Consider the following 144,179-nt stretch of genomic DNA (forward strand, 5'->3'; position numbering starts at 1 on the left):
TTGCTATCGGAAGGGTCTCAGGATTATAATGGGAAGGAGTTGGATATTCCCATCTCATGTTATAGGAAGGGTCTCAGGTTTGGTATTAGAAGCATTGAGACATCACATCTCATGCTATAGGAAGGGTCTCAGGATTGGAATGGGAAGGACTTGGATATCACATCTCATGCTATAGGGAGGGTCTCGAGTTTGATATTAGAAGCATTGAGATATCACATCTCATGATATCGGAAGGGTCTCAGGATTGGAATGGGAAGGAGTTGGATATCACATCTCATGATAAAGGAAGGGTCTAAGGTTTGGAAGGGGAAGGATTTGGATATCACATCTCATGTTATAGGACAGGTCTCAGGTTTGGTATTAGAAGCATTGAGATATCAAGTCTCATGGTATAGGAAGGGTCTCAGAATTGGAATGGGAAGGAGTTGGATATCACATCTCATGTTATAGGAAGGATCTCAGGTTTGGTATAAGCATTGAGATATCACATGTTTGCTATCGGAAGGGTCTCAGGATTATAATGGGAAGGAGTTGGATATTCCCATCTCATGTTATAGGAAGGGTCTCAGGTTTGGTATTAGAAGCATTGAGACATCACATCTCATGCTATAGGAAGGGTCTCAGGATTGGAATGGGAAGGACTTGGATATCACATCTCATGCTATAGGTAGGCTCTCAGGTTTGGAAAGGGAAGGAGTTGGATATCACATTTAATGTTAGAGGAAGGATCTCAGGTTTGATATTAGAGCCATTGGATATCACATCTCATGCTATAGGAAGGGTCTCAGGATTGGAATGGGAAGGAGTTGGATATCACATCTCATGCTATAGGAAGGGTTTTAGGTTTGGTATAAGCATTGAGATATCACATCTCATGCTATAGGAAGGGTCTCAGGATTGGAATGGGAAGGATCTGTATATGACATCTCATGCCATAGGAAGGGTCTCAGGTTTGGTATTAGAAGCATTGAGATATCACATCTCATGCTATAGGAAGTGTCTCAGGATTGGAATGGGAAGGACTTGGATATCACATCTCATGCTATAGGAAGGGTCTCAGGTTTGGTATAAGCAGTGAGATATCACATCTCATGCTATAGGAAGTGTCTCAGGATTGGAATGGGAAGGAGTTGGATATCACATCTCATGTTATAGGAAGGATCTCAGGTTTGGTATAAGCATTGAGATATCACATGTTTGCTATCGGAAGGGTCTCAGGATTATAATGGGAAGGAGTTGGATATTCCCATCTCATGTTATAGGAAGGGTCTCAGGTTTGGTATTAGAAGCATTGAGACATCACATCTCATGCTATAGGAAGGGTCTCAGGATTGGAATGGGAAGGACTTGGATATCACATCTCATGCTATAGGGAGGGTCTCGAGTTTGATATTAGAAGCATTGAGATATCACATCTCATGATATCGGAAGGGTCTCAGGATTGGAATGGGAAGGAGTTGGATATCACATCTCATGATAAAGGAAGGGTCTAAGGTTTGGAAGGGGAAGGATTTGGATATCACATCTCATGTTATAGGACAGGTCTCAGGTTTGGTATTAGAAGCATTGAGATATCAAGTCTCATGGTATAGGAAGGGTCTCAGAATTGGAATGGGAAGGAGTTGGATATCACATCTCAAGCTATAGGAAGGGTCTCAGGATTTCAGGATTAGAATGGGAAGGAGTTTGATATCACATCTCATGCCATAGTATGGGTCTCAGGTTTGGTATAAGCATTGGGATATCAAATCTCATGCTATCGGAAGGGTATCAGGATTGGAATTCCAAGGAGTTGGATATCCCATCTCATGCTATAGGAAGGGTCTCAGGTTGGAATGGGAAGGAGTTGGATATCACATCTCATGCTAAAGGGAGGGTTTCAGGTTTGGAAGGGGAAGGATTTGGATATCACATCTCATGTTATAGGAAGGATCTCAGGTTTGGTATAAGAAGCATTGAGATATCACATCTCATGCTATCGGAAAAATCTCAGATTTGGTATTAGAGGCATTGAGATATCACATCTCATGCTATCATAAGGGTCTCAGGATTGGAATGGGAAGGAGTTGGATATCACATCTCATGCTATAGGAAGGGTCTCAGGTTTGGAATGGGAAGGAGTTGGATATCACATCTCATGTTATAGGAAGAGTCTCAGGTTTGGTATAAGCATTGAGATATCAAATCTCTGCAATCGGAAGTGTCTCAGGATTGGGATGGGAAGGAGTTGGATATCACATCTCATGCTATAGGAAGGGTCTCAGGTTTGGAACGGGAAGGAGTTGGATATCCCATCTCATGTTATAGGACTGGTCTCAGGTTTGGTATTAGAAGCATTGAGATATCACATCTCTGCTATCGGAAGTGTCTCAGGATTGGAATGGGAAGGAGTTGGATATCACATCTCATGTTATAGGACGGGTCTCAGGTTTGTTATTAGAATCATTGAGATATCATATTGCATGCTGTAGGAAGGGTCTAAGGATTGGAATGGGAAGGACTTGGATATCACATCTCATGCTATAGGTAGGCTCTCAGGTTTGGAAAGGGAAGGAGTTGGATATCACATTTAATGTTAGAGGAAGGATCTCAGGTTTGATATTAAAACCATTGGATATCACATCTCATGCTATAGGAATGGTCTCAGGATTGGAATGGGAAGGATCTGTATATGACGTCTCATGCCATAGGAAGGGTCTCAGGTTTGGTATAAGCATTGAGATATCACATCTCTGCTTTCGGAAGGGTCTCAGGATTGTAATGGGAAGGAGTTGGATATCCCATCTCATATTATAGGAAGAGTCTCAGGTTTGGTATTAGAAGCATTGAGATATCACATCTCATGCTATAGGAACTGTCTCAGGATTGGAATGGGAAGGACTTGGATATCACATCTCATGCTATAGGGAGGGTCTCAAGTTTGATATTAGAAGCATTGAGATATCACATCTCATGCTATAGGAAGGGTCTCAGTATTGGAATGGGAAGGAGTTGGATATCACATCTCATGCTATAGGAAGGGTCTCAGGTTTGGTATAAGCATTGAGATATCACATCTCTGCTATGGGAAGGGTCTCAGGATTGGAATGAGAAGGAGTTGGATATTCCCATCTCATGTTATAGGAAGGGTCTATCAGGTCTTAGCATGAGACTCTTCCTATAACATGAGATGTGATATCCAACTCCTTCCCGTTCCTAACCTGAGACCCTTCCTATAGCATGAGATGTGATATCCAACTCCTTCCCATTCCAATCCTGAGACCCTTCCGATAGCTTGAGATGTGATATCTCAATGCTTCTAATATCAATACTGAGACCTCCCTATAGCATGAGATGTGATATCTAAGTCCTTCCCATTCCAATCCTGAGACCCTTCCGATAGCAGAGATGTGATATCTCAATGCTTATACCAAATCTGAGACCCTTCCTATAGCATGAGATGTGATATCCAACTCCTTCCCATTCCAATCCTGAGACCCTTCCTATAGCATGAGATGTGATATCCAACGCCTTCCCTTTCCAAACCTGAGAGCCTACCTATAGCATGAGATGTGATATCCAAGTCCTTCCCATTCCAATCCTTAGACCCTTCCTACAGCATGCAATATGATATCTCAATGATTCTAATAACAAACCTGAGACCCATCCTATAACATGAGATGGGATATCCAACTTCTTCCCATTCCAATCCTGAGACACTTCCGATAGCAGAGATGTGATATCTCAATGCTTATATCAAACCTGAGACGCTTCCTACAACATGAGATGTGATATCCAACTCCTTCCCGTTCCAAACCTGAGACCCTTCCTATACCATATGTGATATCCAACTCCTTCCCATTCCAAACATGAGACCCTTCCTATAGCAAGAATGTAATATCCAACTCCTTCCCATTCCAATCCTGAGACCATTCCTATAGCATGAGATGTGATATCTCAATGCTTCTAATACCAAACCTGAGATCCTTCCTATGACATGAGATGTGATATCCAATTCCATCCCATTCTAAACCTGAGACCCTTCCTACAACATGCAATGTGATATCTCAATGCTTCTAATACCAAACCTGAGACCAGTCCTATAACATGAGATGGGATATCCAACTCCTTCCCGTTCAAAACCTGAGACCCTTGCTATAGCATGAGATGTGATATCTCAATGCTTCTAATGCCAAACCTGAGATCCTTCCGATAGCATGAGATGTGATATCTCAATGCTTCTAATACCAAACCTGAGATCCTTCCGATAGCATGAGATGTGATATCTCAATGCTTCTAATACCAATCCTGAGATCCTTCCTATAACATGAGATGTGATATCCAAATCCTTCCCCTTTCAAACCTGAGACCCTCCCTTTAGCATGAGGTCTCAGGTTTGGTATTAGAAGCATTGAGATATCACATCTCATGCTATAGGAAGGGTCTCAGGATTGGAATGGGAAGGACTTGGATGTCACATCTCATGCTATAGGGAGGGTCTCAAGTTTGATATTAGAAGCATTGAGATAACAAATCTCATGATATCGGAAGGGTCTCAGGATTGGAATGGGAAGGAGTTGGATATCACATCTCATGATAAAGGAAGAGTCTAAGGTTTGGAAGGGGAAGGATTTGGATATCACATCTCATGTTATAGGACGGGTCTCAGGTTTGATATTAGAAGCATTGAGATATCAAGTCTCATGGTATAAGAAGGGTCTCAGAATTGGAATGGGATGGAGTTGGATATCACATCTCAAGCTATAGGATGCATCTCAGGATTGGAATGGGAAGGAGTTTGATATCACATCTCATGCCATAGTATGGTTCTCAGGTTTGGTAGCAGCATTGGGATATCACATCTCATGCTATCGGAAGGGTATCAGTATTGGATTTGGAAGGAGTTGGATATCCCATCTCATGCTATAGGAAGGGTCTCAGGTTGGAATGGGAAGGAGTTGGATATCATATCTCATGCTATAGGAAGGTTCTCAGGTTTGGAAAGGGAAGGAGTTGGATATCACATTTCATGTTAGAGGAAGGATCTCAGGTTTGGTATTAGAGGCCTTGAGATATCACATCTCATGCTATCGGAAGGGTCACAGGATTGGAATGGGAAGGAGTTGGATATCACATCTCAAGCTATAGGAAGGGTCTCAGGTTTGGTATAAGCATTGAGATATCACATCTCATGCTATAGGAAGGGTCTCTGGATTGGAATGGGAAGAAGTTGGATATCACATCTCATGCTATAGGAAGGGTCTCAGGTTTGGTATAAGCATTGAGATATCACATCTCATGCTATAGGAAGGGTCTCAGGATTGGAATGGGAAGGAGTTGTATATGACATCTCATGCCATAGGAAGGGTCTCAGGTTTGGTATAAGCATTGAGATATCACATCACATGCTATAGGAAGGGTCTCAGGATTGGAATGGGAAGGACTTGGATATCACATCTCATGCTATAGGCAGGGTCTCAGGTTTGGAAAGGGAAGGAGATGGATATCACATTTCATGTTAGAGGTAGGATCTCAGGTTTGGTATTAGAGGCATTGAGATATCACATCTCATGCTATCAGAAGGGTCTCAGGATTGGAATGGGAAGGAGTTGGATATCACATCTCATGCTAAAGGGAGGGTCTCAGGTTTGGAAGGGGAAGGATTTGGAAATCACATCTCATATTATAGGAAGGATCTCAGGTTTGGTATTAGAAGCATTGAGATATCACATCTCATGCTATCGGAAGGATCTCAGGTTTGGTATAAGAGGCATTGAGATATCACATCTCATGCTATCATAAGGGTCTCAGGATTGGAATGGGAAGGAGTTGGATATCACATCTCATGTTATAGGAAGGATCTCGGGTTTGGTACTAGAAGCATTGAGACATCACATCTCATGCTATAGGAAGGGTCTCAGGATTGAAATGGGAAGGAGTTGGATATCACATCTCAAGCTATAGGAAGGGTCTCAGGTTTGGTATAAGCATTGAGATATCACATCTCATGCTATAGGAAGGGTCTCTGGATTGGAATGGGAAGAAGTTGGATATCACATCTCATGCTATAGGAAGGGTCTCAGGTTTGGTATAAGCATTGAGATATCACATCTCATGCTATAGGAAGGGTCTCAGGATTGGAATGGGAAGGAGTTGTATATGACATCTCATGCCATAGGAAGGGTCTCAGGTTTGGTATAAGCATTGAGATATCACATCACATGCTATAGGAAGGGTCTCAGGATTGGAATGGGAAGGACTTGGATATCACATCTCATGCTATAGGCAGGGTCTCAGGTTTGGAAAGGGAAGGAGATGGATATCACATTTCATGTTAGAGGTAGGATCTCAGGTTTGGTATTAGAGGCATTGAGATATCACATCTCATGCTATCAGAAGGGTCTCAGGATTGGAATGGGAAGGAGTTGGATATCACATCTCATGCTAAAGGGAGGGTCTCAGGTTTGGAAGGGGAAGGATTTGGAAATCACATCTCATATTATAGGAAGGATCTCAGGTTTGGTATTAGAAGCATTGAGATATCACATCTCATGCTATCGGAAGGATCTCAGGTTTGGTATAAGAGGCATTGAGATATCACATCTCATGCTATCATAAGGGTCTCAGGATTGGAATGGGAAGGAGTTGGATATCACATCTCATGTTATAGGAAGGATCTCAGGTTTGGTACTAGAAGCATTGAGACATCACATCTCATGCTATAGGAAGGGTCTCAGGATTGAAATGGGAAGGAGTTGGATATAACATCTCATGCTACAGGAAGGGTCTCAGATTTGGTATAAGCATTGAGATATCACATCTCATGCTATAGGAAGGGTCTCAGGATTGGAATGGGAAGGAGTTGTATATGACATCTCAGGCCATAGGAAGGGTCTCAGGTTTGATATAAGCATTGAGATATCACATCTCTGCTATCGGAAGGGTCTCAGGATTGGAATGGGAAGGAGTTGGATATCCCATCTGAGTTGGATATCCCATCTCATGTTATAGGAAGGGTCTCAGGTTTGGTATTAGAAGCATTGAGATATCACATCTCATGCTCTAGGAAGGGTCTCAGGATTGGAATGGGGAGGACTTGGATGTCACATCTCATGCTATAGGGAGGGTCTCAGGTTTGATATTAGAAGCATTGAGATAACAAATCTCATGATATCGGAAGGGTCTCAGGTTTGGAATGGGAAGGAGTTGGATATCACATCTCATGATAAAGGAAGGGTCTAAGGTTTGGAAGGGGAAGGATTTGGATATCACATCTCATGTTATAGGACGGGTCTCAGGTTTGGTATTAGAAGCATTGAGATATCAAGTCTCATGGTATAGGAAGGGTCTCAGAATTGGAATGGGAAGAAATTGGATATCACATCTCAAGCTTTAGGAAGGGTCTCAGGATTGGAATGGGAAGGAGTTTGATATCACATCTCATGCCATAGTATGGGTCTCAGATTTGGTAGAAGCATTGGGATATCACATCTCATGCTATCGGAATGGTATCAGTATTGGATTTGGAAGGAGTTGGATATCCCATCTCATGCTATAGGAAAGGTCTCAGGTTGGAATGGGATGGAGTTGGATATCACATTTCATGTTATAGGAAGGGTCTCAGGTTTGGAATGGGAAGGAGTTGGATATCACATTTCATGTTAGAGGAAGGATCTCAGGTTTGGTATTAGAGGCCTTGAGATATCACATTTCATGTTATAGGAAGGGTCTCAGGTTTGGAATGGGAAGGAATTGGATATCACATCTCATGTTATAGGAAGGATTTCAGGTTTGGTATTAGAACCATTGAGATATCACATCTCATGCTGTAGGAAGGGTCTCAGGATTGGAATGCGAAGGATTTGGATATCACATCTCATGCTAAAGGAAGGGTCTCAGGTTTGGTAGAAGCGTTGAGATATCACATCTCTGCTATCGGAAGGGTCTCAGGATTGGATTGGGAAGGAGTTGGATATCCCTTCCCATGCTATAAAAGGGTCTCAGGATTTGAATGGCAAGGAGTTGGATATCACATATCATGCCATAGGAAGGGTCTCAGGTTTGGTATAAGCATTGAGATATCACATCTCTGCTATCGGAAGGGTCTCCGGATTGGATTGCGAAGGAGTTGGATATCCCTTCTCATGCTATAGGAAGTGTCTCAGGTTGGAATGGGAAGGAGTTGGATATCACATCTCATGTTATAGGAAGGGTCTCAGGATTGGAATGGGAAGGATTTGGATATCACATCTCTTGCTATAGGAAGGGTCTCAGGATTGGAATGGGTAGGAGTTGGATATTACATTCTTGCTATAGGAAGGGTCTCATGTTTGGAATGGAAGGAGTTGGATATCACATATGCTATAGGAAGTGTCTCAGGTTTGGAACGGGAAGGAGTTGGATATCACATCTCATGTTAGAGGAAGGATCTCAGGTTTGGTATTAGAGGCCTTGAGATATCACATCTCATGCTATAGGAAGGGTCTCAGGTTTGGTATAAGCATTGAGATATCACATCTCATGCTATAGGAAGGGTCCCAGGATTGGAATGGGAAGGAGTTGTATATGACATCTCATGCCATAAGAAGGGTCTCAGGTTTGGTATAAGCATTGAGATATCACATCACATGCTATAGGAAGGGTCTCATGATTGGAATGGGAAGGACTTGGATATCACAGCTCATGCTAAAGGCAGGGTCTCAGGTTTGGAAAGGGAAGGAGATGGATATCACATTTCATGTTAGAGGTAGGATCTCAGGTTTGGTATTAGAGGCATTGAGATATCACATCTCATGCTATCAGAAGGGTCTCAGGATTGGAATGGGAAGGAGTTGTATATCACATCTCATGCTAAAGGGAGGGTCTCAGGTTTGGAAGGGGAAGGATTTGAATATCACATCACATGTTATAGGAAGGATCTCAGGTTTGGTATTAGAGGCATTGAGATATCACATCTCATGCTATTGGAAAGGTCTCAGGATTGGAATGGGAAGGAGTTGGATATCACATCTCATGCTATAGGAAGGGTCTCAGGTTTGGAACGGGAAGGAGTTGGATATCACATCTCGTGTTATAGGAAGAGTCTCAGGTTTGGTATAAGCATTGAGATATCACATCTCTGCAATTGGAAGTGTCTCAGGATTGGGATGGGAAGGATTTGGATATCACATCTCATGCTATAGGAAGGGTCTCAGGTTTGGAACGGGAAGGAGTTGGATATCACATCTCATGTTATAGGAAGAGTCTCAGGTTTGGTATAAACATTGAGATATCAAATCTCTGCAATCGGAAGTGTCTCAGGATTGGAACGGGAAGGAGTTGGATATCCCATCTCATGTTATAGGACTGGTCTCAGGTTTGGTATTAGAAGCATTGAGATATCACATTGCATGCTGTAGGAAGGGTCTCAGGTTTGGAATGGGAAGGAATTGGATAGCACATCTCATGTCATAGGAAGGATCTCAGGTTTGGTATTAGAAGCATTGAGATATCACATCTCATGCTATAGGAATGGTCTCAGGATTGGAATGGGAAGGAGTTGGATATTACATTCTTGCTATGGGAAGGGTCTCATGTTTGGAATTGGAAGGAGTTGGATATCACATATGCTATAGGAAGGGTCTCAGGTTTGGAATGGGAAGGAGTTGGATATCACATCTCATGTTATAGGAAGGGTCTCAGGTTGGTATACGCATTGAGATATCACATCTCTGCTATCGGAAGGGTCTCAGGATTGGAATGGGAAGGAGTTGGATATCCCATCTCATGTTATAGGAAGGGTCTCAGGTTTGGTATTAGAAGCATTGAGATATCACATCTTATGCTATAGGAAGGGTCTCAGGATTGGAATGGGGAGGACTTGGATGTCACATCTCATGCTATAGGGAGGGTCTCAAGTTTGATATTAGAAGCATTGAGATAACAAATCTCATGATATCGGAAGGGTCTCAGGATTGGAATGGGAAGGAGTTGGATATCACATCTCATGATAAAGGAAGGGTCTAAGGTTTGCAAGGGGAAGGATTTGGATATCACATCTCATGTTATAGGACGGGTCTCATGTTTGATATTAGAAGCATTGAGATATCAAGTCTCATGGTATAGGAAGGGTCTCAGAATTGGAGTGGGAAGGAGTTGGATATCACATCTCAAGCTATAGGAAGGGTCTCAGGATTGGAAAGGGAAGGCGTTTGATACCACATCTTATGCCATAGTATGGGTCTCAGGTTTGGTAGAAGCATTGGGATATCACATCGCATGCTATTGGAGGGGTATCAGTATTGGATTTGGAAGGAGTTGGATATCACATTTCATGTTATAGGAAGGGTCTCAGGATTGGAATGGGAAGGACTTGGATATCATATCTCATGCTATAGGAAGGCTCTCAGGTTTGGAAGGGGAAGGAGTTGGATATCACATTTCATGTTAGAGGAAGGATCTCAGGTTTGGTATTAGAGGCCTTGAGATATCACATCTCATGCTATAGGAAGGGTCTCGGGATTGGAATGGGAAGGAGTTCGATATCACATCTCAAGCTATAGGAAGGGTCTCAGGTTTGGTATAAGCATTGAGATATCACATCTCATGCTATAGGAAGGGTCTCAGGATTGGAATGGGAAGGAGTTGGATATCACATCTCATATTATAGGAAAGATCTCAGGTTTGGTATTAGAAGCATTGAGACATCACATCTCATGTTATAGGAAGGGTCTTAGGATTGGAATGGGAAGAAGTTGGATATCACATCTCATGCTATAGGAAGGGTCTCAGGTTTGGTATAAGCATTGAGATATCAGATCTCATGCTATAGGAAGGGTCTCAGGATTGGAATGGGAAGGAGTTGTATATGACATCTCATGCCATAGGAAGGGTCTCAGGTTTGGTATAAGTATTGAGGTATCACATCACATGCTATAGGAAGGGTCTCAGGATTGGAATGGGAAGGACTTGAATATCACATCTCATGCTATAGGCAGGGTCTCAGGTTTGGAAAGGGAAGGAGATGGATATCACATTTCATGTTAGAGGTAGGATCTCAGGTTTGGTATTAGAGGCATTGAGATATCACATCTCATGCTATCAGAAGGGTCTCAGGATTGGAATGGGAAGGAGTTGTATATCACATCTCATGCTAAAGGGATGGTCTCAGGTTTGGTAGGGGAAGGATTTGGAAATCACATCTCATGTTATAGGAAGGATCTCAGGTTTGGTATTAGAAGCATTGAGATATCACATCTCATGCTATCGGAAGTATCTCAGGTTTGGTATTAGAGGCATTGAGATATCACATCTCATGCTATCATAAGGGTCTCAGGATTGGAATGGGAAGGAGTTGGATATCACATCTCATGCTATAGGAAGGGTCTCAGATTCAGTATAAGCATTGAGATATCACATCTCAGGCTATAGGAAGGGTCTCAGGATTGGAATGGGAAGGAGTTGGATATCACATCTCATGCTATAGGAAGGGTCTCAGGTTTGGAACGGGAAGGAGTTAGATATCACATCTCATGTTATAGGAAGAGTCTCAGGTTTGGTATAAGCATTGAGATATCACATCTCTGCTATCGGAGGTGTCTCAGGATTGGGATGGGAAGGAATTGGATATCACATCTCATGCTATAGGAAGGGTATCAGGTTTGGTATATGTAAGGATATTTGGCGTGTTACAGTACAGAGTACAATAATACTGCACAAGTAGCACATTTTTTTTGCAGCACCACCACAAGGGTGCGATGCATTGCTATATGGGTTACCAGATTAACAAGGAAAGACAGGCTATTCAGTCAAAAACGATTTTAACATATAAGATGCAAATCTATTTTTACAGTTAAAAGCACACGTGCTCATTTAAAAATGCACACTATTTTTCACCTGAAATGCCTATATTGCTAGAGACACATTTGAAAATTAACAGCTAACCTATTAACAATTAACCTGACTAATAAAACCTTATTTAACATAACCCACTAATAAAATGTGTTCTCCACTGCAGAATTAGGCATACTCTGAAAACCATTTAAATGCGTGTGCAGATTTTTTTCTTCTCTTCTCTGCCTGATTCTCCGTGTTTTTGTGCACAGTAACTGCAGGAAGAAGGAAGTCAGATTTGCAACAATTGCAAATGTATAAGCAAAGCTATTGTTGAAGAGTAGGAGGATGAGAGATGATGGATTTCATTGGGACACGTCATACAGAGGGCTGAGAGGAAAGTTTTAGTGGGCAGTATCAGGGAAAAAGACAGAGACATCTTTCTGCACTATTGGGGAGAAGACCTGGCTGTGCTGCTCCTGACTGAATGCAGATTCCTGTGTCCTGCTGCAGTCGAGATTGGGGAGAGCTGAAAGAAGGACCCTTCCACTGGCTGAGGCATTCCTATCTGCAAAAGCTGAGAATTCCAGGCAATGACCCCGGTTTGAGAAGGCAAGCGTTCCTTTTTGCTGGAGTTAATCCAAGAGAGCCACATTCACAAAGAGAACAACTAAAAAGATAAGGTAATGAGAAGTGTGGGAGCTGAGTGTGTACGGTAATATGCAGTCAGTGTAGGATTCCTGTGCGTGTCTTAATCAAGTGTTAATGTTGCAATTTGAGTTATGTTCTCCGCCACTATCTTTGCAGTGTGTCACAGACAATGCTTTGACTGTACCATTTTATTTCTGTAAAGAATGAGATCGGGTTTAAATACAACTTTTATAATACAGAAAAATATTTGAAAACAGACGGGTGATGTTTATTGTTTACCCTTACAATGCTGATGATGTGGGGAGATTTTTAAACAGTGCAATGGTCATTTTAAGACAGATGTGTGCATGTCAAAATCAGTATGAATAATTGTGAGTGACTGTAGCATAGCTTGTTGGAGGTACATGAGCCAACGGGAAGAGAGACTCTCTGAACATAGCTCCCTACCGTATATAAGGTAGTGGAAATTACCACAAGACTACCACATATAGCTCTCTGTCGTAAATAAGTCAGTGAGTTCGCCCATGGTGGCACACCAACACTATCACTGGAAAATGTGGTATTCCTAGAATGCAGGTCTGAGGTCTCTCTAGTGATCACACGAAAAATCTAAGCAAAGATAAGGGATTCTGGACATTGGGGCCACAAATAAAACAAGGGAATTATTCTCACCAAAATACCACCAACCACGTATACCAAATATGCAGATCTGGGTGCTGAAATAATGCATGTCCATTGTATTATTGTTGCACATGGCCAAATCTGAATACAAAGAGTGATTATTGCTAAGTTATTTTTCGGCGGTAATAAAATACCGTCAGGCCCCAAATCTCCACAAAATACCCTACATATTTATGGTGCGTTGGCCGGGAAAGTGATCATAGAGTACCTACTGGGCGTGGCAAGCGTGTCTCACACTGCCATTTGCACATTAAAGGGAACCCATTTTATAATAGCAGTGTGCCACTAAAAACGAATTCCAGAATGTCACAAAGGGAAACCACATTCTCAGATCTAGTGCAATATTTAGAGGCAAAGTTATTTGCACATGGGAATTGGTCTTCGAATAGCACGTTAGAATGGAGTAACCGCCTTCAGGGTGAGGTGCAGAAAGAAAAACTGGACAATATTTTTGCAGAAGGCAGCATAATTCAGGTCTGCCTTACAAGATTATTGAATGCAGCCGATAAAAGTACAGAGAAAGACTGTTTAATACGGCTATGCGGCAAAATATGGTTTATTTTAAACAAGTCCCTGCGAATGCAAGAGAATGATACTCAGCTAATTAACAGGTTAAAGACTGAATTAGAGGGGGCAAGTAAAAATCAGGAAATGTTGAGAGCAGAATTGGATGTATGCCAAAAAGACATGCAATTAAAATGCAGAGACTTTGATACTCAGTTATCCAAAAGCAAGAAACAATTTGAAGATAGTGAGCAAGAATTGACACACTTAAAAGCCTTAGTGGATCACATTAGGCAGGATAAAATGCAGATTTTACAAAAAGAACATTGCGAAAAAGAAGGTGATCTCCAGAGTGCAGAACAAGAAATGATTAAAATGATCCAAGAAAGAGACAAAAGAAATAAAGAGTTCAATGAATGCCAAATGCAAATGTGTGACATGCAGGAGGCGATTAATAAAATGAGCGATGAAAATAATTATTTGCAGAATGAAGCAACCAGACTCCTTAAAAAGTGTAAGGACTTAGAACAGCAAATGTGCATTCCCAGGTCCCAGGAGAGGCGGCAGGGTACCACATTCAATGGAGTGGAGGTGAATTCTAGCTCTGCCCAAAGAGCTAGTGCCCCAGTGACTGGGCCGGTGACTGAACTTGGTTGCAGCGCCCTTGGGGGATTTGATACTCCCATTGGGGGCAGTCACCAATCTCATACACCTGAAAACAGGATTGACTCACAAAATAGTGCCATTCCATGTATTGCAACAAGTAGCCCCATAAAAATAATGAAATCCATTAAAGCCCTGATCAAACCATTTAAAAAGGGAGGTGAATGCTGCATTGAGGATCACTTAGAAGCGGTGCATGACATTTTTAAAGCACTCCAGATACCTAAGGAACAGTACAGACAATATTTTCATTTAACTTTAGATGCCCCGACGGCCAGCATCATAAGGGGATTAAATGAACAGCAGAATATGACATGGCTGGAGTTTGAAAAAGAAATTAGGTGTCATTTTTCTCCTTTTCAGTCATTGCAGGAGGCAAAGAAAGTCGCGTACACAATTACTGCTGGACCTAATACATCCCCTCGCCAATTTTTACAAGACTTAAAAAGAGCATTCTCTCACTTTGATGTATCTTTTGACTCAAATTCCAATGAGTTTAAAACTGCATACTTCTATGGGCTACAGAAAGACATCATATCCCAATTGGTCCGTGAATTTGACCGTGACAAGTCTCTTGAATGGATTGTACATCAAAGCACCAAGCTATATGAGGTACTCTATTGTCAGGGTAGAGAAAGTGATAAAATGAAAGATACTAGGCCTAAATCTAAAGAACCCTCAGCCACAGTAATGGAAATCAGGTCAGCCAAAATGTCCCTTGAGTCTGCTCAAAGTCAAGGTAAAAATGTGACACCTGAGCAAAGGGGTAATCAACAAAGATCGCCATTTCCTGTACCAATGTTCCAAACACATGATCCTAGTAGTAGAGAGAGCTACATCAGCCCTAGGTACTTAGGGGATAGACCCCGGGTAAGATACCGGTCTGATATGGCAGGTATGAACAATAACCAGAGACAAAATCAAGATCAAAGAAATGATGGTCCCTACCAGTCATTGGGGACACAGAGTAGGTTTGATCCCAACACCATGATATATGGTAATCAGGATAGGCCCCGATATGTGGATCGATTTACTGATAATGGAAATCAACATAGGGGCCAGTACCCACAATCTGAGAGACAGGACATGAGGCAAAACGTGAACTACAGTCCACGCCAGTACAATGATTCCCCACCAAGGGACTATAATCAAAGGATGGGTGCAACCCGCTCCCCTCCACAAATGAATCAAGAGTTCAGAAACCATCCCAACCGGTATCAATCACCTGAGAGGTATCAGAATAGATCCAATCAGGGGGAAAACAACCAATATCGACCTAGGCCACAGAAAGAGGATCCTAGAGAGATGGAAAGGTTCCAGTGCCTTGAGGCCCAAGTGAAAATGTTAGCTGAGCAAATAGGAAAACTCTATACAGCGCAAAAACAACCTTCCAAAGAGGGGGCTGATGGCCATAGCAATGACCGGGGGGCTTCCGAAAAGTGACTAAGTACTCATGATAACTGCAGTGCCAAAATGACAGATTGCTCTGATATAATATTGCATAACGACTCTGAGATGCCTAATGGATTAAAAATGAAAGTACCAGTAAATGAAATTGTGACAGAAAGTGCAAATACTTCTAAAAAAGAGGTACGGTTTAACTTAGAGCTAAATAAAACAGTAAAGATTTGCACAAATGAAAAAGAAACATTAGGAATTCCAAAAGAACAAAGGAACAGATTTAAGAAAAATGACTCATGCATGGGGAATACCAGTGAACAGGGAGTAAGTGGGGATGCCATAGCTCCTTCCCTGGGCAATCAAAACAATGACCAAACACAGACAGAAAAAGGAAATACTCACAAGGAGGGTACAAGTCAATCACCTGAAGAATTCTTTGAGCCACATATTTTTGAAGAGGCTGAAAGGGCTGGTATTACACTAAATGATCACAAATGCACAGAATTAAAAAATGACAAATTGCTGAATGATGTTGTTACACATGTTCAGTTGGAGGATTGTAATGTGGTCTCTGATGCTACCCAGATGGATGGGCGAACAGTGGCCACACTCCAAAAAACCTCTGAACATGGAGAAATGAATAAAATATCTCGCACAGAAATGGGTAAAAAGGAGGGAAAAATGTCTTTTCATTTACCAATGTGCTTAGCCAAAAGTGAAAAAGACCTGAGAAAGGTGAGCCCTGAAATCAGTAAGAATTCACATTTCTTATGTGTATTAGAGGAAGTTGAGGACAGATATTATGCACCCATCACTGTAGAAGAAAAGTGCCACACCTTTGCTATGATTGACACTGGCGCACAGGCCACAATTATGTCCAAGGAGCTGGTAAAGAGTATCAATGAAGGGAGGCCTCCACAGAGTCAGATCACAGTGAAGGCAAATCAAGGCCCAGTGCATAACTTTAATGGGGAGGAGGTGCCCATCATAGGTGTAACTGAGGTTGACATAAAAATAGGAAAGCACAGAATGAAACAAGAGGTATTGATCACATCTATTTGTGAAATTCCATTTCTGATGGGGACAGATTGCCTGAAAAGATTGTCTCCTCTCATAGATGGGGTGAATGGAGTGCTGTGGTCCTTAACCAAAAAACCATTGAGGCCTAAGAAACTAAAATCACAAAACAGCAATATAAATGAATGTCACACCGTTGCCAAAACAAATGATGCTGTGGAGGTATATCTCCAGAATAGCTGCATACCTAGTGTCACTGTTATATTAATGTGTCAAGACAAAGATCAGAGCGACAATGAAAAACTACCTGTACAAATATACTTGGACCCAAGGAAAGATTGGCAGACTGCCATAGATGAGCACACATTACGTTTCTACTTAAAAGAGAATACATGCAAACAGAATATTGTTCCTAAAACAGATTCAGAAAAACACATTACCACTCTGGCAGAAATACACATGGAAGATGAGCAACCATGGGTTCACGTTGGTATAAATGATTATCTTAAAACAATAAAAGCCACTTTAGCACTTGAACATGAAAGGAGTTTCATTAATGAGAAATTGTTGCAAAAAATTATGGAGAGGGAAGAAATCCCGAAATTTAGGATTGAAAACCAATATGTTTCTGGGTTGGACAGTCCAGACTTTGAAAACCGAATTGCAGGCAGATGCATGCTTAAAATTAGCATTGGGCAGAAAACAATTTACCATAATGTATGGATAGTGAATGGAGCACAAAATGAATTTTACATGGGCAATGACATCATGCACAGAATGTGTATGGTGTTAGATTTCCTTAATCAAAAAATATGGTCACGCCTAGGTGGGCCGGCACCTGAATTTGAAGACAAAAGAAGGGCTTATCATTGTGCACAACTGGTTCCTTATGCCATCGAATTACAAATAAGGAAAGATACTATTATTCCTGCATTTACAAAACAGTTTGCAATAACACTGAAATGCAAAAATGGGCAGCAGATGAAAGGCTCTGATGCATTTGTATGCCTGAATGAATCCATAAAACAGCAAGGCCTGGATTATGAATACATTCCATTGGTAGACATTGGTGAGGGATCTGTAAAAATCATGGTAAATAATAAAGGTTGTCAGGATATTCATTTAGAGGAAAACTCCCCATTAGGAATGGCCATACAAAAATCACATTATACGGCAGATTTAAATAACATGGTGATTGGGAATATTCCTGAAAAATATGTAGATGCCAAGGGCGAGTTGCCAGAACACCTGGACTCTCAGCCCAAAGGAATATTTAAAATTCATTCTGTGTATCCTTATGATTCAAATGAGACAGTGTGCTGCCATCAAGAGGATTGCATAATATTTAATTTAAATGAAAATGAAACAGGAAATCAGCCCATTGAAGTGGAAGCTGATATGCCAAAATATTTAAAAGTGGCAGCTCTACAAAAAGACACAGCCACACAGTTAGAGGAAAGCGCTGAGATTCCTTTACCAGAAGAGTTTCCAGAATTTTCCAGAATGGTAGAAGAGCAGATCTCCTTAGCGGATGCATGCGACAGCGATAAGGATAGAGACGACCTGAGGGAAATATTTATGGAGTTTAAGGATGTATTTGCAAAAGATGCTTATGATTGTGGTTTAACTGATTTACATGTGGCCACACTACCAGAAGGTTGTAGCAGAAATCCAGTGTTTGTACGCCAGTATAGACTACCGCTGGCATGTTTAGAATCATTGGCAGAGATTATTAAAAATTTGGAATCACGGGGAATAATCAGGCCCATTCATAGCACATCCAATACGCCTATTTTAGGTGTGTTAAAGCCAAATGGTCAATGGCGGCTGTGTGCAGACTTAAGAGAGTTAAATAAAAGAGTACCAGTATCTAGATGGCCACTACCATTCATTGATCAGGGCCTAGCTCAGATACATGGTTCAAATGTATTTACCACGTTAGATCTCACATCTGGATATTGGTGTGTGCCATTGGCAGAGGAGATACAACACCTATTTTCCTTTACATTTGACAGGACTCGATATGCCTGGCTTAGAGCTCCGTTCGGGTACATCAATAGTGGGAGTGAATTTGGCATATTTTTGAGAAAGGCCATGCCGGATGCAGCGGAAAGAGGAACAATAGTTTATGAGGATGATGTCCTGATAAAAAATGAAAACCTTAAAAGCCATTTTGATGAAATAAGACATGTGCTTGGCCAATTGCAGAAAGCAGGCGCCAAAGTATCTTTGCAAAAAGCACAATGGTGCAAGAAAAAAGTGAACTTTCTAGGGCATGAAGTGACTGAACATGGGCTAAATCCACAAAGGAAGAAAATAGAGGCCATACAAAGATTAAAAGATCCTAAAAATGTGAAAGGAGTAAAAAGTTTATTAGGGATGACAGGCTATAACAGAAAGTTCATTGAGAATTATGCAGAAATCACTCAACCATTGACTAAACTGCTTAAACTAAATACTCCCTGGAGATGGGAAAGAGAGCAGTCTGATGCAGTGGCTAGATTGAAGGAATGTCTTGTAAAGGCACCATGTTTAGCATACCCCATAAAGGACAGGGATTTCTTTATAGAAATAGGCTTTTCTGAACATTGTATGTCAGCAGTGTTATCACAAAAACACGATTCGAATCCCAAAACCATTGCATATGCAAGTAAGGCATTTTCCCAAGTTGAAATGAAATTTAATGAATGTGAGAAGGCCCTATTAACCACTGTGTGGGCGCTACAACATTTTCGCCCCATTGTTCAGGGAGAAAAGGTGATTATTGAAACAAATCATCAACCTTTGCAATTTTTAGAGAGTAAAAGAATTAGATCAGGCAATCTAGCGCAATCCAGAATCACTTCATGGACGCTGGCATTACAAGGTTTTCCCGTAGAAGTAAGATATGGACAAAATAAAAAGAGCCCAATTGCTCAAGGGTTAGCTGACTTACATGACTGTGCAGCTGAACAAATACCAAATGAAATGGAAGTGGAAGCTAGTTTACAGGAATTTGAACAATCACCACACAAAGCTTTTGATGAAAAAACATGCAAGGATTTGCCAACTGTATATGTGGATGGTTGTGCTTTTCACATTGAAAATGACAGTAATAAACAATTAGTGGCAGGAATAGGAAATGTCTGGTTGAAATGTGAAGGCGTTCCTAGTATAGGGATGAGGATTGGAGATAGGAGCAGTCAGGTGGCGGAATTGGCAGCCATCTATAAAGCAATTGCTACTGCAGTTGATAAAAAATTCAGTGAAATTGTCCTGGTGACTGATTCTGACTATGCACGGAATAGCTTTGTGGAGTATTTGCCTGGTTGGAAAGCAAGAGGCATGGTTACATACAACAAAAAGCCACTTAAACATGGAAAAATGAAACAAGCCAGAGACAAATTGGTGTCAGAAAATAATTTAACAATATACTGGAGAAAAATTCGTGGGCATTTAAAAACACCAGGAGAGGATAAGGAGGGAAATGATAGGGCAGACCATCTGGCTAAGATTGGGGCTGTGATGGGAGAATTGCTACATATTGATTATTTAATGGGTGAAATACAAATTGATGCAGTGACACGTTCTAAAGCACCAAAGGAGATAGATCAACCGGTGGTGCAGTGGAGTCATGACACGCCAGACCAAGATTTGATTGAGGCACAAAAGAATGATCAAATTTTGGGAATCTATTATAATCATTTGATAGATCCTGAACAAAATCCTTTAACAGAAAATGATTGTATGGGAAAAGAAGAGTTGAGGGTGTTATTAAAGAACAAAACACGAATTAGATTACAGGATGGACTCATGATTAGAGAGTCCATAACAGGGCAAATACAGTGGGTAGTACCCCTTTCATTCAGAGGACTAATGCTACACCATGCACATGATGCCATAACTGCAGGCCATAGAGGTTCACAAAAAACATTAGAAATACTAAAAGATTATGCTTACTGGCCACATATGTCCCAAGATGTGGAATTATATACTAGAGGATGTCTAGTATGCGCCCAATTTAAACCTGCTTCACCAATGCATAGAGCACCATTGATGAAAAGAGGCCTAACTCTCCCATGGTCAGATTTGCAAATAGACTATGTAGGTCCTTTAAAAAGGTCGAGCAGGGGACACCGTTATATTTTGAGTGTGGTATGTTTGATGTTGAAGTGGATTGAGTGCATTCCTGCACCAGATTGTAGTGCGCAAACAGCAGCCACATTACTGGTGAACCATGTGTTCTCAAGGTTTGGGTTGCCACAAAGAATTGAGTCAGACAGAGGAAGTCATTTCACAAGTACTCTAATGAGTAAGGTATGGCAAATACTAGGTGTAAAAAGGAAACTACATATCGCATATCGGGCGGCGTCTTCAGGTACAGTTGAAAGAAGCAATAGGTCTGTTGTGGATATTTTAAAGAAATTTGTGGCAGAAGCAGGTTCCAGCTGGGATTTACGTTTACCGTTGGTTCTGATGGCAATCAGGTCGACTCCTGCCAAAGCAACAGGTGTTAGCCCCCATGAGGTCTTGACAGGTAGGAAAATGGTGTTACCACAACACCTACTATACAGAACACATGAGCAAACTCTAGTGAGTGCATCCACAGTTCATGAATATATTGATGAACTGAGGAGGCATTTGCAACATGCATTTGCTTTTGTGCAGAGAAATCTGGAAAGAGCTGCTGACAGTGCAAAGTCATATTATGATAAAAAGACATCAGTAAAGGAATACAGTGTAGGGGATCAGGTGTACAAGTTTCATTTTGGAAAAAGTAAACAGAAAAATTCTAAATTTCTAGCGGCCTGGCAGGGGCCATTTCGGATTATAGATAAGGTCTCTCCTGTAGTGTATAAAATTTTGAAAAATGAAGGTGAAACAGCAATAGAGCAGTTTGTCCATGTAAATCAAATCAAACCATGCCATCCCAGACATGAGATCAGGCAGCTTGAGCATGTAGAGACAGATAAAGTCCCTTGAACAAAAAAGGAGAAAATAAATGGGTGTAATCAGGAGGCAGTGACAAAGAAGTTAAAAAAAAGTTGATTGTTATGATGGCACATAAACACTGTAATATATGTAAAAATATATAATATAAATAAATAAATAAATAAATAAATAAATAAATAAATGCACATATAACGGAAGCTCGTGGTTGGTGTGCAGAGAGAAAGTGTATTAAATATTGAATGCTGTTTTATATGTGTTTGTTTTCTTTTAACTTGTGTTTAATTTCAGAAGAAAGAAAAAAAAAACGAAATATTTTTACCAAGCATGTTTTATTTTTGGCAAAAGGATGAAGTTAGTATTGTGCTATGTACTTAATCTGTTTATTTTCTATTTTGATTTAGACAATTAACATTATTTGGTCGGAGGTTCCGGGATCAGAGGCCACGGGAGACGATGGAGTCCTGGAGTCCCCTGGATGAAGACCAAAAGATGCCTGCCTCCAGGTGGAGGTGAAGACAAAATAACCGGAATGCCAAAAGAGATGACTACTGTGGATTCAAGATTGCCAAGATGAAAGAGTACTCGAATGGACCGAATAACATCGCTGGTCGGGACATACCAAAAGAGACAAAGCAAAAGTTCCGGCATATGAAGTTCCACGTATTTATTATTTTAATTATTTATTTTAACTTGTTATATTACTTATTTGTTTTAGTTAGTTGTTTTATTTCATTGTTTTTAATTGACTTGGAAAATTTAAACTTAAAGTAATGCCACTTCCACTGAGAAGGCAAATGTGGAACATTTTATGAACTGATGGACTCAGATGAAATGTTGATTGCAAATTTTCATTGATGCACATGAATATTCATTTTGTTGGATTGCTATATTGTAAAAAAAAATAGAACAAGTTGTTTTTAGGAATTGGCTTGGATTATAGCCAAGTTCTAAAAACAAAAGGAGGGTATATGTAAGGATATTTGGCGTGTTACAGTACAGAGTACAGTAATACTGCACAAGTAGCACATTTTTTTTGCAGCACCACCACAAGGGTGCGGTGCATTGCTATATGGGTTACCAGATTAACAAGGAAAGACAGGCTATTCAGTCAAAAACGATTTTAACATATAAGATGCAAATCTATTTTTACAGTTAAAAGCACACGTGCTCATTTAAAAATGCACACTATTTTTCACCTGAAATGCCTATATTGCTAGAGACACATTTGAAAATTAACAGCTAACCTATTAACAATTAACCTGACTAATAAAACCTTATTTAACATAACCCACTAATAAAATGTGTTCTCCACTGCAGAATTAGGCATACTCTGAAAACCATTTAAATGCGTGTGCAGATTTTTTTCTTCTCTTCTCTGCCTGATTCTCCGTGTTTTTGTGCACAGTAACTGCAGGAAGAAGGAAGTCAGATTTGCAACAATTGCAAATGTATAAGCAAAGCTATTGTTGAAGAGTAGGAGGATGAGAGATGATGGATTTCATTGGGACACGTCATACAGAGGGCTGAGAGGAAAGTTTTAGTGGGCAGTATCAGGGAAAAAGACAGAGACATCTTTCTGCACTATTGGGGAGAAGACCTGGCTGTGCTGCTCCTGACTGAATGCAGATTCCTGTGTCCTGCTGCAGTCGAGATTGGGGAGAGCTGAAAGAAGGACCTTTCCACTGGCTGAGGCATTCCTATCTGCAAAAGCTGAGAATTCCAGGCAATGACCCCGGTTTGAGAAGGCAAGCGTTCCTTTTTGCTGGAGTTAATCCAAGAGAGCCACATTCACAAAGAGAACAACTAAAAAGATAAGGTAATGAGAAGTGTGGGAGCTGAGTGTGTACGGTAATATGCAGTCAGTGTAGGATTCCTGTGCGTGTCTTAATCAAGTGTTAATGTTGCAATTTGAGTTATGTTCTCCGCCACTATCTTTGCAGTGTGTCACAGACAATGCTTTGACTGTACCATTTTATTTCTGTAAAGAATGAGATCGGGTTTAAATACAACTTTTATAATACAGAAAAATATTTGAAAACAGACGGGTGATGTTTATTGTTTACCATTACAATGCTGATGATGTGGGGAGATTTTTAAACAGTGCAATGGTCATTTTAAGACAGATGTGTGCATGTCAAAATCAGTATGAATAATTGTGAGTGACTGTAGCATAGCTTGTTGGAGGTACATGAGCCAACGGGAAGAGAGACTCTCTGAACATAGCTCCCTACCGTATATAAGGTAGTGGAAATTACCACAAGACTACCACATATAGCTCTCTGTCGTAAATAAGTCAGTGAGTTCGCCCATGGTGGCACACCAACACTATCACTGGAAAATGTGGTATTCCTAGAATGCAGGTCTGAGGTCTCTCTAGTGATCACACGAAAAATCTAAGCAAAGATAAGGGATTCTGGACATTGGGGCCACAAATAAAACAAGGGAATTATTCTCACCAAAATACCACCAACCACGTATACCAAATATGCAGATCTGGGTGCTGAAATAATGCATGTCCATTGTATTATTGTTGCACATGGCCAAATCTGAATACAAAGAGTGATTATTGCTAAGTTATTTTTCGGCGGTAATAAAATACCGTCAGGCCCCAAATCTCCACAAAATACCCTACAAATGGGAAGGAGTTGGATATCCCATCTCATGTTATAGGACAGGTCTCAGGTTTGATATTAGAAGCATTGAGATATCACATCTCTGCTATTGGAAGGGTCTCAGGATTGGAATGGGAAGGACTTGGATATCAGAATTCATGTTATAGGAAGGGTCTCAGGTTTGGTATTAGAAGCATTGAGATATCACATCTCATGCTATAGGAAGGGTCTCAGGATTGAAATGGGAAGGACTTGGATATCACATCTCATGTTATAGGAAGGGTCTCAGGTTTGGTATTAGAAGCATTGAGATATCACATCTCATGCTATAGGAAGGGTCTCAGGAATGGAATGGGAAGGACTTGGATATCACATCTCATGATAAAGGAAGGGTCTAAGGTTTGGAAGGGGAAGGATTTGGATATCACATCTCATGTTATTGGACCGGTCTCAGGTTTGGTATTAGAAGCATTGAGATATCAAGTCTCATGGTATAGGACGGGAGTTTGATATCACATCTCATGCCATGGTATGGGTCTCAGGTTTTGTAGAAGCATTGGGATATCACATCTCATGCTATCGGAAGGGTATCAGGATTGGTTTTGGAAGGAGTTGGATATCCCATCTCATGCTATAGGAAGGGTCTCAGGTTGGAATGGGAAGGAGTTGGATATGACATCTCATGTTATAGGAAGGGTTTTAGGATTGGAATGGGAAGGACTTGGATATCACATCTCATGCTGTAGGAAGGCTCTCAGGTTTGGAAAGGGAAGGAGTTGGATATCACATTTCATGTTAGAGGTAGGATCTCAGGTTTGGTATTAGAGGCATTGAGATATCACATCTCATGCTATCAGAAGGGTATCAGGATTGGAATGGGAAGGAGTTGGATATCAAATCTCATGCTAAAGGGAGGGTCTCAGGTTCGGAAGGGGAAGGATTTGGATATCACATCTCATGTTATAGGAAGGATCTCAGGTTTGGTATTAGAAGCATTGAGATATCACATCTCATGCTATCGGAAGGATCTCAGGTTTGGTATTAGAAGCATTGAGATATCACATCTCATGCTATAGGAAGGGTCTCAGGATTGGAATGGGAAGGAGTTGGATATCACATCTCATGATAAAGGAAGGGTCTAAGGTTTGGAAGGGGAAGGATTTGGATATCACATCTCATGTTATAGGACGGGTCTCAGGTTTGGTATTAGAAGCATTGAGATATCAAGTCTCATGGTATAGGAAGGGTCTCAGAATTGGAATGGGAAGGAGTTGGATATCACATCTCAAGCTATAGGAAGGGTCGCAGGATTGGAATGGGAAGGAGTTTGATGTCACATCTTATGCCATAGTATGGGTCTCAGGTTTGGTAGAAGCATTGGGATATCACATCTCATGCTATTGGAAGGGTATCAGTATTGGATTTGGAAGGAGTTGGATATCCCATCTCATGCTATAGGAAGGGTCTCAGGTTGGAATGGGAAGGAGTTGGATATCACATTTCATGTTATAGGAAGGGTCTCAGGATTGGAATGTGAAGGACTTGGATATCATATCTCATGCTATAGGAAGGCTCTCAGGTTTGGAAGGGGAAGGAGTTGGATATCACATTTCATGTTAGAGGAAGGATCTCAGGTTTGATATTAGAGGCCTTGAGATATCACATCTCATGCTATAGGAAGGGTCTCAGGATTGGAATGGGAAGGAGTTGGATATCACATCTCAAGCTATAGGAAGGGTCTCAGGTTTGGTATAAGCATTGAGATATCACATCTCATGCTATAGGAAGGGTCTCAGGATTGGAATGGGAAGGAGTTGGATATCACATCTCATGTTATAGGAAAGATCTCAGGTTTGGTATTAGAAGCATTGAGACATCACATCTCATGTTATAGGAAGGGTCTTAGGATTGGAATGGGAAGAAGTTGAATATCACATCTCATGCTATAGGAAGGGTCTCAGGTTTGGTATAAGCATTGAGATATCACATCTCATGCTATAGGAGGGGTCTCAGGATTGGAATGGGAAGGAGTTGTATATGACATCTCATGCCATAGGAAGGGTCTCAGGTTTGGTATAAGCATTGAGATATCACATCTCTGCTATCGGAAGGGTCTCAGGATTGGTATGCGAAGGAGTTGGATATTCCCATCTCATGTAATAGGAAGGGTCTCAGGTTTGGTTTTAGAAGCATTGAGATATCACATCTCATGCTATAGGAAGGGTCTCAGGATTGGAATGGGAAGGACTTGGATATCACATCTCATGCTATAGGGAGGGTCTCAAGTTTGATATTAGAAGCTTTGAGATATCACATCTCATGATATCGGAAGGGTCTCAGGATTGGAATGGGAAGGAGTTGGATATCACATCTCATGATAAAGGAAGGGTCTAAGGTTTGGAAGGGGAAGGATTTGGATATCACATCTCATGTTATATTACGGGTCTCAGGTTTGGTATTAGAAGCATTGAGATATCAAGTCTCAGAGTATAGGAAGGGTCTCAGAATTGGAATGGGAAGGAGGTGGATATCACATTTCAAGCTATAGGAAGGGTCTCAGGATTGGAATGGGAAGGACTTGGATATCACATCTCATGCTATAGGAAGGCTCTCAGGTTTGGAAGGGGAAAGAGTTGGATATCACATTTCATGTTAGAGGTAGGATCTCAGGTTTGGTATTAGAGGCATTGAGATATCACATCTCATGCTATCAGAAGGGTCTCGGGAATGGAATGGGAAGGAGTTGGATATCACATCTCATGCTAAAGGGAGGGTCTCAGGTTTGGAAGGGGAAGGATTTGGATATCACATCTCATGTTATAGGAAGGATCTCAGGTTTGGTATTAGAAGCATTGAGATATCACATCTCATGCTATCGGAAGGATCTCAGGTTTGGTATTAGAAGCATTGAGATATCACATCTCATGCTATCAGAAGGGTCTCAGGATTGGAATGGGAAGGAGTTGGATATCACATCTCATGCTAAAGGGAGGGTCTCAGGTTTGGAAGGGGAAGGATTTGGATATCACATCTCATGTTATCGGAAGGATCTCACGTTTGGTATTAGAAGTATTGAGATATCATATCTCATGCTATAGGAAGGGTCTCAGGATTGGAATGGGAAGGAGTTGGATATCACATCTCATGCTATAGGAAGTGTCTCAGGATTGTAATGGGAAGGACTTGGATATCACATCTCATGCTATAGGTAGGGTCTCAAGTTTTATATTAGAAGCATTGAGATATCACATCTCATGCTATAGGAAGGGTCTGAGGATTGGAATGGGAAGGAGTTGGATATCACATCTCATGCTATGGGAAGGGTCTCAGGTTTGGTATAAGCAGTGAGATATCACATCTCATGCTATAGGAAGTGTCTCAGGATTGGAATGGGAAGGAGTTGGATATCACATCTCATGTTATAGGAAGGATCTCAGGTTTGGTATAAGCATTGAGATATCACATCTCTGCTATCGGAAGGGTCTCAGGATTGGAATGGGAAGGAGTTGGATATTCCCATCTCATGTTATAGGAAGGGTCTCAGGTTTGGTATTAGAAGCATTGAGATATCACATCTCATGCTATAGGAAGGGTCTCAGGATTCAAATGGGAAGGACTTGGATATCACATCTCATGCTATAGGGAGGGTCTCAAGTTTGATATTAGAAGCTTTGAGATATCACATCTCATGATATCGGAAGGGTCTCAGGATTGGAATGGGAAGGAGTTGGATATCACATCTCATGATAAAGGAAGGGTCTAAGGTTTGGAAGGGGAAGGATTTGGATATCACATCTCATGTTATATTACGGGTCTCACGTTTGTATTAGAAGCATTGAGATATCAAGTCTCATAGTATAGGAAGGGTCTCAGAATTGGAATGGGAAGGAGTTGGATATCACATCTCAAGCTATAGGAAGGGTCTCAGGATTGGAATGGGAAGGACTTGGATATCACATCTCATGCTATAGGAAGGCTCTCAGGTTTGGAAGGGGAAAGAGTTGGATATCACATTTCATGTTAGAAGTAGGATCTCAGGTTTGGTATTAGAGGCATTGAGATATCACATCTCATGCTATCAGAAGGGTCTCAGGAATGGAATGGGAAGGAGTTGGATATCACATCTCATGCTAAAGGGAGGGTCTCAGGTTTGGAAGGGGAAGGATTTGGATATCACATCTCATGTTATAGGAAGGATCTCAGGTTTGGTATTAGAAGCATTGAGATATCACATCTCATGCTATCGGAAGGATCTCAGGTTTGGTATTAGAAGCATTGAGATATCACATCTCATGCTATCAGAAGAGTCTCAGGATTGGAATAGGAAGGAGTTGGATATCACATCTCATGCTAAAGGGAGGGTCTCAGGATTGGAAGGGGAAGGATTTGGATATCACATCTCATGTTATCGGAAGGATCTCACGTTTGGTATTAGAAGTATTGAGATATCATATCTCATGCTATAGGAAGGGTCTCAGGATTGGAATGGGAAGGAGTTGGATATCACATCTCATGCTATAGGGAGGGTCTCAGGATTGGAATGGGAAGGATTTAGATATCACATATCATGCTATAGGGAGGGTCTCAGTTTTGATATTAGAAGCATTGAGATATCACATCTCATGCTATAGGAAGTGTCTCAGGATTGGAATGGGAAGGTGCTGGATATCACATCTCATGCTAAAGGAAGGATCTCAGGTTTGGAACGGGAAGGATTTGGATATCACATCTCATGTTATAGGAAGGGTCTCAGGTTTGGTATAAGCATTGAGATATCACATCTCTGCTATCGGAAGTGTCTCAGGATTGGAATGGGAAGGAGTTGGATATCCCATCTCATGTTATAGGACGGGTCTCAGGTTTGTTATTAGAATCATTGAGATATCATATTGCATGCTGTAGGAAGGGTCTAAGGGTTGGAATGGGAAGGACTTGGATATCACATCTCATGCTATAGATAGGCTCTTAGGTTTGGAAAGGGAAGGAGTTGGATATCACATTTCATGTTAGAGGAAGGATCTCAGGTTTGGTATTAGAAGCATTGAGATATCACATCTCATGCTATAGGAAGGGTCTCAGGATTGGAATGGGAAGCAGTTGGATATCACATCTCATGCGATAGGAAGGGTCTCAGGTTTGGTATAAGCATTGAGATATCACATCTCATGCTATAGGACGGGTCTCAGGATTGGAATGGAAGGAGTTGGATATCACATCTCATGTTATAGGAAGGATCTCAGGTTTGGTATTAGAAGCATTGAGACATCACATCTCATGCTATAGGAAGAGTCTCAGGGTTGGAATGGGAAGGAGTTGGATATCACATCTCATCCAATAGGAAGGGTCTCAGGTTTGGAATGGGAAGGAATTGGATATCACATCTCATGTTATAGGAAGGATCTCAGGTTTGGTATTAGAAGCATTGAGATATCACATCTCATGCTATAGGAAGGGTCTCAGGATTGGAATGTGAAGGATTTGGATATCACATCTCATGCTAAAGGAAGGGTCTCAGGTTTGGTAGAGGCATTGAGATATCACGTCTCTGCTATCGGAAGGGTCTCAGGATTGGATTGGGAAGGAGTTGGATATCACATCTCATGCCATAGGAAGGGTCTCAGGTTTGGTATAAGCATTGAGATGTCACATCTCTGCTATCGGAAGGGTCTCAGGATTGGATTGGGAAGGAGTTGGATATCCCTTCTCATGCTATAGGAAGTGTCTCAGGTTGGAATGGGAAGGAGTTGGATATCACATCTCATGCTATATAGATAGGCTCTTAGGTTTGGAAAGGGAAGGAGTTGGATATCACATTTCATGTTAGAGGAAGGATCTCAGGTTTGGTATTAGAAGCATTGAGATATCACATCTCATGCTATAGGAAGGGTCTCAGGATTGGAATGGGAAGCAGTTGGATATCACATCTCATGCGATAGGAAGGGTCTCAGGTTTGGTATAAGCATTGAGATATCACATCTCATGCTATAGGACGGGTCTCAGGATTGGAATGGAAGGAGTTGGATATCACATCTCATGTTATAGGAAGGATCTCAGGTTTGGTATTAGAAGCATTGAGACATCACATCTCATGCTATAGGAAGGGTCTCAGGGTTGGAATGGGAAGGAGTTGGATATCACATCTCATCCAATAGGAAGGGTCTCAGGTTTGGAATGGGAAGGAATTGGATATCACATCTCATGTTATAGGAAGGATCTCAGGTTTGGTATTAGAAGCATTGAGATATCACATCTCATGCTATAGGAAGGGTCTCAGGATTGGAATGTGAAGGATTTGGATATCACATCTCATGCTAAAGGAAGGGTCTCAGGTTTGGTAGAAGCATTGAGATATCACGTCTCTGCTATCGGAAGGGTCTCAGGATTGGATTGGGAAGGAGTTGGATATCACATCTCATGCCATAGGAAGGGTCTCAGGTTTGGTATAAGCATTGAGATGTCACATCTCTGCTATCGGAAGGGTCTCAGGATTGGATTGGGAAGGAGTTGGATATCCCTTCTCATGCTATAGGAAGTGTCTCAGGTTGGAATGGGAAGGAGTTGGATATCACATCTCATGTTATAGGAAGGGTCTCAGGATTGGAATGGGAAGGATTTGGATATCACACCTCTTGCTATAGGAAGGGTCTCAGGATTGGAATGGGTAGGAGTTGGATATTACTTTCATGCTATAGGAAGGGTCTCATGTTTGGAATGGGAAGGAGTTGGATATCACATATGCTAAAGTTAGTGTCTCAGGTTTGGAACGGGAAGGAGTTGGATATCACATCTCATGTTATAGGAAGGGTCTCAGGTTTGGTATAAGCATTGAGATATCACATCTCTGCTATCGGAAGCGGCTCAGGATTGGAATGGGAAGGAGTTGGATATCCCATCTCATGTTATAGGAAGAGTCTCTGGTTTGGTATTAGAATCATTGAGATATCACATTGCATGCTGTAGGAAGGGTCTAAGGATTGGAATGGGATGGACTTGGATATCACATCTCATGCTATAGGTAGGCTCTCAGGTTTGGTATAAGCATTGAGATATCACATCTCATGCTATAGGAAGGGTCTCAGGATTGGAATGGGAAGGAATTGGATATCACATCTCATGCTATAGGAAGGGTCTCAGATTTGGTATAAGCATTGAGATATCACATCTCATGCTAAAGGAAGGGTCTCAGGATTGGAATGGGAAGGAGTTGTATATGACATCTCAGGCCATAGGAAGGTTCTCAGGTTTGGTATAAGCATTGAGATATCACATCTCTGCTATCGGAAGGGTCTCAGGATTGGAATGGGAAGGAGTTGGATATCCCATCTCATGTTATAGGAAGGGTCTCAGGTTTGGTATTAGAAGCATAGAGATATCACATCTCATGCTAGAGGAAGGGTCTCAGGATTTGAATGGCAAGGAGTTGGATATCACATCTCATGCCATAGGAAGGGTCTCAGGTTTGGTATAAGCATTGAGATATCACATCTCTGCTATCGGAAGGGTCTCAGGATTGGATTGGGAAGGAGTTAGATATCCCTTCTCATGCTATAGGAAGTGTCTCAGGTTGGAATGGGAAGGAGTTGGATATCACATCTCATGTTATAGGAAGGGTCTCAGGATTGGAATGGGAAGGACTTGGATGTCACATCTCATGCTATAGGGAGGGTCTCAAGTTTGATATTAGAAGCATTGAGATAACAAATCTCATGATATCGGAAGGGTCTCAGGATTGGAATGGGAAGGAGTTGGATATCACATCTCATGATAAAGGAAGGGTCTAAGGTTTGGAAGGGGAAGGATTTGGATATCACATCTCATGTTATAGGACGGGTCTCAGGTTTGGTATTAGAAGCATTGAGATATCAAGTCTCATGGTATAAGAAGGGTCTCAGAATTGGAATGGGAAGGAGTTGGATATCACACCTCAAGCTATAGGAAGTGTCTCAGGATTGGAATGGGAAGGAGTTTGATATCACATCTCATGCCATAGTATGGGTCTCAGGTTTGGTAGAAGCATTGGGATATCACATCTCATGCTATCGGAAGGGTATCAGTATTGGATTTGGAAGAAGTTGGATATCCCATCTCATGCTATAGGAAGGGTCTCAGGTTAGAATGGGAAGGAGTTGGATATCACATTTCATGTTATAGGAAGGGTCTCAGGATTGGAATGGGAAGGACTTGGATATCATATCTCATGCTATAGGACGGGTCTCAGGTTTGTTATTAGAATCATTGAGATATCATATTGCATGCTGTAGGAAGGGTCTAAGGATTGGAATGGGAAGGACTTGGATATCACATCTCATGCTATAGATAGGCTCTTAGGTTTGGAAAGGGAAGGAGTTGGATATCACATTTCATGTTAGAGGAAGGATCTCAGGTTTGGTATTAGAAGCATTGAGATATCACATCTCATGCTATATGAAGGGTCTCAGGATTGGAATGGGAAGTAGTTGGATATCACATCTCATGCTATAGGAAGGGTCTCAGGTTTGGTATAAGCATTGAGATATCACATCTCATGCTATAGGACAGGTCTCAGGATTGGAATGGAAGGAGTTGGATATCACATCTCATGTTATAGGAAGGATCTCAGGTTTGGTATTAGAAGCATTGAGACATCACATCTCATGCTATAGGAAGGGTCTCAGGGTTGGAATGAGAAGGAGTTGGATATCACATCTCATCCAATAGGAAGGGTCTCAGGTTTGGAATGGGAAGGAATTGGATATCACATCTCATGTTATAGGAAGGATCTCAGGTTTGGTATTAGAAGCATTGAGATATCACATCTCATGCTATAGGAAGGGTCTCAGGATTGGAATGTGAAGGATTTGGATATCACATCTCATGCTAAAGGAAGGGTCTCAGGTTTGGTAGAAGCATTGAGATATCACGTCTCTGCTATCGGAAGGGTCTCAGGATTGGATTGGGAAGGAGTTGGATATCCCTTCTCATGCTATAGGAAGGGTCTCAGGATTTGAATGGCAAGGAGTTGGATATCACATCTCATGCCATAGGAAGGGTCTCAGGTTTGGTATAAGCATTGAGATATCACATCTCTGCTATCGGAAGGGTCTCAGGATTGGAATGGGAAGGAGTTGGATATTCCCATCTCATGTTATAGGAAGGGTCTCAGGTTTGGTATTAGAAGCATTGAGATATCACATCTCATGCTATAGGAAGGGTCTCAGGATTGGAATGGGAAGGACTTGGATATCACATCTCATGCTATAGGGAGGGTCTCAAGTTTGATATTAGAAGCTTTGAGATATCACATCTCATGATATCGGAAGGGTCTCAGGATTGGAATGGGAAGGAGTTGGATATCACATCTCATGATAAAGGAAGGGTCTAAGGTTTGGAAGGGGAAGGATTTGGATATCACATCTCATGTTATATTACGGGTCTCAGGTTTGGTATTAGAAGCATTGAGATATCAAGTCTCAGAGTATAGGAAGGGTCTCAGAATTGGAATGGGAAGGAGTTGGATATCACATCTCATGCGATAGGAAGGGTCTCAGGTTTGGTATAAGCATTGAGATATCACATCTCATGCTATAGGACGGGTCTCAGGATTGGAATGGAAGGAGTTGGATATCACATCTCATGTTATAGGAAGGATCTCAGGTTTGGTATTAGAAGCATTGAGACATCACATCTCATGCTATAGGAAGAGTCTCAGGGTTGGAATGGGAAGGAGTTGGATATCACATCTCATCCAATAGGAAGGGTCTCAGGTTTGGAATGGGAAGGAATTGGATATCACATCTCATGTTATAGGAAGGATCTCAGGTTTGGTATTAGAAGCATTGAGATATCACATCTCATGCTATAGGAAGGGTCTCAGGATTGGAATGTGAAGGATTTGGATATCACATCTCATGCTAAAGGAAGGGTCTCAGGTTTGGTAGAGGCATTGAGATATCACGTCTCTGCTATCGGAAGGGTCTCAGGATTGGATTGGGAAGGAGTTGGATATCACATCTCATGCCATAGGAAGGGTCTCAGGTTTGGTATAAGCATTGAGATGTCACATCTCTGCTATCGGAAGGGTCTCAGGATTGGATTGGGAAGGAGTTGGATATCCCTTCTCATGCTATAGGAAGTGTCTCAGGTTGGAATGGGAAGGAGTTGGATATCACATCTCATGCTATATAGATAGGCTCTTAGGTTTGGAAAGGGAAGGAGTTGGATATCACATTTCATGTTAGAGGAAGGATCTCAGGTTTGGTATTAGAAGCATTGAGATATCACATCTCATGCTATAGGAAGGGTCTCAGGATTGGAATGGGAAGCAGTTGGATATCACATCTCATGCGATAGGAAGGGTCTCAGGTTTGGTATAAGCATTGAGATATCACATCTCATGCTATAGGACGGGTCTCAGGATTGGAATGGAAGGAGTTGGATATCACATCTCATGTTATAGGAAGGATCTCAGGTTTGGTATTAGAAGCATTGAGACATCACATCTCATGCTATAGGAAGGGTCTCAGGGTTGGAATGGGAAGGAGTTGGATATCACATCTCATCCAATAGGAAGGGTCTCAGGTTTGGAATGGGAAGGAATTGGATATCACATCTCATGTTATAGGAAGGATCTCAGGTTTGGTATTAGAAGCATTGAGATATCACATCTCATGCTATAGGAAGGGTCTCAGGATTGGAATGTGAAGGATTTGGATATCACATCTCATGCTAAAGGAAGGGTCTCAGGTTTGGTAGAAGCATTGAGATATCACGTCTCTGCTATCGGAAGGGTCTCAGGATTGGATTGGGAAGGAGTTGGATATCACATCTCATGCCATAGGAAGGGTCTCAGGTTTGGTATAAGCATTGAGATGTCACATCTCTGCTATCGGAAGGGTCTCAGGATTGGATTGGGAAGGAGTTGGATATCCCTTCTCATGCTATAGGAAGTGTCTCAGGTTGGAATGGGAAGGAGTTGGATATCACATCTCATGTTATAGGAAGGGTCTCAGGATTGGAATGGGAAGGATTTGGATATCACACCTCTTGCTATAGGAAGGGTCTCAGGATTGGAATGGGTAGGAGTTGGATATTACTTTCATGCTATAGGAAGGGTCTCATGTTTGGAATGGGAAGGAGTTGGATATCACATATGCTAAAGTTAGTGTCTCAGGTTTGGAACGGGAAGGAGTTGGATATCACATCTCATGTTATAGGAAGGGTCTCAGGTTTGGTATAAGCATTGAGATATCACATCTCTGCTATCGGAAGCGGCTCAGGATTGGAATGGGAAGGAGTTGGATATCCCATCTCATGTTATAGGAAGAGTCTCTGGTTTGGTATTAGAATCATTGAGATATCACATTGCATGCTGTAGGAAGGGTCTAAGGATTGGAATGGGATGGACTTGGATATCACATCTCATGCTATAGGTAGGCTCTCAGGTTTGGTATAAGCATTGAGATATCACATCTCATGCTATAGGAAGGGTCTCAGGATTGGAATGGGAAGGAATTGGATATCACATCTCATGCTATAGGAAGGGTCTCAGATTTGGTATAAGCATTGAGATATCACATCTCATGCTAAAGGAAGGGTCTCAGGATTGGAATGGGAAGGAGTTGTATATGACATCTCAGGCCATAGGAAGGTTCTCAGGTTTGGTATAAGCATTGAGATATCACATCTCTGCTATCGGAAGGGTCTCAGGATTGGAATGGGAAGGAGTTGGATATCCCATCTCATGTTATAGGAAGGGTCTCAGGTTTGGTATTAGAAGCATAGAGATATCACATCTCATGCTAGAGGAAGGGTCTCAGGATTTGAATGGCAAGGAGTTGGATATCACATCTCATGCCATAGGAAGGGTCTCAGGTTTGGTATAAGCATTGAGATATCACATCTCTGCTATCGGAAGGGTCTCAGGATTGGATTGGGAAGGAGTTAGATATCCCTTCTCATGCTATAGGAAGTGTCTCAGGTTGGAATGGGAAGGAGTTGGATATCACATCTCATGTTATAGGAAGGGTCTCAGGATTGGAATGGGAAGGACTTGGATGTCACATCTCATGCTATAGGGAGGGTCTCAAGTTTGATATTAGAAGCATTGAGATAACAAATCTCATGATATCGGAAGGGTCTCAGGATTGGAATGGGAAGGAGTTGGATATCACATCTCATGATAAAGGAAGGGTCTAAGGTTTGGAAGGGGAAGGATTTGGATATCACATCTCATGTTATAGGACGGGTCTCAGGTTTGGTATTAGAAGCATTGAGATATCAAGTCTCATGGTATAAGAAGGGTCTCAGAATTGGAATGGGAAGGAGTTGGATATCACACCTCAAGCTATAGGAAGTGTCTCAGGATTGGAATGGGAAGGAGTTTGATATCACATCTCATGCCATAGTATGGGTCTCAGGTTTGGTAGAAGCATTGGGATATCACATCTCATGCTATCGGAAGGGTATCAGTATTGGATTTGGAAGAAGTTGGATATCCCATCTCATGCTATAGGAAGGGTCTCAGGTTAGAATGGGAAGGAGTTGGATATCACATTTCATGTTATAGGAAGGGTCTCAGGATTGGAATGGGAAGGACTTGGATATCATATCTCATGCTATAGGACGGGTCTCAGGTTTGTTATTAGAATCATTGAGATATCATATTGCATGCTGTAGGAAGGGTCTAAGGATTGGAATGGGAAGGACTTGGATATCACATCTCATGCTATAGATAGGCTCTTAGGTTTGGAAAGGGAAGGAGTTGGATATCACATTTCATGTTAGAGGAAGGATCTCAGGTTTGGTATTAGAAGCATTGAGATATCACATCTCATGCTATATGAAGGGTCTCAGGATTGGAATGGGAAGTAGTTGGATATCACATCTCATGCTATAGGAAGGGTCTCAGGTTTGGTATAAGCATTGAGATATCACATCTCATGCTATAGGACAGGTCTCAGGATTGGAATGGAAGGAGTTGGATATCACATCTCATGTTATAGGAAGGATCTCAGGTTTGGTATTAGAAGCATTGAGACATCACATCTCATGCTATAGGAAGGGTCTCAGGGTTGGAATGAGAAGGAGTTGGATATCACATCTCATCCAATAGGAAGGGTCTCAGGTTTGGAATGGGAAGGAATTGGATATCACATCTCATGTTATAGGAAGGATCTCAGGTTTGGTATTAGAAGCATTGAGATATCACATCTCATGCTATAGGAAGGGTCTCAGGATTGGAATGTGAAGGATTTGGATATCACATCTCATGCTAAAGGAAGGGTCTCAGGTTTGGTAGAAGCATTGAGATATCACGTCTCTGCTATCGGAAGGGTCTCAGGATTGGATTGGGAAGGAGTTGGATATCCCTTCTCATGCTATAGGAAGGGTCTCAGGATTTGAATGGCAAGGAGTTGGATATCACATCTCATGCCATAGGAAGGGTCTCAGGTTTGGTATAAGCATTGAGATATCACATCTCTGCTATCGGAAGGGTCTCAGGATTGGAATGGGAAGGAGTTGGATATTCCCATCTCATGTTATAGGAAGGGTCTCAGGTTTGGTATTAGAAGCATTGAGATATCACATCTCATGCTATAGGAAGGGTCTCAGGATTGGAATGGGAAGGACTTGGATATCACATCTCATGCTATAGGGAGGGTCTCAAGTTTGATATTAGAAGCTTTGAGATATCACATCTCATGATATCGGAAGGGTCTCAGGATTGGAATGGGAAGGAGTTGGATATCACATCTCATGATAAAGGAAGGGTCTAAGGTTTGGAAGGGGAAGGATTTGGATATCACATCTCATGTTATATTACGGGTCTCAGGTTTGGTATTAGAAGCATTGAGATATCAAGTCTCAGAGTATAGGAAGGGTCTCAGAATTGGAATGGGAAGGAGTTGGATATCACATCTCAAGCTATAGGAAGGGTCTCAGGATTGGAATGGGAAGGACTTGGATATCACATCTCATGCTATAGGAAGGCTCTCAGGTTTGGAAGGGGAAAGAGTTGGATATCACATTTCATGTTAGAGGTAGGATCTCAGGTTTGGTATTAGAGGCATTGAGATATCACATCTCATGCTATCAGAAGGGTCTCAGGAATGGAATGGGAAGGAGTTGGATATCACATCTCATGCTAAAGGGAGGGTCTCAGGTTTGGAAGGGGAAGGATTTGGATATCACATCTCATGTTATAGGAAGGATCTCAGGTTTGGTATTAGAAGCATTGAGATATCACATCTCATGCTATCGGAAGGATCTCAGGTTTGGTATTAGAAGCATTGAGATATCAAATCTCATGCTATCAGAAGGGTCTCAGGATTGGAATGGGAAGGAGTTGGATATCACATCTCATGCTAAAGGGAGGGTCTCAGGTTTGGAAGGGGAAGGATTTGGATATCACATCTCATGTTATCGGAAGGATCTCACGTTTGGTATTAGAAGTATTGAGATATCATATCTCATGCTATAGGAAGGGTCTCAGGATTGGAATGGGAAAGAGTTGGATATCACATCTCATGCTATAGGGAGTGTCTCAGGATTGGAATGGGAAGGACTTAGATATCACATATCATGCTATAGGGAGGGTCTCAGTTTTGATATTAGAAGCATTGAGATATCACATCTCATGCTATCGGAAGTGTCTCAGGATTGGAATGGGAAGGAGCTGGATATCACATCTCATGCTAAAGGAAGGGTCTCAGGTTTGGAACGGGAAGGATTTGGATATCACATCTCATGTTATAGGAAGGGTCTCAGGTTTGGTATAAGCATTGAGATATCACATCTCTGCTATCGGAAGTGTCTCAGGATTGGAATGGGAAGGAGTTGGATATCACATCTCATGTTATAGGACGGGTCTCAGGTTTGTTATTAGAATCGTTGAGATATCATATTGCATGCTGTAGGAAGGGTCTAAGGGTTGGAATGGGAAGGACTTGGATATCACATCTCATGCTATAGATAGGCTCTTAGGTTTGGAAAGGGAAGGAGTTGGATATCACATTTCATGTTAGAGGAAGGATCTCAGGTTTGGTATTAGAAGCATTGAGATATCACATCTCATGCTATATGAAGGGTCTCAGGATTGGAATGGGAAGTAGTTGGATATCACATCTCATGCTATAGGAAGGGTCTCAGGTTTAGTATAAGCATTGAGATATCACATCTCATGCTATAGGACGGGTCTCAGGATTGGAATGGAAGGAGTTGGATATCACATCTCATGCTATAGGAAGGGTCTCAGGTTGGAATGGGAAGGAGTTGGATATCACATTTCATGTTATAGGAAGGGTCTCAGGATTGGAATGGGAAGGACTTGGATATCATATCTCATGCTATAGGAAGGGTCTCAGGTTGGAATGGGAAGGAGTTGGATATCACATTTCATGTTATAGGAAGGGTCTCAGGATTGGAATGGGAAGGACTTGGATATCATATCTCATGCTATAGGACGGGTCTCAGGTTTGTTATTAGAATCATTGAGATATCATATTGCATGCTGTAGGAAGGGTCTAAGGATTGGAATAGGAAGGACCTGGATATCACATCTCATGCTATAGATAGGCTCTTAGGTTTGGAAAGGGAAGGAGTTGGATATCACATTTCATGTTAGAGGAAGGATCTCAGGTTTGGTATTAGAAGCATTGAGATATCACATCTCATGCTATAGGAAGGGTCTCAGGATTGGAATGGGAAGTAGTTGGATATCACATCTCATGCTATAGGAAGGGTCTCAGGTTTGGTATAAGCATTGAGATATCACATCTCATGCTATAGGACGGGTCTCAGGATTGGAATGGAAGGAGTTGGATATCACATCTCATGTTATAGGAAGGATCTCAGGTTTGGTATTAGAATCATTGAGACATCACATCTCATGCTATAGGAAGGGTCTCAGGGTTGGAATGGGAAGGAGTTGGATATCACAACTCATCCAATAGGAAGGGTCTCAGGTTTGGAATGGGAAGGAATTGGATATCACATCTCATGTTATAGGAAGGATCTCAGGTTTGGTATTAGAAGCATTGAGATATCACATCTCATGCTATAGGAAGGGTCTCAGGATTGGAATGTGAAGGATTTGGATATCACATCTCATGCTAAAGGAAGGGTCTCAGGTTTGGTAGAAGCATTGAGATATCACGTCTCTGCTATCGGAAGGGTCGCAGGATTGGATTGGGAAGGAGTTGGATATCCCTTCTCATGCTATAGGAAGGGTCTCAGGATTTGAATGGCAAGGAGTTGGATATCACATCTCATGCCATAGGAAGGGTCTCAGGTTTGGTATAAGCATTGAGATATCACATCTCTGCTATCGGAAGGGTCTCAGGATTGGATTGGGAAGGAGTTGGATATCCCTTCTCATGCTATAGGAAGTGTCTCAGGTTGGAATGGGAAGGAGTTGGATATCACATCTCATGTTATAGGAAGGGTCTCAGGATTGGAATGGGAAGGATTTGGATATCACATCTCTTGCTATAGGAAGGGTCTCAGGATTGGAATGGGTAGGAGTTGGATATTACTTTCTTTCTATAGGAAGGGTCTCATGTTTGGAATGGGAAGGAGTTGGATATCACATATGCTATAGTTAGTGTCTCAGGTTTGGAACGGGAAGGAGTTGGATATCACATCTCATGTTATAGGAAGGGTCTCAGGTTTGGTATAAGCATTGAGATATCACATCTCTGCTATCGGAAGCGGCCCAGGATTGGAATGGGAAGGAGTTGGATATCCCATCTCATGTTATAGTAAGAGTCTCTGGTTTGGTATTAGAATCATTGAGATATCACATCGCATGCTGTAGGAAGGGTCTAAGGATTGGAATGGGATGGACTTGGATATCACATCTCATGCTATAGGTAGGCTCTCAGGTTTGGTATAAGCATTGAGATATCACATCTCATGCTATAGGAAGGGTCTCAGGATTGGAATGGGAAGGATTTGGATATCACATCTCATGCTATAGGAAGGGTCTCAGATTTGGTATAAGCATTGAGATATCACATCTCATGCTAAAGGAAGGGTCTCAGGATTGGAATGGGAAGGAGTTGTATATGACATCTCAGGCCATAGGAAGGGTCTCAGGTTTGGTATAAGCATTGAGATATCACATCTCTGCTATCGGAAGGGTCTCAGGATTGGAATGGGAAGGAGTTGGATATCCCATCTCATGTTATAGGAAGGGTCTCAGGTTTGGTATTAGAAGCATAGAGATATCACATCTCATGCTATAGGAAGGGTCTCAGGATTGGAATGGGAAGGACTTGGATGTCACATCTCATGCTATAGGGAGGATCTCAAGTTTGATATAAAAGCATTGAGATAACAAATCTCATGATATCGGAAGGGTCTCAGGATTGGAATGGGAAGGAGTTGGATACCACATCTCATGATAAAGGAAGGGTCTAAGGTTTGGAAGGGGAAGGATTTGGATATCACATCTCATGTTATAGGACGGGTCTCAGTTTTGGTATTAGAAGCATTGAGATATCAAGTCTCATGGTATAAGAAGGGTCTCAGAATTGGAATGGGAAGGAGTTGGATATCACACCTCAAGCTATAGGAAGGGTCTCAGGATTGGAATGGGAAGGAGTTTGATATCACATCTCATGCCATAGTATGGGTCTCAGGTTTGGTAGAAGCATTGGGATATCACATCTCATGCTATCGGAAGGGTATCAGTATCGGATTTTGAAGAAGTTGGATATCCCATCTCATGCTATAGGAAGGGTCTCAGGTTGGAATGGGAAGGAGTTGGATATCACATTTCATGTTATAGGAAGGGTCTCAGGATTGGAATGGGAAGGACTTGGATATCATATCTCATGCTATAGGACGGGTCTCAGGTTTGTTATTAGAATCATTGAGATATCATATTGCATGCTGTAGGAAGGGTCTAAGGATTGGAATAGGAAGGACCTGGATATCACATCTCATGCTATAGATAGGCTCTTAGGTTTGGAAAGGGAAGGAGTTGGATATCACATTTCATGTTAGAGGAAGGATCTCAGGTTTGGTATTAGAAGCATTGAGATATCACATCTCATGCTATAGGAAGGGTCTCAGGATTGGAATGGGAAGTAGTTGGATATCACATCTCATGCTATAGGAAGGGTCTCAGGTTTGGTATAAGCATTGAGATATCACATCTCATGCTATAGGACGGGTCTCAGGATTGGAATGGAAGGAGTTGGATATCACATCTCATGTTATAGGAAGGATCTCAGGTTTGGTATTAGAATCATTGAGACATCACATCTCATGCTATAGGAAGGGTCTCAGGGTTGGAATGGGAAGGAGTTGGATATCACAACTCATCCAATAGGAAGGGTCTCAGGTTTGGAATGGGAAGGAATTGGATATCACATCTCATGTTATAGGAAGGATCTCAGGTTTGGTATTAGAAGCATTGAGATATCACATCTCATGCTATAGGAAGGGTCTCAGGATTGGAATGTGAAGGATTTGGATATCACATCTCATGCTAAAGGAAGGGTCTCAGGTTTGGTAGAAGCATTGAGATATCACGTCTCTGCTATCGGAAGGGTCTCAGGATTGGATTGGGAAGGAGTTGGATATCCCTTCTCATGCTATAGGAAGGGTCTCAGGATTTGAATGGCAAGGAGTTGGATATCACATCTCATGCCATACGAAGGGTCTCAGGTTTGGTATAAGCATTGAGATATCACATCTCTGCTATCGGAAGGGTCTCAGGATTGGAATGGGAAGGAGTTGGATATTCCCATCTCATGTAATAGGAAGGGTCTCAGGTTTGGTATTAGAAGCATTGAGATATCACATCTCATGCTATAGGAAGGGTCTCAGGATTGGAATGGGAAGGACTTGGATATCACATCTCATGCTATAGGGAGGGTCTCAAGTTTGATATTAGAAGCTTTGAGATATCACATCTCATGATATCGGAAGGGTCTCAGGATTGGAATGGGAAGGAGTTGGATATCACATCTCATGATAAAGGAAGGGTCTAAGGTTTGGAAGGGGAAGGATATGGATATCACATCTCATGTTATATTACGCGTCTCACGTTTGTATTAGAAGCATTGAGATATCAAGTCTCATAGTATAGGAAGGGTCTCAGAATTGGAATGGGAAGGAGTTGGATATCACATATCAAGCTATAGGAAGGGTCTCAGGATTGGAATGGGAAGGACTTGGATATCACATCTCATGCTATAGGAAGGCTCTCAGGTTTGGAAGGGGAAAGAGTTGGATATCACATTTCATGTTAGAGGTAGGATCTCAGGTTTGGTATTAGAGGCATTGAGATATCACATCTCATGCTATCAGAAGGGTCTCAGGAATGGAATGGGAAGGAGTTGGATATCACATCTCATGCTAAAGGGAGGGTCTCAGGTTTGGAAGGGGAAGGATTTGGATATCACATCTCATGTTATAGGAAGGATCTCAGGTTTGGTATTAGAAGCATTGAGATATCACATCTCATGCTATCGGAAGGATCTCAGGTTTGGTGTTAGAAGCATTGAGATATCACATCTCATGCTATCGGAAGGATCTCAGGTTTGGTATTAGAAGCATTGAGATATCACATCTCATGCTATCAGAAGGGTCTCAGGATTGGAATGGGAAGGAGTTGGATATCACATCTCATGCTAAAGGGAGGGTCTCAGGTTTGGAAGGGGAAGGATTTGGATATCACATCTCATGTTATCGGAAGGATCTCACGTTTGGTATTAGAAGTATTGAGATATCATATCTCATGCTATAGGAAGGGTCTCAGGATTGGAATGGGAAGGAGTTGGATATCACATCTCATGCTATGGGAAGGGTCTCAGGTTTGGTATAAGCAGTGAGATATCACATCTCATGCTATAGGAAGTGTCTCAGGATTGGAATGGGAAGGAGTTGGATATCACATCTCATGTTATAGGAAGGATCTCAGGTTTGGTATAAGCATTGAGATATCACATCTCTGCTATCGGAAGGGTCTCAGGATTGGAATGGGAAGGAGTTGGATATTCCCATCTCATGTTATAGGAAGGGTCTCAGGTTTGGTATTAGAAGCATTGAGATATCACATCTCATGCTATAGGAAGGGTCTCAGGATTGGAATGGGAAGGACTTGGATATCACATCTCATGCTATAGGGAGGGTCTCAAGTTTGATATTAGAAGCTTTGAGATATCACATCTCATGATATCGGAAGGGTCTCAGGATTGGAATGGGAAGGAGTTGGATATCACATCTCATGATAAAGGAAGGGTCTAAGGTTTGGAAGGGGAAGGATTTGGATATCACATCTCATGTTATATTACGGGTCTCACGTTTGTATTAGAAGCATTGAGATATCAAGTCTCATAGTATAGGAAGGGTCTCAGAATTGGAATGGGAAGGAGTTGGATATCACATCTCAAGCTATAGGAAGGGTCTCAGGATTGGAATGGGAAGGACTTGGATATCACATCTCATGCTATAGGAAGGCTCCCAGGTTTGGAAGGGGAAAGAGTTGGATATCACATTTCATGTTAGAGGTAGGATCTCAGGTTTGGTATTAGAGGCATTGAGATATCACATCTCATGCTATCAGAAGGGTCTCAGGAATGGAATGGGAAGGAGTTGGATATCACATCTCATGCTAAAGGGAGGGTCTCAGGTTTGGAAGGGGAAGGATTTGGATATCACATCTCATGTTATAGGAAGGATCTCAGGTTTGGTATTAGAAGCATTGAGATATCACATCTCATGCTATCGGAAGGATCTCAGGTTTGGTATTAGAAGCATTGAGATATCACATCTCATGCTATCAGAAGAGTCTCAGGATTGGAATAGGAAGGAGTTGGATATCACATCTCATGCTAAAGGGAGGGTCTCAGGATTGGAAGGGGAAGGATTTGCATATCACATCTCATGTTATCGGAAGGATCTCACGTTTGGTATTAGAAGTATTGAGATATCATATCTCATGCTATAGGAAGGGTCTCAGGATTGGAATGGGATGGAGTTGGATATCACATCTCATGCTATAGGGAGGGTCTCAGGATTGGAATGGGAAGGACTTAGATATCACATATCATGCTATAGGGAGGGTCTCAGTTTTGATATTAGAAGCATTGAGATATCACATCTCATGCTATAGGAAGTGCCTCAGGATTGGAATGGGAAGGTGCTGGATATCACATCTCATGCTAAAGGAAGGGTCTCAGGTTTGGAACGGGAAGGATTTGGATATCACATCTCATGTTATAGGAAGGGTCTCAGGTTTGGTATAAGCATTGAGATATCACATCTCTGCTATCGGAAGTGTCTCAGGATTGGAATGGGAAGGAGTTGGATATCCCATCTCATGTTATAGGACGGGTCTCAGGTTTGTTATTAGAATCATTGAGAAATCATATTGCATGCTGTAGGAAGGGTCTAAGGGTTGGAATGGGAAGGACTTGGATATCACATCTCATGCTATAGATAGGCTCTTAGGTTTGGAAAGGGAAGGAGTTGGATATCACATTTCATGTTAGAGGAAGGATCTCAGGTTTGGTATTAGAAGCATTGAGATATCACATCTCATGCTATAGGAAGGGTCTCAGGATTGGAATAGGAAGGAGTTGGATATCACATCTCATGCTAAAGGGAGGGTCTCAGGATTGGAAGGGGAAGGATTTGCATATCACATCTCATGTTATCGGAAGGATCTCACGTTTGGTATTAGAAGTATTGAGATATCATATCTCATGCTATAGGAAGGGTCTCAGGATTGGAATGGGAAGGAGTTGGATATCACATCTCATGCTATAGGGAGGGTCTCAGGATTGGAATGGGAAGGACTTAGATATCACATATCATGCTATAGGGAGGGTCTCAGTTTTGATATTAGAAGCATTGCGATATCACATCTCATGCTATAGGAAGTGCCTCAGGATTGGAATGGGAAGGTGCTGGATATCACATCTCATGCTAAAGGAAGGGTCTCAGGTTTGGAACGGGAAGGATTTGGATATCACATCTCATGTTATAGGAAGGGTCTCAGGTTTGGTATAAGCATTGAGATATCACATCTCTGCTATCGGAAGTGTCTCAGGATTGGAATGGGAAGGAGTTGGATATCCCATCTCATGTTATAGGACGGGTCTCAGGTTTGTTATTAGAATCATTGAGATATCATATTGCATGCTGTAGGAAGGGTCTAAGGATTGGAATGGGAAGGACTTGGATATCACATCTCATGCTATAGATAGGCTCTTAGGTTTGGAAAGGGAAGGAGTTGGATATCACATTTCATGTTAGAGGAAGGATCTCAGGTTTGGTATTAGAAGCATTGAGATATCACATCTCATGCTATAGGAAGGGTCTCAGGATTGGAATAGGAAGGAGTTGGATATCACATCTCATGCTAAAGGGAGGGTCTCAGGATTGGAAGGGGAAGGATTTGGATATCACATCTCATGTTATCGGAAGGATCTCACGTTTGGTATTAGAAGTATTGAGATATCATATCTCATGCTATAGGAAGGGTCTCAGGATTGGAATGGGAAGGAGTTGGATATCACATCTCATGCTATAGGGAGGGTCTCAGGATTGGAATGGGAAGGACTTAGATATCACATATCATGCTATAGGGAGGGTCTCAGTTTTGATATTAGAAGCATTGAGATATCACATCTCATGCTATAGGAAGTGTCTCAGGATTGGAATGGGAAGGTGCTGGATATCACATCTCATGCTAAAGGAAGGGTCTCAGGTTTGGAACAGGAAGGATTTGGATATCACATCTCATGTTATAGGAAGGGTCTCAGGTTTGGTATAAGCATTGAGATATCACATCTCTGCTATCGGAAGTGTCTCAGGATTGGAATGGGAAGGAGTTGGATATCCCATCTCATGTTATAGGACGGGTCTCAGGTTTGTTATTAGAATCATTGAGATATCATATTGCATGCTGTAGGAAGGGTCTAAGGGTTGGAATGGGAAGGACTTGGATATCACATCTCATGCTATAGATAGGCTCTTAGGTTTGGAAAGGGAAGGAGTTGGATATCACATTTCATGTTAGAGGAAGGATCTGAGGTTTGGTATTAGAAGCATTGAGATATCACATCTCATGCTATAGGACGGGTCTCAGGATTGGAATGGAAGGAGTTGGATATCACATCTCATGTTATAGGAAGGATCTCAGGTTTGGTATTAGAAGCATTGAGACATCACATCTCATGCTATAGGAAGGGTCTCAGGGTTGGAATGGGAAGGAGTTGGATATCACATCTCATCCAATAGGAAGGGTCTCAGGTTTGGAATGGGAAGGAATTGGATATCACATCTCATGTTATAGGAAGGATCTCAGGTTTGGTATTAGAAGCATTGAGATATCACATCTCATGCTATAGGAAGGGTCTCAGGATTGGAATGTGAAGGATTTGGATATCACATCTCATGCTAAAGGAAGGGTCTCAGGTTTGGTAGAAGCATTGAGATATCACGTCTCTGCTATCGGAAGGGTCTCAGGATTGGATTGGGAAGGAGTTGGATATCACATCTCATGCCATAGGAAGGGTCTCAGGTTTGGTATAAGCATTGAGATATCACATCTCTGCTATCGGAAGGGTCTCAGGATTGGATTGGGAAGGAGTTGGATATCCCTTCTCATGCTATAGGAAGTGTCTCAGGTTGGAATGGGAAGGAGTTGGATATCACATCTCATGTTATAGGAAGGGTCTCAGGATTGGAATGGGAAGGATTTGGATATCACATCTCTTGCTATAGGAAGGGTCTCAGGATTGGAATGGGTAGGAGATGGATATTACTTTCTTGCTATAGGAAGGGTCTCATGTTTGGAATGGGAAGGAGTTGGATATCACATATGCTATAGTTAGTGTCTCAGGTTTGGAACGGGAAGGAGTTGGATATCACATCTCATGTTATAGGAAGGGTCTCAGGTTTGGTATAAGCATTGAGATATCACATCTCTGCTATCGGAAGCGGCTCAGGATTGGAATGGGAAGGAGTTGGATATCCCATCTCATGTTATAGGAAGAGTCTCTGGTTTGGTATTAGAATCATTGAGATATCACATCGCATGCTGTAGGAAGGGTCTAAGGATTGGAATGGGATGGACTTGGATATCACATCTCATGCTATAGGTAGGCTCTCAGGTTTGGTATAAGCATTGAGATATCACATCTCATGCTATAGGAAGGGTCTCAGGATTGGAATGGGAAGGAATTGGATATCACATCTCATGCTATAGGAAGGGTCTCAGATTTGGTATAAGCATGGAGATATCACATCTCATGCTAAAGGAAGGGTCTCAGGATTGGAATGGGAAGGAGTTGTATATGACATCTCAGGCCATAGGAAGGTTCTCAGGTTTGGTATAAGCATTGAGATATCACATCTCTGCTATCGGAAGGGTCTCAGGATTGGAATGGGAAGGAGTTGGATATCCCATCTCATGTTATAGGAAGGGTCTCAGGTTTGGTATTAGAAGCATAGAGATATCACATCTCATGCTATAGGAAGGGTCTCAGGATTTGAATGGCAAGGAGTTGGATATCACATCTAATGCCATAGGAAGGGTCTCAGGTTTGGTATAAGCATTGAGATATCACATCTCTGCTATCGGAAGGGTCTCAGGATTGGATTGGGAAGGAGTTAGATATCCCTTCTCATGCTATAGGAAGTGTCTCAGGTTGGAATGGGAAGGAGTTGGATATCACATCTCATGTTATAGGAAGGGTCTCAGGATTGGAATGGGAAGGACTTGGATGTCACATCTCATGCTATAGGGAGGGTCTAAGGTTTGGAAGGGGAAGGATTTGGATATCACATCTCATGTTATAGGACGGGTCTCAGGTTTGGTATTAGAAGCATTGAGATATCAAGTCTCATGGTATAAGAAGGATCTCAGAATTGGAATGGGAAGGAGTTGGATATCACACTTCAAGCTATAGGAAGGGTCTCAGGATTGGAATGGGAAGGACTTGGATATCACATCTCATGCTATAGGGAGGGTCTCAAGTTTGATATTAGAAGCTTTGAGATATCACATCTCATGATATCGGAAGGGTCTCAGGATTGGAATGGGAAGGAGTTGGATATCACACCTCAAGCTATAGGAAGGGTCTCAGGATTGGAATGGGAAGGAGTTTGATATCACATCTCATGCCATAGTATGGGTCTCAGGTTTGGTAGAAGCATTGGGATATCACATCTCATGCTATCGGAAGGGTATCAGTATCGGATTTTGAAGAAGTTGGATATCCCATCTCATGCTATAGGAAGGGTCTCAGGTTGGAATGGGAAGGAGTTGGATATCACATTTCATGTTATAGGAAGGGTCTCAGGATTGGAATGGGAAGGACTTGGATATCATATCTCATGCTATAGGACGGGTCTCAGGTTTGTTATTAGAATCATTGAGATATCATATTGCATGCTGTAGGAAGGGTCTAAGGATTGGAATAGGAAGGACCTGGATATCACATCTCATGCTATAGATAGGCTCTTAGGTTTGGAAAGGGAAGGAGTTGGATATCACATTTCATGTTAGAGGAAGGATCTCAGGTTTGGTATTAGAAGCATTGAGATATCACATCTCATGCTATAGGAAGGGTCTCAGGATTGGAATGGGAAGTAGTTGGATATCACATCTCATGCTATAGGAAGGGTCTCAGGTTTGGTATAAGCATTGAGATATCACATCTCATGCTATAGGACGGGTCTCAGGATTGGAATGGAAGGAGTTGGATATCACATCTCATGTTATAGGAAGGATCTCAGGTTTGGTATTAGAATCATTGAGACATCACATCTCATGCTATAGGAAGGGTCTCAGGGTTGGAATGGGAAGGAGTTGGATATCACAACTCATCCAATAGGAAGGGTCTCAGGTTTGGAATGGGAAGGAATTGGATATCACATCTCATGTTATAGGAAGGATCTCAGGTTTGGTATTAGAAGCATTGAGATATCACATCTCATGCTATAGGAAGGGTCTCAGGATTGGAATGTGAAGGATTTGGATATCACATCTCATGCTAAAGGAAGGGTCTCAGGTTTGGTAGAAGCATTGAGATATCACGTCTCTGCTATCGGAAGGGTCTCAGGATTGGATTGGGAAGGAGTTGGATATCCCTTCTCATGCTATAGGAAGGGTCTCAGGATTTGAATGGCAAGGAGTTGGATATCACATCTCATGCCATACGAAGGGTCTCAGGTTTGGTATAAGCATTGAGATATCACATCTCTGCTATCGGAAGTGTCTCAGGATTGGAATGGGAAGGAGTTGGATATCCCATCTCATGTTATAGGACGGGTCTCAGGTTTGTTATTAGAATCATTGAGATATCATATTGCATGCTGTAGGAAGGGTCTAAGGATTGGAATGGGAATGACTTGGATATCACATCTCATGCTATAGATAGGCTCTTAGGTTTGGAAAGGGAAGGAGTTGGATATCACATTTCATGTTAGAGGAAGGATCTCAGGTTTGGTATTAGAAGCATTGAGATATCACATCTCATGCTATAGGAAGGGTCTCAGGATTGGAATAGGAAGGAGTTGGATATCACATCTCATGCTAAAGGGAGGGTCTCAGGATTGGAAGGGGAAGGATTTGGATATCACATCTCATGTTATCGGAAGGATCTCACGTTTGGTATTAGAAGTATTGAGATATCATATCTCATGCTATAGGAAGGGTCTCAGGATTGGAATGGGAAGGAGTTGGATATCACATCTCATGCTATAGGGAGGGTCTCAGGATTGGAATGGGAAGGACTTAGATATCACATATCATGCTATAGGGAGGGTCTCAGTTTTGATATTAGAAGCATTGAGATATCACATCTCATGCTATAGGAAGTGTCTCAGGATTGGAATGGGAAGGTGCTGGATATCACATCTCCTGCTAAAGGAAGGGTCTCAGGTTTGGAACAGGAAGGATTTGGATATCACATCTCATGTTATAGGAAGGGTCTCAGGTTTGGTATAAGCATTGAGATATCACATCTCTGCTATCGGAAGTGTCTCAGGATTGGAATGGGAAGGAGTTGGATATCCCATCTCATGTTATAGGACGGGTCTCAGGTTTGTTATTAGAATCATTGAGATATCATATTGCATGCTGTAGGAAGGGTCTAAGGGTTGGAATGGGAAGGACTTGGATATCACATCTCATGCTATAGATAGGCTCTTAGGTTTGGAAAGGGAAGGAGTTGGATATCACATTTCATGTTAGAGGAAGGATCTGAGGTTTGGTATTAGAAGCATTGAGATATCACATCTCATGCTATAGGACGGGTCTCAGGATTGGAATGGAAGGAGTTGGATATCACATCTCATGTTATAGGAAGGATCTCAGGTTTGGTATTAGAAGCATTGAGACATCACATCTCATGCTATAGGAAGGGTCTCAGGGTTGGAATGGGAAGGAGTTGGATATCACATCTCATCCAATAGGAAGGGTCTCAGGTTTGGAATGGGAAGGAATTGGATATCACATCTCATGTTATAGGAAGGATCTCAGGTTTGGTATTAGAAGCATTGAGATATCACATCTCATGCTATAGGAAGGGTCTCAGGATTGGAATGTGAAGGATTTGGATATCACATCTCATGCTAAAGGAAGGGTCTCAGGTTTGGTAGAAGCATTGAGATATCACGTCTCTGCTATCGGAAGGGTCTCAGGATTGGATTGGGAAGGAGTTGGATATCACATCTCATGCCATAGGAAGGGTCTCAGGTTTGGTATAAGCATTGAGATATCACATCTCTGCTATCGGAAGGGTCTCAGGATTGGATTGGGAAGGAGTTGGATATCCCTTCTCATGCTATAGGAAGTGTCTCAGGTTGGAATGGGAAGGAGTTGGATATCACATCTCATGTTATAGGAAGGGTCTCAGGATTGGAATGGGAAGGATTTGGATATCACATCTCTTGCTATAGGAAGGGTCTCAGGATTGGAATGGGTAGGAGATGGATATTACTTTCTTGCTATAGGAAGGGTCTCATGTTTGGAATGGGAAGGAGTTGGATATCACATATGCTATAGTTAGTGTCTCAGGTTTGGAACGGGAAGGAGTTGGATATCACATCTCATGTTATAGGAAGGGTCTCAGGTTTGGTATAAGCATTGAGATATCACATCTCTGCTATCGGAAGCGGCTCAGGATTGGAATGGGAAGGAGTTGGATATCCCATCTCATGTTATAGGAAGAGTCTCTGGTTTGGTATTAGAATCATTGAGATATCACATCGCATGCTGTAGGAAGGGTCTAAGGATTGGAATGGGATGGACTTGGATATCACATCTCATGCTATAGGTAGGCTCTCAGGTTTGGTATAAGCATTGAGATATCACATCTCATGCTATAGGAAGGGTCTCAGGATTGGAATGGGAAGGAATTGGATATCACATCTCATGCTATAGGAAGGGTCTCAGATTTGGTATAAGCATGGAGATATCACATCTCATGCTAAAGGAAGGGTCTCAGGATTGGAATGGGAAGGAGTTGTATATGACATCTCAGGCCATAGGAAGGTTCTCAGGTTTGGTATAAGCATTGAGATATCACATCTCTGCTATCGGAAGGGTCTCAGGATTGGAATGGGAAGGAGTTGGATATCCCATCTCATGTTATAGGAAGGGTCTCAGGTTTGGTATTAGAAGCATAGAGATATCACATCTCATGCTATAGGAAGGGTCTCAGGATTTGAATGGCAAGGAGTTGGATATCACATCTAATGCCATAGGAAGGGTCTCAGGTTTGGTATAAGCATTGAGATATCACATCTCTGCTATCGGAAGGGTCTCAGGATTGGATTGGGAAGGAGTTAGATATCCCTTCTCATGCTATAGGAAGTGTCTCAGGTTGGAATGGGAAGGAGTTGGATATCACATCTCATGTTATAGGAAGGGTCTCAGGATTGGAATGGGAAGGACTTGGATGTCACATCTCATGCTATAGGGAGGGTCTAAGGTTTGGAAGGGGAAGGATTTGGATATCACATCTCATGTTATAGGACGGGTCTCAGGTTTGGTATTAGAAGCATTGAGATATCAAGTCTCATGGTATAAGAAGGATCTCAGAATTGGAATGGGAAGGAGTTGGATATCACACTTCAAGCTATAGGAAGGGTCTCAGGATTGGAATGGGAAGGACTTGGATATCACATCTCATGCTATAGGGAGGGTCTCAAGTTTGATATTAGAAGCTTTGAGATATCACATCTCATGATATCGGAAGGGTCTCAGGATTGGAATGGGAAGGAGTTGGATATCACACCTCAAGCTATAGGAAGGGTCTCAGGATTGGAATGGGAAGGAGTTTGATATCACATCTCATGCCATAGTATGGGTCTCAGGTTTGGTAGAAGCATTGGGATATCACATCTCATGCTATCGGAAGGGTATCAGTATCGGATTTTGAAGAAGTTGGATATCCCATCTCATGCTATAGGAAGGGTCTCAGGTTGGAATGGGAAGGAGTTGGATATCACATTTCATGTTATAGGAAGGGTCTCAGGATTGGAATGGGAAGGACTTGGATATCATATCTCATGCTATAGGACGGGTCTCAGGTTTGTTATTAGAATCATTGAGATATCATATTGCATGCTGTAGGAAGGGTCTAAGGATTGGAATAGGAAGGACCTGGATATCACATCTCATGCTATAGATAGGCTCTTAGGTTTGGAAAGGGAAGGAGTTGGATATCACATTTCATGTTAGAGGAAGGATCTCAGGTTTGGTATTAGAAGCATTGAGATATCACATCTCATGCTATAGGAAGGGTCTCAGGATTGGAATGGGAAGTAGTTGGATATCACATCTCATGCTATAGGAAGGGTCTCAGGTTTGGTATAAGCATTGAGATATCACATCTCATGCTATAGGACGGGTCTCAGGATTGGAATGGAAGGAGTTGGATATCACATCTCATGTTATAGGAAGGATCTCAGGTTTGGTATTAGAATCATTGAGACATCACATCTCATGCTATAGGAAGGGTCTCAGGGTTGGAATGGGAAGGAGTTGGATATCACAACTCATCCAATAGGAAGGGTCTCAGGTTTGGAATGGGAAGGAATTGGATATCACATCTCATGTTATAGGAAGGATCTCAGGTTTGGTATTAGAAGCATTGAGATATCACATCTCATGCTATAGGAAGGGTCTCAGGATTGGAATGTGAAGGATTTGGATATCACATCTCATGCTAAAGGAAGGGTCTCAGGTTTGGTAGAAGCATTGAGATATCACGTCTCTGCTATCGGAAGGGTCTCAGGATTGGATTGGGAAGGAGTTGGATATCCCTTCTCATGCTATAGGAAGGGTCTCAGGATTTGAATGGCAAGGAGTTGGATATCACATCTCATGCCATACGAAGGGTCTCAGGTTTGGTATAAGCATTGAGATATCACATCTCTGCTATCGGAAGGGTCTCAGGATTGGAATGGGAAGGAGTTGGATATTCCCATCTCATGTAATAGGAAGGGTCTCAGGTTTGGTATTAGAAGCATTGAGATATCACATCTCATGCTATAGGAAGGGTCTCAGGATTGGAATGGGAAGGACTTGGATATCACATCTCATGCTATAGGGAGGGTCTCAAGTTTGATATTAGAAGCTTTGAGATATCACATCTCATGATATCGGAAGGGTCTCAGGATTGGAATGGGAAGGAGTTGGATATCACATCTCATGATAAAGGAAGGGTCTAAGGTTTGGAAGGGGAAGGATTTGGATATCACATCTCATGTTATATTACGCGTCTCACGTTTGTATTAGAAGCATTGAGATATCAAGTCTCATAGTATAGGAAGGGTCTCAGAATTGGAATGGGAAGGACTTGGATATCACATCTCATGCTATAGGAAGGCTCTCAGGTTTGGAAGGGGAAAGAGTGGGATATCACATTTCATGTTAGAGGTAGGATCTCAGGTTTGGTATTAGAGGCATTGAGATATCACATCTCATGCTATCAGAAGGGTCTCAGGAATGGAATGGGAAGGAGTTGGATATCACATCTCATGCTAAAGGGAGGGTCTCAGGTTTGGAAGGGGAAGGATTTGGATATCACATCTCATGTTATAGGAAGGATCTCAGGTTTGGTATTAGAAGCATTGAGATATCACATCTCATGCTATCGGAAGGATCTCAGGTTTGGTATTAGAAGCATTGAGATATCACATCTCATGCTATCGGAAGGATCTCAGGTTTGGTATTAGAAGCATTGAGATATCACATCTCATGCTATCAGAAGGGTCTCAGGATTGGAATGGGAAGGAGTTGGATATCACATCTCATGCTAAAGGGAGGGTCTCAGGTTTGGAAGGGGAAGGATTTGGATATCACATCTCATGTTATCGGAAGGATCTCACGTTTGGTATTAGAAGTATTGAGATATCATATCTCATGCTATAGGAAGGGTCTCAGGATTGGAATGGGAAGGAGTTGGATATCACATCTCATGCTATGGGAAGGGTCTCAGGTTTGGTATAAGCAGTGAGATATCACATCTCATGCTATAGGAAGTGTCTCAGGATTGGAATGGGAAGGAGTTGGATATCACATCTCATGTTATAGGAAGGATCTCAGGTTTGGTATAAGCATTGAGATATCACATCTCTGCTATCGGAAGGGTCTCAGGATTGGAATGGGAAGGAGTTGGATATTCCCATCTCATGTTATAGGAAGGGTCTCAGGTTTGGTATTAGAAGCATTGAGATATCACATCTCATGCTATAGGAAGGGTCTCAGGATTGGAATGGGAAGGACTTGGATATCACATCTCATGCTATAGGGAGGGTCTCAAGTTTGATATTAGAAGCTTTGAGATATCACATCTCATGATATCGGAAGGGTCTCAGGATTGGAATGGGAAGGAGTTGGATATCACATCTCATGATAAAGGAAGGGTCTAAGGTTTGGAAGGGGAAGGATTTGGATATCACATCTCATGTTATATTACGGGTCTCACGTTTGTATTAGAAGCATTGAGATATCAAGTCTCATAGTATAGGAAGGGTCTCAGAATTGGAATGGGAAGGAGTTGGATATCACATCTCAAGCTATAGGAAGGGTCTCAGGATTGGAATGGGAAGGACTTGGATATCACATCTCATGCTATAGGAAGGCTCCCAGGTTTGGAAGGGGAAAGAGTTGGATATCACATTTCATGTTAGAGGTAGGATCTCAGGTTTGGTATTAGAGGCATTGAGATATCACATCTCATGCTATCAGAAGGGTCTCAGGAATGGAATGGGAAGGAGTTGGATATCACATCTCATGCTAAAGGGAGGGTCTCAGGTTTGGAAGGGGAAGGATTTGGATATCACATCTCATGTTATAGGAAGGATCTCAGGTTTGGTATTAGAAGCATTGAGATATCACATCTCATGCTATCGGAAGGATCTCAGGTTTGGTATTAGAAGCATTGAGATATCACATCTCATGCTATCAGAAGAGTCTCAGGATTGGAATAGGAAGGAGTTGGATATCACATCTCATGCTAAAGGGAGGGTCTCAGGATTGGAAGGGGAAGGATTTGCATATCACATCTCATGTTATCGGAAGGATCTCACGTTTGGTATTAGAAGTATTGAGATATCATATCTCATGCTATAGGAAGGGTCTCAGGATTGGAATGGGATGGAGTTGGATATCACATCTCATGCTATAGGGAGGGTCTCAGGATTGGAATGGGAAGGACTTAGATATCACATATCATGCTATAGGGAGGGTCTCAGTTTTGATATTAGAAGCATTGAGATATCACATCTCATGCTATAGGAAGTGCCTCAGGATTGGAATGGGAAGGTGCTGGATATCACATCTCATGCTAAAGGAAGGGTCTCAGGTTTGGAACGGGAAGGATTTGGATATCACATCTCATGTTATAGGAAGGGTCTCAGGTTTGGTATAAGCATTGAGATATCACATCTCTGCTATCGGAAGTGTCTCAGGATTGGAATGGGAAGGAGTTGGATATCCCATCTCATGTTATAGGACGGGTCTCAGGTTTGTTATTAGAATCATTGAGATATCATATTGCATGCTGTAGGAAGGGTCTAAGGGTTGGAATGGGAAGGACTTGGATATCACATCTCATGCTATAGATAGGCTCTTAGGTTTGGAAAGGGAAGGAGTTGGATATCACATTTCATGTTAGAGGAAGGATCTCAGGTTTGGTATTAGAAGCATTGAGATATCACATCTCATGCTATAGGAAGGGTCTCAGGATTGGAATAGGAAGGAGTTGGATATCACATCTCATGCTAAAGGGAGGGTCTCAGGATTGGAAGGGGAAGGATTTGCATATCACATCTCATGTTATCGGAAGGATCTCACGTTTGGTATTAGAAGTATTGAGATATCATATCTCATGCTATAGGAAGGGTCTCAGGATTGGAATGGGAAGGAGTTGGATATCACATCTCATGCTATAGGGAGGGTCTCAGGATTGGAATGGGAAGGACTTAGATATCACATATCATGCTATAGGGAGGGTCTCTGTTTTGATATTAGAAGCATTGCGATATCACATCTCATGCTATAGGAAGTGCCTCAGGATTGGAATGGGAAGGTGCTGGATATCACATCTCATGCTAAAGGAAGGGTCTCAGGTTTGGAACGGGAAGGATTTGGATATCACATGTCATGTTATAGGAAGGGTCTCAGGTTTGGTATAAGCATTGAGATATCACATCTCTGCTATCGGAAGTGTCTCAGGATTGGAATGGGAAGGAGTTGGATATCCCATCTCATGTTATAGGACGGGTCTCAGGTTTGTTATTAGAATCATTGAGATATCATATTGCATGCTGTAGGAAGGGTCTAAGGGTTGGAATGGGAAGGACTTGGATATCACATCTCATGCTATAGATAGGCTCTTAGGTTTGGAAAGGGAAGGAGTTGGATATCACATTTCATGTTAGAGGAAGGATCTCAGGTTTGGTATTAGAAGCATTGAGATATCACATCTCATGCTATAGGAAGGGTCTCAGGATTGGAATAGGAAGGAGTTGGATATCACATCTCATGCTAAAGGGAGGGTCTCAGGATTGGAAGGGGAAGGATTTGGATATCACATCTCATGTTATCGGAAGGATCTCACGTTTGGTATTAGAAGTATTGAGATATCATATCTCATGCTATAGGAAGGGTCTCAGGATTGGAATGGGAAGGAGTTGGATATCACATCTCATGCTATAGGGAGGGTCTCAGGATTGGAATGGGAAGGACTTAGATATCACATATCATGCTATAGGGAGGGTCTCAGTTTTGATATTAGAAGCATTGAGATATCACATCTCATGCTATAGGAAGTGTCTCAGGATTGGAATGGGAAGGTGCTGGATATCACATCTCATGCTAAAGGAAGGGTCTCAGGTTTGGAACAGGAAGGATTTGGATATCACATCTCATGTTATAGGAAGGGTCTCAGGTTTGGTATAAGCATTGAGATATCACATCTCTGCTATCGGAAGTGTCTCAGGATTGGAATGGGAAGGAGTTGGATATCCCATCTCATGTTATAGGACGGGTCTCAGGTTTGTTATTAGAATCATTGAGATATCATATTGCATGCTGTAGGAAGGGTCTAAGGGTTGGAATGGGAAGGACTTGGATATCACATCTCATGCTATAGATAGGCTCTTAGGTTTGGAAAGGGAAGGAGTTGGATATCACATTTCATGTTAGAGGAAGGATCTGAGGTTTGGTATTAGAAGCATTGAGATATCACATCTCATGCTATAGGACGGGTCTCAGGATTGGAATGGAAGGAGTTGGATATCACATCTCATGTTATAGGAAGGATCTCAGGTTTGGTATTAGAAGCATTGAGACATCACATCTCATGCTATAGGAAGGGTCTCAGGGTTGGAATGGGAAGGAGTTGGATATCACATCTCATCCAATAGGAAGGGTCTCAGGTTTGGAATGGGAAGGAATTGGATATCACATCTCATGTTATAGGAAGGATCTCAGGTTTGGTATTAGAAGCATTGAGATATCACATCTCATGCTATAGGAAGGGTCTCAGGATTGGAATGTGAAGGATTTGGATATCACATCTCATGCTAAAGGAAGGGTCTCAGGTTTGGTAGAAGCATTGAGATATCACATCTCATGCTATCGGAAGGATCTCAGGTTTGGTATTAGAAGCATTGAGATATCACATCTCATGCTATCAGAAGAGTCTCAGGATTGGAATAGGAAGGAGTTGGATATCACATCTCATGCTAAAGGGAGGGTCTCACGTTTGGTATTAGAAGTATTGAGATATCATATCTCATGCTATGGGAAGGGTCTCAGGATTGGAATGGGAAGGAGTTGGATATCACATATCATGCTATAGGGAGGGTCTCAGTTTTGATATTAGAAGCATTGAGATATCACATCTCATGCTATAGGAAGTGTCTCAGGATTGGAATGGGAAGGTGCTGGATATCACATCTCATGCTAAAGGAAGGGTCTCAGGTTTGGAACGGGAAGGATTTGGATATCACATCTCATGTTATAGGAAGGGTCTCAGGTTTGGTATAAGCATTGAGATATCACATCTCTGCTATCGGAAGTGTCTCAGGATTGGAATGGGAAGGAGTTGGATATCCCATCTCATGTTATAGGACGGGTCTCAGGTTTGTTATTAGAATCATTGAGATATCATATTGCATGCTGTAGGAAGGGTCTAAGGGTTGGAATGGGAAGGACTTGGATATCACATCTCATGCTATAGATAGGCTCTTAGGTTTGGAAAGGGAAGGAGTTGGATATCACATTTCATGTTAGAGGAAGGATCTCAGGTTTGGTATTAGAAGCATTGAGATATCACATCTCATGCTATAGGAAGGGTCTCAGGATTGGAATGGGAAGCAGTTGGATATCACATCTCATGCTATAGGAAGGGTCTCAGGTTTGGTATAAGCATTGAGATATCACATCTCATGCTATAGGACGGGTCTCAGGATTGGAATGGAAGGAGTTGGATATCACATCTCATGTTATAGGAAGGATCTCAGGTTTGGTATTAGAAGCATTGAGACATCACATCTCATGCTATAGGAAGGGTCTCAGGGTTGGAATGGGAAGGAGTTGGATATCACATCTCATCCAATAGGAAGGGTCTCAGGTTTGGAATGGGAAGGAATTGGATATCACATCTCATGTTATAGGAAGGATCTCAGGTTTGGTATTAGAAGCATTGAGATATCACATCTCATGCTATAGGAAGGGTCTCAGGATTGGAATGTGAAGGATTTGGATATCACATCTCATGCTAAAGGAAGGGTCTCAGGTTTGGTAGAAGCATTGAGATATCATGTCTCTGCTATCGGAAGGGTCTCAGGATTGGATTGGGAAGGAGTTGGATATCACATCTCATGCCATAGAAAGGGTCTCAGGTTTGGTATAAGCATTGAGATATCACATCTCTGCTATCGGAAGGGTCTCAGGATTGGATTGGGAAGGAGTTGGATATCCCTTCTCATGCTATAGGAAGTGTCTCAGGTTGGAATGGGAAGGAGTTGGATATCACATCTCATGTTATAGGAAGGGTCTCAGGATTGGAATGGGAAGGATTTGGATATCACATCTCTTGCTATAGGAAGGGTCTCAGGATTGGAATGGGTAGGAGTTGGATATTACTTTCTTGCTATAGGAAGGGTCTCATGTTTGGAATGGGAAGGAGTTGGATATCACATATGCTATAGTTATTGTCTCAGGTTTGGAATGGGAAGGAGTTGGATATCACATCTCATGTTATAGGAAGGGTCTCAGGTTTGGTATAAGCATTGAGATATCACATCTCTGCTATCGGAAGCGGCTCAGGATTGGAATGGGAAGGAGTTGGATATCCCATCTCATGTTATAGGAAGAGTCTCTGGTTTGGTATTAGAATCATTGAGATATCACATCGCATGCTGTAGGAAGGGTCTAAGGATTGGAATGGGATGGACTTGGATATCACATCTCATGCTATAGGTAGGCTCTCAGGTTTGGTATAAGCATTGAGATATCACATCTCATGCTATAGGAAGGGTCTCAGGATTGGAATGGGAAGGAATTGGATATCACATCTCATGCTATAGGAAGGGTCTCAGATTTGGTATAAGCATTGAGATATCACATCTCATGCTAAAGGAAGGGTCTCAGGATTGGAATGGGAAGGAGTTGTTTATGACATCTCAGGCCATAGGAAGGTTCTCAGGTTTGGTATAAGCATTGAGATATCACATCTCTGCTATCGGAAGGGTCTCAGGATTGGAATGGGAAGGAGTTGGATATCCCATCTCATGTTATAGGAAGGGTCTCAGGTTTGGTATTATAAGCATAGAGATATCACATCTCATGCTATAGGAAGGGTCTCAGGATTTGAATGGCAAGGAGTTGGATATCACATCTCATGCCATAGGAAGGGTCTCAGGTTTGGTATAAGCATTGAGATATCACATCTCTGCTATCGGAAGGGTCTCAGGATTGGATTGGGAAGGAGTTAGATATCCCTTCTCATGCTATAGGAAGTGTCTCAGGTTGGAATGGGAAGGAGTTGGATATCACATCTCATGTTATAGGAAGGGTCTCAGGATTGGAATGGGAAGGACTTGGATGTCACATCTCATGCTATAGGGAGGGTCTCAAGTTTGATATTAGAAGCATTGAGATAACAAATCTCATGATATCGGAAGGGTCTCAGGATTGGAATGGGAAGGAGTTGGATATCACATCTCATGATAAAGGAAGGGTCTAAGGTTTGGAAGGGGAAGGGTTTGGATATCACATCTCATGTTATAGGACGGGTCTCAGGTTTGGTATTAGAAGCATTGAGATATCAAGTCTCATGGTATAAGAAGGGTCTCAGAATTGGAATGGGAAGGAGATGGATATCACACCTCAAGCTATAGGAAGGGTCTCAGGATTGGAATGGGAAGGAGTTTGATATCACATCTCATGCCATAGTATGGGTCTCAGGTTTGGTAGAAGCATTGGGATATCACATCTCATGCTATCGGAAGGGTATCAGTATTGGATTTGGAAGAAGTTGGATATCCCATCTCATGCTATAGGAAGGGTCTCAGGTTGGAATGGGAAGGAGTTGGATATCACATTTCATGTTATAGGAAGGGTCTCAGGATTGGAATGGGAAGGACTTGGATATCATATCTCATGCTATAGGACGGGTCTCAGGTTTGTTATTAGAATCATTGAGATATCATATTGCATGCTGTAGGAAGGGTCTAAGGATTGGAATGGGAAGGACTTGGATATCACATCTCATGCTATAGATAGGCTCTTAGGTTTGGAAAGGGAAGGAGATGGATATCAGATTTCATGTTAGAGGAAGGATCTCAGGTTTGGTATTAGAAGCATTGAGATATCACATCTCATGCTATATGAAGGGTCTCAGGATTGGAATGGGAAGTAGTTGGATATCACATCTCATGCTATAGGAAGGGTCTCAGGTTTGGTATAAGCATTGAGATATCACATCTCATGCTATAGGACAGGTCTCAGGATTGGAATGGAAGGAGTTGGATATCACATCTCATGTTATAGGAAGGATCTCAGGTTTGGTATTAGAAGCATTGAGACATCACATCTCATGCTATAGGAAGGGTCTCAGGGTTGGAATGGGAAGGAGTTGGATATCACATCTCATCCAATAGGAAGGGTCTCAGGTTTGGAATGGGAAGGAATTGGATATCACATCTCATGTTATAGGAAGGATCTCAGGTTTGGTATTAGAAGCATTGAGATATCACATCTCATGCTATAGGAAGGGTCTCAGGATTGGAATGTGAAGGATTTGGATATCACATCTCATGCTAAAGGAAGGGTCTCAGGTTTGGTAGAAGCATTGAGATATCACGTCTCTGCTATCGGAAGGGTCTCAGGATTGGATTGGGAAGGAGTTGGATATCCCTTCTCATGCTATAGGAAGGGTCTCAGGATTTGAATGGCAAGGAGTTGGATATCACATCTCATGCCATAGGAAGGGTCTCAGGTTTGGTATAAGCATTGAGATATCACATCTCTGCTATCGGAAGGGTCTCAGGATTGGAATGGGAAGGAGTTGGATATTCCCATCTCATGTTATAGGAAGGGTCTCAGGTTTGGTATTAGAAGCATTGAGATATCACATCTCATGCTATAGGAAGGGTCTCAGGATTGGAATGGGAAGGACTTGGATATCACATCTCATGCTATAGGGAGGGTCTCAAGTTTGATATTAGAAGCTTTGAGATATCACATCTCATGATATCGGAAGGGTCTCAGGATTGGAATGGGAAGGAGTTGGATATCACATCTCATGATAAAGGAAGGGTCTAAGGTTTGGAAGGGGAAGGATTTGGATATCACATCTCATGTTATATTACGGGTCTCAGGTTTGGTATTAGAAGCATTGAGATATCAAGTCTCAGAGTATAGGAAGGGTCTCAGAATTGGAATGGGAAGGAGTTGGATATCACATCTCAAGCTATAGGAAGGGTCTCAGGATTGGAATGGGAAGGACTTGGATATCACATCTCATGCTATAGGAAGGCTCTCAGGTTTGGAAGGGGAAAGAGTTGGATATCACATTTCATGTTAGAGGTAGGATCTCAGGTTTGGTATTAGAGGCATTGAGATATCACATCTCATGCTATCAGAAGGGTCTCAGGAATGGAATGGGAAGGAGTTGGATATCACATCTCATGCTAAAGGGAGGGTCTCAGGTTTGGAAGGGGAAGGATTTGGATATCACATCTCATGTTATAGGAAGGATCTCAGGTTTGGTATTAGAAGCATTGAGATATCACATCTCATGCTATCGGAAGGATCTCAGGTTTGGTATTAGAAGCATTGAGATATCACATCTCATGCTATCAGAAGGGTCTCAGGATTGGAATGGGAAGGAGTTGGATATCACATCTCATGCTAAAGGGAGGGTCTCAGGTTTGGACGGGGAAGGATTTGGATATCACATCTCATGTTATCGGAAGGATCTCACGTTTGGTATTAGAAGTATTGAGATATCATGTCTCATGCTATAGGAAGGGTCTCAGGATTGGAATGGGAAAGAGTTGGATATCACATCTCATGCTATAGGGAGTGTCTCAGGATTGGAATGGGAAGGACTTAGATATCACATATCATGCTATAGGGAGGGTCTCAGTTTTGATATTAGAAGCATTGAGATATCACATCTCATGCTATCGGAAGTGTCTCAGGATTGGAATGGGAAGGAGCTGGATATCACATCTCATGCTAAAGGAAGGGTCTCAGGTTTGGTATAAGCATTGAGATATCACATCTCTGCTATCGGAAGTGTCTCAGGATTGGAATGGGAAGGAGTTGGATATCACATCTCATGTTATAGGACGGGTCTCAGGTTTGTTATTAGAATCATTGAGATATCATATTGCATGCTGTAGGAAGGGTCTAAGGGTTGGAATGGGAAGGACTTGGATATCACATCTCATGCTATAGATAGGCTCTTAGGTTTGGAAAGGGAAGGAGTTGGATATCACATTTCATGTTAGAGGAAGGATCTCAGGTTTGGTATTAGAAGCATTGAGATATCACATCTCATGCTATAGGAAGGGTCTCAGGATTGGAATGGGAAGTAGTTGGATATCACATCTCATGCTATAGGAAGGGTCTCAGGTTTAGTATAAGCATTGAGATATCACATCTCATGCTATAGGACGGGTCTCAGGATTGGAATGGAAGGAGTTGGATATCACATCTCATGTTATAGGAAGGATCTCAGGTTTGGTATTAGAAGCATTGAGACATCACATCTCATGCTATAGGAAGGGTCTCAGGGTTGGAATGGGAAGGAGTTGGATATCACATCTCATCCAATAGGAAGGGTCTCAGGTTTGGAATGGGAAGGAATTGGATATCACATCTCATGTTATAGGAAGGATCTCAGGTTTGGTATTAGAAGCGTTGAGATATCACATCTCATGCTATAGGAAGGGTCTCAGGATTGGAATGTGAAGGATTTGGATATCACATCTCATGCTAAAGGAAGGGTCTCAGGTTTGGTAGAAGCATTGAGATATCACGTCTCTGCTATCGGAAGGGTCGCAGGATTGGATTGGGAAGGAGTTGGATATCCCTTCTCATGCTATAGGAAGGGTCTCAGGATTTGAATGGCAAGGAGTTGGATATCACATCTCATGCCATAGGAAGGGTCTCAGGTTTGGTATAAGCATTGAAATATCACATCTCTGCTATCGGAAGGGTCTCAGGATTGGATTGGGAAGGAGTTGGATATCCCTTCTCATGCTATAGGAAGTGTCTCAGGTTGGAATGGGAAGGAGTTGGATATCACATCTCATGTTATAGGAAGGGTCTCAGGATTGGAATGGGAAGGATTTGGATATCACATCTCTTGCTATAGGAAGGGTCTCAGGATTGGAATGGGTAGGAGTTGGATATTACTTTCTTGCTATAGGAAGGGTCTCATGTTTGGAATGGGAAGGAGTTGGATATCACATATGCTATAGTTAGTGTCTCAGGTTTGGAACGGGAAGGAGTTGGATATCACATCTCATGTTATAGGAAGGGTCTCAGGTTTGGTATAAGCATTGAGATATCACATCTCTGCTATCGAAAGCGGCTCAGGATTGGAATGGGAAGGAGTTGGATATCCCATCTCATGTTATAGTAAGAGTCTCTGGTTTGGTATTAGAATCATTGAGATATCACATCGCATGCTGTAGGAAGGGTCTAAGGATTGGAATGGGATGGACTTGGATATCACATCTCATGCTATAGGTAGGCTCTCAGGTTTGGTATAAGCATTGAGATATCACATCTCATGCTATAGGAAGGGTCTCAGGATTGGAATGGGAAGGATTTGGATATCAAATCTCATGCTATAGGAAGGGTCTCAGATTTGGTATAAGCATTGAGATATCACATCTCATGCTAAAGGAAGGGTCTCAGGATTGGAATGGGAAGGAGTTGTATATGACATCTCAGGCCATAGGAAGGGTCTCAGGTTTGGTATAAGCATTGAGATATCACATCTCTGCTATCGGAAGGGTCTCAGGATTGCAATGGGAAGGAGTTGGATATCCCATCTCATGTTATAGGAAGAGTCTCAGGTTTGGTATTAGAAGCATTGAGATATCACATCTCATGCTATAGGAAGTGTCTCAAGATTGGAATGGGAAGGACTTGGATATCACATCTCATGCTATAGGGAGGGTCTCAAGTTTGATATTAGAAGCATTGAGATATCACATCTCATGCTATAGGAAGGGTCTCAGGATTGGAATGGGAAGGAGTTGGATATCACATCTCATGCTATAGGAAGGGTCTCAGGTTTGGTATAAGCAGTGAGATATCACATCTCATGCTATAGGAAGTGTCTCAGGATTGGAATGGGAAGGAGTTGGATATCACATCTCATGTTATAGGAAGGATCTCAGGTTTGGTATAAGCATTGAGATATCACATGTTTGCTATCGGAAGGGTCTCAGGATTGGAATGGGAAGGAGTTGGATATCACATCTCATGCTATAGGGAGGGTCTCGAGTTTGATATTAGAAGCATTGAGATATCACATCTCATGATATCGGAAGGGTCTCAGGATTGGAATGGGAAGGAGTTGGATATCACATCTCATGATAAAGGAAGGGTCTAAGGTTTGGAAGGGGAAGGATTTGGATATCACATCTCATGTTATAGGACGGGTCTCAGGTTTGGTATTAGAAGCATTGAGATATCAAGTCTCATGGTATAGGAAGGGTCTCAGAATTGGAATGGGAAGGAGTTGGATATCACATCTCAAGCTATAGGAAGGGTCTCAGGATTGGAATGGGAAGGAGTTTGATATCACATCTCATGCCATAGTATGGGTCTCAGGTTTGGTATAAGCATTGGGATATCAAATCTCATGCTATCGGAAGGGTATCAGGATTGGAATTCCAAGGAGTTGGATATCCCATCTCATGCTATAGGAAGGGTCTCAGGTTGGAATGGGAAGGAGTTGGATATCACATCTCATGCTAAAGGGAGGGTCTCAGGTTTGGAAGGGGAAGGATTTGGATATCACATCTCATGTTATAGGAAGGATCTCAGGTTTGGTATAAGAAGCTTTGAGATATCACATCTCATGCTAACGGAAGAATCTCAGATTTGGTATTAGAGGCATTGAGATATCACATCTCATGCTATCATAAGGGTCTCAGGATTGGAATGGGAAGGAGTTGGATATCACATCTCATGCTATAGGAAGGGTCTCAGGTTTGGAACGGGAAGGAGTTGGATATCACATCTCATGTTATAGGAAGAGTCTCAGGTTTGGTATAAGCATTGAGATATCAAATCTCTGCAATCGGAAGTGTCTCAGGATTGGGATGGGAAGGAGTTGGATATCACATCTCATGCTATAGGAAGGGTCTCAGGTTTGGAACGGGAAGGAGTTGGATATCCCATCTCATGTTATAGGACTGGTCACATGTTTGGTATTAGAAGCATTGAGATATCACATCTCTGCTATCGGAAGTGTCTCAGGATTGGAATGGGAAGGAGTTGGATATCACATCTCATGTTATAGGACGGGTCTCAGGTTTGTTATTAGAATCATTGAGATATCATATTGCATGCTGTAGGAAGGGTCTAAGGATTGGAATGGAAGGACTTGGATATCACATCTCATGCTATAGGTAGGCTCTCAGGTTTGGAAAGGGAAGGAGTTGGATATCACATTTAATGTTAGAGGAAGGATCTCAGGTTTGATATTAGAGCCATTGGATATCACATCTCATGCTATAGGAAGGGTCTCAGGATTGGAATGGGAAGGAGTTGGATATCACATCTCATGCTATAGGAAGGGTTTTAGGTTTGGTATAAGCATTGAGATATCACATCTCATGCTATAGGAAGGGTCTCAGGATTGGAATGGGAAGGATCTGTATATGACATCTCATGCCATAGGAAGGGTCTCAGGTTTGGTATAAGCATTGAGATATCACATCTCTGCTTTCGGAAGGGTCTCAGGATTGTAATGGGAAGGAGTTGGATATCCCATCTCATGTTATAGGAAGAGTCTCAGGTTTGGTATTAGAAGCATTGAGATATCACATCTCATGCTATAGGAAGTGTCTCAGGATTGGAATGGGAAGGACTTGGATATCACATCTCATGCTATAGGAAGGGTCTCAGGTTTGGTATAAGCAGTGAGATATCACATCTCATGCTATAGGAAGTGTCTCAGGATTGGAATGGGAAGGAGTTGGATATCACATCTCATGTTATAAGAAGGATCTCAGGTTTGGTATAAGCATTGAGATATCACATGTTTGCTATCGGAAGGGTCTCAGGATTGGAATGAGAAGGAGTTGGATATTCCCATCTCATGTTATAGGAAGGGTCTCAGGTTTGTTATTAGAATCATTGAGATATCATATTGCATGCTGTAGGAAGGGTCTAAGGATTGGAATGGGAAGGACTTGGATATCACATCTCATGCTATAGGTAGGCTCTCAGGTTTGGAAAGGGAAGGAGTTGGATATCACATTTAATGTTAGAGGAAGGATCTCAGGTTTGATATTAGAGCCATTGGATATCACATCTCATGCTATAGGAATGGTCTCAGGATTGGAATGGGAAGGAGTTGGATATCACATCTCATGCTATAGGAAGGGTTTTAGGTTTGGTATAAGCATTGAGATATCACATCTCATGCTATAGGAAGGGTCTCAGGATTGGAATGGGAAGGATCTGTATATGACATCTCATGCCATAGGAAGGGTCTCAGGTTTGGTATAAGCATTGAGATATCACATCTCTGCTTTCGGAAGGGTCTCAGGATTGTAATGGGAAGGAGTTGGATATCCCATCTCATGTTATAGGAAGAGTCTCAGGTTTGGTATTAGAAGCATTGAGATATCACATCTCATGCTATAGGAAGGGTCTCAGGGTTGGAATGGGAAGGAGTTGGATATCACATCTCATCCAATAGGAAGGGTCTCAGGTTTGGAATGGGAAGGAATTGGATATCACATCTCATGTTATAGGAAGGATCTCAGGTTTGGTATTAGAAGCGTTGAGATATCACATCTCATGCTATAGGAAGGGTCTCAGGATTGGAATGTGAAGGATTTGGATATCACATCTCATGCTAAAGGAAGGGTCTCAGGTTTGGTAGAAGCATTGAGATATCACGTCTCTGCTATCGGAAGGGTCGCAGGATTGGATTGGGAAGGAGTTGGATATCCCTTCTCATGCTATAGGAAGGGTCTCAGGATTTGAATGGCAAGGAGTTGGATATCACATCTCATGCCATAGGAAGGGTCTCAGGTTTGGTATAAGCATTGAAATATCACATCTCTGCTATCGGAAGGGTCTCAGGATTGGATTGGGAAGGAGTTGGATATCCCTTCTCATGCTATAGGAAGTGTCTCAGGTTGGAATGGGAAGGAGTTGGATATCACATCTCATGTTATAGGAAGGGTCTCAGGATTGGAATGGGAAGGATTTGGATATCACATCTCTTGCTATAGGAAGGGTCTCAGGATTGGAATGGGTAGGAGTTGGATATTACTTTCTTGCTATAGGAAGGGTCTCATGTTTGGAATGGGAAGGAGTTGGATATCACATATGCTATAGTTAGTGTCTCAGGTTTGGAACGGGAAGGAGTTGGATATCACATCTCATGTTATAGGAAGGGTCTCAGGTTTGGTATAAGCATTGAGATATCACATCTCTGCTATCGAAAGCGGCTCAGGATTGGAATGGGAAGGAGTTGGATATCCCATCTCATGTTATAGTAAGAGTCTCTGGTTTGGTATTAGAATCATTGAGATATCACATCGCATGCTGTAGGAAGGGTCTAAGGATTGGAATGGGATGGACTTGGATATCACATCTCATGCTATAGGTAGGCTCTCAGGTTTGGTATAAGCATTGAGATATCACATCTCATGCTATAGGAAGGGTCTCAGGATTGGAATGGGAAGGATTTGGATATCAAATCTCATGCTATAGGAAGGGTCTCAGATTTGGTATAAGCATTGAGATATCACATCTCATGCTAAAGGAAGGGTCTCAGGATTGGAATGGGAAGGAGTTGTATATGACATCTCAGGCCATAGGAAGGGTCTCAGGTTTGGTATAAGCATTGAGATATCACATCTCTGCTATCGGAAGGGTCTCAGGATTGCAATGGGAAGGAGTTGGATATCCCATCTCATGTTATAGGAAGAGTCTCAGGTTTGGTATTAGAAGCATTGAGATATCACATCTCATGCTATAGGAAGTGTCTCAAGATTGGAATGGGAAGGACTTGGATATCACATCTCATGCTATAGGGAGGGTCTCAAGTTTGATATTAGAAGCATTGAGATATCACATCTCATGCTATAGGAAGGGTCTCAGGATTGGAATGGGAAGGAGTTGGATATCACATCTCATGCTATAGGAAGGGTCTCAGGTTTGGTATAAGCAGTGAGATATCACATCTCATGCTATAGGAAGTGTCTCAGGATTGGAATGGGAAGGAGTTGGATATCACATCTCATGTTATAGGAAGGATCTCAGGTTTGGTATAAGCATTGAGATATCACATGTTTGCTATCGGAAGGGTCTCAGGATTGGAATGGGAAGGAGTTGGATATCACATCTCATGCTATAGGGAGGGTCTCGAGTTTGATATTAGAAGCATTGAGATATCACATCTCATGATATCGGAAGGGTCTCAGGATTGGAATGGGAAGGAGTTGGATATCACATCTCATGATAAAGGAAGGGTCTAAGGTTTGGAAGGGGAAGGATTTGGATATCACATCTCATGTTATAGGACGGGTCTCAGGTTTGGTATTAGAAGCATTGAGATATCAAGTCTCATGGTATAGGAAGGGTCTCAGAATTGGAATGGGAAGGAGTTGGATATCACATCTCAAGCTATAGGAAGGGTCTCAGGATTGGAATGGGAAGGAGTTTGATATCACATCTCATGCCATAGTATGGGTCTCAGGTTTGGTATAAGCATTGGGATATCAAATCTCATGCTATCGGAAGGGTATCAGGATTGGAATTCCAAGGAGTTGGATATCCCATCTCATGCTATAGGAAGGGTCTCAGGTTGGAATGGGAAGGAGTTGGATATCACATCTCATGCTAAAGGGAGGGTCTCAGGTTTGGAAGGGGAAGGATTTGGATATCACATCTCATGTTATAGGAAGGATCTCAGGTTTGGTATAAGAAGCTTTGAGATATCACATCTCATGCTAACGGAAGAATCTCAGATTTGGTATTAGAGGCATTGAGATATCACATCTCATGCTATCATAAGGGTCTCAGGATTGGAATGGGAAGGAGTTGGATATCACATCTCATGCTATAGGAAGGGTCTCAGGTTTGGAACGGGAAGGAGTTGGATATCACATCTCATGTTATAGGAAGAGTCTCAGGTTTGGTATAAGCATTGAGATATCAAATCTCTGCAATCGTAAGTGTCTCAGGATTGGGATGGGAAGGAGTTGGATATCACATCTCATGCTATAGGAAGGGTCTCAGGTTTGGAACGGGAAGGAGTTGGATATCCCATCTCATGTTATAGGACTGGTCACATGTTTGGTATTAGAAGCATTGAGATATCACATCTCTGCTATCGGAAGTGTCTCAGGATTGGAATGGGAAGGAGTTGGATATCACATCTCATGTTATAGGACGGGTCTCAGGTTTGTTATTAGAATCATTGAGATATCATATTGCATGCTGTAGGAAGGGTCTAAGGATTGGAATGGAAGGACTTGGATATCACATCTCATGCTATAGGTAGGCTCTCAGGTTTGGAAAGGGAAGGAGTTGGATATCACATTTAATGTTAGAGGAAGGATCTCAGGTTTGATATTAGAGCCATTGGATATCACATCTCATGCTATAGGAAGGGTCTCAGGATTGGAATGGGAAGGAGTTGGATATCACATCTCATGCTATAGGAAGGGTTTTAGGTTTGGTATAAGCATTGAGATATCACATCTCATGCTATAGGAAGGGTCTCAGGATTGGAATGGGAAGGATCTGTATATGACATCTCATGCCATAGGAAGGGTCTCAGGTTTGGTATAAGCATTGAGATATCACATCTCTGCTTTCGGAAGGGTCTCAGGATTGTAATGGGAAGGAGTTGGATATCCCATCTCATGTTATAGGAAGAGTCTCAGGTTTGGTATTAGAAGCATTGAGATATCACATCTCATGCTATAGGAAGTGTCTCAGGATTGGAATGGGAAGGACTTGGATATCACATCTCATGCTATAGGAAGGGTCTCAGGTTTGGTATAAGCAGTGAGATATCACATCTCATGCTATAGGAAGTGTCTCAGGATTGGAATGGGAAGGAGTTGGATATCACATCTCATGTTATAAGAAGGATCTCAGGTTTGGTATAAGCATTGAGATATCACATGTTTGCTATCGGAAGGGTCTCAGGATTGGAATGAGAAGGAGTTGGATATTCCCATCTCATGTTATAGGAAGGGTCTCAGGTTTGTTATTAGAATCATTGAGATATCATATTGCATGCTGTAGGAAGGGTCTAAGGATTGGAATGGGAAGGACTTGGATATCACATCTCATGCTATAGGTAGGCTCTCAGGTTTGGAAAGGGAAGGAGTTGGATATCACATTTAATGTTAGAGGAAGGATCTCAGGTTTGATATTAGAGCCATTGGATATCACATCTCATGCTATAGGAATGGTCTCAGGATTGGAATGGGAAGGAGTTGGATATCACATCTCATGCTATAGGAAGGGTTTTAGGTTTGGTATAAGCATTGAGATATCACATCTCATGCTATAGGAAGGGTCTCAGGATTGGAATGGGAAGGATCTGTATATGACATCTCATGCCATAGGAAGGGTCTCAGGTTTGGTATAAGCATTGAGATATCACATCTCTGCTTTCGGAAGGGTCTCAGGATTGTAATGGGAAGGAGTTGGATATCCCATCTCATGTTATAGGAAGAGTCTCAGGTTTGGTATTAGAAGCATTGAGATATCACATCTCATGCTATAGGAAGTGTCTCAGGATTGGAATGGGAAGGACTTGGATATCACATCTCATGCTATAGGGAGGGTCTCAAGTTTGATATTAGAAGCATTGAGATATCACATCTCATGCTATAGGAAGGGTCTCAGTATTGGAATGGGAAGGAGTTGGATATCACATCTCATGCTATAGGAAGGGTCTCAGGTTTGGTATAAGCATTGAGATATCACATCTCTGCTATCGGAAGGGTCTCAGGATTGGAATGGGAAGGAGTTGGATATTCCCATCTCATGTTATAGGAAGGGTCTATCAGGTCTTAGCATGAGACTCTTCCTATAACATGAGATGTGATATCCAACTCCTTCCCGTTCCTAACCTGAGACCCTTCCTATAGCATGAGATGTGATATCCAACTCCTTCCCATTCCAATCCTGAGACCCTTCCTATAGCATGATATGTGAAATCTCAATGCTTCTACCAAAACTGAGACCCTTCCTTTAGCATGAGATGTGATATCCAACTCCTTCCCATTCCAATCCTGAGACCAGTCCTATAGCATGAGATGTGATATCTCAATGCTTCTAATACCAAACCTGAGATCCTTCCTATAACATGAGATGTGATATCCAACTCCTTCCCATTCCAATCCTGAGACCCTTCCTATAGCATGAGATGTGATATCTCAATGCTTCTAATACCAAACCTGAGATCCTTCCGATAGCATGAGATGTGATATCTCAATGCTTCTAATACCAAACCTGAGATACTTCCTATAACATGAGATGTGATATCCAAATCCTTCCCCTTCCGAACCTGAGACCCTCCCTTTAGCATGAGATGTGATATCTCAATGCTTATACCAAACCTGAGACCCTTCCTATAGCATGAGATGTGATATCCAATTCCTTCCCATTCCAATCCTGAGACCCTTCCTATAGCATGATATGTGAAATCTCAATGCTTCTACCAAAACTGAGACCCTTCCTTTAGCATGAGATGTGATATCCAACTCCTTCCCATTCCAATCCTGAGACCAGTCCTATAGCATGAGATGTGATATCTCAATGCTTCTAATACCAAACCTGAGATCCTTCCTATAACAAGAGATGTGATATCCAACTCCTTCCCATTCCAATCCTGAGACCCTTCCTATAGCATGAGATGTGATATCTCAATGCTTCTAATACCAAACCTGAGATCCTTCTGATAGCATGAGATGTGATATCTCAATGCTTCTAATACCAAACCTGAGACCGGTCCAATAACATGAGATGTGATATCCAAATCCTTCCCCTTCCAAACCTTAGACCCTTCCTTTATCATGAGATTTGATATCCAAGTCCTTCCCATTCCATTCCTGAGACCCTTCCTATAGCATGAGATGTGATATCTTAATGCTTCTAATACCAAACCTGAGACCCTTCCTATAACATGAGATGTGATATCCAAGTCCTTCCCATTTCAATCCTGAGACCCTTCCTATAGCATGAGATGTGATATCTCAATGCTTCTAATACCAAACCTGAGACCCTTCCTATAACATGAATTCTGATATCCAAGTCCTTCCCATTCCAATCCTGAGACCCTTCCAATAGCAGAGATGTGATATCTCAATGCTTCTAATATCAAACCTGAGACCTGTCCTATAACATGAGATGGGATATCCAACTCCTTCCCGTTCCAAACCTGATACCCTTCCTATAGCATGAGATGTGATATCCAATTCCTTCCCATCCCAATCCTGAGACACCTCCGATAGCAGAGATGTGATATCTCAATGCTTATACCAAACCTGAGACTCTTCCTATAACATGAGATGTGATATCTAACTCCTTTCCGTTCCAAACCTGAGACCCTTCCTATAGCATGAGATGTGATATCCAACTCCTTCCAGTTCCAAACCTGATACCCTTCCTATAGCATGAGATGTGATATCCAATTCCTTCCCATCCCAATCCTGAGACACCTCCGATAGCAGAGATGTGATATCTCAATGCTTATACCAAACCTGAGACTCTTCCTATAACATGAGATGTGATATCTAACTCCTTTCCGTTCCAATCCTGAGACCCTTCCTATAGCATGAGATGTGATATCTCAATGCTTATACCAAATCTGAGACCCTTCCTATAGCATGAGATGTGATATCCAACTCCTTCCCATTCCAATCCTGAGACCCTTCCTATAGCATGAGATGTGATATCTCAATGCTTCTAATACCAAACCTGAGATCCTTCCTATAACAAGAGATGTGATATCCAACTCCTTCCCATTCCAATCCTGAGACCCTTATGATAGCATGAGATGTGATATCTCAATGCCTCTAATACCAAACCTGAGATACTTCCGATAGCATGAGATGTGATATCTCAATGCTTCTAATACCAAACCTGAGATCCTTCCTATAACATGAGATGTGATTTCCAAATCCTTCCCCTTCCAAACCTGAGACCCTCCCTTTAGCATGAGATGTGATATACAATTCCTTCCCATTCCAATCCTGAGACCCTTCCTATAGCATGATATGTGAAATCTCAATGCTTCTACCAAAACTGAGACCCTTCCTTTAGCATGAGATGTGATATCCAACTCCTTCCCATTCCAATCCTGAGACCAGTCCTATAGCATGAGATGTGATATCTCAATGCTTCTAATACCAAACCTGAGATCCTTCCTATAACATGAGATGTGATATCCAACTCCTTCCCATTCCAATCCTGAGACCCTTCCTATAGCATGAGATGTGATATCTCAATGCTTCTAATACCAAACCTGAGATCCTTCCGATAGCATGAGATGTGATATCTCAATGCTTCTAATACCAAACCTGAGATACTTCCTATAACATGAGATGTGATATCCAAATCCTTCCCCTTCCGAACCTGAGACCCTCCCTTTAGCATGAGATGTGATATCCAACTCCTTCTCATTCCAATCCTGATACCCTTCTGATAGCATGAGATGTGATATCTCAATGCCTCTAATACCAAACCTGAGATCCTACCTCTAACATGAAATGTGATATCCAACTCCTTCCCTTTCCAAACCTGAGAGCCTTCCTACAGCATGAGATGTGATATCCAAGTCCTTCCCATTCCAATCCTGAGACCCTTCCTATAACATGAGATGTCATATCCAACTCCTTCCCATTCCAACCTGATACCCTTCCTATAGCATGAGATGGGATATCCAACTCCTTCCAAATCCAATCCTGATACCCTTCCGATAGCATGAGATGTGATATCCCAATGCTTCTACAAAACCTGATACCCATACCATGGCATGAAATGTGATATCAAACTCCCGTCCCATACCATGAGACTTGATATCTCAATGCTTCTAATACCAAACCTGAGACCGTGATATCCAAATCCTTCCCCTTCCAAACGTTAGACCCTTCCTTTATCATGAGATGTGATATCCAAGTCCTTCCCATTCCATTCCTGAGACCCTTCCTATAGCATGAGATGTGATATCTCAATGCTTCTAATAACAAACCTGAGACCCTTCCTATAACATGAGATGTGATATCCAAGTCCTTCCCATTTCAATCCTGAGACCCTTCCTATAGCATGAGATGTGATATCTCAATGCTTCTAATAACAAACCTGAGACCCTTCCTATAACATGAGATGTGATATCCAAGTCCTTCCCATTCCAATCCTGAGACCCTTCCAATAGCAGAGATGTGATATCTCAATGCTTCTAATATCAAACCTGAGACCTGTCCTATAACATGAGATGGGATATCCAACTCCTTCCCGTTCCAAACCTGATACCCTTCCTATAGCATGAGATGTGATATCCAATTCCTTCACATCCCAATCCTGAGACACCTCCGATAGCAGAGATGTGATATCTCAATGCTTATACCAAACCTGAGACTCTTCCTATAACATGAGATGTGATATCTAACTCCTTTCCGTTCCAAACCTGAGACCCTTCCTATAGCATGAGATGTGATATCCAACTCCTTCCCATTCCAATCCTGAGACCCTTCCTATAGCATGAGATGTGATATCTCAATGCTTATACCAAATCTGAGACCCTTCCTATAGCATGAGATGTGATATCCAACTCCTTCCCATTCCAATCCTGAGACCCTTCCTATAGCATGAGATGTGATATCTCAATGCTTCTAATACCAAACCTGAGATCCTTCCTATAACAAGAGATGTGATATCCAACTCCTTCCCATTCCAATCCTGAGACCCTTATGATAGCATGAGATGTGATATCTCAATGCCTCTAATACCAAACCTGAGATACTTCCGATAGCATGAGATGTGATATCTCAATGCTTCTAATACCAAACCTGAGATCCTTCCTATAACATGAAATGTGATCTCCAAATCCTTCCCCTTCCAAACCTGAGACCCTCCCTTTAGCATGAGATGTGATATACAACTCCTTCCCATTCCAATCCTGAGACCCTTCTGATAGCATGAGATGTGATATCTCAATGCCTATAATACCAAACCTGAGATCCTACCTCTAACATGAAATGTGATATCCATCTCCTTCCCTTTCCAAACCTGAGACCCTGCCTATAGCATGAGATGTGATATCCAAGTCCTTCCCATTCCAATCCTGAGACCCTTCATATAGAATGTGATGTGATATCTCAATGCTTATACCAAACCTGAGACCCTTCCTATGGCATGAGATGTCATATACAACTCCTTCCCATTCCAATCATGAGACCCTTCCTATAGCATGAGATGTGATATCTCAATGCTTATACCAAACCTGAGACCCTTCCTATAGCATGAGATGTGATATCCAACTTCTTCCCATTCCAATCCTAAGACCCTTCCTATAACATGAGATGTGATGTCTCAATGCTTCTAATACCAAACCTGAGATCTTTCCTATAACATGAGATGTGATATCCAACTCCTTCCCATTCCAATCCTGAGACCCTTCCTATAGCATGAGATGTGATATCTCAATGTTTATACCAAACCTGAGACCCTTCCTATAGCTTGAGATGTGATATCCAACTCCTTCCCATTCCAATCCTGAGACCCTTCCTATAGCATGAGATGTGATATCTCAAGGCCTCTAATACCAAACCTGAGATCCTTCCTCTAACATGAAATGTGATATCCAACTCCTTCCCCTTCCAAACCTGAGAGCCTTCCTTTAGCATGAGATATGATATCCAAGTCCTTCCCATTCCAATCCTGAGACCCTTCCTATAACATGAAATGTGATATCCAACTTCTTCCCATTCCAACCTGAGACCCTTCCTATAGCATGAGATGGGATATCCAACTCCTTCCAAATCCAATACTGATACCCTTCCAATAGCATGAGATGTGATATCCCAATGCTTCTACCAAACCTGAGACCCATACTATGGCATAAGATGTGACATCAAACTCCTTCCCATTCCAATCCTGAGACCCTTCCTATAGCTTGAGATGTGATATCCACCTCCTTCCCATTCCAATTCTGAGACCCCTCCTATACCATGAGACTTGATATCTCAATGCTTCTAATACCAAACCTGAGACCCGTCCTATAACATGAGATGTGATATCCAAATCCTTCCCCTTCCAAACCTTAGACCCTTCCTTTATCATGAGATGTGATATCCAACTCCTTCCCATTCCAATCCTGAGACCCTTCCTATAGCATGAGATGTGATATCTCAATGCTTCTAATACCAAACCTGAGATCCTTCCGATAGCATGAGATGTGATATCTCAATGCTTCTAATACCAAACCTGAGATCCTTCCTATAACATGAGATGTGATATCCAAATCCTTCCCCTTCTGAACCTGAGACCCTCCCTTTAGCATGAGATGTGATATCCAACTCCTTCCCATTCCAATCCTGATACCCTTCTGATAGCATGAGATGTGATATCTCAATGCCTCTAATACCAAACCTGAGATCCTACCTCTAACATGAAATGTGATATCCAACTCCTTCCCTTTCCAAACCTGAGAGCCTTCCTACAGCATGAGATGTGATATCCAAGTCCTTCCCATTCCAATCCTAAAACCCTTCCTATAACATGAGATGTCATATCCAACTCCTTCCCATTCCAACCTGAGACCCTTCCTATAGCATGAGATGGGATATCCAACTCCTTCCAAAACCAATCCTGATACCCTTCCGATAGCATGAGATGTGATATCCCAATGCTTCTACAAAACCTGAGACCCATACCATGGCATGAGATGTGATATCAAACTCCCGTCCTATACCATGAGACTTGATATCTCAATGCTTCTAATACCAAACCTGAGACCGGTCCAATAACATGAGATGTGATATCCAAATCCTTCCCCTTCCAAACCTTAGACCCTTCCTTTATCGTGAGATGTGATATCCAAGTCCTTCCCATTCCATTCCTGAGACCCTTCCTATAGCATGAGATGTGATATCTCAATGCTTCTAATACCAAACCTGAGACCCTTCCTATAACATGAGATGTGATATCCAAGTCCTTCCCATTTCAATCCTGAGACCCTTCCTATAGCATGAGATGTGATATCTCAATGCTTTTAATACCAAACCTGAGACCCTTCCTATAACATGAATTCTGATATCCAAGTCCTTCCCATTCCAATCCTGAGACCCTTCCAATAGCAGAGATATGATATCTCAATGCTTCTAATATCAAACCTGAGACCTGTCCTATAAGATGAGATGGGATATCCAACTCCTTCCCGTTCCAAACCTGATACCCTTCCTATAGCATGAGATGTGATATCCAATTCCTTCCCATCCCAATCCTGAGACACCTTCGATAGCAGAGATGTGATATCTCAATGCTTATACCAAACCTGAGACTCTTCCTATAACATGAGATGTGATATCTAACTCCTTCCCGTTCCAAACCTGAGACCCTTCCTATAGCATGAGATGTGATTTCCAACTCCTTCCCATTCCAATCCTCAGACCCTTCCTATAGCATGAGATGTGATATCTCAATGCTTATACCAAATCTGAGACCCTTCCTATAGCATGAGATGTGATATCCAACTCCTTCCCATTCCAATCCTGAGACCCTTCCTATAGCATGAGATGTGATATCTCAATGCTTCTAATACCAAACCTGAGATCCTTCCTATAACATGAGATGTGATATCCAACTCCTTCCCATTCCAATCCTGAGACCCTTATGATAGCATGAGATGTGATATCTCAATGCCTCTAATACCAAACCTGAGATACTTCCGATAGCATGAGATGTGATATCTCAATGCTTCTAATACCAAACCTGAGATCCTTCCTATAACATGAGATGTGATTTCCAAATCCTTCCCCTACCAAACCTGAGACCATCCCTTTAGCATGAGATGTGATATACAACTCCTTCCCATTCCAATCCTGAGACCCTTCTGATAGCATGAGATGTGATATCTCAATGCCTCTAATACCAAACCTGAGATCCTACCTCTAACATGAAATGTGATATCCATCTCCTTCCCTTTCCAAACCTGAGACCCTGCCTATAGCATGAGATGTGATATTCAAGTCCTTCCCATTCCAATCCTGAGACCCTTCCTATAGCATGTGATGTGATATCTCAATACTTATACCAAACCTGAGACCCTTCCTATGGCATGAGATGTCATATACAACTCCTTCCCATTCCAATCCTGAGACCCTTCCTATAGCATGAGATGTGATATCTCAATGCTTATACCAAACCTGAGACCCTTCCTATAGCATGAGATGTGATATCCAACTTCTTCCCATTCCAATCCTAAGACCCTTCCTATAATATGAGATGTGATATCCAACTCATTATTGGAATTAGAAGGACTTGGATATCACATCTCATGCTATAGGAAGGCTCTCAGGTTTGGAATGGGAAGGAGTTGGATGTCACATCTCATGCTAAAGGGAGGGTCTCAGGTTTGGAAGGGGAAGGATTTGGATATCACATCTCATGTTATAGGAAGGATCTCAGGTTTGGTATTAGAAGCATTGAGATATCACATCTCATGCTATCGGAAGGATCTCAGGTTTGGTATAGAAGCATTGAGATATCACATCTCATGCTATCAGAAGGTTCTCAGGATTGGAATGGGAAGGAGTTGGATATCACATCTCATGCTAAAGGGAGGGTCTCAGGTTTGGAAGGGGAAGGATTTGGATATCACATCTCATGTTATCGGAAGGATCTCAGGTTTGGTATTAGAAGTATTGAGATATCACATCTCATGCTATAGGAAGGGTCTCAGGATTGGAATGGGAAGGAGTTGGTTATCACATCTCATGCTAAAGGAAGGGTCTCAGGTTTGGTAGAAGCATTGAGATATCACATCTCATGCTATAGGAAGGGTCTCAGGATTGGAATGGGAAGGACTTAGATATCACATATCATGCTATAGGGAGGGTCTCAGTTTTGATATTAGAAGCATTGAGATATCACATCGCATGCTATCGGAAGTGTCTCAGGATTGGAATGGGAAGGAGCTGGATATCACATCTCATGCTAAAGGAAGGGTCTCAGGTTTGGAACGGGAAGGAGTTGGATATCACATCTCATGTTATAGGAAGGGTCTCAGGTTTGGTATAAGCATTGAGATATCACATCTCTGCTATCGGAAGTGTCTCAGGATTGGAATGGGAAGGACTTGGATATCACATCTCATGCTATAGATAGGCTCTCAGGTTTGGAAAGGGAAGGAGTTGGATATCACATTTCATGTTAGAGGAAGGATCTCAGGTTTGGTATTAGAGGCATTGAGATATCAGATCTCAGGCTATAGGAAGGGTCTCAGGATTGGAATGGGAAGGAGTTGGATATCACATCTCATGCTATAGGAAGGGTCTCAGGATTGGAATGGGAAGGAGTTGGATATCACATCTCATGCTAGAGGAAGGGTCTCAGGTTTGGTATAAGCATTGAGATATCACATCTCGTGTTATAGGAAGGGTCTCAGGATTGGAATGGGAAGGAGTTGTATATGACATCTCATGCCGTAGGAAGGGTCTCAGGTTTGGTATAAGCATTGAGATATCACATCTCTGCTATCGAAAGGGTCTTAGGATTGGAATGGGAAGGAGTTGGATATCCCATCTCATGTTATAGGAAGAGTCTCAGGTTTGGTATTAGAAGCATTGAGATATCCCATCTCATGATATAGGAAGGGTCTCAGGTTGGAATGGGAAGGAGTTGGATATCACATTTCATGTTATAGGAAGGGTCTCAGGATTGGAAAGGGAAGGACTTGGATATCATATCCCATGCTATAGGAAGGCTCTCAGGTTTGGAAGGGGAAGGAGTTGGATATCACATTTCATGTTAGAGGTAGGATCTCAGGTTTGGTATTAGAGGCCTTGAGATATCACATCTCATGCTATAGGAAGGGTCTCAGGATTGGAATGGGAAGGAGTTGGATATCACATCTCAAGCTATAGGAACGGTCTCAGGTTTGGTATAAGCATTGTGATATCACATCTCATGCTATAGGAAGGGTCTCAGGATTGGAATGGGAAGGAGTTGGATATCACATCTCATGTTATAGGAAAGGTCTCAGTTTTGGTATTAGCATTGAGATATCACATCTCATGCTATAGGAAGGGTCTCAGGATTGGAATGGGAAGGAGTTGTATATGACATCTCATGCCATAGGAAGGGTCTCAGGTTTGGTGTAAGCATTGAGATATCACATCACATGCTATAGGAAGGGTCTCAGGATTGGAATGGGAAGGACTTGGATATCACATCTCATGCTATAGGCAGGGTGTCAGGTTTGGAAAGGGAATGAGATGGATATCACATTTCATGTTAGAGGTAGGATCTCAGGTTTGGTATTAGAGGCATTGAGATATCACATCTCATGCTATCAGAAGGGTCTCAGGATTGGAATGGGAAGGAGTTGGATATCACATCTCATGCTAAAGGGAGGGTCTCAGGTTTGGAAGGGGAAGGATTTGGAAATCACATCTCATGTTGTAGGAAGGATCTCAGGTTTTGTATTAGAAGCATTGAGATATCACATCTCATGCTTTCATAAGGGTCTCAGGATTGGAATGGGAAGGAGTTGGATATCACATCTCATGTTATAGGAAGGATCTCAGGTTTGGTATTAGAAGCATTGAGACATCACATCTCATGCTATAGGAAGGGTCTCAGGATTGGAATGGGAAGGAGTTGGATATCACATCTCATGCTATAGGAAGAGTCTCAGATTTGGTATAAGCATTGAGATATCACATCTCATTCTATAGGAAGGGTCTCAGGATTGGAATGGGAAGGAGTTGTATATGACATCTCAGGCCATAGGAAGGGTCTCAGGTTTGGTATAAGCATTGAGATATCACATCTCTGCTATCGGAAGGGTCTCAGGATTGGAATGGGAAGGAATTGGATATCACATCTCATGTTATAGGAAGGATCTCAGGTTTGGTATTAGAAGCATTGAGATATCCCTTCTCATGCTATAGGAAGGGTCTCAGGATTGGAATGTGAAGGATTTGGATATCACATCTCATGCTAAAGGAAGGGTCTCAGGTTTGGTAGAAGCATTGAGATATCACGTCTCTGCTATCGGAAGGGTCTCAGGATTGGATTGGGAAGGAGTTGGATATCCCTTCTCATGCTATAGGAAGGGTCTCAGGTTTGGTATAAGCATTGAGATATCCCATCTCTGCTATCGGAAGGGTCTCAGGATTGGATTGGGAAGGAGTTGGATATCCCCTCTCATGCTATAGGAAGTGTCTCAGGTTGGAATGGGAAGGAGTTGGATATCACATCTCATGTAATAGGAAGGGTCTCAGGATTGGAATGGGAAGGATTTGGATATCACATCTCTTGCTATAGGAAGGGTCTCAGGATTGGAATGGGTAGGAGTTGGATATTACTTTCTTGCTATAGGAAGGGTCTCATGTTTGGAATGGGAAGAAGTTGGATATCACATATGCTATAGTTAGTGTCTCAGGTTTGGAACGGGAAGGAGTTGGATATCACATCTCATGTTATAGGAAGGGTCTCAGGTTTGGTATAAGCATTGAGATATCACATCTCTGCTATCGGAAGTGGCTCAGGATTGGAATGGGAAGGAGTTGGATATCCCATCTCATGTTATAGGACGAGTCTCTGGTTTGGTATTAGAATCATTGAGATATCACATCGCATGCTGTAGGAAGGGTCTAAGGATTGGAATGGGATGGACTTGGTTATCACATCTCATGCTATAGGTAGGCTCTCAGGTTTGGTATAAGCATTGAGATATCACATCTCATGCTATAAGAAGGGTCTCAGGATTGGAATGGGAAGGAATTGGATATCACATCTCATGCTATAGGAAGGGTCTCAGATTTGTTATATGCATTGAGATATCACATCTCATGCTATAGGAAGGGTCTCAGGATTGGAATGGGAAGGAGTTGTATATGACATCCCAGGCCATAGGAAGGGTCTCAGGTTTGGTATAAGCATTGAGATATCACATCTCTGCTATCGGAAGGGTCTCAGGATTGGAATGGGAAGGAGTTGGATATCCCATCTCATGTTATAGGAAGGGTCTCAGGTTTGGTATTAGAAGCATAGAGATATCACATCTCATGCTATAGGAAGGGTCTCAGGATTGGAATGGGAAGGACTTGGATGTCACATCTCATGCTATAGGGAGGGTCTCAAGTTTGATATTAGAAGCATTGAGATAGCAAATCTCATGATATCGGAAGGGTCTCAGGATTGGAATGGGAAGGAGTTGGATATCACATCTCATGATAAAGGAAGGGTCTGAGGTTTGGAAGGGGAAGGATTTGGATATCACATCTCATGTTATAGGACGGGTCTCAGGTTTGGTATTAGAAGCATTGAGATATCAAGTCTCATGGTATAAGAAGGGTCTCAGAATTGGAATGGGAAGGAAGTGGATATCACACCTCAAGCTATAGGAAGGGCCTCAGGATTGGAATGGGAAGGAGTTTGATATCACATCTCATGCCATAGTATGGGTCTCAGGTTTGGTAGAAGCATTGGGATATCACATCCACATCTCATGCTATCGGAAGGGTATCAGTATTGGATTTGGAAGGAGTTGGATATCCCATCTCATGCTATAGGAAGGGTCTCAGGTTGGAATGGGAACGAGTTGGATATCATATCTCATGCTATAGGAAGGCTCTCAGGTTTGGAAGGGGAAGGAGTTGGATATCACATTTCATGTTAGAGGAAGGATCTCAGGTTTGGTATTAGAGGCCTTGAGATATCACATCTCATGCTATAGGAAGGGTCTCTGGATTGGAATGGGAAGGAGTTGGATATCACATCTCAAGCTATAGGAAGGGTCTCAGGTTTGGTATAAGCATTGAGCTATCACATCTCATGCTATAGGAAGGGTCTCAGGATTGGAATGGGAAGGAGTTGGATATCACATCTCATATTATAGGAAATATCTCATGTTTGGTATTAGAAGCATTGAGAAATCACATCTCATGTTATAGGAAGTGTCTCAGGATTGGAATGGGAAGGACTTGGATATCATATCTCATGCTATAGGAAGGCTCTCAGGTTTGGAAGGGGAAGGAGTTGGATATCACATTTCATGTTAGAGGAAGGATCTCAGGTTTGGTATTAGAGGCCTTGAGATATCACATCTCATGCTATAGGAAGGGTCTCTGGATTGGAATGGGAAGGAGTTGGATATCACATCTCAAGCTATAGGAAGGGTCTCAGGTTTGGTATAAGCATTGAGATATCACATCTCATGCTATAGGAAGGGTCTCAGGATTGGAATGGGAAGGAGTTGGATATCACATCTCATATTATAGGAAATATCTCAGGTTTGGTATTAGAAGCATTGAGACATCACATCTCATGTTATAGGAAGGGTCTCAGGATTGGAATGGGAAGAAGTTGGATATCACATCTCATGCTATAGGAAGGGTCTCAGGTTTGGTATATGCATTGAGATATCACATCTCATGCTATAGGAAGGGTCTCAGGATTGGAATGGGAAGGAGTTGTATATGACATCTCATGCCATCGGAAGGGTCTCAGGTGTGGTATAAGCATTGAGATATCACATCACATGCTATAGAAAGGGTCTCAGGATTGGAATGGGAAGGACTTGGATATCACATCTCATGCTATAGGCAGGGTCTCAGGTTTGGAAAGGGAAGGAGATGGATATCACATTTCATGTTAGAGATAGGATCTCAGGTTTGGTATTAGAGGCATTGAGATATCACATCTCATGCTATCAGAAGGGTCTCAGAATTGGAATGGGAAGGAGTTGTATATCACATCTCATGCTAAAGGGAGGGTCTCAGGTTTGGAAGGGGAAGGATTTGGAAATCACATCTCATGTTATAGGAAGGGTCTCAGGTTTGGGATTTGAAGCATTGAGATATCACATCTCATGCTATAGGAAGGGTCTCAGGATTGGAATGGGGAGGACTTGGATGTCACATCTCATGCTATAGGGAGGGTCTCAAGTTTGATATTAGAAGCATTGAGATAACAAATCTCATGATATCGGAAGGGTCTCAGGATTGGAATGGGAAGGAGTTGGATATCACATCTCATGATAATGGAAGGGTCTAAGGTTTGGAAGGGGAAAGATTTGGATATCACATCTCATGTTATAGGACGGGTCTCAGGTTTGGTATTAGAAGCATTGAGATATCAAGTCTCATGGCATAGGTAGGGTCTCAGAATTGGAATGGGAAGGAGTTGGATATCACATCTCAAGCTATAGGAAGAGTCTCAGGATTGGAATGGGAATGAGTTTGATATCACATCTCATGCCATAGTATGGGTCTCAGGTTTGGTAGAAGCATTGGGATATCACATCACATGCTATTGGAAGGGTATCAGTATTGGATTTGGAAGGAGTTGAATATCCCATCTCATGCTATAGTATAGGTCTCAGGTTTGGTAGAAGCATTGGGATATCACATCTCATGCTATTGGAAGGGTATCAGTATTGGATTTGGAAGGAGTTGGATATCCTATCTCATGCTATAGGAAGGGTCTCAGATTTGGTATAAGCATTGAGATATCACATCTCATGCTATAGGAAGGGTCTCAGGATTGGATTGGGAAGGAGTTGTATATGACATCTCAGGCCATAGGAAGGGTCTCAGGATTGGTATAAGCATTGAGATATCACATCTCTGCTATCGGAAGGGTCTCAGGATTGGAATGGGAAGGAGTTGGATATCCCATCTCATGTTATAGGAAGAGTCTCAGGTTTGGTATTAGAAGCATTGAGATATCACATCTCATGCTATAGGAAGGGTCTCAGGATTGGAATGGGGAGGACTTGGATGTCACATCTCATGCTATAGGGAGGGTCTCAAGTTTGATATTAGAAGCATTGAGATAACAAATCTCATGATATCGGAAGGGTCTCAGGATTGGAATGGGAAGGAGTTGGATATCACATCTCATGATAAAGGAAGGGTCTAAGGTTTGGAAGGGGAAAGATCTGGATATCACATCTCATGTTATAGGACGGGTCTCAGGTTTGGTATTAGAAGCATTAAGATATCAAGTCTCATGGCATAGGAAGGGTCTCAGAATTGGAATGGGAAGGAGTTTGATATCACATCTCATGCCATAGTATGGGTCTCAGGTTTGGTAGAAGCATAGGGATATCACATCTCATGCTATTGGAAGGGTATCAGTATTGGATTTGGAAGGAGTTGGATATCCCATCTCATGCTATAGGAAGGGTCTCAGGTTGGAATGGGAAGGAGTTGGATATCACATTTCATGTTATAGGAAGGGTCTCAGGATTGGAATGGGAATGACTTGGATATCATATCTCATGCTATAGGAAGGCTCTCAGGTTTGGAAGGGGAAGGAGTTGGATATCACATTTCATGTTAGAGGAAGGATCTCAGGTTTGGTATTAGAGGCCTTGAGATATCACATCTCATGCTATTGGAAGGGTCTCAGGATTGGAATGGGAAGGAGTTGGATATCACATCTCAAGCTTTAGGAAGGGTCTCAGGTTTGGTATAAGCATTGAGATAGCACATCTCATGCTATAGGAAGGGTTTCAGGATTGGAATGGGAAGGAGTTGGATATCACATCTCATGTTATAGGAAAGATCTCCGGTTTGGTATTAGAAGCATTGAGACATCACATCTCATGTTATAGGAAGGGTCTCAGGATTGGAATGGGAAGAAGTTGGATATCACATCTCATGCTATAGGAAGGGTCTCAGGTTTGGAAGGGGAAGGAGTTGGATATCCAATCTCATGTTATAGGACTGGTCTCAGGTTTGGTATTAGAAGCATTGAGATATCACATTGCATGCTGTAGGAAGGTTCTCAGGTTTGGTATTAGAAGCATTGAGACATCACATCTCATGCTATAGGAAGGGTCTCAGGATTGGAATGGGAAGGAGTTGGATATCACATCTCATGTTATAGGAAGGATCTCAGGTTTGGTATTAGAAGCATTGAGACATCACATCTCATGCTATAGGAAGGGTCTCAGGATTGGAATGGGAAGGAGTTGGATATCACATCTCATGCTATAGGAAGGGTCTCAGATTTGGAATACCAAACCTGAGAACCTTCCTACAGCATGCGATGTGATATCTCAATGCTTCTAATACCAAACCTGAGACCAGTCCTATAACATGAGATTGGATATCCAACTCCTTCCCCTTCCAAACCTGAGACCCTTCCTATAGCATGAGATGTGATATCTCAAGGCCTCTAATACCAAACCTGAGATCCTTCCTCTAACATGAAATGTGATATCCAACTCCTTCCCCTTCCAAACCTGAGAGCTTTCCTATAGCATGAGATATGATATCCAAGTCCTTCCCATTCCAATCCTGAGACCCTTCCTATAACATGAAATGTGATATCCAACTCCTTCCCATTCCAACCTGAGACCCTTCCTATAGCATGAGATGGGATATCCAACTCCTTCCAAATCCAATACTGATACCCTTCCAATAGCATGAATTGTGATATCCCAATGCTTCTACCAAACCTGAGACCCATACTATGGCATGAGATGTGATATCAAACTCATTCCCATTCCAATCCTGAGACTCTTCCTATAGCTTGAGATGTGATATCCAACTCCTTCCCATTCCAATTCTGAGACCCTTCCTATGCCATGAGACTTGATATCTCAATGCTTAATACCAAACCTGAGACCCGTCCTATAACATGAGGTGATATCCAAATCTTTCCCCTTCCAAACCTTAGACCCTTCCTTTATCATGAGATGTGATATCCAACTCCTTCCCATTCCAATCCTGAGACCCTTCCGATATCATGAGATTTGTTATCTCAATGCTTCTAATATCAAACTTGAGACCCTCCCTATAACATGAGTTGTGATATCCAACTCCTTCCCATTCAAATCCTGAGACCCTTCCTATAGCATGAGAAGGGATATCCAACTCCTTCCCAATCCAATCCTGAGACCCTTCCGATAGCAGAGACGTGATATCTCAATGCTTCTACCAAACCTGAGACCCTTCCTTTAGCATGAGATGTGATATCCAAATCCTTCACATTCCAATCCTGAGACCCTTCCTATAGCATGAGATGTGATATCTCAATGCTTCTAATACCAAACCTGAGATCCTTCCTATAATATGAGATGTGATATCCAATTCCTTCCCATTCCAAACCTGAGACCCTTCCTATTGGATGAGATGTGATATCCAACTCCTTCCCATTCCAACCCTGAGACCCTTCCTATAGCATGAGATGTGATGTCTCAATGCTTCTAATACCAAACCTGAGATCCTTCCTATAACATGAGATGTGATATCCAACTCCTTCCATTCCAATCCTGAGACCCGTCCTATAGCATGAGATGTGATATCTCCATGCTTATACCAAACCTGAGACCCTTCCTATAGCATGAGATGTGATATCCAACTACTTCCCATTCCAATCCTGAGACCCTTCCTATAGCATGAGATGTGATATCTCAATGCTTCTAATACCAAACTTGAGATCCTTCCTCTAACATGAAATGTGATATCCAACTCCTTCCCTTTCCAAACCTAAGAGCCTATCTATAGCATGAGATGTGATATCCAAGTCCTTCCCATTCCAATCCTAAGACCCTTCCTACTGCATGCAATATGATATCTCAATGATTCTAATAACAAACCTGAGACCCGTCCTATAGCATGAGATATGATATCCAAGTCCTTCCCATTCCAATCCTGAGACCCTTCCTATAACATGAAATGTGATATCCAACTCCTTCCCATTCCAACCTGAGACCCTTCCTATAGCATGAGATGGGATATCCAACTTCTTCCAAATCTAATACTGATACCCTTCCGATAGCATGAGATGTGATATCCCAATGCTTCTACCAAACCTGAGACCCATACTATGGCATGAGATGTGATATCAAACTCCTTCCCATTCCAATCCTGAGACCCTTCCCATAGCTTGAGGTGTGATATCCAACTCCTTCCCATTCCAATTCTGAGACCCTTCTTATACCATGAGACTTGATATCTCAATGCTTCTAATACCAAACCTGAGACCCGTCCTATAACATGAGATGTGATATCCAAATCCTTCCCCTTCCAAACCTTAGACCCTTCCTTTATCATGAGATGTGATATCCAACTCCTTCCCATTCCAATCCTGAGACCCTTTCGATATCATGAGATTTGTTATCTCAATTCTTCTAATATCAAACTTGAGACCCTCCCTATAGCATGAGATGTGACATCCAAGTCCTTCCCATTCCAATCCTGAGACCCTTCCTATAGCATGAGATGTGATATCTCTATGCTTCTAATACCAAACCTGAGACCATTCCTATAACATGAGATGGGATATCCAACTCCTTCCCATTCCAATCCTGAGACCCTTCCGATAGCAGAGATGTGATATCTCAATGCTTATACCAAACCTGAGACCCTTCCTATGGCCTGAGATGTCATATACAACTCCTTCCCATTCCAATCCTGAGACCCTTCCTTTAGCATGAGATGTGATATCTCAATGCTTATACCAAATCTGAGACCCTTCCTATAGCATGAGATGTGATATCCAATTCCTTCCCATTCCAATCCTGAGACCCTTCCTATAGCATGAGATGTGATATCTCAATGCTTATACCAAACCTGAGAGCCTACCTATAGCATGAGATGTGATATCCAAGTCCATCCCATTCCAATCCTTAGACCCTTCCTACAGCATGCGATGTGATATTTCAATGATTCTAATACCAAACCAGAGACTCCTCCTATAACATGAGATGGGATATCCAACTCCTTCCCATTCCAATCCTGAGCCGCTTCCGATAGCAGAGATGTGATATCTCAATGCTTATACCAAACCTGAGACCCTTCCTATAACATGAGATGTGATATCCAACTCCTTCCCGTTCCAAACCTGAGACACTAACTATAGCATATGTGATATCCAACTGCTTCCCATTCCAAACATGAGACCCTTCCTATAGCAAGAAAGTAATATCCAACTCCTACCCATTCCAATCCTGAGACCCTTCCTATAGCAAGAGATGTGATATCCAAATCCTTCCCATTCCAATCCTGAGACCCTTCCTATAGCATGAGAAGGGATATCCAACTCCTTCCCAATCCAATCCTGAGACCCTTCCGATAGCAGAGACCTGATATCTCAATGCTTCTACCAAACCTGAGACCCTTCCTTTAGCATGAGATGTGATATCCAAATCCTTCACATTCCAATCCTGAGACCCTTCCTATAGCATGAGATGTGATATCTCAATGCTTCTAATACCAAACCTGAGATCCTTCCTATAACATGAGATGTGATATCCAATTCCTTCCCATTCCAAACCTGAGACCCTTCCTATTGGATGAGATGTGATATCCAACTCCTTCCCATTCCAACCCTGAGACCCTTCCTATAGCATGAGATGTGATGTCTCAATGCTTCTAATACCAAACCTGAGATCCTTCCTATAACATGAGATGTGATATCCAACTCCTTCCATTCCAATCCTGAGACCCGTCCTATAGCATGAGATGTGATATCTCAATGCTTATACCAAACCTGAGACCCTTCCTATAGCATGAGATGTGATATCCAACTACTTCCCATTCCAATCCTGAGACCCTTCCTATAGCATGAGATGTGATATCTCAATGCTTCTAATACCAAACCTGAGATCCTTCCTCTAACATGAAATGTGATATCCAACTCCTTCCCTTTCCAAACCTAAGAGCCTATCTATAGCATGAGATGTGATATCCAAGTCCTTCCCATTCCAATCCTTAGACCCTTCCTACAGCATGCAATATGATATCTCAATGATTCTAATAACAAACCTGAGACCCGTCCTATAGCATGAGATATGATATCCAAGTCCTTCCCATTCCAATCCTGAGACCCTTCCTATAACATGAAATGTGATATCCAACTCCTTCCCATTCCAAACCTAAGAGCCTATCTATAGCATGAGATGTGATATCCAAGTCCTTCCCATTCCAATCCTTAGACCCTTCCTACAGCATGCAATATGATATCTCAATGATTCTAATAACAAACCTGAGACCCGTCCTATAGCATGAGATATGATATCCAAGTCCTTCCCATTCCAATCCTGAGACCCTTCCTATAACATGAAATGTGATATCCAACTCCTTCCCATTCCAACCTGAGACCCTTCCTATAGCATGAGATGGGATATCCAACTTCTTCCAAATCCAATACTGATACCCTTCCGATAGCATGAGATGTGATATCCCAATGCTTCTACCAAACCTGAGACCCATACTATGGCATGAGATGTGATATCAAACTCCTTCCCATTCCAATCCTGAGACCCTTCCTATAACTTGAGGTGTGATATCCAACTCCTTCCCATTCCAATTCTGAGACCCTTCTTATACCATGAGATGTGATGTCTCAATGCTTCTAATACCAAACCTGAGATCCTTCCTATAACATGAGATGTGATATCCAACTCCTTCCATTCCAATCCTGAGACCCGTCCTATAGCATGAGATGTGATATCTCAATGCTTATACCAAACCTGAGACCCTTCCTATAGCATGAGATGTGATATCCAACTACTTCCCATTCCAATCCTGAGACCCTTCCTATAGCATGAGATGTGATATCTCAATGCTTCTAATACCAAACCTGAGATCCTTCCTCTAACATGAAATGTGATATCCAACTCCTTCCCTTTCCAAACCTAAGAGCCTATCTATAGCATGAGATGTGATATCCAAGTCCTTCCCATTCCAATCCTTAGACCCTTCCTACAGCATGCAATATGATATCTCAATGATTCTAATAACAAACCTGAGACCCGTCCTATAGCATGAGATATGATATCCAAGTCCTTCCCATTCCAATCCTGAGACCCTTCCTATAACATGAAATGTGATATCCAACTCCTTCCCATTCCAAACCTAAGAGCCTATCTATAGCATGAGATGTGATATCCAAGTCCTTCCCATTCCAATCCTTAGACCCTTCCTACAGCATGCAATATGATATCTCAATGATTCTAATAACAAACCTGAGACCCGTCCTATAGCATGAGATATGATATCCAAGTCCTTCCCATTCCAATCCTGAGACCCTTCCTATAACATGAAATGTGATATCCAACTCCTTCCCATTCCAACCTGAGACCCTTCCTATAGCATGAGATGGGATATCCAACTTCTTCCAAATCCAATACTGATACCCTTCCGATAGCATGAGATGTGATATCCCAATGCTTCTACCAAACCTGAGACCCATACTATGGCATGAGATGTGATATCAAACTCCTTCCCATTCCAATCCTGAGACCCTTCCTATAACTTGAGGTGTGATATCCAACTCCTTCCCATTCCAATTCTGAGACCCTTCTTATACCATGAGACTTGATATCTCAATGCTTCTAATACCAAACCTGAGACCCGTCCTATAACATGAGATGTGATATCCAAATCCTTCCCCTTCCAAACCTTAGACCCTTCCTTTATCATGAGATGTGGTATCCAACTCCTTCCCATTCCAATCCTGAGACCCTTCCGATATCATGAGATTTGTTATCTCAATGCTTCTAATATCAAACCTGAGACCCGTCCTCTAGCATGAGATATGATATCCAAGTCCTTCCCATTCCAATCCTGAGACCCTTCCTATAACATGAAATGTGATATCCAACTCCTTCCCATTCCAACCTGAGACCCTTCCTATAGCATGAGATGGGATATCCAACTTCTTCCAAATCCAATACTGATACCCTTCCGATAGCATGAGATGTGATATCCCAATGCTTCTACCAAACCTGAGACCCATACTATGGCATGAGATGTGATATCAAACTCCTTCCCATTCCAATCCTGAGACCCTTCCTATAACTTGAGGTGTGATATCCAACTCCTTCCCATTCCAATTCTGAGACCCTTCTTATACCATGAGACTTGATATCTCAATGCTTCTAATACCAAACCTGAGACCCGTCCTATAACATGAGATGTGATATCCAAATCCTTCCCCTTCCAAACCTTAGACCCTTCCTTTATCATGAGATGTGGTATCCAACTCCTTCCCATTCCAATCCTGAGACCCTTCCGATATCATGAGATTTGTTATCTCAATGCTTCTAATATCAAACTTGAGACCCTCCCTATAGCATGAGATGTGACATCCAAGTCCTTCCCATTCCAATCCTGAGACCCTTCCTATAGCATGAGATGTGATATCTCAAGGCCTCTAATAGCAAACCTGAGATCCTTCCTCTAACATGAAATGTGATATCCAACTCCTTCCCCTTCCAAACCTGAGAGCTTTCCTATAGCATGAGATATGATATCCAAGTCCTTCCCATTCCAATCCTGAGACCCTTCCTATAACATGAAATGTGATATCCAACTCCTTCCCATTCCAACCTGAGACCCTTCCTATAGCATGAGATGGGATATCCAACTCCTTCCAAATCCAATACTGATACCCTTCCAATAGCATGAATTGTGATATCCCAATGCTTCTACCAAACCTGAGACCCATACTATGGCATGAGATGTGATATCAAACTCATTCCCATTCCAATCCTGAGACTCTTCCTATAGCTTGAGATGTGATATCCAACTCCTTCCAATTCCAATTCTGAGACCCTTCCTATGCCATGAGACTTGATATCTCAATGCTTCTAATACCAAACCTGAGACCCGTCCTATAACATGAGGTGATATCCAAATCTTTCCCCTTCCAAACCTTAGACCCTTCCTTTATCATGAGATGTGATATCCAACTCCTTCCCATTCCAATCCTGAGACCCTTCCGATATCATGAGATTTGTTATCTCAATGCTTCTAATATCAAACTTGAGACCCTCCCTATAACATGAGTTGTGATATCCAACTCCTTCCCATTCAAATCCTGAGACCCTTCCTATAGCATGAGAAGGGATATCCAACTCCTTCCCAATCCAATCCTGAGACCCTTCCGATAGCAGAGACGTGATATCTCAATGCTTCTACCAAACCTGAGACCCTTCCTTTAGCATGAGATGTGATATCCAAATCCTTCACATTCCAATCCTGAGACCCTTCCTATAGCATGAGATGTGATATCTCAATGCTTCTAATACCAAACCTGAGATCCTTCCTATAACATAAGATGTGATATCCAAATTCCTTCCCATTCCAAACCTGAGACCCTTCCTATTGGATGAGATGTGATATCCAACTCCTTCCCATTCCAACCCTGAGACCCTTCCTATAGCATGAGATGTGATGTCTCAATGCTTCTAATACCAAACCTGAGATCCTTCCTATAACATGAGATGTGATATCCAACTCCTTCCATTCCAATCCTGAGACCCGTCCTATAGCATGAGATGTGATATCTCCATGCTTATACCAAACCTGAGACCCTTCCTATAGCATGAGATGTGATATCCAACTACTTCCCATTCCAATCCTGAGACCCTTCCTATAGCATGAGATGTGATATCTCAATGCTTCTAATACCAAACTTGAGATCCTTCCTCTAACATGAAATGTGATATCCAACTCCTTCCCTTTCCAAACCTAAGAGCCTATCTATAGCATGAGATGTGATATCCAAGTCCTTCCCATTCCAATCCTTAGACCCTTCCTACGGCATGCAATATGATATCTCAATGATTCTAATAACAAACCTGAGACCCGTCCTATAGCATGAGATATGATATCCAAGTCCTTCCCATTCCAATCCTGAGACCCTTCCTATAACATGAAATGTGATATCCAACTCCTTCCCATTCCAACCTGAGACCCTTCCTATAGCATGAGATGGGATATCCAACTTCTTCCAAATCCAATACTGATACCCTTCCGATAGCATGAGATGTGATATCCCAATGCTTCTACCAAACCTGAGACCCATACTATGGCATGAGATGTGATATCAAACTCCTTCCCATTCCAATCCTGAGACCCTTCCCATAGCTTGAGGTGTGATATCCAACTCCTTCCCATTCCAATTCTGAGACCCTTCTTATACCATGAGACTTGATATCTCAATGCTTCTAATACCAAACCTGAGACCCGTCCTATAATATGAGATGTGATATCCAAATCCTTCCCCTTCCAAACCTTAGACCCTTCCTTTATCATGAGATGTGATATCCAACTCCTTCCCATTCCAATCCTGAGACCCTTCCGATATCATGAGACTTGTTATCTCAACGCTTCTAATATCAAACTTGAGACCCTCCCTATAGCATGAGATGTGACATCCAAGTCCTTCCCATTCCAATCCTGAGACCCTTCCTATAGCATGAGATGTGATATCTCTATGCTTCTAATACCAAACCTGAGACCATTCCTATAACATGAGATGGGATATCCAACTCCTTCCCATTCCAATCCTGAGACCCTTCCGATAGCAGAGATGTGATATCTAAATGCTTATACCAAACCTGAGACCCTTCCTATGGCCTGAGATGTCATATACAACTCCTTCCCATTCCAATCCTGAGACCCTTCCTTTAGCATGAGATGTGATATCTCAATGCTTATACCAAATCTGAGACCCTTCCTATAGCATGAGATGTGATATCCAATTCCTTCCCATTCCAATCCTGAGACCCTTCCTATAGCATGAGATGTGATATCTCAATGCTTATACCAAACCTGAGAGCCAACCTATAGCATGAGATGTGATATCCAAGTCCATCCCATTCCAATCCTTAGACCCTTCCTACAGCATGCGATGTGATATTTCAATGATTCTAATACCAAACCAGAGACTCCTCCTATAACATGAGATGGGATATCCAACTCCTTCCCATTCCAATCCTGAGCCGCTTCCGATAGCAGAGATGTGATATCTCAATGCTTATACCAAACCTGAGACCCTTCCTATAACATGAGATGTGATATCCAACTCCTTCCCGTTCCAAACCTGAGACACTAACTATAGCATATGTGATATCCAACTGCTTCCCATTCCAAACATGAGACCCTTCCTATAGCAAGAAAGTAATATCCAACTCCTACCCATTCCAATCCTGAGACCCTTCCTATAGCAAGAGATGTGATATCCAAATCCTTCCCATTCCAATCCTGAGACCCTTCCTATAACATGAGATGTGATATATAACTCCTTCCCATTAAAATCCTGAGACCCTTCCTATAGCATGAGAAGGGATATCCAACTCCTTCCCAATCCAATCCTGAGACCCTTCCGATAGCAGAGACCTGATATCTCAATGCTTCTACCAAACCTGAGACCCTTCCTTTAGCATGAGATGTGATATCCAAATCCTTCACATTCCAATCCTGAGACCCTTCCTATAGCATGAGATGTGATATCTCAATGCTTCTAATACCAAACCTGAGATCCTTCCTATAACATGAGATGTGATATCCAATTCCTTCCCATTCCAAACCTGAGACCCTTCCTATTGGATGAGATGTGATATCCAACTCCTTCCCATTCCAACCCTGAGACCCTTCCTATAGCATGAGATGTGATGTCTCAATGCTTCTAATACCAAACCTGAGATCCTTCCTATAACATGAGATGTGATATCCAACTCCTTCCATTCCAATCCTGAGACCCGTCCTATAGCATGAGATGTGATATCTCAATGCTTATACCAAACCTGAGACCCTTCCTATAGCATGAGATGTGATATCCAACTACTTCCCATTCCAATCCTGAGACCCTTCCTATAGCATGAGATGTGATATCTCAATGCTTCTAATACCAAACCTGAGATCCTTCCTCTAACATGAAATGTGATATCCAACTCCTTCCCTTTCCAAACCTAAGAGCCTATCTATAGCATGAGATGTGATATCCAAGTCCTTCCCATTCCAATCCTTAGACCCTTCCTACAGCATGCAATATGATATCTCAATGATTCTAATAACAAACCTGAGACCCGTCCTATAGCATGAGATATGATATCCAAGTCCTTCCCATTCCAATCCTGAGACCCTTCCTATAACATGAAATGTGATATCCAACTCCTTCCCATTCCAAACCTAAGAGCCTATCTATAGCATGAGATGTGATATCCAAGTCCTTCCCATTCCAATCATTATACCCTTCCTACAGCATGCAATATGATATCTCAATGATTCTAATAACAAACCTGAGACCCGTCCTATAGCATGAGATATGATATCCAAGTCCTTCCCATTCCAATCCTGAGACCCTTCCTATAACATGAAATGTGATATCCAACTCCTTCCCATTCCAACCTGAGACCCTTCCTATAGCATGAGATGGGATATCCAACTTCTTCCAAATCCAATACTGATACCCTTCCGATAGCATGAGATGTGATATCCCAATGCTTCTACCAAACCTGAGACCCATACTATGGCATGAGATGTGATATCAAACTCCTTCCCATTCCAATCCTGAGACCCTTCCTATAACTTGAGGTGTGATATCCAACTCCTTCCCATTCCAATTCTGAGACCCTTCTTATACCATGAGACTTGATATCTCAATGCTTCTAATACCAAACCTGAGACCCGTCCTATAACATGAGATGTGATATCCAAATCCTTCCCCTTCCAAACCTTAGACCCTTCCTTTATCATGAGATGTGGTATCCAACTCCTTCCCATTCCAATCCTGAGACCCTTCCGATATCATGAGATTTGTTATCTCAATGCTTCTAATATCAAACTTGAGACCCTCCCTATAGCATGAGATGTGACATCCAAGTCCTTCCCATTCCAATCCTGAGACCCTTCCTATAGCATGAGATGTGATATCTCTATGCTTCTAATACCAAACCTGAGACCCTTCCTATAACATGAGATGGGATATCCAACTCCTTCCCATTCCAATCCTGAGACCCTTCCGATAGCAGAGATGTGATATCTCAATGCTTATACCAAACCTGAGACCCTTCCTATGGCCTGAGATGTCATATACAACTCCTTCCCATTCCAATCCTGAGACCCTTCCTTTAGCATGAGATGTGATATCTCAATGCTTATACCAAATCTGAGACCCTTCCTATAGCATGAGATGTGATATCCAAATCCTTCCCATTCCAATCCTGAGACCCTTCCTATAGCATGAGATGTGATATCTCAATGCTTATACCAAACCTGAGAGCCTACCTATAGCATGAGATGTGATATCCAAGTCCATCCCATTCCAATCCTTAGACCCTTCCTACAGCATGCGATGTGATATCTCAATGATTACAATACCAAACCAGAGACTCTTACTATAACATGAGATGGGATATCCAACTCCTTCCCATTCCAATCCTGAGCCGCTTCCGATAGCAGAGATGTGATATCTCAATGCTTATACCAAACCTGAGACCCTTCCTATAACATGAGATGTGATATCCAACTCCTTCCCGTTCCAAACCTGAGACACTAACTATAGCATATGTGATATGCAACTCCTTCCCATTCCAAACATGAGACCCTTCCTATAGCAAGAAAGTAATATCCAACTCCTACCCATTCCAATCCTGAGACCCTTCCTATAGCAAGAGATGTGATATCCAAATCCTTCCCATTCCAATCCTGAGACCCTTCCTACAGCATGCAATATGATATCTCAATGATTCTAATAACAAAGCTGAGACCCGTCCTATAGCATGAGATATGATATCCAAGTCCTTCCCATTCCAATCCTGAGACCCTTCCTATAACATGAAATGTGATATCCAACTCCTTCCCATTCCAAACCTAAGAGCCTATCTATAGCATGAGATGTGATATCCAAGTCCTTCCCATTCCAATCCTTAGACCCTTCCTACAGCATGCAATATGATATCTCAATGATTCTAATAACAAACCTGAGACCCGTCCTATAGCATGAGATATGATATCCAAGTCCTTCCCATTCCAATCCTGAGACCCTTCCTATAACATGAAATGTGATATCCAACTCCTTCCCATTCCAAACCTAAGAGCCTATCTATAGCATGAGATGTGATATCCAAGTCCTTCCCATTCCAATCCTTAGACCCTTCCTACAGCATGCAATATGATATCTCAATGATTCTAATAACAAACCTGAGACCCGTCCTATAGCATGAGATGTGATATCCAACTCCTTCCCGTTCCAAACCTGAGACACTAACTATAGCATATGTGATATCCAACTCCTTCCCATTCCAAACATGAGACCCTTCCTATAGCAAGAAAGTAATATCCAACTCCTACCCATTCCAATCCTGAGACCATTCCTATAGCAAGAGATGTGATATCCAAATCCTTCCCATTCCAATCCTGAGACCCTTCCTATAACATGAGATGTGATATCCAACTCCTTCCCATTCCAACCTGAGACACTTCCTATAGCATGAGAAGGGATATCCAACTCCTTCCCAATCCAATCCTGAGACCCTTCCGATAGCAGAGATGTGATATCTCAATGCTTATACCAAACCTGAGACCCTTCCTATGGCATGAGATGTGATATCCAACTCCTTGCCATTCAAATCCTGAGACCCTTCCTATAGCATGAGAAGGGATATCCAACTCCTGCCCAATCCAATCCTGAGACCCTTCCGATAGCAGAGACGTGATATCTCAATGCTTCTACCAAACCTGAGACCCTTCCTTTAGCATGAGATGTGATATCCAAATCCTTCACATTCCAATCCTGAGACCCTTCCTATAGCATGAGATGTGATATCTCAATGCTTCTAATACCAAACCTGAGATCCTTCCTATAACATAAGATGTGATATCCAAATTCCTTCCCATTCCAAACCTGAGACCCTTCCTATTGGATGAGAGGTGATATCCAACTCCTTCCCATTCCAACCCTGAGACCCTTCCTATAGCATGAGATGTGATGTCTCAATGCTTCTAATACCAAACCTGAGATCCTTCCTATAACATGAGATGTGATATCCAACTCCTTCCATTCCAATCCTGAGACCCGTCCTATAGCATTAGATGTGATATCTCAATGCTTATACCAAACCTGAGACCCTTCCTATAGCATGAGATGTGATATCCAACTACTTCCCATTCCAATCCTGAGACCCTTCCTATAGCATGAGATGTGATATCTCAATGCTTCTAATACCAAACCTGAGATCCTTCCTCTAACATGAAATGTGATATCCAACTCCTTCCCTTTCCAAACCTAAGAGCATATCTATAGCATGAGATGTGATATCCAAGTCCTTCCCATTCCAACCCTTAGACCCTTCCTACAGCATGCAATATGATATCTCAATGATTCTAATAACAAACCTGAGACCCGTCCTATAATATGAGATGGGATATCCAACTCCTTCCCATTCCAATCCTGAGACACTTCCGATAGCAGAGATGTGATATCTCAATGCTTATACCAAACCTGAGACCCTTCCTATAACATGTGATGTGATATCCAAATCCTTCCCGTTCCAAACCTGAGACCCTTCCTTTAGCATGAGATGTGATATCCAGCTCCTTCCCATTCCAATCCTGAGACACTTCCGATAGCATGAGATGTGATATCTCAATGCTTCTAATATCAAACTGAGACCCTCCCTATAGCATGATATGTGATATCTAAGTCCTTCCCATTCCAATCCTGAGACACTCCCTATAGCATGAGATGTGATATCCAACTCTTTCCCATTCCAATCCTGAGACCCTTCCTATAGCATGAGATATGATATCTCAGTACTTCTAATACCAAACGTGAGATCCTTCCGATAACATGAGATGTGATATCCAAATCCTTCCCCTTCCAAACCTTAGACCCTTCCTTTATCATGAGATGTGGTATCCAACTCCTTCCCATTCCAATCCTGAGACCGTTCTGATAGCATGAGATGTGATATCTCAATGCTTCTAATACCAAACCTGAGATCCTTCCGATAGCATGAGATGTGATATCTCAATGCTTCTAATACCAAACCTGAGATCCTTCCTATACCATGAGATGTGATATCCAAATCCTTCCCCTTCCAAACCTGAGACCCTCCCTTTAGCATGAGATGTGATATCCAACTCCTTCCCATTCCATTCCTGAGACCCTTCTGATAGCATGAGATGTGATATCTCAATGCCTCTAACACCAAACCTGAGATCCTACCTCTAACATGAAATGTGATATCCAACTCTTTCCCCTTCCAAACCTGAGAGCCTTCCTATAGCATGAGATGTGATATCCAGGTTCTTCCCATTCCAATCCTGAGACCCTTCCTATAGCTTGAGATGTGATATCCAACTCCTTCCCATTCCAATTCTGAGACCCTTCCTATACTCTGAGACTTGATATCTCAATGCTTCTAATACCAAACCTGAGACCCGTAATATAACATGAGATGTGATATCCAAATCCTTCCCCTTCCAAACCTTAGACCCTTCCTTTATCATGAGATGTGATATCCAACTCCTTCCCATTCCAATCCTGAGACCCTTCCGATATCATGAGATGTGATATCTCTAAGCTTCTAATATCAAACTTGAGACCCTCCCTATAGCATGAGATGTGATATCCAAGTCCTTCCCATTCCAATCCTGAGACCCTTCCTATAGCATGAGATGTGATATCTCAATGCTTCTAATACCAAACCTGAGACCCTTCCTATAACATGAGATGGGAATATCCAACTCCTTCCCATTCCAATCCTGAGACCCTTCCGATAGCAGAGATGTGATATCTCAATGCTTATACCAAACCTGAGACCCTTCCTATGGCATGAGATGTGATATCCAACTCCTTGCCATTCAAATCCTGAGACCCTTCCTATAGCATGAGAAGGGATATCCAACTCCTTCCCAATCCAATCCTGAGACCCTTCCGATAGCAGAGACGTGATATCTCAATGCTTCTACCAAACCTGAGACCCTTCCTTTAGCATGAGATGTGATATCCAAATCCTTCACATTCCAATCCTGAGACCCTTCCTATAGCATGAGATGTGATATCTCAATGCTTCTAATACCAAACCTGAGATCCTTCCTATAACATGAGATGTGATATCCAATTCCTTCCCATTCCAAACCTGAGACCCTTCCTATTGGATGAGATGTGATATCCAACTCCTTCCCATTCCAACCCTGAGACCCTTCCTATAGCATGAGATGTGATGTGTCAATGCTTCTAATACCAAACCTGAGATCCTTCCTATAACATGAGATGTGATATCCAACTCCTTCCATTCCAATCCTGAGACCCGTCCTATAGCATGAGATGTGATATCCAACTACTTCCCATTCCAATCCTGAGACCCTTCCTATAGCATGAGATGTGATATCTCAATGCTTCTAATACCAAACCTGAGATCCTTCCTCTAACATGAAATGTGATATCCAACTCCTTCCCTTTCCAAACCTAAGAGCCTATCTATAGCATGAGATGTGATATCCAAGTCCTTCCCATTCCAATCCTTAGACCCTTCCTACAGCATGCAATATGATATCTCAATGATTCTAATAACAAACCTGAGACCCGTCCTATAGCATGAGATATGATATCCAAGTCCTTCCCATTCCAATCCTGAGACCCTTCCTATAACATGAAATGTGATATCCAACTCCTTCCCATTCCAACCTGAGACCCTTCCTATAGCATGAGATGGGATATCCAACTTCTTCCAAATCCAATACTGATACCCTTCCGATAGCATGAGGTGTGATATCCAACTCCTTCCCATTCCAATTCTGAGACCCTTCTTATACCATGAGACTTGATATCCCAATGCTTCTACCAAACCTGAGACCCATACTATGGCATGAGATGTGATATCAAACTCCTTTCCATTCCAATCCTGAGACCCTTCCTATAGCTTGAGGTGTGATATCCAACTCCTTCCCATTCCAATTCTGAGACCCTTCTTATACCATGAGACTTGATATCTCAATGCTTCTAATACCAAACCTGAGACCCGTCCTATAACATGAGATGTGATATCCAAATCCTTCCCCTTCCAAACCTTAGACCCTTCCTTTATCATGAGATGTGGTATCCAACTCCTTCCCATTCCAATCCTGAGACCCTTCCGATATCATGAGATTTGTTATCTCAATGCTTCTAATATCAAACTTGAGACCCTCCCTATAGCATGAGATGTGACATCCAAGTCCTTCCCATTCCAATCCTGAGACCCTTCCTATAGCATGAGATGTGATATCTCTATGCTTCTAATACCAAACCTGAGACCCTTCCTATAACATGAGATGGGATATCCAACTCCTTCCCATTCCAATCCTGAGACCCTTCCGATAGCAGAGATGTGATATCTCAATGCTTATACCAAACCTGAGACCCTTCCTATGGCCTGAGATGTCATATACAACTCCTTCCCATTCCAATCCTGAGACCCTTCCTTTAGCATGAGATGTGATATCTCAATGCTTATACCAAATCTGAGACCCTTCCTATAGCATGAGATGTGATATCCAAATCCTTCCCATTCCAATCCTGAGACCCTTCCTATAGCATGAGATGTGATATCTCAATGCTTATACCAAACCTGAGAGCCTACCTATAGCATGAGATGTGATATCCAAGTCCATCCGATTCCAATCCTTAGACCCTTCCTACAGCATGCAATGTGATATCTCAATGATTCTAATACCAAACCAGAGACTCTTACTATAACATGAGATGGGATATCCAACTCCTTCCCATTCCAATCCTGAGCCGCTTCCGATAGCAGAGATGTGATATCTCAATGCTTATACCAAACGTGAGACCCTTCCTATAACATGAGATGTGATATCCAACTCCTTCCCGTTCCAAACCTGAGACACTAACTATAGCATATGTGATATCCAACTCCTTCCCATTCCAAACATGAGACCCTTCCTATAGCAAGAAAGTAATATCCAACTCCTACCCATTCCAATCCTGAGACCCTTCCTATAGCAAGAGATGTGATATCCAAATCCTTCCCATTCCAATCCTGAGACCCTTCCTATAACATGAGATGTGATATCCAACTCCTTCCCATTCCAACCTGAGACACTTCCTATAGCATGAGAAGGGATATCCAACTCCTTCCCAATCCAATCCTGAGACCCTTCCGATAGCAGAGATGTGATATCTCAATGCTTATACCAAACCTGAGACCCTTCCTATGGCATGAGATGTGATATCCAACTCCTTGCCATTCAAATCCTGAGACCCTTCCTATAGCATGAGAAGGGATATCCAACTCCTTCCCAATCCAATCCTGAGACCCTTCCGATAGCAGAGACGTGATATCTCAATGCTTCTACCAAACCTGAGACCCTTCCTTTAGCATGAGATGTGATATCCAAATCCTTCACATTCCAATCCTGAGACCCTTCCTATAGCATGAGATGTGATATCTCAATGCTTCTAATACCAAACCTGAGATCCTTCCTATAACATGAGATGTGATATCCAATTCCTTCCCATTCCAAACCTGAGACCCTTCCTATTGGATGAGATGTGATATCCAACTCCTTCCCATTCCAACCCTGAGACCCTTCCTATAGCATGAGATGTGATGTCTCAATGCTTCTAATACCAAACCTGAGATCCTTCCTATAACATGAGATGTGATATCCAACTCCTTCCATTCCAATCCTGAGACCCGTCCTATAGCATGAGATGTGATATCTCAATGCTTATACCAAACCTGAAACCCTTCCTATAGCATGAGATGTGATATCCAACTACTTCCCATTCCAATCCTGAGACCCTTCCTATAGCATGAGATGTGATATCTCAATGCTTCTAATAACAAACCTGAGATCCTTCCTCTAACATGAAATGTGATATCCAACTCCTTCGCTTCCCAAACCTAAGAGCCTATCTATAGCATGAGATGTGATATCCAAGTCCTTCCCATTCCAATCCTTAGACCCTTCCTACAGCATGCAATATGATATCTCAATGATTCTAATAACAAACCTGAGACCCGTCCTATAACATGAGATGGGATATCCAACTCCTTCCCATTCCAATCCTGAGACACTTCCGATAGCAGAGATGTGATATCTCAATGCTTATACCAAACCTGAGACCCTTCCTATAACATGAGATGTGATATCCAAATCCTTCCCGTTCCAAACCTGAGACCCTTCCTTTAGCATGAGATGTGATATCCAAATCCTTCCCGTTCCAAACCTGAGACCCTTCCTTTAGCATGAGATGTGATATCCAGCTCCTTCCCATTCCAATCCTGAGACACTTCCGATAGCATGAGATGTGATATTTCAATGCTTCTAATATCAAAACTGAGACCCTCCCTATAGCATGATATGTGATATCTAAGTCCTTCCCATTCCAATCCTGAGACACTCCCTAAAGCATGAGATGTGATATCCAACTCTTTCCCATTCCAATCCTGAGACCCTTCATATAGCATGAGATATGATATCTCAATACTTCTAATACCAAACGTGAGATCCTTCCGATAACATGAGATGTGATATCCAACTCCTTCCATTCCAATCCTGAGACCCGTCCTATAGCATGAGATGTGATATCTCAATGCTTATACCAAACCTGAGACCCTTCCTATAGCATGAGATGTGATATCCAACTACTTCCCATTCCAATCCTGAGACCCTTCCTATAGCATGAGATGTGATATCTCAATGCTTCTAATACCAAACCTGAGATCCTTCCTCTAACATGAAATGTGATATCCAACTCCTTCCCTTTCCAAACCTAAGAGCCTATCTATAGCATGAGATGTGATATCCAAGTCCTTCCCATTACAATCCTTAGACCCTTCCTACAGCATGCAATATGATATCTCAATGATTCTAATAGCAAACCTGAGACCCGTCCTATAGAATGAGATATGATATCCAAGTCCTTCCCATTCCAATCCTGAGACCCTTCCTATAACATGAAATGTGATATCCAACTCCTTCCCATTCCAACCTGAGACCCCTCTTATAGCATGAGATGGGATATCCAACTTCTTCCAAATCCAATACTGATACCCTTCCGATAGCATGAGATGTGATATCCCAATGCTTCTACCAAACCTGAGAACCATACTATGGCATGAGATATGATATCAAACTCCTTTCCATTCCAATCCTGAGACCCTTCCTATAGCTTGAGGTGTGATATCCAACTCCTTCCCATTCCAATTCTGAGACCCTTCTTATACCATGAGACTTGATATCTCAATGCTTCTAATACCAAACCTGAGACCCGTCCTATAACATGAGATGTGATATCCAAATCCTTCCCCTTCCAAACCTTAGACCCTTCCTTTATCATGAGATGTTTTATCCAACTCCTTCCCATTCCAATCCTGAGACCCTTCCGATATCATGAGATGTGTTATCTCAATGCTTCTATTATCAAACTTGAGACCCTCCCTATAGCATGAGATGTGACATCCAAGTCCTTCCCATTCCAATCCTGAGACCCTTCCTATAGCATGAGATGTGATATCTCTATGCTTCTAATACCAAACTTGAGACCCTTCCTATAACATGAGATGGGATATCCAACTCCTTCCCGTTCCAATCCTGAGACCCTTCCGATAGCAGAGATGTGATATCTCAATGCTTATACCAAACCTGAGACCCTTCCTATGGCCTGAGATGTCATATACAACTCCTTCCCATTCCAATCCTGAGACCCTTCCTTTAGCATGAGATGTGATATCTCAATGCTTATACCAAATCTGAGACCCTTCCTATAGCATGAGATGTGATATCCAAATCCTTCCCATTCCAATCCTGAGACCCTTCCTATAGCATGAGATGTGATATCTCAATGCTTATACCAAACCTGAGAGCCTACCCATAGCATGAGATGTGATATCCAAGTCCATCCCATTCCAATCCTTAGACCCTTCCTACAGTATGCAATGTGATATCTCAATGATTCTAATACCAAACCAGAGACTCTTACTATAACATGAGATGGGATATCCAACTCCTTCCCATTCCAATCCTGAGCCGCTTCCGATAGCAGAGATGTGATATCTCAATGCTTATACCAAACCTGAGACCCTTCCTATAACATGAGATGTGATATCCAACTCCTTCCCGTTCCAAACCTGAGACACTAACTATAGCATATGTGATATCCAACTCCTTCCCATTCCAAACATGAGATCCTTCCTATAGCAAGAAAGTAATATCCAACTCCTACCCATTCCAATCCTGAGACCCTTCCTATAGCAAGAGATGTGATATCCAAATCCTTCCCATTCCAATCCTGAGACCCTTCCTATAACATGAGATGTGATATCCAACTCCTTCCCATTCCAACCTGAGACACTTCTGATAGCAGAGATGTGATATCTCAATGCTTATACCAAACCTGAGACCCTTCCTATGGCATGAGATGTGATATCCAACTCCTTGCCATTCAAATCCTGAGACCCTTCCTATAGCATGAGAAGGGATATCCAACTCCTTCCCAATCCAATCCTGAGACCCTTCCGATAGCAGAGACGTGATATCTCAATGCTTCTACCAAACCTGAGACCCTTCCTTTAGCATGAGATGTGATATCCAAATCCTTCACATTCCAATCCTGAGACCCTTCCTATAGCATGAGATGTGATATCTCAATGCTTCTAATACCAAACCTGAGATCCTTCCTATAACATGAGATGTGATATCCAATTCCTTCCCATTCCAAACCTGAGACCCTTCCTATTGGATGAGATGTGATATCCAACTCCTTCCCATTCCAACCCTGAGACCCTTCCTATAGCATGAGATGTGATGTCTCAATGTTTCTAATACCAAACCTGAGATCCTTCCTATAACATGAGATGTGATATCCAACTCCTTCCATTCCAATCCTGAGACCCATCCTATAGCATGAGATGTGATATCTCAATGCTTATATCAAACCTGAGACCCTTCCTATAGCATGAGATGTGATATCCAACTACTTCCCATTCCAATCCTGAGACCCTATCTATAGCATGAGATGTGATATCTCAATGCTTCTAATAACAAACCTGAGATCCTTCCTCTAACATGAAATGTGATATCCAACTCCTTCCCTTTCCAAACCTAAGAGCCTATCTATAGCATGAGATGTGATATCCAAGTCCTTCCCATTCCAACCCTTAGACCCTTCCTACAGCATGCAATATGATATCTCAATGATTCTAATAACAAACCTGAGACCCGTCCTATAACATGAGATGGGATATCCAACTCCTTCCCATTCCAATCCTGAGACACTTCCGATAGCAGAGATGTGATATCTCAATGCTTATACCAAACCTGAGACCCTTCCTATAACATGAGATGTGATATCCAAATCCTTCCCATTCCAAACCTGAGACCCTTCCTTTAGCATGAGATGTGATATCCAAATCCTTCCCGTTCCAAACCTGAGACCCTTCCTTTAGCATGAGATGTGATATCCAGCTCCTTCCCATTCCAATCCTGAGACCCTTCATATAGCATGAGATATGATATCTCAATGCTTCTAATACCAAACGTGAGATCCTTCCGATAGCATGAGATGTGATATCTCAATGCTTCTAATACCAAACCTGAGATCCTTCCTCTAACATGAAATGTGATATCCAACTCCTTCCCTTTCCAAACCTAAGAGCCTATCTATAGCATGAGATGTGATATCCAAGTCCTTCCCATTCCAATCCTTAGACCCTTCCTACAGCATGCAATATGATATCTCAATGATTCTAATAACAAACCTGAGACCCGTCCTATAGCATGAGATATGATATCCAAGTCCTTCCCATTCCAATCCTGAGACCCTTCCTATAACATGAAATGTGATATCCAACTCCTTCCCATTCCAACCTGAGACCCTTCCTATAGCATGAGACTTGATATCTCAATGCTTCTAATACCAAACCTGAGATCCTTCCGATAGCATGAGATGTGATATCTCAATGCTTCTAATACCAAACCTGAGATCCTTCCTCTAACATGACATGTGATATCCAACTCCTTCCCTTTCCAAACCTAAGAGCCTATCTATAGCATGAGATGTGATATCCAACTCCTTCCCATTCCAATCCTGAGACCCTTCCGATATCATGAGATTTGTTATCTCAATGCTTCTAATATCAAACTTGAGACCCTCACTATAGCATGAGATGTGACATCCAAGTCCTCCCCATTCCAATCCTGAGACCCTTCCTATAGCATGAGATGTGATATCTCAATGCTTCTAATACCAAACCTGAGACCCTTCCTTTAACATGAGATGGGATATCCAACTCCTTCCCATTCCAATCCTGAGACCCTTCCGATAGCAGAGATGTGATATCTCAATGCTTATACCAATCCTGAGACCCTTCCTATGGCCTGAGATGTCATATACAACTCCTTCCCAATCCAATCCTGAGACCCTTCCTATAGCATGAGATGTGATATCTCAATGCTTATACCAAATCTGAGACCCTTCCTATAGCATGAGATGTGATATCCAACTCCTTCCCATTCCAATCCTGATACCCTTCCTATAGCATGAGAAGTGATGTCTCAATGCTTCTAATACCAAACCTGAGATCCTTCCTATAACATGAGATGTCATATCCAACTCCTTCCCATTCCAATCCTGAGACCCTTCCTATAGCATGAGATGTGATGTCTCAATGCTTCTAATACCAAACCTGAGAACCTTCCTACAGCATGCGATGTGATATCTCAATGCTTCTAATACCAAACCTGAGACCAGTCCTATAACATGAGATTGGATATCCAACTCCTTCCCCTTCCAAACCTGAGACCCTTCCTATAGCATGAGATGTGATATCCAACTTCTTCCCATTCCAATCCTGAGACCCTTCCTATAACATGAGATGTGATGTCTCAATGCTTCTAATACCAAACCTGAGATCTTTCCTATAACATGAGATGTGATATCCAACTCCTTCCCATTCCAATCCTGAGACCCTTCCTATAGCATGAGATGTGCTATCTCAATGCTTATACCAAACCTGAGACCCTTCCTAAAGCTTGAGATGTGATATCCAACTCCTTCCCATTCCAATCCTGAGACCCTTCCTATAGCATGAGATGTGATATCTCAAGGCCTCTAATACCAAACCTGAGATCCGTCCTCTAACATAAAATGTGATATCCAACTCCTTCCCCTTCCAAACCTGAGAGCATTCCTATAGCATGAGATGGGATATCCAAATCCTTCCCATTCCAATCCTGAGACCCTTCCTATAGCATGAGATGTGATATCTCAATGCTTATATCAAACCTGAGAGCCTACCTATAGCATGAGATGTGATATCCAAGTCCATCCCATTCCAATCCTTAGACCCTTCCTACAGCATGCGATGTGATATCTCAATGATTCTAATACCAAACCAGAGACTCTTATTATAACATGAGATGGGATATCCAACTCCTTCCCATTCCAATCCTGAGCCGCTTCCGATAGCAGAGATGTGATATCTCAATGCTTATACCAAACATGAGACCCTTCCTATAACATGAGATGTGATATCCAACTCCTTCCCGTTCCAAACCTGAGACACTAACTATAGCATATGTGATATCCAACTCCTTCCCATTCCAAACATGAGACCCTTCCTATAGCAAGAAAGTAATATCCAAATCCTTCCCATTCCAATCCTGAGACCCTTCCTATAGCATGAGAAGGGATATCCAACTCCTTCCAAATCCAATACTGATACCCTTCCGATAGCATGAGATGTGATGTCCCAATGCTTCTACCAAACCTGAGACCCTTCCTATAACATGAGATGTGATATCCAACTCCTTCCCATTCACATCCTGAGACCCTTCCTATAGCATGAGAAGGGATATCCAACTCCTTCCCAATCCAATCCTGAGACCCTTCCGATAGCAGAGATCTGATATCTCAATGCTTCTACCAAACCTGAGACCCTTCCTTTAGCATGAGATGTGATATCCAAATCCTTCACATTCCAATCCTGAGACCCTTCCTATAGCATGAGATGTGATATCTCAATGCTTCTAATACCAAACCTGAGATCCTTCCTATAACATGAGATGTGATATCCAATTCCTTCCCATTCCAAACCTGAGACCCTTCCTATTGGATGAGATGCGATATCCAACTCCTTCCCATTCCAACCCTGAGACCCTTCCTATAGCATGAGATGTGATGTCTCAATGCTTCTAATACCAAACCTGAGATCCTTCCTATAACATGAGATGTGATATCCAACTCCTTCCATTCCAATCCTGAGACCCGTCCTATAGCATGAGATGTGATATCTCAATGCTTATACCAAACCTGAGACCCTTCCTATAGCATGAGATGTGATATCCAACTACTTCCCATTCCAATCCTGAGACCCTTCCTATAGCATGAGATGTGATATCTCAATGCTTCTAATACCAAACCTGAGATCCTTCCTCTAACATGACATGTGATATCCAACTCCTTCCCTTTCCAAACCTAAGAGCCTATCTATAGCATGAGATGCGATATCCAAGTCCTTCCCATTCCAAGCCTTAGACCCTTCCTACAGCATGCAATATGATATCTCAATGATTCTAATAACAAACCTGAGACCCGTCATATAGCATGAGATATGATATCCAAGTCCTTCCCATTCCAATCCTGAGACCCTTCCTATAACATGAAATGTGATATCCAACTCCTTCCCATTCCAACCTGAGACCCTTCCTATAGCATGAGATGGGATATCCAACTTCTTCCAAATCCAATACTGATACCCTTCCGATAGCATGAGATGTGATGTCCCAATGCTTCTACCAAACCTGAGACCCATACTATGGCATGAGATGTGATATCAAACTCCTTCCCATTCCAATCCTGAGACCCTTCCTATAGCTTGAGGTGTGATATCCAACTCCTTCCCATTCCAATTCTGAGACCCTTCTTATACCATGAGACTTGATATCTCAATGCTTCTAATACCAAACCTGAGAACCGTCCTATAACATGAGATGTGATATCCAAATCCTTCCCCTTCCAAACCTTAGACCCTTCCTTTATCATGAGATGTGGTATCCAACTCCTTCCCATTCCAATCCTGAGACCCTTCCGATATCATGAGATTTGTTATCTCAATGCTTCTAATATCAAACTTGAGACCCTCCCTATAGCATGAGATGTGACATCCAAGTCCTTCCCATTCCAATCCTGAGACCCTTCCTATAGCATGAGATGTGATATCTCTATGCTTCTAATACCAAACCTGAGACCCTTCCTATAACATGAGATGGGATATCCAACTCCTTCCCATTCCAATCCTGAGACCCTTCCGATAGCAGAGATGTGATATCTCAATGCTTATACCAAACCTGAGACCCTTCCTATGGCCTGAGATGTCATATACAACTCCTTCCCATTCCAATCCTGAGACCCTTCCTTTAGCATGAGATGTGATATCTCAATGCTTATACCAAATCTGAGACCCTTCCTATAGCATGAGATGTGATATCTCAATGCTTATACCAAACCTGAGAGCCTACCTATAGCATGAGATGTGATATCCAAGTCCATCCCATTCCAATCCTTAGACCCTTCCTACAGCATGCGATGTGATATCTCAATGATTCTAATACCAAACCAGAGACTCTTACTATAACATGAGATGGGATATCCAACTCCTTCCCATTCCAATCCTGAGCCGCTTCCGATAGCAGAGATGTGATATCTCAATGCTTATAACAAACCTGAGACCCTTCCTATAACATGAGATGTGATATCCAACTCCTTCCCGTTCCAAACCTGAGACACTAATTATAGCATATGTGATATCCAACTCATTCCCATTCCAAACATGAGACCCTTCCTATAGCAAGAAAGTAATATCCAACTCCTACCCATTCCAATCCTGAGACCCTTCCTATAGCAAGAGATGTGATATCCAAATCCTTCCCATTCCAATCCTGAGACCCTTCCTATAACATGAGATGTGATATCCAACTCCTTCCCATTCCAACCTGAGACACTTCCTATAGCATGAGAAGGGATATCCAACTCCTTCCCAATCCAATCCTGAGACCCTTCCGATAGCAGAGATGTGATATCTCAATGCTTGTACCAAACCTGAGACCCTTCCTATGGCATGAGATGTGATATCCAACTCCTTGCCATTCAAATCCTGAGACCCTTCCTATAGCATGAGAAGGGATATCCAACTCCTTCCCAATCCAATCCTGAGACCCTTCCGATAGCAGAGACGTGATATCTCAATGCTTCTACCAAACCTGAGACCCTTCCTTTAGCATGAGATGTGATCTCCAAATCCTTCACATTCCAATCCTGAGACCCTTCCTATAGCATGAGATGTGATATCTCAATGCTTCTAATACCAAACCTGAGATCCTTCCTATAACATGAGATGTGATATCCAATTCCTTCCCATTCCAAACCTGAGACCCTTCCTATTGGATGAGATGTGATATCCAACTCCTTCCCATTCCAACCCTGAGACCCTTCCTATAGCATGAGATGTGATGTCTCAATGCTTCTAATAGCAAACCTGAGATCCTTCCTATAACATGAGATGTGATATCCAACTCTTTCCATTCCAATCCTGAGACCTGTCCTATAGCATGAGATGTGATATCTCAATGCTTATACCAAACCTGAGACACTTCCTATAGCATGAGATGTGATATCCAACTACTTCCCATTCCAATCCTGAGACCCTTCCTATAGCATGAGATGTGATATCTCAATGCTTCTAATACCAAACCTGAGATCCTTCCTCTAACATGAAATGTGATATCCAACTCCTTCCCTTTCCAAACCTAAGAGCCTATCTATAGCATGAGATGTGATATCCAAGTCCTTCCCATTCCAACCCTTAGACCCTTCCTACAGCATGCAATATGATATCTCAATGATTCTAATAACAAACCTGAGACCCGTCCTATAACATGAGATGGGATATCCAACTCCTTCCCATTCCAATCCTGAGACACTTCCGATAGCAGAGATGTGATATCTCAATGCTTATACCAAACCTGAGACCCTTCCTATAACATGAGATGTGATATCCAAATCCTTCCCGTTCCAAACCTGAGACCCTTCCTTAAGCATGAGATGTGATATCCAGCTCCTTCCCATTCCAATCCTGAGACACTTCCGATAGCATGAGATGTGATATCTCAATGCTTCTAATATCAAAACTGAGACCCTCCCTATAGCATGATATGTGATATCTAAGTCCTTCCCATTCCAATCCTGAGACCCTTCCTATAGCATGAGATATGATATCTCAATACTTCTAATACCAAACGTGAGATCCTTCCGATAACATGAGATGTGATATCCAAATCCTTCCCCTTCCAAACCTGAGACCCTCCCTTTAGCATGAGATTTGATATCCAACTCCTTCCCATTCCAATCCTGAGACCCTTCTGATAGCATGAGATGTGATATCTCAATGCTTCTAATACCAAACCTGAGATCCTTCCGATAGCATGAGATGTGACATCTCAATGGTTCTAATACCAAACCTGAGATCCTTCCTATAACATGAGATGTGATATCCAAATCCTTCCCCTTCCAAACCTGAGACCCTCCCTTTAGCATGAGATGTGATATCCAACTCCTTCCCATTCCAATCCTGAGACCCTTCCTATAGCATGAGATGTGATATCTCAATGCTTCTAATACCAAACCTGAGATCCTTCCTCTAACATGAAATGTGATATCCAACTCCTTCCCTTTCCAAACCTAAGAGCCTATCTAAAGCATGAGATGTGATATCCAAGTCCTTCCCATTCCAACCCTTAGACCCTTCCTACAGCATGCAATATGATATCTCAATGATTCTAATAACAAACCTGAGACCCGTCCTATAACATGAGTTGGGATATCCAACTCCTTCCCATTCCAATCCTGAGACACTTCCGATAGCAGAGATGTGATATCTCAATGCTTATACCAAACCTGAGACCCTTCCTATAACATGAGATGTGATATCCAAATCCTTCCCGTTCCAAACCTGAGACCCTTCCTTTAGCATGAGATGTGATATCCAGCTCCTTCCCATTCCAATCCTGAGACACTTCCGACAGCATGAGATGTGATATCTCAATGCTTCTAATATCAAAACTGAGACCCTCCCTATAGCATGATATGTGATATCTAAGTCCTTCCCATTCCAATCCTGAGACCCTTCCTATAGCATGAGATATGATATCTCAATACTTCTAATACCAAACGTGAGATCCTTCCGATAACATGAGATGTGATATCCAAATCCTTCCCCTTCCAAACCTGAGACCCTCCCTTTAGCATGAGATGTGATATCCAACTCCTTCCCATTCCAATCCTGAGACCCTTCTGATAGCATGAGATATGATATCTCAATGCTTCTAATACCAAACCTGAGATCCTTCCGATAGCATGAGATGTGATATCTCAATGCCTCTAATACCAAACCTGAGATCCTACCTCTAACATGAAATGTGATATCCAACTCTTTCCCCTTCCAAACCTGAGAGCCTTCCTATAGCATGAGATGTGATATCCAAGTCCTTCCCATTCCAATCCTGAGACCCTTCCTATAGCTTGAGATGTGATATCCAACTCCTTCCCATTCCAATTCTGAGACCCTTCCTATACACTGAGACTTGATATCTCAATGCTTCTAATACCAAACCTGAGACCCGTAATATAACATGAGATGTGATATCCAAATCCTTCCCCTTCCAAACCTTAGACCCTTCCTTTATCATGAGATGTGATATCCAACTCCTTCCCATTCCAATCCTGAGACCCTTCCGATATCATGAGATGTGATATCTCAAAGCTTCTAATATCAAACTTGAGACCCTCCCTATAGCATGAGATGTGATATCCAAGTCCTTCCCATTCCAATCCTGAGACCCTTCCTATAGCATGAGATGTGATATCTCAATGCTTCTAATACCAAACCTGAGACCCTTCCTATGACATGAGATGGGAATATCCAACTCCTTCCCATTCCAATCCTGAGACCCTTCCGATAGCAGAGATGTGATATCTCAATGCTTATACCAAACCTGAGACCCTTCCTATGGCATGAGATGTGATATCCAACTCCTTGCCATTCAAATCCTGAGACCCTTCCTATAGCATGAGAAGGGATATCCAACTCCTTCCCAATCCAATCCTGAGACCCGTCCTATAGCATGAGATGTGATATCTCAATGCTTATACCAAACCTGAGACACTTCCTATAGCATGAGATGTGATATCCAACTACTTCCCATTCCAATCCTGAGACCCTTCCTATAGCATGAGATGTGATATCTCATTGCTTCTAATACCAAACCTGAGATCCTTCCTCTAACATGAAATGTGATATCCAACTCCTTCCCTTTCCAAACCTAAGAGCCTATCTATAGCATGAGATGTGATATCCAAGTCCTTCCCATTCCAACCCTTAGACCCTTCCTACAGCATGCAATATGATATCTCAATGATTCTAATAACAAACCTGAGACCCGTCCTATAACATGAGATGGGATATCCAACTCCTTCCCATTCCAATCCTGAGACACTTCCGATAGCAGAGATGTGATATCTCAATGCTTATACCAAACCTGAGACCCTTCCTATAACATGAGATGTGATATCCAAATCCTTCCCGTTCCATACCTGAGACCCTTCCTTTAGCATGAGATGTGATATCCAGCTCCTTCCCATTCCAATCCTGAGACACTTCCGATAGCATGAGATGTGATATCTCAATGCTTCTAATATCAAAACTGAGACCCTCCCTATAGCATGATATGTGATATCTAAGTCCTTCCCATTCCAATCCTGAGACCCTTCCTATAGCATGAGATATGATATCTCAATACTTCTAATACCAAACGTGAGATCCTTCCGATAACATGAGATGTGATATCCAAATCCTTCCCCTTCCAAACCTGAGACCCTCCCTTTAGCATGAGATGTGATATCCAACTCCTTCCCATTCCAATCCTGAGACCCTTCTGATAGCATGAGATGTGATATCTCAATGCTTCTAATACCAAACCTGAGATCCTTCCGATAGCATGAGATGTGATATCTCAATGGTTCTAATACCAAACCTGAGATCCTTCCTATAACATGAGATGTGATATCCAAATCCTTCCCCTTCCAAACCTGAGACCCTCCCTTTAGCATGAGATGTGATATCCAACTCCTTCCCATTCCAATCCTGAGACCCTTCCTATAGCATGAGATGTGATATCTCAATGCTTCTAATACCAAACCTGAGATCCTTCCTCTAACATGAAATGTGATATCCAACTCCTTCCCTTTCCAAACCTAAGAGCCTATCTATAGCATGAGATGTGATATCCAAGTCCTTCCCATTCCAACCCTTAGACCCTTCCTACAGCATGCAATATGATATCTCAATGATTCTAATAACAAACCTGAGACCCGTCCTATAACATGAGATGGGATATCCAACTCCTTCCCATTCCAATCCTGAGACACTTCCGATAGCAGAGATGTGATATCTCAATGCTTATACCAAACCTGAGACCCTTCCTATAACATGAGATGTGATATCCAAATCCTTCCCGTTCCAAACCTGAGACCCTTCCTTTAGCATGAGATGTGATATCCAGCTCCTTCCCATTCCAATCCTGAGACACTTCCGATAGCATGAGATGTGATATCTCAATGCTTCTAATATCAAAACTGAGACCCTCCCTATAGCATGATATGTGATATCTAAGTCCTTCCCATTCCAATCCTGAGACCCTTCCTATAGCATGAGATATGATATCTCAATACTTCTAATACCAAACGTGAGATCCTTCCGATAACATGAGATGTGATATCCAAATCCTTCCCCTTCCAAACCTGATGTTAAGACGGATTTCTGAACTCTGTCCTGGTGGCGCAGAGGTTCAGAAGGCCAACCTAATTACTTGGAACAGGGTAACCTCTGGACAAGCCAGACCAATCAAGGTAGCGATCGCGGCGGTCAAGACTAGGTCTCAAGAGGGGTGAGGGTGACTGAAAGCCCGCAATGAGCACACAAAGCAAGAGCGCTTACAAACTACTCCAAACAGTTGTTTATATCAAAAATAGATACACATTTATTATAAGGCCTTGAAACTAATAACTACAGTAAAAGCAGCAATATACAACGATATTAAACCAACACATACACTATCCACCCAATATATATACAGAATACACAGTTTCACAGCATTAGCAGCACGAAATATGTTATCCACCTGCAGGGGAAGGAAAACAGGCAGTGCGAACCAATGCTTGTGATATGTCCGCCTTCTGAGGCCCCTAACTAGATGGTAGTCCAATCCCTACGAAGAGTGGAGCCTAGCGCTCAGAAGTACCTGCACACGCCGGTGCCAATGGGCAGAAGGTGAGGCTCTTCGGAGGACGTTGAACAGCTCTGTAGGGAGCTCTAATGAAGGAGAACACGGTCCGCGACTCTAGCGCAGCCTCCACTGTGAGGCAGAAGCAGGGCGCGAGTACGGACAAGGGGTGCTGTATTCACAGCGGGGAAAAGCAAAGGGCACTGCAGGAGGGCGACCAGATCCTAGCTAATCTACTCACCGGTCCCCGAAGCAAGCAGGCCCGAGCTTCTCCTCGATAGATGCAGCTTCTGGCAGGTTCTGAAGAGCAGGGAACGTCTCGTCGTCGTGCAGAGTAAAAAGACGTCCCGATCGAAGAAACAAGCACAGTTTTTGTCGCCACAGCAGGGCAACGGAACGGCCGGGTGTATTCAAGCCAAACGAGCACTGCTCACCTCTAGCTTAGGACTGCTAAGCAAACGAAGCGTGTGAGCATGCCCCGGACTCAGAATACCACCCAACCTGTCGGCGATTACAGAGCAGGCCTCCTTAGTAAGCTGGTCAGTCAACTGGATGGCCCAGAGACACTTCCGAAGGCTTACAGCAGGAGTTGATGAAGGTGCCGGGAATAGCTGGTCCTGCTATTCCAATAGGTCGAAGCGCCAGTACAGGCCTTCTTGTTCGATCTTAGGTGGAAAGGGCTTCACCGGACGACAGCAATGAGGAGCAGAAGTTCTTCAGGGGGTCACCAGCGATTCCTCGGTCCAGCCTCGTGTTCGCAGGATACTTGGCTCCTGTATCCCTGGGTTCGTAAGAACTCAGGAGATCGACATGGCAGTGGTGTTTCCAGCTCCCTCTTATCCACGGTTCCCTTCGCGCCAAAACGGAGGAGAGCCAATGGGAGATCCGCTCATCAACACACATACCATACGTGGACCAATCACGGACCACGGTGGTCCCAGGCATTCACACCACCCTAGACTCTCTGGCACCCAGGATGTGTATTGGGACCAGACAGCCCAGCCCACATCCTGGGGGCACTCAAACGACATGTAGAAGCCCGCGAAAGCAACCGTGTTTCGCGGGAAACTACATGTCCAAATAAGGAAGGCCCCGGGTCGCCTGACCCGGGGGAAGGTAAAGGGAGCAAGACGGACAGTGGACGAGACAAAGGAGCCTCGTGGTCCGGCCATTTTGGGTAGCCGGGCCACCCTTTTGTGTTCGCGGCAAAAAGGTGCTCAGAACGGCAAAAGGAGCTCAAAATAAACCAAATGATCGCTGCCACCAGCCCAGTCCCTGAATGACTTGCACCGATCCAAAAACCATCCTATAAGAGTGTCTAGGGTCTGTAGAAGGCTAGAGACCCAAGAGAGCTGTAACTTAGCTTACAGTGCCCTCTTGTGTCGTGTTGCACTAAAATGGCGACACGATAAAAGAAACTACGGGAAACAGCGTTCCCCGGTACTGACTGTCTTAAGGGCATGTCAGTTTCCCCGTAAGAAAGGAGCGAAAGCCCAGAGGAGTACAGCAGAAGGCTGCACTTCTCTGGCAAAGTCAAGAAAACAGGTTGAAAACAATAGCAAAAAGTTTAGGGGTTGCCACATGGAAGGAAAGTTCCCTACAATAACGAAATCTTTCCTAACACTCGCCCCTCCCAGACTATGGACAGGGGGAACTAATCCACCCCTGGATGAGTCTCTTGTTCAGGTCGGTAAAACATTCTGGACAACCCATCAGCATTGCTATGTTGGACACCTGGCCTATGCTCAATAGTGAAGTCGAAGCCTTGTAGACTTATGGACCACCTAAGCAACTTTGGATTCTCCCCCTTCATGTTCATTAGCCACTTTAACGGCTTATGGTCAGTCTGCACAGTGAAGTGGGTCCCATAGAGGTAGGGCCGCAGCTTCCTTAGGGCCCACACAACAGAGAAACATTCTTTCTCTACCGTGGACCATCTGAGCTCTCTGTCCTTAAGCTGGCGACTAATAAAACCGATAGGGTGTTCCTTACCCTTCTCATCTACTTGTGATAGTACAGCTCCTATCCCAGTGTCAGAGGCATCCGTCTGCACGATAAAAGGTCTTTGATAATCAGGGGCCCTGAGCACAGGGGCCTGGCACAAGGAGTCTTTCAAGCCATTGAAGGCCTTCTCACACTCGTCAGTCCAAGTTACCTTCTTGGGTTTCTTCGGAGTTGTGAGGGCAGTCAGAGGAGCAGCTATGGTGCCATAGTCTGCCATAAAATTGCGGTAATAACCCGTGAGTCCTAAGAAGGCTCTCACTTGGGTTTGTGTAGTGGGGGTAGGCCAGTCTTGTACTGCTTGTACTTTACTGGGGAGAGGCTGTATCCTTCCTCCACCTACTTCATGCCCAAGGTAAACCACTGAGCCTTGTCCAATCTGGCATTTACTCGCCTTTATGGTCAAGTGGGCTTTCTGAAGAGCCTGGAGCACAATCCCGAGGTGTTTCACATGGTCTTCCCAGGTGGCACTGAAAACTGCTATATCGTCCAGATATGCAAGACAGAATTCGTCCAACCCATTCAACACATGATTCACAAGCCTCTGGAAAGTGGCAGGTGCATTCTTCAATCCGAACGGCATTACCCGGAATTGGTAAAGCCCGTCGGGAGTTGAAAATGCTGTCTTCTCCTTGGCATGTTCTGCTAAAGCTATTTGCCAATAGCCCGCAGTCAGGTCAAACGTGCTGAGGTACTTGGAGGCACCCAAGGTATCCACCAGCTCGTCAGTTCGAGGCAAGGGGTGAGCGTCTGTCTTGGTGACAGCATTCAGAGCCCTGTAATCCACGCAGAACCTCAATTCAGAAGTGCCTGCTTTTGGAACCAGAACCACAGGACTGGACCAAGGACTACTAGAGGGTTCAATCACCCCAAGGTCTAACATCTTGTTGACCTCGGTCTTAATATAAGACCGTACTTTATCCGACATCCTGTATCCCCTACTTTTGGTAGGTACACTGTCTCCTGTGTCAATGTTATGTTTGCACCAAGGTGTCAAACCAGGCGACTGTGAAAACAGGGGGGAAAACTGCCTAAGCAAACTTTTCACCTCAGCCTGCTGATCAGAAGTCAGGTGAGGGGCCACTCGGACACCCTCAACGGAGCTATCTGAAGGACCGCTTTGGAACAGGTCGGGAAGAGGTTCTGACTCCTCTTCCTCAACGTCTGACGCCAGTAGCAGTGCTGCGATTTCGACTCTTGGGACGAAAGCCTTCAGCCTATTTACGTGGAACACTTTTGGAGCCTGTCCAGGCCTTCCAAGGTCCACTAAATAGTTCACCTCACCCAGGGGCTCCACCACTGTGTAAGGGCCTGACCATTTGTCCTGTAAAGCGCGAGGCCTTATAGGGTTCATGATCAGGACTTGCTGACCAGGGGTAAAGTGAATTAAGGAAGCTTTCTGGTCGTACCAATGTTTCACCAGCGCTTGTCCGGCCTTCAACTTTTCACTAGCCAAGCCCATCAGGAGTACCATCCGTTTTCTGAGCCCTAGCACATAGTCAACTACATTGGTAGTAACAGGGGGAGTGGGCATCTCCCATCCCTCTTTGACGATGGCTAAGGGTCCCCGTACGGGATGACCGAACAGAAGTTCGAAGGGGCTGAAGCCAACACCCTCCTGTGGTACCTCTCTGTAGGCAAACAACAAGCATGGTAAAAGAAGGTCCCATTTCCTCCTCTGGGGCTCCTCCAGAGCCCCAATCATGCTCTTTAGCGTTCTGTTGAAACGCTCCACCAGACCATTGGTCTGGGGGTGGTATGCAGAAGAGAACTTGTAGGTGACCCCACATTCTTTCCACATAGCCTGCATATACTTCGACATAAAGTTGCTGCCACGATCTGACACAACTTCTTTAGGGAAGCCAACCCTAGTAAATATGCCGAGTAAAGCTTTTGCAACTGACTTGGCAGTTACAGTCTTTAATGGGATGGCCTCAGGATACCTGGTTGCATGGTCGACCAGCACCAGGATAAACCTATTGCCTGAGGATGTTTGCGGGTCAAGGGGACCAACGATGTCGATCCCTACCCTTTCAAATGGTACCCCCACAACTGGGAGCGGTACCAACGGAGCTTGGATTGTCGCGCCAACCTTACCAGACAACTGGCAGGAGGCACAACTCCTGCAGTGACTTTCTACTTGCACCCCCATCTTGGGCCAGTAGAAGTGCATAGATAACCTTTGCTTGGTCCTCTTCATTCCAAGGTGACCAGCAAGGGGAACTTCATGCGCCAACTGCAGGAGGAAGGGTCTAACAGAAAGGGGAACCACCAACCTCCTATGGTCTCCTTCTGTAGACTCTGTGGGCTCACTGTACAGGAGTCCACCTTCCCAATAAATCCGATGCTTCCCAGGAGGTTCACCCTCAAGCTGGGAGCAGGCCTGTCTCCTTAGGCCTTCCAGAGATGGGCACTCACGTTGGCCCTTACTGAAGTCGTCCCTATCAGGACCTCCTTCAACTAACAAGTCTTTTAGTTCAGGATGGTCGTTGGGGTCGAACACTTCAGGCATCGCCACCTCCTCGTCAGGCTCGGGCGATTGACCAACTCCCTCCACCGCAGTGGTAGGCGAGCTCGGGGGAATATTCTCTTTCCCCCGTCGGGACTTGTTGACTCCTTTCGCCTTGGGTTTCCCCTTCGGCTGGGGCGGCGTATTGGACTTGGCCAATGCTGCCCGTGCTTGAGACCGTGTGTAGGGTCTTTCGGCAGTGTCTCCTACGAGCCCTAGAGCTCTGAGATCATTGCCCAACAAGACCTTTCCCGGGACGTTTCTCTGAATGCTCACTGGGATCCTAACTGCTGTACCATTTAAAGTTAGATTAACAGGGATCACGGGAAACATACGGAGGGGGCCGTCAGCCAACTTAGTGGGCATCAGAGTAGCTCTGGCAACTTCCTCTGAGTCTACCAAGGTAGAATCCACTACAGTTCGACTGCACCCACTATCCCTAAGAGCTGGAGTATCCACTCCATTGATCAGCACACTGTCTTTAAAGTAGTGCTTGGTATTATCCGGAATCCTAGCATACGCCTCTGCGACTTTAGGCTCCCAGGAACCCAGGGACACTAAAACTACCTCAGCCTCTATTCCGCTGGGAAATGAGTCTGAGGAGAAGGATGCTCCTGTAATCTCTTCTTCCTCGTAGGAGGAGAAGGCCAGATTAGCGGAGTGGACCCCCAAAGGTCTAACCTTACAACGGGGATCCCCCTTCACATGGTCAGTTGCTCCACAAGAAAAACAAGCCCCATTGGGTCTGTTTACGTAGGGAGGCTTATTATAACCAGAGTTCTGTTTCGGAGGCGAACCTCCACTACCCTGTGAGTTCTCGGATGGCTTACCCTTATTTTTCTTTTTGTGGCCCTTATGGGAAGAAGATTTAGCAGATTCCCCACCCTCCACATCTTTGGACTTTTTCCCTTCCTCCTGCTTACCAGGATGAGTTTTGTCCTTATGGGACACTCGATGTGACACCCATAAGTCTGCTGCAATGGCCAGCTTCTTAGGATCTATCTCCTTCGAATCGGCCAAATGCTGCTTAAGCTCCGGGGAAGAAGAAGCAAAAATGTGTTCCAGCATGACCAGATTGATCATGCCTTCGAAGGTAGAAACCTTATAACCTTCAACCCAGCCAGTCAAGTTTTTCAGGGACTCAGCTACATACGACACCCAAGTACCACCTTCCTTTTTCTTATACTCTCTAAACCTTTTTAAATATTGGGTCGGAGTCTTCCCAAACTTTAAAATGAGAGTCTGCTTCAACATTGCAAAATCAGCGCGCTCAGCCTTCGACATTTCCATAATGGCACTGCAACCAGAATGGGGCAGTCTGCTGAGTAACCATGCAATCTTATCCGCATTATCAACCTCTTGAACCTCGCATGCATACTCAAACGCATTTAACCAGTCCATAATGTCATTTCGTTCCTCATACACACTGAGCAGATCTTTTGGAAACCGTGGATGAGAGGAAGCCCCAGAACCATGTCCAGGACCCTTGGACCCATTTGCGAACTGAAGCTTGGCCAGTTCCAACTGGTGATCCCTGTCTTTTTGTTTTTCTGCCTGGTCGATTTTCAGTTTGGCTATGCTGAATTCAAGCTCCTGCTGCCTAAACCGCAGCTCTTGCTTCTTGAATTCAAGCATAGCCTCCCCATCAACACTGGCAGAGGAAACGTTAGACATTACATCCTCCCTGTCCTCGTGGTCGTGATGGATCAGTGCAGCGGCAGAACCGTCGGTTCTGCCAGTGAGAGCAGCCCCACCACCTTCTGCACTGTCCTCGGAAGTTATAGCGTCAAGCTGCGCTTCTTGCCACGCCACGATTCTCTGGATCATTTCCAATTTAGTGCCTTGAGAGGAAACCCCTCTCTCCGCACACATCTTCTTCAATGTTTCAGATTTCGAAGCATTTAAGGTTAACAAAGTATTCGTTTCCATACTGTTGATAGGACTATGGCCTTTTTAACGTTATATTCAATACTTTACTGCGTGTCCTGGTTGGAATAACCTGAAAACGCCTTAGCTCGTGCGCAACACTGGATACCTTCAGTCGTATCCCACCGCTGTACACCAATTTGTTAAGACGGATTTCTGAACTCTGTCCTGGTGGCGCAGAGGTTCAGAAGGCCAACCTAATTACTTGGAACAGGGTAACCTCTGGACAAGCCAGACCAATCAAGGTAGCGATCGCGGCGGTCAAGACTAGGTCTCAAGAGGGGTGAGGGTGACTGAAAGCCCGCAATGAGCACACAAAGCAAGAGCGCTTACAAACTACTCCAAACAGTTGTTTATATCAAAAATAGATACACATTTATTATAAGGCCTTGAAACTAATAACTACAGTAAAAGCAGCAATATACAACGATATTAAACCAACACATACACTATCCACCCAATATATATACAGAATACACAGTTTCACAGCATTAGCAGCACGAAATATGTTATCCACCTGCAGGGGAAGGAAAACAGGCAGTGCGAACCAATGCTTGTGATATGTCCGCCTTCTGAGGCCCCTAACTAGATGGTAGTCCAATCCCTACGAAGAGTGGAGCCTAGCGCTCAGAAGTACCTGCACACGCCGGTGCCAATGGGCAGAAGGTGAGGCTCTTCGGAGGACGTTGAACAGCTCTGTAGGGAGCTCTAATGAAGGAGAACACGGTCCGCGACTCTAGCGCAGCCTCCACTGTGAGGCAGAAGCAGGGCGCGAGTACGGACAAGGGGTGCTGTATTCACAGCGGGGAAAAGCAAAGGGCACTGCAGGAGGGCGACCAGATCCTAGCTAATCTACTCACCGGTCCCCGAAGCAAGCAGGCCCGAGCTTCTCCTCGATAGATGCAGCTTCTGGCAGGTTCTGAAGAGCAGGGAACGTCTCGTCGTCGTGCAGAGTAAAAAGACGTCCCGATCGAAGAAACAAGCACAGTTTTTGTCGCCACAGCAGGGCAACGGAACGGCCGGGTGTATTCAAGCCAAACGAGCACTGCTCACCTCTAGCTTAGGACTGCTAAGCAAACGAAGCGTGTGAGCATGCCCCGGACTCAGAATACCACCCAACCTGTCGGCGATTACAGAGCAGGCCTCCTTAGTAAGCTGGTCAGTCAACTGGATGGCCCAGAGACACTTCCGAAGGCTTACAGCAGGAGTTGATGAAGGTGCCGGGAATAGCTGGTCCTGCTATTCCAATAGGTCGAAGCGCCAGTACAGGCCTTCTTGTTCGATCTTAGGTGGAAAGGGCTTCACCGGACGACAGCAATGAGGAGCAGAAGTTCTTCAGGGGGTCACCAGCGATTCCTCGGTCCAGCCTCGTGTTCGCAGGATACTTGGCTCCTGTATCCCTGGGTTCGTAAGAACTCAGGAGATCGACATGGCAGTGGTGTTTCCAGCTCCCTCTTATCCACGGTTCCCTTCGCGCCAAAACGGAGGAGAGCCAATGGGAGATCCGCTCATCAACACACATACCATACGTGGACCAATCACGGACCACGGTGGTCCCAGGCATTCACACCACCCTAGACTCTCTGGCACCCAGGATGTGTATTGGGACCAGACAGCCCAGCCCACATCCTGGGGGCACTCAAACGACATGTAGAAGCCCGCGAAAGCAACCGTGTTTCGCGGGAAACTACATGTCCAAATAAGGAAGGCCCCGGGTCGCCTGACCCGGGGGAAGGTAAAGGGAGCAAGACGGACAGTGGACGAGACAAAGGAGCCTCGTGGTCCGGCCATTTTGGGTAGCCGGGCCACCCTTTTGTGTTCGCGGCAAAAAGGTGCTCAGAACGGCAAAAGGAGCTCAAAATAAACCAAATGATCGCTGCCACCAGCCCAGTCCCTGAATGACTTGCACCGATCCAAAAACCATCCTATAAGAGTGTCTAGGGTCTGTAGAAGGCTAGAGACCCAAGAGAGCTGTAACTTAGCTTACAGTGCCCTCTTGTGTCGTGTTGCACTAAAATGGCGACACGATAAAAGAAACTACGGGAAACAGCGTTCCCCGGTACTGACTGTCTTAAGGGCATGTCAGTTTCCCCGTAAGAAAGGAGCGAAAGCCCAGAGGAGTACAGCAGAAGGCTGCACTTCTCTGGCAAAGTCAAGAAAACAGGTTGAAAACAATAGCAAAAAGTTTAGGGGTTGCCACATGGAAGGAAAGTTCCCTACAATAACGAAATCTTTCCTAACACCTGAGACCCTCCCTTTAGCATGAGATGTGATATCCAACTCCTTCCCATTCCAATCCTGAGACCCTTCTGATAGCATGAGATGTGATATCTCAATGCTTCTAATACCAAACCTGAGATCCTTCCGATAGCATGAGATGTGATATCTCAATGGTTCTAATACCAAACCTGAGATCCTTCCTATAACATGAGATGTGATATCCAAATCCTTCCCCTTCCAAACCTGAGACCCTCCCTTTAGCATGAGATGTGATATCCAACTCCTTCCCATTCCATTCCTGAGACCCTTCTGATAGCATGAGATGTGATATCTCAATGCCTCTAATACCAAACCTGAGATCCTACCTCTAACATGAAATGTGATATCCAACTCTTTCCCCTTCCAAACCTGAGAGCCTTCCTATAGCATGAGATGTGATATCCAAGTCCTTCCCATTCCAATCCTGAGACCCTTCCTATAGCTTGAGATGTGATATCCAACTCCTTCCCATTCCAATTCTGAGACCCTTCCTATACTCTGAGACTTGATATCTCAATGCTTCTAATACCAAACCTGAGACCCGTAATATAACATGAGATGTGATATGCAAATCCTTACCCTTCCAAACCTTAGACCCTTCCTTTATCATGAGATGTGATATCCAACTCCTTCCCATTCCAATCCTGAGACCCTTCCGATATCATGAGATGTGATATCTCAAAGCTTCTAATATCAAACTTGAGACCCTCCCTATAGCATGAGATGTGATATCCAAATCCTTCCCATTCCAATCCTGAGACCCTTCCTATAGCATGAGATGTGATATCTCTATGCTTCTAATACCAAACCTGAGACCCTTCCTATAACATGAGATGGGATATCCAACTCCTTCCCATTCCAATCCTGAGACCCTTCCGATAGCAGAGATGTGATATCTCAATGCTTATACCAAACCTGAGACCCTTCCTATGGCCTGAGATGTCATATACAACTCCTTCCCATTCCAATCCTGAGACCCTTCCTTTAGCATGAGATGTGATATCTCAATGCTTATACCAAATCTGAGACCCTTCCTATAGCATGAGATGTGATATCTCAATGCTTATACCAAACCTGAGAGCCTACCTATAGCATGAGATGTGATATCCAAGTCCATCCCATTCCAATCCTTAGACCCTTCCTACAGCATGCGATGTGATATCTCAATGATTCTAATACCAAACCAGAGACTCTTACTATAACATGAGATGGGATATCCAACTCCTTCCCATTCCAATCCTGAGCCGCTTCCGATAGCAGAGATGTGATATCTCAATGCTTATAACAAACCTGAGACCCTTCCTATAACATGAGATGTGATATCCAACTCCTTCCCGTTCCAAACCTGAGACACTAATTATAGCATATGTGATATCCAACTCATTCCCATTCCAAACATGAGACCCTTCCTATAGCAAGAAAGTAATATCCAACTCCTACCCATTCCAATCCTGAGACCCTTCCTATAGCAAGAGATGTGATATCCAAATCCTTCCCATTCCAATCCTGAGACCCTTCCTATAACATGAGATGTGATATCCAACTCCTTCCCATTCCAACCTGAGACACTTCCTATAGCATGAGAAGGGATATCCAACTCCTTCCCAATCCAATCCTGAGACCCTTCCGATAGCAGAGATGTGATATCTCAATGCTTGTACCAAACCTGAGACCCTTCCTATGGCATGAGATGTGATATCCAACTCCTTGCCATTCAAATCCTGAGACCCTTCCTATAGCATGAGAAGGGATATCCAACTCCTTCCCAATCCAATCCTGAGACCCTTCCGATAGCAGAGACGTGATATCTCAATGCTTCTACCAAACCTGAGACCCTTCCTTTAGCATGAGATGTGATCTCCAAATCCTTCACATTCCAATCCTGAGACCCTTCCTATAGCATGAGATGTGATATCTCAATGCTTCTAATACCAAACCTGAGATCCTTCCTATAACATGAGATGTGATATCCAATTCCTTCCCATTCCAAACCTGAGACCCTTCCTATTGGATGAGATGTGATATCCAACTCCTTCCCATTCCAACCCTGAGACCCTTCCTATAGCATGAGATGTGATGTCTCAATGCTTCTAATAGCAAACCTGAGATCCTTCCTATAACATGAGATGTGATATCCAACTCTTTCCATTCCAATCCTGAGACCTGTCCTATAGCATGAGATGTGATATCTCAATGCTTATACCAAACCTGAGACACTTCCTATAGCATGAGATGTGATATCCAACTACTTCCCATTCCAATCCTGAGACCCTTCCTATAGCATGAGATGTGATATCTCAATGCTTCTAATACCAAACCTGAGATCCTTCCTCTAACATGAAATGTGATATCCAACTCCTTCCCTTTCCAAACCTAAGAGCCTATCTATAGCATGAGATGTGATATCCAAGTCCTTCCCATTCCAACCCTTAGACCCTTCCTACAGCATGCAATATGATATCTCAATGATTCTAATAACAAACCTGAGACCCGTCCTATAACATGAGATGGGATATCCAACTCCTTCCCATTCCAATCCTGAGACACTTCCGATAGCAGAGATGTGATATCTCAATGCTTATACCAAACCTGAGACCCTTCCTATAACATGAGATGTGATATCCAAATCCTTCCCGTTCCAAACCTGAGACCCTTCCTTAAGCATGAGATGTGATATCCAGCTCCTTCCCATTCCAATCCTGAGACACTTCCGATAGCATGAGATGTGATATCTCAATGCTTCTAATATCAAAACTGAGACCCTCCCTATAGCATGATATGTGATATCTAAGTCCTTCCCATTCCAATCCTGAGACCCTTCCTATAGCATGAGATATGATATCTCAATACTTCTAATACCAAACGTGAGATCCTTCCGATAACATGAGATGTGATATCCAAATCCTTCCCATTCCAAACCTGAGACCCTCCCTTTAGCATGAGATTTGATATCCAACTCCTTCCCATTCCAATCCTGAGACCCTTCTGATAGCATGAGATGTGATATCTCAATGCTTCTAATACCAAACCTGAGATCCTTCCGATAGCATGAGATGTGATATCTCAATGGTTCTAATACCAAACCTGAGATCCTTCCTATAACATGAGATGTGATATCCAAATCCTTCCCCTTCCAAACCTGAGACCCTCCCTTTAGCATGAGATGTGATATCCAGCTCCTTCCCATTCCAATCCTGAGACACTTCCTATAGCATGAGAAGGGATATCCAACTCCTTCCCAATCCAATTTTGAGACCCTTCCGATAGCAGAGATGTGATATCTCAATGCTTATACCAAACCTGAGACCCTTCCTATGGCATGAGATGTGATATCCAACTCCTTGCCATTCAAATCCTGAGACCCTTCCTATAGCATGAGAAGGGATATCCAACTCCTTCCCAATCCAATCCTGAGACCCTTCCGATAGCAGACACGTGATATCTCAATGCTTCTACCAAACCTGAGACCCTTCCTTTAGCATGAGATGTGATCTCCAAATCCTTCACATTCCAATCCTGAGACCCTTCCTATAGCATGAGATGTGATATCTCAATGCTTATACCAAACCTGAGAGCCTACAATCCTGAGACCCTTCCTTTAGCATGAAATGTGATATCTCAATGCTTATACCAAATCTGAGACCCTTCCTATAGCATGAGATGTGATATCCAAGTCCATCCCATTCCAATCCTTAGACCCTTCCTACAGCATGCAATGTGATATCTCAATGATTCTAATACCAAACCAGAGACTCTTCCTATAACATGAGATGGGATATCCAACTCCTTCCCATTCCAATCCTGAGCCGCTTCCGATAGCAGAGATGTGATATCTCAATGCTTATACCAAACCTGAGACCCTTCCTATAACATGAGATGTGATATCCAACTCCTTCCCGTTCCAAACCTGAGACACTAACTATAGCATATGTGATATCCAAATCATTCCCATTCCAAACATGAGACCCTTCCTATAGCAAGAAAGTAATATCCAACTCCTACCCATTCCAATCCTGAGACCCTTCCTATAGCAAGAGATGTGATATCCAAATCCTTCCCATTCCAATCCTGAGACCCTTCCTATAACATGAGATGTGATATCCAACTCCTTCCCATTCCAACCTGAGACACTTCCTATAGCATGAGAAGGGATATCCAACTCCTTCCCAATCCAATCCTGAGACCCTTCCGATAGCAGAGATGTGATATCTCAATGCTTATACCAAACCTGAGACCCTTCCTATGGCATGAGATGTGATATCCAACTCCTTGCCATTCAAATCCTGAGACCCTTCCTATAGCATGAGAAGGGATATCCAACTCCTTCCCAATCCAATCCTGAGACCCTTCCGATAGCAGAGACGTGATATCTCAATGCTTCTACCAAACCTGAGACCCTTCCTTTAGCATGAGATGTGATCTCCAAATCCTTCACATTCCAATCCTGAGACCCTTCCTATAGCATGAGATGTGATATCTCAATGCTTCTAATACCAAACCTGAGATCCTTCCTATAACATGAGATGTGATATCCAATTCCTTCCCATTCCAAACCTGAGACCCTTCCTATTGGATGAGATGTGATATCCAACTCCTTCCCATTCCAACCCTGAGACCCTTCCTATAGCATGAGATGTGATGTCTCAATGCTTCTAATAGCAAACCTGAGATCCTTCCTATAACATGAGATGTGATATCCAACTCCTTCCATTCCAATCCTGAGACCTGTCCTATAGCATGAGATGTGATATCTCAATGCTTATACCAAACCTGAGACACTTCCTATAGCATGAGATGTGATATCCAACTACTTCCCATTCCAATCCTGAGACCCTTCCTATAGCATGAGATGTGATATCTCAATGCTTCTAATACCAAACCTGAGATCCTTCCTCTAACATGAAATGTGATATCCAACTCCTTCCCTTTCCAAACCTAAGAGCCTATCTATAGCATGAGATGTGATATCCAAGTCCTTCCCATTCCAACCCTTAGACCCTTCCTACAGCATGCAATATGATATCTCAATGATTCTAATAACAAACCTGAGACCCGTCCTATAACATGAGATGGGATATCCAACTCCTTCCCATTCCAATCCTGAGACACTTCCGATAGCAGAGATGTGATATCTCAATGCTTATACCAAACCTGAGACCCTTCCTATAACATGAGATGTGATATCCAAATCCTTCCCGTTCCAAACCTGAGACCCTTCCTTTAGCATGAGATGTGATATCCAGCTCCTTCCCATTCCAATCCTGAGACACTTCCGATAGCATGAGATGTGATATCTCAATGCTTCTAATATCAAAACTGAGACCCTCCCTATAGCATGATATGTGATATCTAAGTCCTTCCCATTCCAATCCTGAGACCCTTCCTATAGCATGAGATATGATATCTCAATACTTCTAATACCAAACGTGAGATCCTTCCGATAACATGAGATGTGATATCCAAATCCTTCCCCTTCCAAACCTGAGACCCTCCCTTTAGCATGAGATGTGATATCCAACTCCTTCCCATTCCAATCCTGAGACCCTTCTGATAGCATGAGATGTGATATCTCAATGCTTCTAATACCAAACCTGAGATCCTTCCGATAGCATGAGATGTGATATCTCAATGGTTCTAATACCAAACCTGAGATCCTTCCTATAACATGAGATGTGATATCCAAATCCTTCCCCTTCCAAACCTGAGACCCTCCCTTTAGCATGAGATGTGATATCCAACTCCTTCCCATTCCAATCCTGAGACCCTTCCTATAGCATGAGATGTGATATCTCAATGCTTCTAATACCAAACCTGAGATCCTTCCTCTAACATGAAATGTGATATCCAACTCCTTCCCTTTCCAAACCTAAGAGCCTATCTATAGCATGAGATGTGATATCCAAGTCCTTCCCATTCCAACCCTTAGACCCTTCCTACAGCATGCAATATGATATCTCAATGATTCTAATAACAAACCTGAGACCCGTCCTATAACATGAGATGGGATATCCAACTCCTTCCCATTCCAATCCTGAGACACTTCCGATAGCAGAGATGTGATATCTCAATGCTTATACCAAACCTGAGACCCTTCCTATAACATGAGATGTGATATCCAAATCCTTCCCGTTCCAAACCTGAGACCCTTCCTTTAGCATGAGATGTGATATCCAGCTCCTTCCCATTCCAATCCTGAGACACTTCCGACAGCATGAGATGTGATATCTCAATGCTTATAATATCAAAACTGAGACCCTCCCTATAGCATGATATGTGATATCTAAGTCCTTCCCATTCCAATCCTGAGACCCTTCCTATAGCATGAGATATGATATCTCAATACTTCTAATACCAAACGTGAGATCCTTCCGATAACATGAGATGTGATATCCAAATCCTTCCCCTTCCAAACCTGAGACCCTCCCTTTAGCATGAGATGTGATATCCAACTCCTTCCCATTCCAATCCTGAGACCCTTCTGATAGCATGAGATATGATATCTCAATGCTTCTAATACCAAACCTGAGATCCTTCTGATAGCATGAGATGTGATATCTCAATGCCTCTAATACCAAACCTGAGATCCTACCTCTAACATGAAATGTGATATCCAACTCTTTCCCCTTCCAAACCTGAGAGCCTTCCTATAGCATGAGATGTGATATCCAAGTCCTTCCCATTCCAATCCTGAGACCCTTCCTATAGCTTGAGATGTGATATCCAACTCCTTCCCATTCCAATTCTGAGACCCTTCCTATACTCTGAGACTTGATATCTCAATGCTTCTAATACCAAACCTGAGACCCGTAATATAACATGAGATGTGATATCCAAATCCTTCCCCTTCCAAACCTTAGACCCTTCCTTTATCATGAGATGTGATATCCAACTCCTTCCCATTCCAATCCTGAGACCCTTCCGATATCATGAGATGTGATATCTCAAAGCTTCTAATATCAAACTTGAGACCCTCCCTATAGCATGAGATGTGATATCCAAGTCCTTCCCATTCCAATCCTGAGACCCTTCCTATAGCATGAGATGTGATATCTCAATGCTTCTAATACCAAACCTGAGACCCTTCCTATGACATGAGATGGGAATATCCAACTCCTTCCCATTCCAATCCTGAGACCCTTCCGATAGCAGAGATGTGATATCTCAATGCTTATACCAAACCTGAGACCCTTCCTATGGCATGAGATGTGATATCCAACTCCTTGCCATTCAAATCCTGAGACCCTTCCTATAGCATGAGAAGGGATATCCAACTCCTTCCCAATCCAATCCTGAGACCCGTCCTATAGCATGAGATGTGATATCTCAATGCTTATACCAAACCTGAGACACTTCCTATAGCATGAGATGTGATATCCAACTACTTCCCATTCCAATCCTGAGACCCTTCCTATAGCATGAGATGTGATATCTCAATGCTTCTAATACCAAACCTGAGATCCTTCCTCTAACATGAAATGTGATATCCAACTCCTTCCCTTTCCAAACCTAAGAGCCTATCTATAGCATGAGATGTGATATCCAAGTCCTTCCCATTCCAACCCTTAGACCCTTCCTACAGCATGCAATATGATATCTCAATGATTCTAATAACAAACCTGAGACCCGTCCTATAACATGAGATGGGATATCCAACTCCTTCCCATTCCAATCCTGAGACACTTCCGATAGCAGAGATGTGATATCTCAATGCTTATACCAAACCTGAGACCCTTCCTATAACATGAGATGTGATATCCAAATCCTTCCCGTTCCAAACCTGAGACCCTTCCTTTAGCATGAGATGTGATATCCAGCTCCTTCCCATTCCAATCCTGAGACACTTCCGATAGCATGAGATGTGATATCTCAATGCTTCTAATATCAAAACTGAGACCCTCCCTATAGCATGATATGTGATATCTAAGTCCTTCCCATTCCAATCCTGAGACCCTTCCTATAGCATGAGATATGATATCTCAATACTTCTAATACCAAACGTGAGATCCTTCCGATAACATGAGATGTGATATCCAAATCCTTCCCCTTCCAAACCTGAGACCCTCCCTTTAGCATGAGATGTGATATCCAACTCCTTCCCATTCCAATCCTGAGACCCTTCTGATAGCATGAGATGTGATATCTCAATGCTTCTAATACCAAACCTGAGATCCTTCCGATAGCATGAGATGTGATATCTCAATGGTTCTAATACCAAACCTGAGATCCTTCCTATAACATGAGATGTGATATCCAAATCCTTCCCCTTCCAAACCTGAGACCCTCCCTTTAGCATGAGATGTGATATCCAACTCCTTCCCATTCCAATCCTGAGACCCTTCCTATAGCATGAGATGTGATATCTCAATGCTTCTAATACCAAACCTGAGATCCTTCCTCTAACATGAAATGTGATATCCAACTCCTTCCCTTTCCAAACCTAAGAGCCTATCTATAGCATGAGATGTGATATCCAAGTCCTTCCCATTCCAACCCTTAGACCCTTCCTACAGCATGCAATATGATATCTCAATGATTCTAATAACAAACCTGAGACCCGTCCTATAACATGAGATGGGATATCCAACTCCTTCCCATTCCAATCCTGAGACACTTCCGATAGCAGAGATGTGATATCTCAATGCTTATACCAAACCTGAGACCCTTCCTATAACATGAGATGTGATATCCAAATCCTTCCCGTTCCAAACCTGAGACCCTTCCTTTAGCATGAGATGTGATATCCAGCTCCTTCCCATTCCAATCCTGAGACACTTCCGACAGCATGAGATGTGATATCTCAATGCTTCTAATATCAAAACTGAGACCCTCCCTATAGCATGATATGTGATATCTAAGTCCTTCCCATTCCAATCCTGAGACCCTTTCTATAGCATGAGATATGATATCTCAATACTTCTAATACCAAACGTGAGATCCTTCCGATAACATGAGATGTGATATCCAAATCCTTCCCCTTCCAAACCTGAGACCCTCCCTTTAGCATGAGATGTGATATCCAACTCCTTCCCATTCCAATCCTGAGACCCTTCTGATAGCATGAGATATGATATCTCAATGCTTCTAATACCAAACCTGAGATCCTTCCGATAGCATGAGATGTGATATCTCAATGCCTCTAATACCAAACCTGAGATCCTACCTCTAACATGAAATGTGATATCCAACTCTTTCCCCTTCCAAACCTGAGAGCCTTCCTATAGCATGAGATGTGATATCCAAGTCCTTCCCATTCCAATCCTGAGACCCTTCCTATAGCTTGAGATTTGATATCCAACTCCTTCCCATTCCAATTCTGAGACCCTTCCTATACTCTGAGACTTGATATCTCAATGCTTCTAATACCAAACCTGAGACCCGTAATATAACATGAGATGTGATATCCAAATCCTTCCCCTTCCAAACCTTAGACCCTTCCTTTATCATGAGATGTGATATCCAACTCCTTCCCATTCCAATCCTGAGACCCTTCCGATATCATGAGATGTGATATCTCAAAGCTTCTAATATCAAACTTGAGACCCTCCCTATAGCATGAGATGTGATATCCAAGTCCTTCCCATTCCAATCCTGAGAACCTTCCTATAGCATGAGATGTGATATCTCAATGCTTCTAATACCAAACCTGAGACCCTTCCTATGACATGAGATGGGAATATCCAACTCCTTCCCATTCCAATCCTGAGACCCTTCCGATAGCAGAGATGTGATATCTCAATGCTTATACCAAACCTGAGACCCTTCCTATGGCATGAGATGTGATATCCAACTCCTTGCCATTCAAATCCTGAGACCCTTCCTATAGCATGAGAAGGGATATCCAACTCCTTCCCAATCCAATCCTGAGACCCGTCCTATAGCATGAGATGTGATATCTCAATGCTTATACCAAACCTGAGACACTTCCTATAGCATGAGATGTGATATCCAACTACTTCCCATTCCAATACTGAGACCCTTCCTATAGCATGAGATGTGATATCTCAATGCTTCTAATACCAAACCTGAGATCCTTCCTCTAACATGAAATGTGATATCCAACTCCTTCCCTTTCCAAACCTAAGAGCCTATCTATAGCATGAGATGTGATATCCAAGTCCTTCCCATTCCAACCCTTAGACCCTTCCTACAGCATGCAATATGATATCTCAATGATTCTAATAACAAACCTGAGACCCGTCCTATAACATGAGATGGGATATCCAACTCCTTCCCATTCCAATCCTGAGACACTTCTGATAGCAGAGATGTGATATCTCAATGCTTATACCAAACCTGAGACCCTTCCTATAACATGAGATGTGATATCCAAATCCTTCCCGTTCCAAACCTGAGACCCTTCCTTTAGCATGAGATGTGATATCCAGCTCCTTCCCATTCCAATCCTGAGACACTTCCGATAGCATGAGATGTGATATCTCAATGCTTCTAATATCAAAACTGAGACCCTCCCTATAGCATGATATGTGATATCTAAGTCCTTCCCATTCCAATCCTGAGACCCTTCCTATAGCATGAGATATGATATCTCAATACTTCTAATACCAAATGTGAGATCCTTCCGATAACATGAGATGTGATATCCAAATCCTTCCCCTTCCAAACCTGAGACCCTCCCTTTAGCATGAGATGTGATATCCAACTCCTTCCCATTCCAATCCTGAGACCCTTCTGATAGCATGAGATGTGATATCTCAATGCTTCTAATACCAAACCTGAGATCCTTCCGATAGCATGAGATGTGATATCTCAATGGTTCTAATACCAAACCTGAGATCCTTCCTATAACATGAGATGTGATATCCAAATCCTTCCCCTTCCAAACCTGAGACCCTCCCTTTAGCATGAGATGTGATATCCAACTCCTTCCCATTCCAATCCTGAGACCCTTCCTATAGCATGAGATGTGATATCTCAATGCTTCTAATACCAAACCTGAGATCCTTCCTCTAACATGAAATGTGCTATCCAACTCCTTCCCTTTCCAAACCTAAGAGCCTATCTATAGCATGAGATGTGATATCCAAGTCCTTCCCATTCCAACCCTTAGACCCTTCCTACAGCATGCAATATGATATCTCAATGATTCTAATAACAAACCTGAGACCCGTCCTATAACATGAGATGGGATATCCAACTCCTTCCCATTCCAATCCTGAGACACTTCCGATAGCAGAGATGTGATATCTCAATGCTTATACCAAACCTGAGACCCTTCCTATAACATGAGATGTGATATCCAAATCCTTCCCGTTCCAAACCTGAGACCCTTCCTTTAGCATGAGATGTGATATCCAGCTCCTTCCCATTCCAATCCTGAGACACTTCCGATAGCATGAGATGTGATATCTCAATGCTTCTAATATCAAAACTGAGACCCTCCCTATAGCATGATATGTGATATCTAAGTCCTTCCCATTCCAATCCTGAGACCCTTCCTATAGCATGAGATATGATATCTCAATACTTCTAATACCAAACGTGAGATCCTTCCGATAACATGAGATGTGATATCCAAATCCTTCCCCTTCCAAACCTGAGACCCTCCCTTTAGCATGAGATGTGATATCCAACTCCTTCCCATTCCAATCCTGAGACCCTTCTGATAGCATGAGATGTGATATCTCAATGCTTCTAATACCAAACCTGAGATCCTTCCGATAGCATGAGATGTGATATCTCAATGGTTCTAATACCAAACCTGAGATCCTTCCTATAACATGAGATGTGATATCCAAATCCTTCCCCTTCCAAACCTGAGACCCTCCCTTTAGCATGAGATGTGATATCCAACTCCTTCCCATTCCATTCCTGAGACCCTTCTGATAGCATGAGATGTGATATCTCAATGCCTCTAATACCAAACCTGAGATCCTACCTCTAACATGAAATGTGATATCCAACTCTTTCCCCTTCCAAACCTGAGAGCCTTCCTATAGCATGAGATGTGATATCCAAGTCCTTCCCATTCCAATCCTGAGACCCTTCCTATAGCTTGAGATGTGATATCCAACTCCTTCCCATTCCAATTCTGAGACCCTTCCTATACTCTGAGACTTGATATCTCAATGCTTCTAATACCAAACCTGAGACCCGTAATATAACATGAGATGTGATATCCAAATCCTTCCCCTTCCAAACCTTAGACCCTTCCTTTATCATGAGATGTGATATCCAACTCCTTCCCATTCCAATCCTGAGACCCTTCCGATATCATGAGATGTGATATCTCAAAGCTTCTAATATCAAACTTGAGACCCTCCCTATAGCATGAGATGTGATATCCAAATCCTTCCCATTCCAATCCTGAGACCCTTCCTATAGCATGAGATGTGATATATCAATGCTTCTAATACCAAACCTGAGACCCTTCCTATAACATGAGATGGGAATATCCAACTCCTTCCCATTCCAATCCTGAGACCCTTCCGATAGCAGAGATATGATATCTCAATGCTTATACCAAACCTGAGACCCTTCCTATGGCATGAGATGTGATATCCAACTCCTTGCCATTCAAATCCTGAGACCCTTCCTATAGCATGAGAAGGGATATCCAACTCCTTCCCAATCCAATCCTGAGACCCGTCCTATAGCATGAGATGTGATATCTCAATGCTTATACCAAACCTGAGACACTTCCTATAGCATGAGATGTGATATCCAACTACTTCCCATTCCAATACTGAGACCCTTCCTATAGCATGAGATGTGATATCTCAATGCTTCTAATACCAAACCTGAGATCCTTCCTCTAACATGAAATGTGATATCCAACTCCTTCCCTTTCCAAACCTAAGAGCCTATCTATAGCATGAGATGTGATATCCAAGTCCTTCCCATTCCAACCCTTAGACCCTTCCTACAGCATGCAATATGATATCTCAATGATTCTAATAACAAACCTGAGACCCGTCCTATAACATGAGATGGGATATCCAACTCCTTCCCATTCCAATCCTGAGACACTTCTGATAGCAGAGATGTGATATCTCAATGCTTATACCAAACCTGAGACCCTTCCTATAACATGAGATGTGATATCCAAATCCTTCCCGTTCCAAACCTGAGACCCTTCCTTTAGCATGAGATGTGATATCCAGCTCCTTCCCATTCCAATCCTGAGACACTTCCGATAGCATGAGATGTGATATCTCAATGCTTCTAATATCAAAACTGAGACCCTCCCTATAGCATGATATGTGATATCTAAGTCCTTCCCATTCCAATCCTGAGACCCTTCCTATAGCATGAGATATGATATCTCAATACTTCTAATACCAAATGTGAGATCCTTCCGATAACATGAGATGTGATATCCAAATCCTTCCCCTTCCAAACCTGAGACCCTCCCTTTAGCATGAGATGTGATATCCAACTCCTTCCCATTCCAATCCTGAGACCCTTCTGATAGCATGAGATGTGATATCTCAATGCTTCTAATACCAAACCTGAGATCCTTCCGATAGCATGAGATGTGATATCTCAATGGTTCTAATACCAAACCTGAGATCCTTCCTATAACATGAGATGTGATATCCAAATCCTTCCCCTTCCAAACCTGAGACCCTCCCTTTAGCATGAGATGTGATATCCAACTCCTTCCCATTCCAATCCTGAGACCCTTCCTATAGCATGAGATGTGATATCTCAATGCTTCTAATACCAAACCTGAGATCCTTCCTCTAACATGAAATGTGCTATCCAACTCCTTCCCTTTCCAAACCTAAGAGCCTATCTATAGCATGAGATGTGATATCCAAGTCCTTCCCATTCCAACCCTTAGACCCTTCCTACAGCATGCAATATGATATCTCAATGATTCTAATAACAAACCTGAGACCCGTCCTATAACATGAGATGGGATATCCAACTCCTTCCCATTCCAATCCTGAGACACTTCCGATAGCAGAGATGTGATATCTCAATGCTTATACCAAACCTGAGACCCTTCCTATAACATGAGATGTGATATCCAAATCCTTCCCGTTCCAAACCTGAGACCCTTCCTTTAGCATGAGATGTGATATCCAGCTCCTTCCCATTCCAATCCTGAGACACTTCCGATAGCATGAGATGTGATATCTCAATGCTTCTAATATCAAAACTGAGACCCTCCCTATAGCATGATATGTGATATCTAAGTCCTTCCCATTCCAATCCTGAGACCCTTCCTATAGCATGAGATATGATATCTCAATACTTCTAATACCAAACGTGAGATCCTTCCGATAACATGAGATGTGATATCCAAATCCTTCCCCTTCCAAACCTGAGACCCTCCCTTTAGCATGAGATGTGATATCCAACTCCTTCCCATTCCAATCCTGAGACCCTTCTGATAGCATGAGATGTGATATCTCAATGCTTCTAATACCAAACCTGAGATCCTTCCGATAGCATGAGATGTGATATCTCAATGGTTCTAATACCAAACCTGAGATCCTTCCTATAACATGAGATGTGATATCCAAATCCTTCCCCTTCCAAACCTGAGACCCTCCCTTTAGCATGAGATGTGATATCCAACTCCTTCCCATTCCATTCCTGAGACCCTTCTGATAGCATGAGATGTGATATCTCAATGCCTCTAATACCAAACCTGAGATCCTACCTCTAACATGAAATGTGATATCCAACTCTTTCCCCTTCCAAACCTGAGAGCCTTCCTATAGCATGAGATGTGATATCCAAGTCCTTCCCATTCCAATCCTGAGACCCTTCCTATAGCTTGAGATGTGATATCCAACTCCTTCCCATTCCAATTCTGAGACCCTTCCTATACTCTGAGACTTGATATCTCAATGCTTCTAATACCAAACCTGAGACCCGTAATATAACATGAGATGTGATATCCAAATCCTTCCCCTTCCAAACCTTAGACCCTTCCTTTATCATGAGATGTGATATCCAACTCCTTCCCATTCCAATCCTGAGACCCTTCCGATATCATGAGATGTGATATCTCAAAGCTTCTAATATCAAACTTGAGACCCTCCCTATAGCATGAGATGTGATATCCAAATCCTTCCCATTCCAATCCTGAGACCCTTCCTATAGCATGAGATGTGATATATCAATGCTTCTAATACCAAACCTGAGACCCTTCCTATAACATGAGATGGGAATATCCAACTCCTTCCCATTCCAATCCTGAGACCCTTCCGATAGCAGAGATATGATATCTCAATGCTTATACCAAACCTGAGACCCTTCCTATGGCATGAGATGTGATATCCAACTCCTTGCCATTCAAATCCTGAGACCCTTCCTATAGAATGAGAAGGGATATCCAACTCCTTCCCAATCCAATCCTGAGACCCCTCCGATAGCAGAGACGTGATATCTCAATGCTTCTACCAATCCTGAGACCCTTCCTTTAGCATGAGATGTGATATCCAAATCCTTCACATTCCAATCCTGAGACCCTTCCTATAGCATGAGATGTGATATCTCAATGCTTCTAATACCAAACCTGAGATCCTTCCTATAACATGAGATGTGATATCCAATTCCTTCCCATTCCAAACCTGAGACCCTTCCTATTGGATGAGATGTGATATCCAACTCCTTCCCATTCCAACCCTGAGACCCTTCCTATAGCATGAGATGTGATGTCTCAATGCTTCTAATACCAAACCTGAGATCCTTCCTATAACATGAGATGTGATATCCAACTCCTTCCA

This window comes from Ambystoma mexicanum, unplaced genomic scaffold, assembly GCF_040938575.1.
Source record: "Ambystoma mexicanum isolate Mex_15411 unplaced genomic scaffold, UKY_AmexF1_1 Mex_scaf3, whole genome shotgun sequence".
In the NCBI taxonomy this organism is placed as follows: Eukaryota; Metazoa; Chordata; class Amphibia; order Caudata; family Ambystomatidae; genus Ambystoma; species Ambystoma mexicanum.